At 31.9% G+C, this 144,179-nt stretch overlaps 3 protein-coding genes across 4 annotated transcripts; 2 read left to right on the top strand and 1 right to left on the bottom strand.

Moving 5' to 3' along the window:
* Positions 1-16,947: 16,947 nt before the first annotated feature.
* MS3_00001518 (uncharacterized protein) lies at positions 16,948-23,015 on the bottom strand (the record flags this gene model as incomplete). The annotated part of the gene is made up of 2 exons (XM_012936516.3): positions 16,948-17,574; positions 22,747-23,015. The coding sequence occupies 2 exons, from the start codon at positions 23,013-23,015 to the stop codon at positions 17,268-17,270; spliced, it is 576 nt and encodes a 191-aa protein (XP_012791970.2). The 3' UTR covers positions 16,948-17,267.
* Positions 23,016-66,348: 43,333 nt separating this feature from the next.
* On the top strand, positions 66,349-67,815 carry NPY2R (Neuropeptide Y receptor type 2; the record flags this gene model as incomplete). Its single annotated transcript, XM_012936532.1, has 1 exon — positions 66,349-67,815. One exon carries the CDS (start codon positions 66,349-66,351, stop codon positions 67,813-67,815), a length of 1,467 nt encoding a protein of 488 aa, XP_012791986.1.
* An 11,787-nt stretch (positions 67,816-79,602) lies between these two features.
* On the top strand, positions 79,603-132,163 carry CDK17_1 (Cyclin-dependent kinase 17; the record flags this gene model as incomplete). Of its 2 annotated transcripts, XM_051208992.1 has the most annotated exons (11): positions 79,603-80,200; positions 85,234-85,835; positions 92,861-92,962; positions 96,053-96,109; positions 97,256-97,465; positions 101,538-101,724; positions 110,479-110,539; positions 117,269-117,426; positions 119,203-120,665; positions 126,851-127,154; positions 130,400-132,163. In XM_051208992.1, the coding sequence occupies exons 1-11, from the start codon at positions 79,939-79,941 to the stop codon at positions 130,432-130,434; spliced, it is 3,441 nt and encodes a 1,146-aa protein (XP_051074406.1). In that variant the 5' UTR covers positions 79,603-79,938. The 2 variants fall into 2 exon arrangements, with proteins under 2 accessions (XP_051074406.1, XP_012791978.2); XM_012936524.3 differs by lacking the exon at positions 130,400-132,163 and having other exon boundaries at positions 126,851-127,165.
* Positions 132,164-144,179: the final 12,016 nt, after the last annotated feature.

Raw genomic sequence — 144,179 nt, 5'->3', positions numbered from 1 at the left:
GGTTTTCCAACTCCCCTAAGTGGACTCTCCATGTCCACCAACCCGGTTAAAGCGCCGGACATTCGCTTTTTGTCCTCTCAATTTCGTAAACAACACCGCCACGAGAAGGCAATGAGTAGGACTTCTCTGGCAGAGGCTATATACGCGAGACCATGTTAGAGCATTTCGAGAGGGAGAGCGGACACTCCCAACTCTCGGCCATACCAGGGCATTTGGGGGTATTCGGGAGCAGTTTTAGAAGAAGCAGTAATGTATGAATTTCATCAAATTCAATGTTAACAGATATAATCCCATCAACTTCATGATTCTTTTAAAGCTTTAGGGATGATAATAGCATTACTAATTTTCAAATAATTGAAAAAATGAATGAATAGTGTTACAATTCATGTATGTGATTTATGATCCAATGTTAGCTGAAAGTTTGTTATAGGTCACAAAAATACCATTGAAAAATTGAACAATAGTTTAAGTATCACTTGAAAGTGAACTATTATATAAAATGCAGGTGATATTTGCATTTTGACATGATCTAACTCGTTTATTACACAGAAATATGTTTTTTTACTTTGGAGCTACTACTAAATGGTGACAACTCTTAGTGAATGACTTTTAACTTATGAATTTCTTTAAGTTGATTAAAAAATGTATAACTAATTGTACAATAGAAATCATTCTATTTAAAGTTTTTGCAAGGGTCTTAATTTATTAAGATACGTAAACGGCATAAATAGAATATTAGACATAATAACCTTGTGTATTTTCATGGGTACAATTGAATCTAAGCATTGGTTAATGATTTAACAAAATATATAATCCACGATAAAAGTGATCCAAGAGAAGTTACCTTCAATTCCTCAATACAGATGAGTTGTGTTCATTAGCTATTAATCTAAATAATAGGATGTGTAGGATGAACCCAAGTATAACTTTCTCTGTTACACTTTGAATCGTGGTCATGGTTACTCATTACCGAGGATTCCTATAGCTATGATCAGTCCGTGATGCAAGCTGTCAAATTCAACAGATTTCACAAAGCCTCTATATTAAATAACGAGAAAAATCAAGGTAAGATATCTGTTTAAACAACTATTCATATTAACCAACTGTAAGCCATCAACAAGAAGCATTAAATTTAAGTTTAATGTTATTTTAAGCTAAACAACAAATCTCATCAGTTTTAATGGAAATAATATTCTTTGTAGACTTCGAAATCGTACCATTCAGTAAAGTGAACTCATTAAACTTGAAGCTGTCAGAGAATTCTATGACAGTTTGTAACTTTGTTTTAATGTATCAATCCAATAGGATACATTAATAAAAAAGTGATTGATCTAATTCACAGGGGAACTAGACAAAAGTGACATTTTTACATAGTTTATTACATTAATTTATCATCAAAAAATTTATTTCACTAAAACTATTAATAAAAAATCATTTTCTAGAATTTCTTAAAAAACAAAACAAAAAGATGAATTGTCTCCGATAATTTGATGCGATTGCAGAATATAAATAATAAGAAGTTTTGTCTAAATTTGATCGAATAGTTTCACAATACTTGGGCGTCGAGTTGATATAAGACATTAAAGTGGAAGAATGTATTTGAGAACATCTCAGTGAATGAATTTGAAGTACATCCAACATTTCGCTTAGCAATCTAGTTCAAGCTATTTCAAGGATTTTACAAATATATTCTTCCTTTTTAAGGTCTCACATCAATTCGGTCAAATTTAGACGAAAAACGATGAATATTTTAATTCTGTTTTTGGTTTTGTCTAATTGGTTTCAGGTTTTCACATTTCAGTTTCTCTTTTGTTGTTGTTGTGAATATTTAATATGTTCATATTTATTTCTTACACCCTATATGGGGTTTATCTTTCTTAAGTGATATAGATTTAAAGATTTAATTTGAATTTATTTCAGAGGTTATGTTATGTTTTTAATATTTACACAGGTAAATTACATGAATATATTGAGCTTAGAGTACCTCATAGTTTATGTGTTGTGTATTCCATTCATGAAACCCTAATCTGTCTGTAATATATGATAAAAAATATTGACTAATTTGTGATAAATCGATTGATCGATCAATCAATCAATTAATAAAAACCCTCTTTATTCATTTTGCACTGACGAAATATTTGAAAGGGTTAATGTCTGTTTGTACCTATATATTATAAAATTTCGGAAGACATATCAAATTGTGTTTTCTCACTGTATAAATGAATATTTGTCAGTTGAAAGAATTAATTTCTGTTGAGATTACTGAATAAACAAGAAAAAATACAATCGGTTTAATTCATTATTTTTAAATATCTTTTAAACAATTGGATCCTTTAATTGCAAGAGATAATTTCTAGTTATTCCATAAATTAATGAACTTTATAAACTTGAATATGTTTACTGAACTCTGCATGATATTTAGGACAGTATATTATTCAGAAAACTTATCATTAGTCTATAAAGTCATTGATTGCTAGTCTGAACTGTATGAAGAGGTATAGATTTACAGGTCGAGTTTTGTACGGTGCTCGAAATCTATAATTAAAAACATCGAGTAATTTAATCTAAAATCAACTGCGATGATGCGACTACATTAGTTTTTTTATATTTCTTATTGATTTCATTTACTTATAATGTACTGTGTTTCCTAAGTTTATCTTTCTTTTCACTTCATGGATTAATACTGTTTCTCTCTCTCTTTTATTTGTTATTTTGTCAGTTTTATCTCTTGATGCACTGATGTGAAATGTAACGATTTGAACTAATGGAACTAATGGATATTCATCTCAGGTAACGATCAATGGATGCCTACCTAGTGATTTAAATGGTTGAGTATTCTCTGACCGGCTTGAAAATCCTACGGTCAAGCCCTTGCAGGATCGTTGGTGCGCATTGTTTAAAAGTCTCATGCTAAGGCAGGTTAAGTTATGAATAGTGTTTTTAGAATCTATGTTCTGTTGAACTCACAACAAACTAGTGTCCTTTTTCTCACGTGATTACATGAGATTATTCGCAAAAAACATACTAAATTATTGACTATGGATTAATTCTTACTTAGATGTTATACTGAAAGAAAATGAGTGAAAGTATAGCACGAAAATTTTTAATATTACCATGTTTGCGTTCTAGTTTTCCTTTTCTTTTGGGAAAAATCCGTTTACACGTCTCATTCGTGTATTGTAATATTAGTCAATTCATGGGAGATATTATATGCTAAACAGAATGATGTTTGGATTTTAATGCTAATTTAGACGTTATTTAGTTGAATCATTTATTATTATAGATGTATACACAATTCAATCATACTATGATAAATGTTTGGTATGACAATCGATTTAATTCAGTAATATTCAGTATAATATTTATTTTACTTAGGTGTGGAATTTGTTTGGTATGATATCTTTTGTATTTATTTTGTGTGACCATCATGCAGTATGACATACAGTAGATAAGTGGATAGTGCGTTGGCGTTTATAGCGGATGGTAATGAGTTCAACTTTGGGATTCAGGTACGTTCTGCTGATGAGTCCTAAATAAGACAAAACACATGTTCTGGATTTCACTTCTAGCCACCAATTATCTCTGCTTAAAATGCTTGTAACTCAATGGCAACAACGAAACAATTTGATCACACATGTACTTGTTAAGAACATTTATATGTAAAAACAAAAGGTCAAGTAGACTAGAAATAGAGTGTAAGAGGAGATAAGGATAATAAAGAAATATATTGCGTTAATATATCACGTAGTTCTGATAATCTTCATCTTCCTATTACACTATTGAAATTTATCAGAGGGACTAATTGCTTCAAACGAAACAATTCTCATCGGATGCACAAGCACCAAAAGAGACAAACCAGTTGCAATCCTAAAGAATAAATGGAAGATTCAAATAACCAATACAGATGAATAATTTTCCATTTCTATTTTTCCCCTATTTTCATTATGTATGTGATGTTCACTAACTTATTATCAGATTACAACAAAATTTATACATAATACGAAACTTTTAGTTAAAGTGGTTGGTATGTTTTGGAGTGTAAAATAAATCTTAGTTTATCATCGATTCCCCATTCTACCTTGAGTTGTTTAATACTACAAAGTCCTTACTGTTCCAAGTACCATTTTTCTTGCGTTTATAAAATCAGTGTGTGTATATCTTAAAAATTACCATACTTCATGATATCAGTGACGTACATCAGCTTACTAAATATTTAATTCACCTAAAGTAATTTGTTTCTGTGAACATTTAATTTAGCTTTAATTAAAACCTTTGAAGTACACAAAATATGCCTAAGAATATACAGTATACATGATTACAATTAATTTAGTGCTGTACGACTAACTTTAGGCGCTTTTCAGATTACATACTACTCGTAAGTTGGATAAAACTAAGAAATAAGCAAAAACACAACTGATGTGTAAATTACTAAGGAAGGATTGTCTTCAAATACTGTCTTTAAGGTTTGCTAAATTACAAATGATAATATGAGTTAAAATATATAGAGGAATATATTTCAACAAATAAGTATTTAGTTGTCGAATACTGACATCTGAAATAGATAATCTGACATGGAATGGATTATTTTATAGCCAACAAAACACTTGGTTTTTTAATACTTATCTTTGACGATGACGAAGTAGTTGTAAAAGCCGATTACAGGCTGAACTAATGAGTTTATCTAGCTTCCTAGCTAGTTATTCATTACCAAACATACTATCACTAACTAGACGAGACATTCAAAAATAAACAAATCCACAAGTTATCTTAGAAAAGTATAATTATTGTTCATATTTATCCGTATCATTAGGTTTTACTATTATCAGTTATTTAATATACTGACATAATCATTGCGTAAAATTTCCTAGTTGAATAACTATTAAACTGATTACTGAAGCAAAATAAGTGAGATTATTTTCTTTTATTTGAAATAAATATCTGCTACATTTTCCTCAAGCTACTACATTATTCCCAAAAATATTTATTCTCTCGAAAATTTGCTCTTTTTTTAAATCGATAAATGCGGTTTTATTACTCGAATTTTTTGTGTATTATTTCAATGTTGATCAAATTATGTTCCATTTGAGATTTTCTTATCTTTATTTAAGTGAATAATTATCAGAATTAAGTAGAAACTATAATTTGATATGGTTGTAGTGGGATTGGTTCCTAACCATACGACCATTGAAGCCAAACATAGAATTGCTGAAACCATTTGTATCTAACAATTAACACGAAGGAAAGGTCAACAGTGGCGAATGCAGGAACATTCAATTCATCAAATCGGATAGAATGACTCAGCCTTGCAGGCGTAATCATTATTGTGTAACTTATCTCTTTTATTCATACTAAATATACTGATCTATCTCCAGCCTAAATGTGTTCTTTGGAAACACGCAACATTATTCAGATTTGTGTAGTAAGGACAGAAGGCCTACGGCCTGTGTTATTCCTTTTCTAGTATGCTTCTGTGAGTGTCCAGTCTTCTCTTGAAAGAGTCAATTGAAGGTGCGGACACCACTGCTTCAGGCAGCAGGTCCCAAGTATTGATGACGCGGTGTGAAAACCTGTATGCCACGGGTATTTTGTTCGTTCTTGGCTTTTCTACTCGCCTGCTATCCCGATCTGGTGGAAAGAGAGAGAATAAGTTAGGTCCGAAATCATTTCTCAGTATTCTGTACATCAAAATTAGATCGCCCCTTAGTCTGCGATAGGACAGAGTAAACAGGTCCAGTTTTTCAAGCCGCTCTTTATATGATAAACCCCGGAGTTCCGGAATTGCATGGGTAGCTGCCCTCTGTACTTTTTCTAGTATGTCTGAGTCATGTTCTAAACAGAGGCTTGCAGCCTGAGCGCAGTTCTCTAGCTTATTTCTCACTAAGGATGTGTATACTGTGGTGAACATGGTAGTATCTAACTTAGTGAATGTCCTTTTTAAGGCCCAGAGGGTTCGAAACCTCTTGGCTGCGACCTCCCGGCAATGGGCCGTCGTCTTAAGATCATTATCCACTGTCACCCCTAGATCCTTATGAGACCGGACTACAGGTAATGACACATCCCCTATGTTGTACTTATTAACCTTTGAATCCCCCATGTGCATGTAGACACACTTTGCCGCGTTGATAGGCATCAGCCACTCTTTAGACCAGTTTATCATATTATTTAAGTCCGCCTGAAGAGTAAATGCGTCTTTGTCTCCAGTTATTACTCGCCAAATTTTTACATCGTCAGCGTATAATAACATTGGAGACTGTACTATACTTGTAAGATCATTAACGTACATTATAAAAAGTAAAGGACCTAGGACGGAACCTAGGGGTACTCCACTAAGTACTGGTCTACAGATGGAGCACTTGGAATTTATTCTTACTTTTTGTCTACGACCTACTAAGAAATCCTTAATCCATTTTAAAAGAGGTCCGGCGATACCAAGGTTTTCCAACTTCAATAGCAGTCTATTAGTTGGCACCTTGTCAAAAGCCTTACTGAAGTCTATGTAGACAATATTCACTGAGTTTCCGTTGTCTAGCGCATTAATCCAGAACTCCCTTGCTATAAGGAGGTTCGTTGTACAGGATAGACCCTTTCTAAAACCATGCTGTGCCATGTTCAGCAAGTTATTGGTTTCCATAAATGCCGTTATGGTCCGTTTGATTATTCTTTCCAGTATTTTAATTACCACACTGGTGAGGCTTACGAGGTCTGTAATGCTGATTGTTACGGTACGACGAGTCAGAATAGACATAATCTAATTCATGTATTTATGTATTAATTTTATGCTTATAGAATTTGTTTATTAAAGGTTAATATTTAATATTTGTTAAATAAAATACAGTTTCAATGTTTCGTTTCTTGATACTTTAAACGAAACACTGTAGATAACATTATTGTATAACACACCAATTTCATATAGCTTCGTTTATGTAAATAACTACAAAATATCATTAGTTAAATAAAAATAATCCATTTTAAAAAGGCTTCGAAATGATTTCTCATTGTTATGTTTAGATAATGTGATTAGGGAGGCTCATCCACACTGAAAGGGAAAGAATCATAGCTGATGACTCTCAGTTAAATTTCAAGATCTTTAGTTTAGTTACTGGCAAAGTTATTAAAGTGAATTGATGAGATATTGAATACTTAGATGGATCAGTTATCTATCTGTCTTTAGTTTTGAGTGATATCCCTTAACTGATGTTATTTTGTGATATAAACCCTGTATAGACTAAAATAATCAAAGACAGTTTGCGTATTATTTAAATTATGTATTATCAAAGAGGTTTATGTGGTATATGTTACGTTAGTGTACTCATGTACTTAAGACACTACTTTATGGGAAAATGTAGAGGATTCTATACCAATAACATTACATATAATCAAATAATCTATTTATTCAATCTTAGATAATTTCCTTTATAAAACATTTTCTGTATAATAACCAACTTTTATCTTAGCATGATATTTCACAAATTAGTAGGAAAATGTTTTCAAAAAATCTACTACTTGAAAGTAGTATTTTTTTGTTAAATAATTTATTGATCGATTTCAATAAATTAACCACTTTTTTTTCCTTTTTGTTTCCAGTTGGGTATGTATATAAACAATAAATAAATGTAATGAATATTAATAATGATTACGTTTGAGAATGATTTCATTTCGATCAAAATCTTAATTTCAATTATAATTTTTGAAAGAGATCAGAATGACAATGTTTGTGTAGAGCATACAATTAATACATGCAATACATACAATGAATGTATTAGTATTAGTCTAGTAAATGGAATTAATTTGAAATAATGTAATAACCTAATATGAACTTAGAAATAGTTGGTTGTAAGATGGTCGTTGGAGGTAGTCAACAGGAAACTCTGGGCCCGAGTTTCATGCTATTTGGCACTCGCCAACTTAGTGTACATGTAATCTAGAGGGAACTGGTGCTCCCTGATGGATTCGATACCATGTCACCTAGCTCCACAGCCCGAGACGTTATCACTAGGCTTGCCGGGCCGCGACCGACATCCTGTAGGTCTGAAATGTATTTACAATCGACTGATCACTGGATGATGATCAATGTCATGTGTGTCGGGTTCTTCTTACTGCCGATCGAATACTATTGACCAAACTGTAATATGGCCACTAAGAAGGACCTGACACACATGGCATTGATCACCATCCAGTGATCAGTCGAATGTAAACAGTTGATTGTTTAATGTAGTTTGAGTTGAAGAGTTTTGATGTTTTTATAAATACTTCTAGTGTTAAATCATGTATATTAAAAATTGTTTTATCATGTTGCATGATAAATAATTATTGGGAATGCAGAAAGTTGAATAATTGTGGTAATGCTGTATAAGGTTTTTTTAGGTTTTAATAGAAAGCCACAATTTAAAAAGAGAGTTCGACGAAGATTTAGGCTGTAACTAACTGATAATATAGGTTATTGGAAGTGTTATAATACAGTGCGAAATGGGAAAATATGATTTATTGGATCCACAACCAGTGGTCAAATGATATTTTGCTTGATAGTCAATCTTAAGATCGTGGTTTTCAGTGTATATATTACTATAATGTTTCAAACTTGGAAACGACAAACATTTGCTTCATACTGATTTTCAATGACTTTTCAAATATTACTAATTCATCATGAAAAGTTTGATCAAATTAAATAGAATCTATAAAAAATATTCAATCATAGCTCATTTGATTAAGCTAACAGTGGTCTATTGTTTTTTGACTTCAAAATTAATATGAATGTTGTTCATGAGTGGAAAGTTCTACGGAGACCATCTGATTATGATGCTTTTGTATATTACCAAAAGACTATAAAATAATTCACAAAATTGTTGTATAAAAAATCACCTTCCAAAATTTAGTCATTTTTAAGCTATTTTTCATATATTATGTCATTTATATGATTAGATTGTTTAAAATGTATTGCACAAGTATAATTTTGATAGCCTTCATCTTCTTATCGAATTATCCAAACCCTAGATTGTATGATAATTCAAATTTTGTAATTTTATTTAACAAACTTATTTCAAAAAGTTACCTTTACTTTGCATTCATGACAAAATATTGATAATTTTTATTTATCTTTTCAGGATGAATAATTATCAATCCACCAAATACACAGCTGGCTGGTTGGCTATACAGTAACACTAAATGAAATAAACCACATTTGATTGAACAGCTTATTAGTTATAATAAGTCACAATAGAACTTTACAACGTTTAACATGAAAGACTGAATAGTGATTATTCTTCTATGAATGAATAGTGTACTTTATCCAACTTTACGAAATGCTGTTCATTGTTCAAGAGGTTAAGTGATGAGTTCGATGACTCATATGGAATTATTAGGTTTTCATTCTATCTATCTATTTATTTATCCATCTATAAACATATATATGTTGTTCTAAATATATATGTATGTATCAATGTTTCTATGTATATATATATATATATATGTTCATCCGTACCTACGTATGTAGATAGGTAGGCACGTGTATGTGTATGTATATATGATCTTACTTATTCCGAATAAAATTTTCAGTTAAGACTAATTGTATGTGTAAGTGTAAAGGAAAATTTAAATGTAAATTTTTGTGAGACCAACTATATCCTGTTAATAAAAGAATTTTTTAATATTCTATTAAAGCAATAAAATTTGAATATATTTACGTGTATATAATCATAGTTTGATGTGATCCACCATAGATTTGCTATACTTTGTTCCTATCTTAGGTATTATTTTTCCGAATATATTTGTAAATCTTGATGAGCGTAAATTTGAATTTTCGTATTTCCTTATTTTAGTGGAAGTCACTTCATCAGTGAACATCATCTCTGAAGTGCAAGTAAATTCAGTTGACAAGCCCCAGATCAGACGAAATGTGCATCATGGATTTCACTACTAACCACTGTCCAACTTTACTTAAATATACTCATAACTTTAAGGCACTCTCGGAGCAATCAACTAAAGATACACAAATCTCAAAAGAGGTTAATCGTTTGTAGTCTGTGATATCAACAAGAAAAGAGTATATACATTTTCAGGTGAAATTAAATCAATTATTTTATCGTCAGTGGCTGGCTTCGAGGGAAATGTCTAGAGTTCTATCGAGAAGCCGCGACCAGCGAGTTACAATCGTGTTGTGTGTGAGGAAGTTACCTACCGAAAATAGTGGGATTTGGTCACAAAGTACCGTGAGTTGATTTAGGTTGGATTTATATATAATTTGATCCTGACTCAGTGTTCTAGAGATTAGGCAATTGCGAGTGAGACCGAAGATCCTGTGTTTGATTATCGGTCGAGGGGTCGTGAATACACACTACTATGGAGTATCGTAAAGGATGGGATAGCCTTCAAGGCTTTCATTTGTTGAATAACTGAAATTGATTCGTGATATCAACAAATAACTTTTCGTGTGAAGAACCTTATTTACTCTCTGAAGTGATTTAGACTAAGTCACAAAGTGTTAGAATTTGAATTTCCTACTGATTAATGCATAGTAAATATATTATCGTTTTATTTTTGTAAGCCCTCCATCTAATGCTCAGCTTATCCGCTAAATAATAACATATTTCACTACAAAGATCAATACCGATCGAGAAACGAACGTAATGAGATATGTTAATAATAAGCTATTCATTTGTCATTCATTATTAAACTGATATAGATCAGTTATCAGGCATAACGTTTTTTGTATCAAACCTTGAACCATACTTTCTCAAGAATTAATAGTACTAATCATATAGGCCTAAACTGAGTTGGTTGGTGTGTGATTTCCACCTGTAACTCCATGGTTTATAGCCAAATATATTATATCATTAAACCATCACTTCATACTGAACAATGAAGTTATATTACATGAGAATGTTTTAAATATTTATTATGTTTCGAATACATAATCAAAAATTCAATATACATCATGGTTAATCGAAAAGTATTGCATGATCTGTCTGTCTAGTTGACTTTAAACTTCGTGCGTCACTGAACAAATAAGCATATAAAATTTATTTATTCACAATATATAGTAAAGAGAAATGAAGAAACTTGATAACTGATTTGGAGAAAACCTTGATGTCCATCTATTCATTTATGTATAATATGAATAGATTAATGTGTATTCATGACTATGAGGTAGTTTAATAGAATGGATACATTTACACTAATGAACATTTTAAAAAATTGCTTAGCATACTGTCATTGTCCTCATTAAAAAACAATGATTAAAGTGGTATCACGTAATACATTGTAAGCAGTTACATGGAACAATGTAAAATAATAAATGATATGAGGGTCAACTCAACAGAGATATATCTTTGGACAGTTTTCTCTTTTATCATAATAGGGAAATTGGAATTCCTAGTTGGTTACAGGTCACATTGCTATGTATGTATTAGGTTAATTTTCAAATCGACACTCATACATTTGTATTGATCTGTAAGTAAAAAAAAATGTAATTTTCAGTTTCTTTATATGAACTCGTTTATATATCAATCAAATTTGAAAAGTTCTATATTTCGAATGGATTCCAAATCGTTATGATGTAATACTTTTTCAACTTTGTAATGAAAGTAAATTTAAATATCCACTCGAATATTTTTTTCAAAGGTAACACTTAAATAATTTCTTTTTATCATCTCATTATATCAGACAAAAATTATAAATTAAAAGATTAGAAATAATAACATTATCCGAAGGGGTCTTGTGGAGATTTTAGAAATTTCACTAGTTGAAATCATGAGTCATTTGAAGCTAGACTACCATGGAAAACCTGGAGGCCCTGGACGGCCGTGTCGTCCTAGTATGGGACTCCACGGCAGTCCGCATGCACGTTCCTGCTCCCCGTGAGGTCCGAACCCAGAATCTATCAGTTTCGCGTGCGAGCGCTTAACCATTAGACCACTGAGCCGGCATCCAACGGTGTTAATTTCTAAGTTCAACCAATCCACGAAATTGTGCCACAGAACACCATTGTCTTCAGTGAGCTAATACCTCACAACAGACCTGGTTGAATTCCACTGGTAACGGCTTCTCACTAGAACTCCAGGAAATGTTTCTTGAAGTCAGTTACTAGTGAGCAGATGATTATTATCAGAAGGGGTTTTGTGGAGATTTTAGAAATTTCACTAGTTGAAATCGTGGATGCGCACTGCCGTGGATTCCCATACTAAGACAAAACTGCCATCTAGTGCTTCCAGGTTTCCCATGGTAGTCTAGCTTCAATTGATTCACGATTTCAATCAGTGAAATTTTTAAAATCTCCAAGAAACCCCTTCTGATAGTTTCTTAATTGGTCAATAATTGTCTAGATAGCGTCAGACTATGATCTAGACTATTTTCAAAATGGAAAAGCCAACATTGTACTACTGTTGACAGTCTTTTGGTTACAAATTTGAAATTTCTATGCTGTATATTGTTAAATAAGGTGAATTGGATTGCAATGGTAATTTGATTCTAAAGATGATTATAATGTGAAATTCTTTTATTGTAGTATGAATATTCTATATTTATTAACATGAAGTTCCCTGGTTTTTGACGTGTAATGGTGGTTTCTACGATTCCTTATTCCTATAATTAAAGTTATCGTTTGATGAAAATAACATTTTAAACGGAAGGTAATATTCATATTTGTCTGCAAAATTCCAGTTAAACCCTAAATAACTGACTGAACAGTGAAAAACCAATTGAATCGTTTTGTGGATTATTTTTTGTTTATTTGCATTTGAAAGTAAATAGGAATTTTGATCAGAATAAGATCTGTGAAGATTGCAGAGATTTTAATAGTTGAATTTATGTAATCTAGACCACTATGGAAAATCTGAAATTACTGGACGTCCGTTTCTTCCTATTACGGGACTCTTCAACAGTGCGCATGCATGATTCGGTACTCGAGATTTGAACCTAGGACCTTTGGTCTCTCACGCAAACGCTTAACCTCTAGACCACTGAGTCGGCATCCAATGTCAATGTCTAAATTCAGTCAACCCACGAATGGTTGCGTAACCATTCATCCACTGTGTGATATAGATACCTGTCTCTACTGAACACGGATTGGACTCCACTAGTCACGGCTTCTCATTAGAACTCCGAGAATTACCTCACAACACCAGTCACTAGTGAAGTCAGACATTAACAACATTGAATGTCGACTCAGTGGGTTAAAGGTTAGGCGTTCGCGCGTTTGACCGAAGGTCCTGGGCTCGAGTCCCACATGAGGGACTATGGATGCGCACTGTTGGTAGTCCTATACTAGGAGTAAACAGCCAACCAGTACTTCCAGATTTGCATTAGTGCTCTAGCTTCCATCGACTCATGAATCCGATTATTAAAGAGGAATTAACAACTGATTAACTAATGATTAGCAGCGATCAAATTTTGTCAGCCAAGTTACAATATGACCATTAGTCCGAACGACCCGTTATTGTGTACATTATGTTGAGATATTCAGTGGTATCCGGTAGAACTAGATTTCGTGACAGGTCGAGGGTTCCCTCCCAATTGCCTTCAACTATTTAACGCAAACAATATACAAAACTTGAAAATGTCCCATATGTAAAACTTAAAATTTACACATATTATTGTTACTTATATCACTTGTAATGATGATGAAATGTTAATTCGGCAATGAGATAAATATCAACGATTAATGAATCGGTTCAGGAATTATAGAAAGTAAAGTGTTGAGCAGATATATTTAAACAAAAAAGAGAGAGAAGACAAATGAAAATTTAAAAACAATTAGAGATGAATTCACTTGGCATTGTTTTACATGAATCTTCCCACTGATGACGAATCGAACTTCACCCCATTGCACAAGCAAGTGGCTATCAGGACTTAGTAGCTAAGTGCATAACGCGATGGCGTTTGAAGCGAATGGCACTGGGTTCGAGTCCCAGAGTGAACATCACCTCTGAGATGCAGGTACATCCAGCTGACGAGTCCCAAATAGGACAAAACGCACGTCCTGGATTCCACTGCTATCCACTATTCATCTTTGCTTATAATGAGAGATGAATAAATTTGACAGCTATAAAAGAAATGTATACAACTCAAAGCAATAAATATGCATCATTTATAAATGTAACATCTTCATACTATACAACCATATACTAATCGATTAAAAGCTAACCGATATATATCCTCTAGGTTAGAGAATATAATGAAGTAAAAATTATTAAAAATAACAAATAGTAAGTTATTAAATCAATGAAAAGTTATAAAGGATTATTGATTAGAGAATAACAATTCAAATGTCAAAATTCCAATATACTAGTCAAACAAAAAAGAATGATTATTGACTAAAGAATATTGATTAAATGATAAACTGTTACTTACAATGAATGAACAGATAGTTAATTAACTACTTTCCTTTTATTTGGTTTATTAGAAACTATATACAAAAAATGTTTCACATTAAAACTTCCGCTTAGTTTATAACGGTACGTAGGAAGTGATGTTTAAAATTAGTGTCAGAAGAAAATGCTGAGTTTTAAAGCAAATGTACTTTGGGAAAGTTATAACAGCTTTTATTTCATCTGATTATCTGTCTCATTATCTGAATAGTTACCACTGAAATTCAGTGTATCTTAAGGTTTACTAAATTGACCGAAATTAGGAAACATTGGGCATTTGCTTTATCTTAGTACACTAATAACAGTCATGTGCTCTTAGGTGATTAATATTGAGAGGTCATTCCAGAAGTTCTAATAACAAGCTATAACCAATGGAGCGCAACTTTCTTGAGTATGAGACATTTATCCTTCTCAGATAATACGAGATTGTCGTACAATATCACGAATCGATTGAAGTTAGATTAAGAAATTCGAAGGTTCTGTGTTTGATACTTAGTGGATAGATAGTGTTAATGAATCCAATACCAGGATGAAACAGTTATTAAATGTTTCCTGATTTCCAATAGTAGTCTGATTATGAACAGCTCGTGATGTAAATCATGAAATTCAACAATATCTATAAACTACTTATATTAATACGAATCATTCTTATGCTTTCTTAACTAAATTAGTTAAAGGAGCTGATTAGGTATTAATTTTAGAATTTAATCATTATGATTTCTTCCAAAATTAAGGTCAAGGTTAGAATTTCAGGTTTAGACAATGATTGTAACTTCAAACTAGTTACCGATATTCTCAAGATGAATGATTTGTGGACTCAAAATTTAATTAATTACTTCATTATCTAAGGTTAAATAATCTTTTTTAAAGTTCTAGATTTAATTCAAAAAAAGTGAAGAAGTAAAAGATTAGTTGTAGAAAGTATTGGATTTTATGTGATTATTTTCTATAATGATATAATGTTTTATTGCGTGACTTTAAGTCTTATATTTGATAGAATAAAGTGTTGAGATGGTGGACAGGGTTGGATGGAGAATGCTGGTAAGCAGCCTATGCTCCTCCACGAGGAGTAACAGGCGTAAGTAAGTAAGCAAGTATGGTGAAGATTTGTAACTCAGGTAGATGATTTTGATGAAGTTTTGTTCTGTGAACTGGATGAAAGCACCATGACTAAACCATTCAGGTCAGAGAACAAAACTATCAGAATAAAGTATCGAACTTAACTGAAAATATTTATAGGTGAACAATGAAAATAAAATCCTAGTACGTATGTATATATTTGTGTCCTCAACTTTGAATCACACTTCATAATTTAGGATTGGTAATAGTATTTTAACAAAATGAATGTTGCAGTACTTAAATCTGCAACCTTACCAGTCAAAAGTTCCGTGTTTTACCCCTCAACTGGGTTGGTTCTTGATAATTTATTTATTCTATGAAGAAATGGCTTATTGGGACTTTATAATTATATCATTATTTTTAGTATCATTTAAAAGGGGATTTATTTACGCATGTCTATGATTATTATAAAAAGAAAGTTGATTATTTCTATGGTATTTTTTCAATATTTTATTCAGAAATACTATACTACCTATAAGATTGTTATATGTATTACTAAATTATCATATTTTACCAATCACGATTTCACATCATAAAAAGACGCTCCTGGTAACGATGATTGCTGTTACTGATGGATGTAAGAGCTAATATTTGAACATTGGAAGTTTATGTGAAATTTCCTTTTAAACTGTTCTGACACATTCAGTTTTCGGCATTAGGTACGCTTCATTGATGATTGGTCATTGAGTAGTTCTGACCAATTTAATATTCGTCTAGTCCTTTAGTACTGATTGGATTCTGTCGACCAAGTTATAATGTAGCCATTAGTTTCAATGACTCGACATGTCATTTACTCTGTAACGTGGTTGAATGTAGCCGGTAGGAAACCCTGAACTAAGGATTATTGCTAGCTACCATTTTCAAGCTGTGAAGCAGAGATAAGCGTGTTCAGATCTGATCGAAATTGTCAGTTTCTTTAAAAGTTCACTTACGTTCTGTTGACGAGTGCCAACTAGCCTGAAATGTAAATCCGCCGTTCCATAGTCGCCACTTACAATCACCTAGTATTAATTAACCTTCAATCTGGTTTGTTTAGATTTATACTTTAAAATCAGTAATAATATTCCAGAGGATACTAATTGTGGTAATCTTGACTATTAATGAGAAAATTTTTAAATTTCTACAACAACAAAATAGGTGTATTACACCCGATAGAGATGTGCTAGTACTGCCATCTTATTTCACTAAGAACAACTGCAAAAAATAAAGGTTGGTTTTTTGATGGGTTTCTAAATGGTATAAAATGCACACATTAGTTCTTATTGTTACTCATTATTTAAAGTATTAGTAATCTGTTAGTCACTTTTTATTTATCATTCAATTTAATATTTCTCAACAGATATCACCACCCTTATCCTCTTGAGTGGCTAGTATCAGTTGTCTTGTGTGTTAACTGTATAAAATTAATTTTAATCTGAAGATAAACAAAATGTCTATTTGCAAAATAACATAAACAAAATTACTAATCTAATATTTAAGCATTTATTTATATATAAACACTTATCTGTTAAACATATTGTTTGAATATATTTAAATGTTCCCATGGTTACATGTAAATAGTAATAAAATTTTAAAATTTATTGATATACACTACTGGTTATAGTAATTCAATACCTTTTGGATATGTAAAAATAGTAGTAAGTTACATAGTAGCAAATAATAAGTAATATCTGTTAAAAGTATTCTATAGGATATTCATTTGATAAGGAAAATGATGGAACAAAGTATTTTACTATAAAAAAAGAACCTAAACTACATAGAAAACTACTGAAATATAGAAGAATTAATTTATTTAACAAATAAATCTTTTTCTGTTGGTTCATCTATTTCACTTTGTGTTGATCGTTTAAGTGAATCAGAACGTCGTAAAGTTGAACATCTTGAAAAATGATGAATTGGAGAATCTGATGGATTTGAAGTTGTTGGTGAAATGTTTTTATGAATTTTTATTGCGTTATCAACAATATTTGGTAAAATTAATGTTGGCGGTTCAGGATTTATTAAATCTTTTAGAACTGATTTTCGATGACTTTCACTTTTGAAACGTTTTGCATCTTGACGAGCTAAATTTCTCTTTTTTATTTTTCGTCTGTCTCTGTTTTTATAAGAAAAAAAATCAATAAACAAATAATGGTGTATTGAATTATTGAAGTTACATTTTTAGAAAATAAAATTGATGTTTTAAGCTTAAGAAATACTGAATTATAATTGACAAATTTATAATTAATTTTTCTAAAGAATAAACGTAACTTTTGCTTTAGTCACGTATTAAAATCTTTGAACACATTATAGGTTATAACCACTCATCATATTAATAGAAATCTGTTACCTTGTCAACATTTGTTACTCTAGGAATAACAATATAAATTTATCATAAGTGTAGATGTAAACAGTGTGAAATTATGTTAGGGGAAGAGAGGGGAGAGTTGAATCATAAACTACATACAGTATCCCATATTGTATTATATAACAACACTGAATTAGTCAGTATTAACATTGCAGTCTGATTCATATATATATATCAAAATGCACCCAGTTTCACAAGTTAGTGGCTATTGTGACTCTGTAGATAAGTAGAAATCGTAGTGATATTTCTAGAGAACGGTACTGATTTATAGTCCAGGCGTGAGCATAAACCATAGGATGCAAGTACATCCGGCTGATGAGTCGGGAACAGATGGAAACATACTGGACTCTACCGCTAGCAACTATCCATCTCCGTTTGAAATTATAGCCTAATATTCCATACAAAAGATGCTGCCTGTTACATAATTAATTGACTGACTTATTCATCCGAGAACCTGGCTTTGTGATAGTAATATTTTAAAACTACACAGTTCATTTTATCAGTTTCTCAACTCCATATAATTAATGCTTCACCTTCTTTTGTGTTTTTGAATCTCATCTTCAAATGATCTTACAGTATATATTTTTGTGATCAACAAGTACTGTTACTCCAATCCTTCCCATCACTTATATTCAGAATATTATATTGTATCACTTAAAGTTTAATACAACTACGATTTTAAGCGGTTAATGAGAAATCATAAAATCAAACGAATTCATTCAGTTTTATTTCAATTGTTGTTTTGGGTTTATTAAAACTCAAAAATGGAACCAGTTGTATGTAATTTATCGTTGTCTAGCTAATCGCTTTGAAATATATATACGTCGAATAAACACAAGAAATTACTGGTCATAAATGATAAGCTAAAATCTGATTTAAATCTACAAAAATTTGTTCTCTACGTTTAGATTATCATAATGCTGTTACACATCTTACAGATACAATCTTAATTGTAAGTAGATTGAAAAAAACTAATGATGATGATTCTTAATTTTTTTACCTTAAAGTATACTTGAGTCAAGTTGTACAATATGATCTGGCGACCTGCTTGAATATCTAGGCTACTTGTTCCTGCCATCTAGATATTTCAACAAGTTACCTGACTTTTGTTTGTTTTAACAAATCATGATGATTGTTAATCACATAACCTATTTAAGAGCATTTAGAAGTGTTTACGACCTGTCGCTGTACACCTTCGTTGTACAATCAGAGACATCGTGGTTGTTAGCAATATCCATTGAAAAAAAAGGAACATAATTCATATATTGATTCTTGAAATCGCTTACATCTAACTGGTGATCACTCAATATTTCTTGTCAGGATCGATCAAGACATAAGGAACGGAAACTTATTGAAATACTTTGCGCCGAGAATTCTAAATTGTACCAGAAATATAATACTGAATATAGCTAATAATAATAATGTTATGATACCTGACATCAGATATAAAGATCAAAATTCTAATCTTATTCCAGATAATAAGTAAATGAACACTGTAAAGAAATCTTAGATAACTTGATAAGAAAGATCTATTCATTCTTACTTAAGGATGAATTTTTTAAAAAACTCCATAATGAAGAATATTATTTTCTCAATTAAACTAAAACACAGAGTGAATTGGTTACAGTTTCCATAATTATTCTTGGTATATTTATTAAAGTATAATAATTCAATTCATTCCTAATATATTTAATCTAATAGAACATTTCTCATTGTTAGTATGAAATTATATTTGTTAAATTAGGGAGCTTTTCACACAAACAATTTAATAATTGTATTTATCTCTAACGTAATTATTTAAAAGTAGGTTCATTAAAGAAGATTTTAATAGAAGTGTTCATTCTACATATCTCATTGATTTATATAACTATGTAGTAATGTGTACTTTAGATTACCATATACTTTGTACAAAGAATATTACTGGAAGTTTATAAGAAATAATGTGTGATAAAACATTGTTTTATGATGACTACTTTTGGTATATTGAAATTTATAATAACATGACTTGAATGATAACCCCACTGAGAGTGCTTAGAATCTCATCGACTTTGTAAGTAGGTACGTAAAGCTGACAATAGTTTCCATATACCGTAGGCAAATCAGAGAATATCTGGATCGATTATTAAAATCCAAGATCCCTGAAATAAACTGAACTGTTCACAATGTTATTGATCATTAGAAGCTTATTGCTTAAGACAAGAATTGTGGGAGTTTGTGAGTTCGGGTTGAAAAACCTTGAAAGTATAATAAATACTTTCAAAATTCTCTAAAGGTTTCCATTATTGTAAAAACACAGATGTATAAAAGGAGAATATTCCTTTCGATAAATCCTCATTAGGTTCTACAGTAAAAAAATACGTTTATGATAAACATTTCCTTTAGACATTACAGCATATGAGTTCAGTATTACTAGTAAAATAAAATCAAATTTGAGTGTTGAAACTAATACTATACAAAGTTAACTCAATTTAAACTATGAACATTCTACAATCTCCACAAAGCGCTATACTGGTAATAATCATGTGCTCACTGGGGACTAACTTCGAGAGGAAATTTCCAGAGTTCCAGTGGAAAGCCGTTACTAGTGGAGTACAGTCGTGTTGGGTGTGATGAAGTTACCCACTAAATACAGTGGAATATAGTCACTCAGTATTGTGGATTGATTGAGCTTAAAAATAACCACGTTGAATGTCGATTCAGTGCTTTAAAGTTCAAGCATTTGCGTGCTATATTGAGAGTCCTGTGTTTGGTTCCTGGTAGAAGGATAGTGATTTAGCGTTGATGAGGAGTCCCATACTGGGACGAGACGGCCGTCCCATGCTTCCAGGTTTTTAACGGTCTTCCAGCTAGGATCACTTCACGATTAAGGCTGGGAAAACCCTGAAATCTTCATTTAACTATCTACTGACAGCTTGATTATGTTTGTACGTTAACTATAATTATGAGATTAATAATAAGAATAAATGTAGATACCACAGGAAAAGGCAAATAGTAATGTGGTTATAAATTAGATCGGATGTTCGTCCAATGATTAGGGCAAGTTTAAAATGATATGGAATAAGGAATAATGATTGGAGTGGGGTTGAGTGCCAATTAAATTCTGCCTGTGTTCAAAAGAATCATAAAAATAATAATGATACAAATATGTGTTAAAAATCGTTGACAGTAACATTCTAATAGGAAAAATCTTTTAAAAAAGTACAAAGACAAGGTATTTATGGACACTGGTCCCAATAGGGTATTTTATAATCATGATAAACTATCGACTTGTTGGATTTGAGGTTGGCCACGATAAGAGAAGAGATTAAATGAGCTTTCCTTGTATTCAGACTGTTTTTAATCCGAGTAGCTATTTCTCTCGGTTTTTGTAGGATTCTGATTCTAACATGATTGATAATTGCTTTCACGTTAACTTACAATAACTGACGAATTTACGCGAGGAGTATGAGGCATTTGAACAAAATAAGTCAAGATTACACTTTTGTCTTTTAGTCTCCGTATCGCTATCGAAAGTATGGCAATCAATTATGATGTTGTTAAATAATGTCATCAAATAAAGAGATAACGACATTATCTATATCTCGTATATATATTTAACAGGTAAATCTATTTGCTCGTACAATGTGTTTTATCTAGTTTGTTTACCATCATTAAGATTTGAATTTGAAATATTACTATATGTCTTATTCCAAAAGAGGTTTAATGGAGATTGTAGTAATTTAATGGTTGAATCCACGAGTCGATTAAATCTAGACCATCATGGAAATCCTGGAAGCACTGGACGGCCGTTTCGTCCTAGTATGGGACCCCTCAGCAGTGCTATTAATAGATGTAAGACCGATAATCATGACAAGAATACTGAATTATTTCTAAATCCTATGTTTTCATGCAAACCAACAAAATCCTCTTAATTAATTAGTAATATAAAAAAATTATTAAATCATTTAAAAAGTACATTGCCAACCTTAACTGAAATGCTGATTCAAAAGACTGATCACTTTATTAAATATTGATTTATTTTACTTGTATTCTTACAGTCACTCTGTTTACTGCAGTATGATAAACATACCATCTTTAAAATCAATTAGAAATATTAACTAAATGACATGGATTTTATTATTATGCTCAATGGTTTATAAAGTGACTTCAAATTATTCGATTTCAAAGGAGAGATAAATATTATGGCATTTGTTTTGGACAGTTTAGTAAACTTTATTAAGTAAGATAATAGCATAACCACGAAGTCAAATACTTTGGTACTTACGGTTTGATGAAAATGATGTTTAATATAGACTAGTTAACAATTCATCACCAAGAAAAATAAAGATCAAGAAATTTATACTATTTCACAATTTGAGCTAATGATACTGTGGTGTTTGAATGAACTAATGATTCCATTATACTTGTTGAATGCTTGATTTCGAATTCTAAATACAGTACATTCGTTTGTGGTTATCTAGTACTTCTTGATCCGATTGCGTTATTTCTGTGATTCTTAGTTCATACTATAATTCAAATACTCCTGAATATCACAGATACTCAGAGATTGACAATGAATATTGATAATCAGAATGTATAACAATGGTCACTTTACAGTTGCTGGTTGGCATATACAAATCAGTTCACGTACAAGTGTTCATCTCTGATTAAGTTTATAGATGATCAGATTTCGAGCCTATCAATTGGTATCAATATCTTTGAGCTTTCAAAATTTCCTTACTAAGGAGAACAAATTAACTTTACCTACTGGTCTAAATCTTTCCATCATTTATCTTTAATCACCAAATATTTGAACCATTCAGAAAACTTATAAGTTAAATTATAGAATTGATTTCAAAAGGAATTCAAAGTAATTTTACAATTATTTACTTTAAATTAATTGATATACTTAAATCATCCTCATCACTTAACATAACTTACATAATCGCTTTTATGATTGATACAATCCAACAGGCAACATTAATAAGACCAAATATAACACCAAATATAATAAATGATTTAGTTGTAGTTTTACGATAGGATTCTAATAAAATTGGATCAATAGTTGTTTGTCTTGTTGTTTCAGTTAATTTACTTATATCCTCATTTGTTAATAAATAATCTTCACCACTAACAAGATAAATCACCATCATTATTGTTATTAAAAAAATTATTATATATTTAATTATCTCATATTCACAACAGCACATTATTAAATTATAATCTCTATATATTGAAGTATTTCAAATGAAAGAAAAGTTTTGATTTACATCAAGATCGTAGAATTAGTCGGTCAAAATCGACTATTACCAAGATGATATTATACAGTAGTATTAGATTTATTTATGATACTTTCAATCAATCAATTACTCACTATCTCTTCTATATATATATATATATATATATATATATATCTGAATAGAAATGTACACCTTTGTCTTGCGTATTTCATTTTCTATTTCTTTTAACAATATCATAGGTTAATCTAAAAAAATCAATATGATTGTGAACTTTTTTATTGATTTTTTGTTGTACAGATCTATTTGTATGACATAGAATTTTGTTTTACAAAAGGTAGTACATATGAATCTATTTAAAAATGATAAATCTTTTAATCGTTATACCTTTTTTGTTTATTCAAAGTGAGACTTTATAATGTAACATTGAATTTTACGGTTAAATATGATCTAAATTAATGTTATTTTCTTCTAAAACTATAATGGGTTTGCTTTCAAAGTTGGCCAGACACTACCAGCAACAACCTACTATAGGAGAGAAAAAACTAGATACTAACGGACGAAGAAATCAGGAAGAAGCGCTATAAGTGAATAAGACACACATTGAGGAAAGCACCCGACTGCGTCACAAGGCAAGCTCTGGCATGGAATCCTCAAAAATTAAGGAAAAGAGGAAGGCCAAAGAACACATTACGCCGAGAAATGGAGATAGAAATGAGAAAAATGAACAAGAATTGGATGGAATTAGAAAGGAAGGCCCAAGACAGAGTGGGTTGAAGAATGCTGGTCGGCGGCCTATGCTCCATTGGGAGTAACAGGTGTAAGTAAGTTTTCAAAGTTGATAAATTTAATCAGTAATAATTAGAATAAACTGTGATCTATTGTTTTTGTAATAGCTTGGTTTAACTATTGAACACATCTGATTGATATGTATGTAATTTCTAACTACTCTGATTAGTCAACAGTATACACTCACTAACAATTTTACATAGTTATAATGTAATTCAATCATATAATGTAGATATTTACTATACAAATAATCTATATTTATGTTGTTTCGAAACGTTTTGTGTGATTCCATTAACCGATTCAAATGAGATGAGGATTGTCTAAATTTTGACATTATATGAGTAACATAAACAAACGAGATGAAAAACCGAATCAATGAAATAATTCACTGTTTAAAATTACTTAATTGTCAACTTTTGTATTTTTGTGTTTGTTATTACTACTCGATTTCAATGGTTAAATATAGTAGAGGGGTGCGAAGTTGAACAGTTTAAGGTTTCCCATATATTTTTCTGTTACACGCAAAATGATTTAGTGAATGTAAGTACACCATATGTTCAATATAAAAGTTAATGTAGGGGATAAGTTTAACACTCGTCTATAAATGTCTTCAAATAATGAAAAGTAAAATAACATCGTTCAGTGAAATAACTAATCTACCAAACTTGAAAGAATGATGAAAACTCATAATGAATGTTTGAGCAAAATAATGTAACATTGTCAGATCGTAACAGGTTTACATCACCAAAAGCATGAAAAGTCATAACGAATACGCTATCACTCATTTATTGTGTCACATAATACAGTTATAGATTCCCTGACTTTAGTCTCTTCTTGATCGGTCTGTTTGTTAGCTAATTTCACACACTTGATATGACAAAATGAGAATCTAGTAACATGTAATATTATTAAGGTGGGGGTTAAGACAGTCGGCAGGAAACTCTGAACCTAGGTTTCGTGGTACTTATTAATTCTCAGCATAGTATATTTGTCATCTTTAGGGGACTGACGTTCTGCCAGGGAGCACTTTGATGACGAGTATTAGGTAACGCGAAGTCAGCGTTTTCTGACAAATACAACCAACACCTTACAACTTAAAATTATGCACATAATGTCAAGTCATGTAAACTAATGACCACAATCAAACTTAACCGATAAAACTCGACCAGCATTAGGAAGGCTTCAACAAACTTGATATTAGTCATTACATAAGGATCAATCAACTGTAAATATAATATTACTAGTCATAAAGTATGTTTATAATATCGACAAAATAATAACTGAATAAATCGCTCAGCTTCATTTTATGATTTTAAATAAAATTGGAGAACTACTTCAATCATCATCAAAAAGATATGGTTGTCTATAAATAGTTGTTTATGCAAGATACTCCGGACCCGTTGAACAGGCATCATAGGCAATAACCATTGTGGGAGAGAATAAACCCTCTTGTAGCTGAAAAGGAAATCAGGTAAAGATCCAGGACGTGGATTGGATATACATTGTGGAAATTATCCAATTGTATTACGACGCACGTTCAAACCGAAAATCCTCAAAACAAAAAGAAAAGAGGTGGACTTAAGAACAGATTATGTTGGGAATCGGAGGTAAACATCAAAAGAATGAATAGCAGTTGACAAAAACTGGAAAGAAGAGCCCAAGATACAACTGGTGGGAGAAGCCTGGTCCGTAGCTTATTCTCCACCAAGCGTAATAGGTGTAAGTTTTGTCGTTCTGATAACTCAAACAATATCTAAACAATAATCATTTTATTTTATCCTTTCATTCTAGAATATTTATCATTTTACCAAATACTCATTGTGTTGTGATAATTTTACATCTGTTATAGTATACTACTGTAAAAGCAATAATTTATGATTAATATATGCGTCGAATAGAATTTATGTAATCCTGCATAAATTAGGCGGTTATATAACTTCTATTTAGTTGAAATCTATAAATAGATTATGCAATTATGATTTATACAAAGAATAAAAGATTCAGCCGTTAATTTTTCCTCTTCTTAAATACCAGATATTTAAAAAAAAATAAAATTTTAATACGATTTTATTTATTTTTTCATTTGATTTGTTTGTATTGATTTATTTCTTCACTATTATTCTCTATGGAAATGAACAGAATGATTTGTTCCTCATAGAAAATAGTCGTTATAACCATGACCAAATTGCATAATACTTAGTTACAAAAAATATTAAAAGAAAATTGTAAAATAATTCCTTTCATTAAAAAAAGGGGATTCACTTTATATTTGAATCTATTCAATGTAACTTTGTATAGTTAACAATATTATTCCTCTTTTCTATAAATAAATCATAAGGATAGATATTGCGAAGAAGTTAAATTGAGATAGTTTTCAGTTTGTTTTGATCTCTCTATCTATCTATCTATCTATCTATCTATCTAATGAATTATTAATTAAGGACGTTTTTAATATTAATTAATATTATGTATAGTATCCATGATATGGAGTAAATGTTTCGTTAATGGATTACTGTATAGTTGATGGGATATTGTTTTTAGTAAACAAATTTTATTTATGTATCTACATAGATAAGAATGTTGGCTTCATGGTTTCTGGGCTTTATTAGCTGCTTAAAAAATTGCATTATATCTTAAGGTTTCTCGATGATTTTGTTATTCATGTCCGAAAGAAAGTAATGGTTTTCATAAAATCTCTGATATACAGTGAAGATAATTGGCGACATACACGCAAATTACTTTTTCAAATAATCTAAGCTAAAGTTGAAAATTGGTGAGAAGAATTTTACCCATATTTCATAAGGAAACGAAGATACATCATATTGGTCACTGAAAAGTGGTAAGAGGCGGATTCGGGGTTGTAATCAATGTTTATCCAAATTTAAATAGAGCAAGAACAAACATTGATGCAGAATAGTATGAATTCATATTATTTCGAGGTTTCTCGTCAGCTGCTTACAAACCAAAATTGTGATAGAATTTTTACATGGAGATAGTGTGAAACAATTGACATAAATGAGTGTAAATAACGTGATTACAATAATAACTATATATATATGCTAGAAACAGGTCAGAGGTCAAAAGAGGGGGGTTAATCCAGGGTGGGTGGTGTAATAATTTAGTGAAGTTCATAAATTGTGTGATAATTGTAGAGATTAATGGAATTAAATAATGATAAGGTAGATTACGTAATAATAATTAAATAGGGTTTGGAAAGTTAAGATGATTTAAGAGGATCAGGTGACGGAAATGTGTGAATAAAATTTATTTTAAAAATTAGGTAATAGGGGGGGGGAGTATAAATTATCTTAGAATAAGTAAATGAATAAAATAACCAAAACACAAAACAAACAGAAGCAAAAGGATTACCAGGGTAGTGATAAGTTTATTAAAGTCTCTTTTTGGATGCATAAGTCCGGTTTCAGTTTCTTAATTGCAATGGCTTCAGCAAAGCGGAGAGTGGTAGTAGTTCTTTGTCTATTGATAATTTTAAACGCGCGCATAATATCGACGGTATGCCCGGTGTCAAGTAGATGCCGAGCTATTGCACTGTTAAAAGCTTTAGTCCCTCGCAGCGTCAAGTTCTTCGGAATATGCTCAGAAATTACTTTTTTTCATATCTATAGAGCTTTTGGATAGACATCAACCTAGTCATCGTACAAAAAACGTTGAGGTATACAGCTCACGTCATATTTATTTGTGAAGCCTGATGTAAGTAATATATTCTCTGGTATCATCAACTGAATTGATTTGCCAGCAGGTTTCTCAACTAAAATTTAGGTGAACCGAAGCGAATGTCAGGTCGCAATTCAATCATTAGAAAAGATTAAACCAAGTGACAGTGTTGTTGGATCTAAAGAAATTTTAATGCATTATTCAGCCAGACTATAATTAATGAACAAACCAATCAAACAAAATATGGCATATCTTGGATTTCGGCACGAAATTGATTTATCCATGCAGTTAAACAGTATTTTGACATTATACCTAATGTCATTTCGTGATGAAAACCCCAACTTATATTCCTAACTCTAAATCATAATCCTATTTCCTCACATTAATTTTAACATTATCAAGTAGGTGGATATCCTCAAGGTCACTTTAGCATGTCTCAACGGTCGTCCATAAATTATAGTCCAATCCATCATTCGCTTATTAGTGTGTCATAGGTGCAGGGTGACCTATTTTTTGTCATGTCGCCCTTAGATCTGCAACATTTGATCGATGTAAACTAGTTCACATCCATCAGCGTCGCTCGGATCAACAATCGGTGACGTCATGGACTGGAACCGTGTTGTGGTTTGTACACCCTAAACTTCCTTTGGAATTACTCACATTTATCAAGATAGTGAATTATGATGTTTAGTCACTTAACCTAATGAGCATACTCAAGCTTCACCTAGAGAACATAGTGTACTGGATACTAATAAGTATTTAATTGGTATAAAGTTGCTGATAATTGCTTCAAATAATATTTTATGGCAAGTGAGTATACTTTTTTTTTAATAGTTTCTTCATCAACACCATTATGCGTAATTTTTGTACTGAAGACAAAATGATATAGAACATACTCAGTTTCGTGATTATGATAAGAATCATTGTGTCCTTTCAAGTTTAAAATTTCTACAAGCTTTGAGAGAAAGAGTTTATATTTATTTTCATACTAAATGTTTAATCTGATCAATAACAAAGAAAACCAAGTGATTAACTCTTGTATACAAACCGTGGAAGGATTTAATCTCTGATTCAACAGACAGTTTTTTCATAGATATCTCACTTATGAGATAAAAAGCAAGATATCAGTGGTGTAATGTACAAGAAAATGAATGAGGACAATCGAATGTATTTAAATACAAAACTACAGAACATCTTACTAAAGTCTGAGAACCATACAGTAAATAATTTATTCGCACAACATTAGTCAACCAATTGTCTCCAATTTGACTGTTCCTTTTGCAAATATCATTCAATCGTCTCAGACTTGATTGTTGCTTCATTTCCACTGCACTCACTGTTCTAGTTCTGTTTTCGTTTTTTTAATCTTCCACCACCAGACATTTCACTTTCGATCGATGATACATACTACTTATACCTGTTAACATCAATAGCACATACCACAGTAGTATCTATATAAAATATGGTTAATTCTACAATGAAATTTTCATTAAAATTTAAAATAATGTAAAATCTCACAGAAATAAAATATTCGAATGAATTAAGGAAGAAGAAAAGATGCGTAAATATATCAGCGATCTTACACACACACACACACACACACACACACACACACGTTTTCAGTATTGATTCCATTTACTTTTTGTAAAACCACAATTGATTTCGTGCCTAGTCCTTATTAGTGCAGATTGAATGCTATCAATCATGTTGCAATGTGGCCACCAGCCTAGGTGACTCGACACTGCGTGCACTTTTGTGAGATTAGATGATGGTTGGAGGTAGTCGACAGGAAACTCTGAACCCGGGTTTCGTGCTACTTGGCACTCGTCAGCAAGGTGTACCTGTAATCTTGAAGGAACTGGTGGTCCCTGACGGATTCGATCTTGTGTCACCTAGCTTCACTAGACACGCAATCAATTGTGATTACATCTCAGACCTACAGGAGGTCGGTCGCGGCTCGGATAGCTCAGTGGTAACGTCTTTGACTGTAAAGCTGGGTGACACGAGATCGAATCCGTCAGGGACCACCAGTTCCCTCAAGATTACAGGTACAACTCGCTGACGAGTGCCAAGTAGCACGAAACCCGGGTCCAGGGTTTCCTGTCGAATACCTCCAAGTACCATCTAACTTTTGGTAAAAGAAATGAAATTTCCTAATATTATCCAATTAATCTATTAACACTAATCAGTATTAAATAGAATAACTAAACATTTAACAACATGTGTTCAGTTAACTAATACAATTTATAGTTTGTTTTAATGCTATTGCTAATTTTTATGATAAATTATTTTACATTTAAACTAAATTATTTACTGATGATCAAATATTGAAATGAAGTAGATGATCCTGAATGAATCATGAATATCATGTGAAAAACTTTCATATGAATTCAAAAATAAAATAATTTAGATTGCGTAATATATATTTGAATAGTGTTAAAGGTAATTAAAAAGAAAAGTAAAGATTGGAGCAATTAAATCTTATATAAAAAAATGTATTTCTTATTATGTAATATCATAGATATTATATTGAATGAGTTGTGTTTGTTTGGTTACCAAGGGTAATTTGATAAATAATATGGTTTAGGTAGGTTTATGTTTATAATTATGTACATTTTTATAACATTATAAATTACTTACTTACTTACGCCTGTTACTCCTCGTGAAGGAACATAGGCCGCTCACCAGCATTCGCCATCCAACCCTGTCCTGGGCAATCCTTTCCATCTCCTTCCAGTTGTTATTCATCCTTTTCATATCTACTTCTATTTCCCGACGTAATGTGTCCTTCAACCTTCCTCTTTTCCGCTTCCCTTCAGGATTCCAAGTTAGGGCTTGCCTCGTGATGCAGTTTGACGGATTGCGTAATATATGTCCTATCCATTTCCATCGTCTTTTCCTATCTCCGCCTGTAGCTCTTCTAGAGTTACTACCGTTCCCAAGCCTGGTTAAAGGAGGAGGGTTGGGTATGGGGTTAGCGACCCCATCCCGTAGAAAACTAACTCGCTAAAAAAATGCTAACCAGAAAAAATAATTCAAACATTATAAATGGTACAATTTTAATTATATACGTATTATTTGTTCAAATTTTTAGGCTGTTTACTTTTCATCAACTTTAAAATTGTTATAATCAAACATTATTTATTTGCTGAAAATTCGTCTAAATTTTGTAACATGTACTCAGTGATATATCACTAGGTATATCATCAGTGATAAAACTAGGTAAAATAAAGAATTGAAATAGATGACGTAATACCTTTGATGAATATACTATTCATTAAATAAAGTTTTCAGAAATGAGTAAATAAATTCTGTAGATCTCTCCCCAATATGGATTGGCTTTATAACCGATTTCAGTCAATATTTTATTTAGAATGTTTCGTTTATTTACAATACTATAAAATTGATAGGATTAATTCTAGTGCACGAAGTCAGAATCTGTCACGTTCCAAGTTTCTTCACTATAATAATGGCTTTACGAATAAATAATTATTCACTCAGTTGTAACAATATTATCTACTAGAAAACTATTTACCAGATATATCTAAATACTGCACATGTTAACTGTAGTTTACTAAAATTTTAGGGTAACACTGAATAATACTCAATCAGTTGTTATTACATTGTTATTTATCATAGTTATAATTAGTATCATTGAAGTCGTCACATGATTCTGTTTATATATATATATATATATATATATATATATATATATATGATGGTAGTAACATATGGCTATCACAGGATGATTTTGACCTCTTTTTATATATTAAGACAATCAGTGATTATGATCAGTCACTGGGGATAAAGTCCAAATCCTAGATTTTAGCTAAAATATTAGTCAGCTTAATTGCTAAAACTAAATCACTATCCTTAAACACTTCTGAAACTAGTCCATCTGAACCAGCTGCTCTTCCTCATTTCAGATTATCTATAAATATATGACATAAAAATATCAAATTTTATTAGTAATAAATAACCTGTTTATCATATGATATATCAGTGTATTAAATTAATTTCATATACTACTAGAATATTTCAGTAATATGAATAAATAGTAATTGAAGTTATCCAATTCATAAGATATTATCATAAGATTAATTTTGGATAGATATAATTTAATAGTATTTCGAACTGATTATATATATATATATATATATATATATATATATATATATATATATGTTTACATAAATATTAAATGTTTATTAAAAATAACCAATAATGCATTGAACATTTATCATATTTTAATGAACTGGATAATAAAAGCACCAGTAACACTGGCTGCAGCCAGATACTATTATATATACGGATATTGGAGAGTGTACAGATGCCTATATAGACTTGGTTATGTGCATCGTGTCGTTATCCACACGTGGCATTTTGTAGACCCAAGAGCCGGGGTGCACACAAACAAAACTGAAGCTATGTGATCGAAGCTGAAAGAGTTTTCGTGACCTTATCATGGCTCCAGAGGCCGACTATTATGGAGCCATATGGATGACTTCCTCTACCGTATGCATTACGATTTTAGAACCTATGGACCTCTTTCTAACTTTAACAAGTTTTTGAACCATGTAAAAGAGGTGTATCCACTTAAATTCTTTGGTTTTGTATAATATACATTTACTCTTTACCAACTGTTTTCTGATTGGTTAATATTTCTCAAGGTCAGGGAGATTCGTTCAAAGGTCGTCCATAAATTATAGTCTCGACAATTATTTTTTAGAAATCTGTATTAATGGGAAAATGACAACTTTATTATTCAATAGTTATGCTTAACGAACACATCATGGTCAAAATAGAATATTTTCATTCAACTGTGAACTGAAATTATAGATAATAGCAGAGCAGTAGTTTTAGAATAATACGAAGTTTTCATGAAATCTACTTGATAACAACTAATAATCCTTGTCTAAATGAACATATTGGAGACCAATAGCCGTCTTATACCCTCAGTCAGTGTTATCAATTTAATAACCTGTTTACAACAGTTGATTTTTTGCTTGTCAGCTTGAAACGTAAACTTAGAGTTTTGTAGAAAATAAACATTCAACCTCTGTAGGTTTATGGTTTAAGCTGAAAAACAAATAAACACACTTGATTGATTTCTTTGTCAATATCGAGATAAATAATTAAATATAAATATATCTATATTTTGCGAAAATAAACAATGAAAATCTTTAATGGTAGTTAACAATATGTGGCACGAATATTCTCAATAATTACCAATAATAATGATAAACAAAAAAATAAACAGTGGAATGAAATTTTATTTTGATTCTCTCCTTATTTATTATGCGAACAGCTTGAAGACAGTTTTCTTTATGGTGAGTTGTAATCACCTTCTACTTAGGTATTCAATCTACTTCGTACGGTGTACCTGGTGAGGAACAGGACCCAAGATACATAAATATCCCCAAACCCCAGCGATTAAGTTTAATGTATTCCTTACAAACTTTAAATTATGGAAGCAGTTATCTATACGAGTATTAATCAAATGTAGTTAGTTTCCTTTATAAGCTCTTGTAAATCAAGAATGATAAATATTATGGGATGAATTGGATTTATTTAATTCTATGTGCATTAATTCTTTCAAATACATTGTGATTTGTATGGATAAATGAAATATTCTACAATGTAATTATATGTGTAACATGTATACAGTCATTCAGTTTACTAGTGAACAACAATTTTAAATACTATCCATATTCATAACATGTTAACTTATAATGAAGTAGAGAATATAACGTAATCGAGTACAGGAAGCATGCTCAAATTGCTATGAATACGATAGGCAGAGTGACAGAAGCGACAATAATTGTCAATTAGCAATAAACAAGTAATCATAATACTGTTGATAATAACATTACTAAAAACAACAACAATTGAAGAGGATTTGAAAAAAATGGAAGACTGAATAGAATAACGCAAAATGAAATAAATTTAATTGATTACACAAAGCTTATTGTTCTTACCTAGCAAAATATTTATCACAACTTAAATTGTTACGTATATCTTTTATAACGACTATTAATGAGTTCTAAAAGACAGATATTCTTTGTAAAAGCTGACAGTAATATATTACAAATTAGCTTGATTCAACTGTTAGCGAATTGATTTCTTTTCGATTTTAATGTTAAGATTTAAAGTACTTACTATTTGTACTTACGATTTGTAGTTTGGATAAGTTATTTAGGATTTGTTGAGATAGAAGAATTTTCACCGTTTTTATTCACACATTGATTTTATCTGGACCAATATTGGAAGGCCAGTACGAAACTCCTCAGCAGTATGCATCCACAATCATGTAACCGGGGATTCGAAGACAGGACTTTCAATCTCATTCATGAATGTTTAAGCTGTGGATCATTGGGCTGCAATCCAACAATGTTAATGTCTAACTTTAATCAATTCATGATATTGAGTGATTTTAATTGATTTCTTGGAGTAGATGACTATTTCATATCCGACACGTATTGAATTCCACAAGTCACTCCTTCTTACTATAACTCCAGGAGTTGAATCATGAAGTTAATCACTGGTGGACATATAATTATTACTATTATTAGTAATATATAAAGTTTGTTGAGATTGAACATTATAAACGTGACAGATTCGATATTTGGTTTAACAAAGTTGAGTTCAACAATTTACTAGTTCATTCATGGCTCTGAGGACATATATTTTTATATTAATTTTTCTCTCTCCAATTATTAAGTTCATTTCTAAAATGTTTATTTCACTTGTACATTTAGTTACAATACTTTTTCTCAATTGAATTATTCAACATGAAAAATTAGATTCTTTTTCTAAAAGAAAAAAAAACTACCCTTCGAATAAAATAGGATAAACGAAAACTTTTTTTCAATTGAATTAAAAAAAGAGAATAATAACTTTGAGTTCAGTTTCACTTTTAGATTCACACATAAAGAAGGGAAATTCGAATTGAATTCGACAAAATTAATTGAAACACGAAGTTCAGCGAAGGGATCTCTTTTCAACGAATTTATTATCAAGCTGTACAATCGTATATATATGAAATTTTTTTTGTTTTATTGTAAAAGTACTAATGCCGTGAGGAAATGTGAACACAATTAACCATGGCGTAATAGGAAGATTATAACACTAGATTACGTAATACGAATAATAACAATAGATTTAGTGAATATAATAAGATGATTAAAATGTTTTTGTTATAATAGTTAAAGGTCATAGAGGTGTAAAAAATAAATAAGGTGATATCATGAGCATTTACGAATAAAATAATGAGAATATAAGACATAATTAAAGGGGAGAATGCAGTAATAATAATAATAATAATAATAATAGGATAATCAAAATAATTAAGGTCAAGGTAACGATAACGGCTGTATGGGGCAGAAACCTGGAGAACTACGAAAGCCATCATCCAGAAAATACAGGTGTTTATTAACAGTTGCCTACGCAAAATACTTCGGGTCCGTTGGCCGGACACTATCAGCAACAACCTACTGTGGGAGAGAACAAACCAGATCCCAGTGGAGGAAGAAATTAGGAAGAAGAGCTGGAAGTGGATAGAACACACATTGGGGAAAGCACCCAACTGCGTCACAAGACAAGCCCTCACATGGAATCCTCAAGGGCAAAGGAAAAGAGGAAGACCAAAGAACACATTAGGCCGAGAAATGGAGATAGACATGAGAAAAATGAACAAGAATTGAATGGAATTAGAAAGGAAGGCCCAGGACAGAGTGGGTTGGAGAATGCTGGTCGGCGGCCTATGCTCCATTGGGAGTAACAGGCGTAAGTTAAGTTAACGATAAGACGTACTTCTTTGGTACGCATAGTTCTGGTTTAAGCTCCTGTATAGTAAGAGCTTCGGCTATTTTTAAGAGTTGGATACGAAGAAATCTGGGTAGATTTGAACAAATCATATAAACAACCTTAAAATCAGATTGTGGATCTGTAGAATGGTTACAGTCGATTAGGTGTTCAAGTATAGAACTCCTAACTGCTTTCCTTTCGCCATTACAGAACCAAGCTGGGATATGTCCCCGTATCTGAGTTGAAAGCGAGCGCTGGCTACGGCCACTGTACCTTGCTCCTTAAGAGCAGGTGAACTGGTAGATGCACATAGAGGCGACCAGACGCGGAAGCTTATCTTTTATGGATACAGAAAATAAGTTCCTACTAGTGAAGGTTATTCGCAGTTTAGCCGCGTGAAAATGTTCTTCTAATCGTTGTTGTTAGACGATTTTTGATTACGTCTGGTGTTCAATCACCTTCAAATTCCAGACTTACATAAAGGTTTCTTTTCAGGACGGAACAACTAGATTTCTTGTCGTAACTACTTATATTCATATTCTTTTCTATGAAACGTTCTGGGTAACCATTTTTCGTTTTCTTGAGGAATGCGAGTTCTTCGTTAATGCATATCTGATGTATTCGATGACATAAAGAATGGATGAGGTTTCTCTTTCTACTTAACGGAACCCAGATATAAAAGTTGGTTAGCTGGCCATCCCATGTTTGTTTTCTAAAGACGGATCTTTTTAAAGAACCGTTAAGTCATGTCAACCTTCCATAGATTTCACGTTAGAAAGGGAGCAAGTCCAATCAATTCCTTTTCTCGATGTACATCTAATGAGAAGGAGTAATGGTTCTTGCATTTTCATACAAATTGCATTCTGTTTCTATTCTTTACTGTTCAATCCTCTTGTCTCCATGCTGCCAGACATTCTGTTCATGACTAACACTATCCACTACTTCTGTCAATATAAGTAGCGCACACCACAATAAGTTGAAATTACAAAAGAACATCATACATGAACCCGTCCGTGTTTGGTATAATATATCATAATGTCTAGTCATTAAGTTTGGTTAACTTAAGTTGATCAAGTTGTCAATTTCATCAATAAACAAAAATCACTTTACTTTGATGCGTACTTTCACACTTGAAGAACATTGTTTAGTTAATAATTATATGATATTTTAATCCTACTGTTATCTAATACGTGAGCCTTCGTAAAGTGATTGGGATTGTCAGAAATCAGCCTGATCATCAAAGCAAATGAGAGACCGTTAGATATTTGTTCTTTACACTGATCTTTATGGACTACTTGATTAACATTGAACATGATATATAACCAACGACACTTGAATATATGAAACCTCACAGTCGCAAAGCAAAAGACGGAAGGAGCATGAGAAGTGGTTGTTGGACAAAATGTATACAGAAGCATGTATATTTATAGTTGTCAGCGATGGGGAATCCTCAAGCAGTTAAGTTATGCTACCGTCAAATCGTAGCATACCACGTTAATATTCTAGAATGCTCCATCAGGTTCTGACCGGTTGAAAACTTTTTTGGCTCCTTTAGGTTCTCTTTAGGCTCCGTCGTGATTCTCGAAAGCCATTCGAACACCAAAGACTTTGAGTTTTGATGACAACTTGTATGTACAATTATCTAGTGTTCATGAAGAGAAATAATGGTTTATCACAATGTAGTAATTTCACATCAGTTTATTCATTTGTCATAATTGTTCATTGAATTCTGTTTTCACAGGAAATATCATATGCATGAAGAAATTTATTCAATGACATGTTTATCTACAATATTTAACTTTAGGAAAAACTCATTTCGAGGGGTCAAAATAGTCTAATCTTCTATATATTATTCAAACAATTATCATGATTCAATCGTTCATAGTCGCGCAGTTTCATCGATTGATTAAAGTTGGATATTAACACTGTCGGATTCCGGCTCAGTGGTCTAGAAGTTAGGCGTTCGAGTGGGAGACCGAAGGTTCTGGATTTACATCTCGCATGAAGGGATTGTGGATGTGCATTGCTGAAGAATCCCGTACTAGGACGAGACGGCCGTCCAGTGCTTCTAGGTTTTCAATGGTGGTCAATTTATAATCTCAATCAGTAATTCCTAACAGTTATTTTCGAATGAGAAATACAATTTAACATTCATTCTGAATTATTTCTATAAGATACTCTGTTGATTAGAAAGCTTATTAGCGATTCAAAGAACTAAACAAATTTACAATTCAGTACTGTAACAAGGCCTTTATTTCCTGTTTTTCAATATTTATTGTGATTAAGTAATTTTTCATGTTAAATTGATGTTAATATTAGTGGTGTTAGTAGTAGGTTTTTGATGCGTTTAAATGTTTTTGTTTTAAAATAATTTCGGCAACACTCTAATTTATGGATGAACCAATCAGATATAAGATAACAGGTCTTGGACTTTGGCCCGAAATTCATTAGTTCTTTTGACTAAATAACGTTTTTGCATTTCAGCTGATGTCAGTTCGCGATGAAAATCCTAAATATAATTTCCAACCCTAGCTATCAACTGTAAATTACAATTTTAATTCCTAGCACTAGTTTATAACTGTTATTTGGTCATAGTTAGTAGGAGGACATTCACAGGGTCACTTTAACGTCGATCAAAAGTCGTTCAAAAATTGTAGTCTCACCCTAATTTCTATTTTATCCTCTTTATGTTATTGTAAATGCAGTCATAAATTTAGTTTGCTTTTTGTGTGAAAATTTGTTTAATGGTTAGGAATTAAAAAGATAAGTTTCTTTACGTAATAAATCATTGATAAAATTCATAATGTGGTGTATGCTACTTAGGTCGACAGACATTAGTAGTATGTTTGGAAGTGGAAACCCGAACAGCAGAAGGCTAAGAAGATCGAGTTGAAGAGAGTAGAACGGAACGTAGAAAGGAATTGTGAAATTAAAGAATCAGACAGAATGTGAAGGACTACTGATGGAAATTTGCAAATGTTTTATCAAGATACCCTGTAACTTTGTGTTAAAATGCATTGGTTGCCTCCATCTGAGTCTTTGTCCACAACAATACATATGATCCTAATTTTGCACGGAGAATAATTTAGTTGTAACAGTTAATAAGACACAATCTACTGACTATGTATTAATTGATTTCTTAATAAATGCACAACAATACAATCTCATAACGCACTGCAGATTAATTTTTTTATAATGTTCAACGTTTAGTGATGCATTATCTTCAAAATGAGTTAATTCTATTATCTAAATGGGAGTTTGTGAAGATTGTAGCAATTTTGTTAGTTGAATTCCTGAGTCGATGTAAGCTAGACCACTATTAAAAACCTGGAGGCAATGGATGGCCGACTCGTCCTAGTATGGGACTCCTCAGAAGTACGCATCCATGATCTCACACATGGAACTTGAAGGCAGGACCTTCGGTCTCTCACTCGAACACTCAACCTCTAGATCACTGAGCGGACATCCAACGACTCTGTATTTACTGAAGCCCTAAGCATTTGTAAATTCAAACTCGTCTTATGTGTACTGAAATAGTTTGCCGTAAACTTGAATTTGACCTGGAAATCTTTAAATTGTTTTATGGCCTAGAGTAATGTGACCATTTTCTACTTTTTCCATACGATGTTAATTTTATCTCTCATTTATTTACAATTATAATTTCGTTTATTTGAACTTTTATTTAACTGACCTTTGTTAATTTTCATATACAATGACAAATATATATGTGACCAAATTGTTCGAAATGTTTAGCGCAAATACATCACATTTTTCAGATCAAATTCGTCTTCTCAATGATCTATCGAAATTTCTAAAAGGGACTGATTTTTTTAAAGACAGTAGAAACACTTTTTTTCAACATAATAAATTTGTCTTTGATTTAAAAATTCAGTTGTTCCAGTTACTATTGAAACAATTTCTGAATTTATATAACATAAAATCAATTTCAACTCTGTGAGCGATGTTAACAATCAAACATTTACTGTAGATCTAATCAGCTGAATATTCAGAACACTTTGTCATAGTCAGTCTATCTGTAAGATGGTGGTTGGAAGTAGTCAACAGGAAGCTATGGACCCGGGTTTCTTGCTATTTGGCACTCGTCAGGAAGGTGTACCTGTAATCTTGATGGAACTGGTGCTCTCTGACGGATTCGATACCGTCTTACCTAGCTTCACAGTCAGAGAAGTTACCATTAGGCTATCCGGGCCGCGACCGACCTTCTCTAGGACTGAGATGTAATCACAATTGAATGATCAATGGATGGTGTTCAATGTCATGTGGGTTGAGTCCTTCTTAGTGCACATCGAATGCTATCGACCAAGTTGCAATGTGGCCACTAGTCTAGGTGACTCAACAATGCGTGTTGACTGGTACTATATCAAGCCCACATAACTTATTCTAGCTTCTGGACACACTAATTTATTCATTCTTCTCAAGCCAAATTTTTACCTTGTCATTTACTTACTTATTAACCCTGACCATTTTTTATATGATCGTATGTGTGTTAATTGCCCACCCCATTCATTACATGCATGTAACTTATTTTGTCTGGATGTAAACATTGAGTCAAGCATGATCAAAACGAGTTGGTTAATTCGCCTTCTCCACTGAACGTCACTCCATTTCGTTTCTCTTCACTTCCTTCACTCCGTTTCTCTGGTTGTTAGTTACGATCAACGAGTGTATGAAATATACGTATTCAAAATTCATTCTCGAACGCTATGTTCAGCCACTTAGAATAGTGGTTACATTATAAATTGATGCATAAAATTTGATCAGTTCTAAAGGTTTGATAAACATGACGATGGTGACTACTCAATGATAAGTCATGTATAAAGCTATCTATGATTACCAGTTACATAATCTGTAAGTTAAAACAATTTCGTTATTTAAATATATAATAAAAAGCATATCAATTGAATATCGTTAAATTTTTATTGATGTATTGACATTAGTGCATAGATGAAATTAATTCATCTAATCCAAATGAGATTCATTGTTTGCCTCTGCTTCTAAACTGAATTGAGTTGATCCGAATAAATTCATTTTTGTATATTTAAAATCAATGTTTGTTTGATTGGTAATAAAAAACTTACCAAATAGTATCACATAATTCCCTAATCGATTGTGATTCATGATTCGACCTTTCTTTTTTAATTGAAATCATGAACTAATTGATGTTAGACCACCACTGAAGACCTGGAAGAGCTGGAAGGCCATTTCGTCCTATTAAAGGACTCCTCAGCAGTGCGCATCCACAATCCCGCATGCCACACTCGATCCCAGGGACTTCAGTCTCGCGCGCGAACGCTTAACCTCTATACCATTGGGCCGGCATTTAACGGTGTTAACGTCTAACCTCAACCAATCCACGAAACTGCGCGACCATCTTCCATTGTACTGAGGTAGATACCTGTCTCTACCCGACATTGGTCACGGCTTCTTGTTTAGTCATATTTTATGAAAACTTACTAATTGACTTTATTTTTAGTTGGGAATAAGAATTTATAGTGTCTAAAAGTCTAGAGTTATGTGTTAACAAATTATGTATTTTTAATAAATTTTTTTCATTAAAGAATATGATCAACTAAAGAACTCTTTAAATCCATGAATGATTGTAAAGTTTTATGATGTAGATTTTATTAATTTTGTCTGGTGATTAAATCCAGGATGTAAGTTTTTGTCCCATTTATATCATGTCAATTTGATGTACATCCACTCCAGTGTTCCTGTTTACCATGAATCTGAAACCTAGTTATCTGTAATTTTAAACGTCAATGGATAGTTTGAAAAGCAAATTATTTTCAAAAGTTCTTTCATTAATATCGACCTGTGATGAAAACTATTTCCAAATTGAATTAAAATTAATGTAAATCAACGAACTAGATAAAGTTGTCATTAACAATATTGTCAACGTACACCCTAATTATTAAAATAAATAAGTTGAGTCTAATAAAAGACAAAACAAAGCAAATTCAGTATTTATTTAGTTTATTTTGGTAGGTAAAAACGATTTTTATGCTCTTCTCTTGAAAACATTAAAATTATATATGAAACTTGGAAATCTTATCTCAATTGGATACTCTTGATGGTTTTACGTTGTCTAAGCTGATTGGCTTAATTTATTCTATTGACCAACAATTGTATCATGTTATATGCTCCATAGAACATCCTTTACGATTTAAAAGTTTATATTTTACATGGATATACAGAAATATCAATTTATTTACTCCATTATTATATACCTTTACAGTTAAACCATTCTGACATGAATGATTGAAATAATACAGTAGATAACATCTAATAGTTTCAGCAGAGCATTTCTTAACTAAGACTATATTCATACTTTTCATAATTGTATACTGATCACCATAAAATTTCATCAACCTATTGTAGGATCAGTAGATAGGTGAATATAAAGATGTTGTGACGCCATGGATCAAATTTATATCACAACACTTATTTTCTTTTTTTTATTAATATTCTCTTTTGTTTTACTTTTAAGTACGTAAATTTTCCAGTGAATAAACTGAAACATTATCTTGATTCGATTGAATTTGCTTACTTTAACAAAATAATGCAGAAAGATGAGAGATTATAGATGAAAACTAAGTATCCCATTTTTATGACGCTTGAGGAATAAGAAATAAACTTGGAGTTTTTAGGTCAAACTAATTTATTTATGTTTTATAATGATGATTCCCTTTTCATCTCAGATATTTTTTTTTATCCTTAAATGATATTAAAATATAAAACTTAATAAATAAAAAGATAAACTATTTACTTCAAGTTGAATAATCTCTATAGATAATTCGGTGGAAGTGAATGTATCTATCGAATATTCCAAGAGTATCGCAATAGTTTTATGTGTAGTAAAACCAATTAAATTCAATACTAAATTATGTATCCAATAAATTGACTTCGTTGTAGGAAAAAAAGAGAGAGATATTATCAACCAAATTGTATAGACTTTATATTGGAATTTGTAAATTATAAATGAAAATATGATTGTTCTTATTAGGTAGATTGTTGTTTTATTGTTTTGTTGATCTTTAAAAATGATGTTTTTTTGACGTCAAATCAGTAATCATGAGAAGTTTATAGATTTAAAAATCTAGGTGAACCAATAAAAACTGTTGTGTACAGTGACTAAGGTAGTTAAATAGCTGCAATTATGAATCTTTATAACATCGTATACTAATGATGTTATCCAGAATTATGAGGACCAACTAAACCTATCTTTAATGAGATATTAAAGTTAGGGAAAGCAGGTTTTTACCCTATCACTTGTGTTGTGGTATCTATCACTATCACAAAAAATTAAGATTGAACAAATAGCTTTATTTATTAGTGATCACCTTAACCTAACGTTGTAAATTAAGTGATATCATCAATCGAATAATATACGGCTGTAATGGTAGCACAAAGTTTTTAGAACTCACAGAATTACCTCTCGAATTTAACCACTCATGAACATATGTTTACTAATGTTCCTACTAAACGTTTACGGAGATTATTGAATTTCATAGTTCACGTAGAGGATTGTTCTTAGTCAAACGACAATTGCAGAGATAATTCAGTGTTAAGACCCTGAGTTTTAGTAGGAAGCTTATGACTAATTGATTCCCACTCATTGGTCTAATAGTCAACCACATGACACGGAATCTCAAGGTCCTTGGTTTGACATCCAATGGAGTGGTTGATGAGCAAAATAAAGTCCTACACTAACATAAAACAGCAGTGCAATGTTTCCTGGTCTTCAACATTGTCTAAACTAGGTTAATCCATGATGTAAAACTGTAAAATTGAACATACCCCAAGAACCCTCTTATTAGTAGTCACGTGGAAAAATGAACAGAAAATAAATATCGATACACTAGTTTTTATACAAACGTATTTTATATTAATTACTAATCAGATACTGAGTACATTTTAATTAAATAACATTGACCACAGACTGTTATATCCGGACGAACAATAGGTGAATAGTAACCGCCATGATCTATTTGTGGACTTTTAATACATATATTCTTATTGTGTAACTATTAAATAACTATATTACATAGATATTCGTATTCCATTTACTATAAGCTTTTATTCAACCCATTGACAATTATTATACGATTTACTATTCTTAAGTTAGTCCTCATTTATCAGTTACAGTCTCTCACAATCACAACCACTTTCTGGCTTGGGATTGTATAATTGTTATGTTCTGTTTTAGGGTACGATGCGGTCTGGTGTGTTTGTATATAAACCCAGTATGTCTGAAATATATTATTCGTATAGTGGAGGCTGATATTGGTGTTCTGGACTAGACAAGAAGCTCCCATTTCGGTGGACCAATAAGAACTCAGAGTTGACTCTGGACTGGTTTACATATCGTTGGTCTGGTCAATGAGTCGGTGTTCTAATCCACCATCACATCACGTGACAATCGACAAGCCATAAGAACATAACAAAAACTTATCATCAATTTATCATCTAATACCCATTCACCAACCTTGTAAAAGTAAGCATATCATAGTCAATAAAAAACTGATTTTGGCGACATATGGTTCGTCTATACTACTCGTCAAAATAATAATATTGAAAAAAAATCTTAGTAGTAAATACATTAAATAATCAACATGAACGACAAATAAATACATAAATTAGACACATGACAGAAAACCTAATTTGTTTCATATACCTACTGTTTAATATGTATAAATAGCTTTATATAGCACATAAAAAATATTTACTCATTTAATTTGTTTACTCTTTTCTTATCAGTTGACTACGTTTTAAGAAAGTAAACAATTCGTAGGGAATGAAATATTTTTCTTCAAATATTGTTTTTTCGACTCATTTGTCCTACAGATTGTATCAATATCAAATTGGATAGTTACTTAAGTATTCTTTTAGACATGTGGCAATTTTACTGAATAAACAATATATATATATATATATATATATATATATATATATATATATATGAAGTACTGAACTGAAATTGTATGCCTATTGAAGTTTTCCAGTAAGACTTGTGAATCATTATAACTTGATTGATAGAATTCGGGTAGCCTTAAGAAGTGGAAAATATGACTAGGACTGCTACCGTAACGTAAATCAGCTTGAATGTTTTAGTCATACACGGCATCGGTTACGCCAGATATAATCTACTGCTGACGTCATTGCCTGTGACAGCAGATGATATAGATTTGAATGTCATAAAGGTAATTATTTTTTCTTTAAACTGTCATACGTTGATGTTCCAGTTCCTGACCAAACTAAGATCGAAAGGCTTGTTATCAGTTGTCCTCAACTACCTGAAATTAAATACAGAGTACCTTAATGTTAGTTGATCGAACACGATACTATAATATCATTTACTACTGTATAATTGTTGTACATATACACGCATATACACTTACTTAATTCTACTACCCATCTTGAGAAATAGGCCTCTGATTGGGAATTTCTAACCAACTTCGTCCTGGGCTTTTCATACCAGTGATTGCCATGTGCTATTCATGGTCTTAATGTCCGTTCCCAAATCACGATTCCATATGTTCTTTGTGTTGTGATCATCTATTGATAAAATACTTTGATTATTTCGCATAAGTGTACATTTTGAGAATGGTTTAACAGTTTTTTTATAATGTAGTTCAATGAATAAATAAGGTTATATTACTTTTACAGATAAATTATCAATGATTCCCGACAGACTATTCAAGAATAACTAACGTTAAATCACTGAAAGGTTATGAATAAAAACGAAATACATAAATCAGTGTTTAAAAACTAGACAAGAGAACTAAGAACAGCCGTTTAGGACTCGAAGATATAAATCAGTTAACTTGTATATTATTACATAACTATATAGTGTATTCAAATATATTTTATTTATTCCTCCGAGGAACTGTATTGATCGCAAATAAATAAAGTTAATGCATTGGAAAATAGGTTTTAAACTTTTCTATCGGTTTTAAGTCTGCTCCATTGCAAAAGACGCTAAATGTATTCAATATTAATTAAAATCAATGTTGATAACTCTTTAAAACTTAAATTCGTTCTTTCTATTGTTTGTAATTACTAATGAACAAAAGTAAAACACAACATTTTGTTTCATAGATTGCTGAAGACACTTTTTCTAAGTGACAAAAAAATTTAATAGTTGAATTTATGAGTCAATTAAAGCTTGACCACCATGGAAAACCTAGAAGCACTAGGTGGCCGTTTTGTCCTAGTATGGGACTCCTCAGCAGAGCGCATCCATTTGTTTATAGTTTAAAATTAGATATTGATGAAAAAATAAAAGAGAAATGGATTCAAGTTTCGAATGTAAAAGTAAAAATAAAAACTAAGTGACAGGTAATATTAATGATAACGACAGTTTAGCGATTGAGTATTCAACAAAAATCTAACTTCAGTTTTGTTTGCTTTTAACTTTTAAAGTCATTAGTGTCAAAATATGAATTATCAAATCAAATGAATTCCAGGTAAAACTACTAATAAACATTTAGAGATAATATTATTCTATTTAGAACTACTGCTCTTTCTGGGATATATACATTAATAAAATGTTCCCATTGAAACATTAAAGTGACTAGTTGAGCGAAGAAATATTTTTTATTGAGATCATTAACTGGAACACCACTGGTAACCCGGAAACATTGGACAGCCGTTTCGTTCTATTATAAGACTCCTCAGCAGTGCGTATCCATGATCCCGATCGCGGGATTTGAACCCAGGGCTTTCAGTCTCGCGCGCGAACGCTTAGCCTCTATACCACCGAGTGGGCACCCAACGTTGTTAATGTCTAACCTCAACCTCAAATCTCGTGAGCGGGATCGTGGATGCACACTGCTGAGGTGTCCCACAACAGGACGAAATGGCCTCCCAGTGCTTGCAGATTTTCAGTAGTGATGTAACATCAATCAATTTATGATCTCAATAAAATACATAATAGTATCCACAACCCTATTCTGAACAAATATTTCTTTTCAATTAGTTGTCCACCAAGGCTCTACAGTAATTTATATGTTTGATAAGTGAGTAGAAATTTGACACTAATCAGATAGTGATGAGCCAAGTTAACAAAATAATAAACAATTCGTCACATAACGTTTGGAAAATTAAGATTAAAACTAAAGCGAATTTTCATAGTCAGTCAATTATTACAGATAATTCATTACAGTAGGAATAGGAGTTTGGATCGGATGTAAATACAAATGGTTTTTGTTATCTATGAAATTAATGATAGGTAAATAGTAGGACGGGTGCATTGGAAATTAGATAATTAAAATGGTTTATATAAGATTAGAATTAAAAATTAAATTGTTAGCAAAATTTAATTTCGGAAAAGTATAAGAGAAGAGAAAGAAAGGTTTTGAAACATGTAATAGTATCCTAATAAAAGGCAAAGGTATTAAATTTTTCTTTATACAAAAAATAGGTTTTTTAACGTGTATTTCTATGTCTTTTACTATATGTAAGGGTCGGATTATAGAACTACGAGGTAAACTCGGTGGGATTTTATAGGTAATCTTAAATGCTAAAGTTTTATCTTGATGACGACCAGAATCGACTAGATGGGCTAAAATAAAGCTTATATATATATATATATATAAAACATGCTTTTCATGCTTAGTCAGACGTAATAATGAAATATTGATGAATAAAAATTAAGATAAAAAGAGACTAAAATCATTCGTTTGTTTATTTAATGTTATGTTTTACGAAGAGGAAATGTCTAAACAGCTTTTCTGTGTTTTTTTTTTCTTCTATAAAACTACATTTCTTTAATTCAAAGCTGTTGATAAGGTTGTATGAAGACCGTAACATATTACAAATCGGGTAACTTTTGACGGATTATTTATTAAATTCTGACTTGATGGATCACTGTTATCATGCTCATAGGAAGAAAATTTGTTGTTTGTTTAATTAGTTGAAATTGTATTTTTATGAAATTAGTTTGGGAAACCCCTAAATTTTATGTTTTGTACTGGTTAGGATTCGCCTAAAAAATGTATCTCTAGTCTTAGGGTAAATGATACAATCCTTCCCATTCAAAGTTTAGTAAGGTCGCAGTTCAAGAAATTACTGTTGGTCTCATCTATTTGAACGGTAATCTACACAAATAGCATGTCTGATTTGCAGTCATCATGAAATGTTGTCGATGCAACCTTACGAAAAACAGCTGTTTAATGCTATTTTTAATTTCAGTGGTACAATAGCGAATGTCAACTCTTGTTGAAAGTTGCTTCCGAAAGAATATCTTTAAGGTGATGAATCTACTGAATTAATATACAGTTAACTGTGATAGTTTATCAATGTTTCATGTAAAAAGTAATGTCAAAAAATTACCGCTTAAATCAGTAGTAGCTAACATATGAAAGTTAATATAAATTTAATCTAAAAATCGAATCAAAAAATGTCTGAATGTTATAAGATAACAAAAAATAAAAACATTATAGGATGATTTTCTTTGATATTTGAAACATTTTAGATGTAAATGGTACCACTAAATCTGAAGCTGAATTTATGGTGAACATTAGATGGTAAAGATTTGTTGCTCAGGTGGATGATTTTGATGAAGTTTTGTTCTCTGAGCTGGATGGTTTGGTCGTGGAACTTTCATTGTTATTCTGAACGACATCATCAGCACAAATTTCAGGTAGAAGTGAAGTGTCCGAATTTCTCCACATATGGCTCACAGCTTGTCTTGTAGATCTCAATCTTGATTGGTTATTGTTGACACTTAACCTGTTATTGTTTACTTGTGTATTTTAATTGTATCTCCTACTGATTTGAATCTTGGTCTTATATAGGTCCATAATTTTTCTATCCAAGACCTCAATATTTTATCAGTCAAGGCAATTCTAAAAACACCAGGGAATTTTTAGAAGCTTGGCACTAAGGTCAAACACATTGAAATCGATTCAATTTATCAACCAATTAGAAAAATTATAGATAAATATAAGACCAAGAATCAAATCAATGGGAGATACAATTAAAATAAACAAGTAAACAATAACAGGTTAAGTGTCAACAATAACCAATCAAGATTGAGATCTACAAGACAAGCTGTGAGCCATATGTGGAGAAATTCGGACACTTCACTTCTACCTGAAATTTGTGCTGATGATGTCGTTCAGAATAACAATGAAAGTTCCACGACCAAAACATCCAGCTCAGAGAACAAAACCCCATCAAAATATGATGGAGAATTTTTATGCTTAAAAAAATGAAGGCTTATTGTTCCACTCACAATGATTAATAGTGCTTATAATTGGAAATGAATCAAAATATTAACCAGTATTCTGTATAATTTTATTGATAAATTATTTACTTCATACCTCTGGAATTCCTAGATTCTAATATCCTAACTGTATGTAAGAAGCGGCCAATTGTTTGTAAATTGCACCTACTTATGTAGGGTTCGAATAACTGCATTAAAATAGATATAACATCATAACTGACTTCGATAAATATGAAATGGACGATGTCAAACAATGTAATTTCTTCATATTACAATGGGAAAACATACTAAAAAATCTTCTTAAACCAGTTATTTTATAAGCAAAGATGGATAGTGGATAGCAGTGGAATCCAGGACGCATGTTTCGTTCTATTTGGGACGCGTCGGCTGGATGGACCTGAATCTCAGGAGTGAGGTTCACTGTGGGACTCGAACCCAGTACCATTCGCTTCAAACGCCATCACGTTATCCACTCAACTACTGAGTCCTTATAGCCACTTGCTTGTGCAATGGGGTGAAGTTTAATTCACTTGGTGTTGTTTTACTCGAATCTTCCCATTGATGTTGAGGATTGAAATTGATTAGTCTGTTATTGGCATATGTGCATACTGTGCGTATGCCTCGATATTGCCTTAATTCACAAGCTTTTATAAGCGAAAATGGAAAGTGGATAGCAGTGGATACAGGTACATCCAGCTGACGAGTCCCAAATTAGGACGAAACGAGCATCCTGGATTTCACTGCTAGCCACTACCCATCTTTGCTTATAAAAGTTTGTGAATTAAGGCAATATCGAAGCATACGCACAGTATGCACATATGCCGATAACAGACTGATCAATTGCAGTCTTAAACCTCAATGGGAAGATAAAAACAAAACAATACAAGTTGTTTTATTTTCCCACTTCTCAGATGTCCAAGTTTGATTTCATTCAATTGAAAATCTGTTTATCAAATTTATTATAAAAGAAATAAATTCGATATGTTACAAGAAGTCAAAGGTATATCAATTTCTATTCAAAAGATCCATTTCAGATGGTAAATAATCGATTTACGTACTAAACAGGCACAAGTAAAAAAAAGCAAACTAATAAGCTTAACGTATAATCAAACATTTAATCTGTTTTTCTATTGGTTGAAGTGTTGAATTTTTTGCCCATGTACTGTTATTAATTGTCTGTCTGTTTATCATTCGCTCATCATGTAGGTTTCTTTTTATTTACTACTGAATTATATCAGTAAAAGTTGGTTTTATTTTTTCTTGGAGAATGGTTTTATTACAGAAATTTTCTTGTATTCATTAACAGTTATTCTAACAAGATCTTTTCTCTCTCTCTTTCAAAGTACATGTTTTGAAAGTGAAATAATTATAGGTAGGTAAAATTGTATAATAACTCATTTTTGTATTTGTTGTTTGGATCGTCCCATCGATGTCTAATACTGTAATTGATTAGTCTTTTATTATTTTCGAATGATAATGATGATGTGTTATTCCATGGAACTACTAAAAAGTATTGTTATGGTTCAGAAGCTGTCTTTGAATACCATGACAGGAATTTCATCTTAGCTTTGCTAAAATAAAACTTTTATTTATTGTACTGCCATCCTATCCTAATTCAGCTATAGTAAGTTCCTTTTTTTAATTAATAGTTGGTTTTATATTATAAATTAAGGGTATCAGATAACAATTGATTAAGTTACAGTAGTTAGATGATAACAGCTTAGTAACAAAGATGAAAAACAGTAAAAATAACTTGTGAGGTAGTGAGCATAGTTAAGAGTTAAGAAATTGATTATGCATTCTTATATCAAGCCAACTATTTATATAGATAAGACTAATGCTAAGTTTTCGTAATCCTTACAGCTGAACACGTTCCATTGGTCAGGATGGATTGTAGTTATTAGTCCAACTGACTCGACATCTAGATCTACTGTGCTTGTTGTTAGTCACTTGAAAGCTATGAACAAGAAGTCCTGGACTTATGTTTCGCTAGTTTGCTTAAATAAATTGGAATATAAAAGTTCGGATGTAATTTAGCTTTAGGGCTGTGAATCAATTAAAATTAACTGTCTGAAATTTTTACAAACGATAGCACATTTTACAAAAATTTAAACAAGCTTATAGACTATCTGATTATTTTAAAAATTCCCATATTTTGAACTGGAACAACACATATATGAGCGAACAATATTGCTTTCCATTAGATTTTGATCAGGCTTTACTCTAATGTACTGTAATATTTGTATGCATGTACGAAATTATTAAACCAATCAAAGCAGTTTATGAGTAATGTGCTGCGAGCCGAACTGACTAGAAATAACTAATGTCTGTTGTTTTCGACTCGACCTACAGTGACTCCCCTAATAATGGATAAGTTACCTGGTTCTGCCACATCTATGTGTATCTACGAATTCAGCCACTTCCGTGGAGAAAGCTATATTAGGTTCACAACCAGACAACCGAGCCAATGAGGTAGTGAGCACCTGTTTTCGTGGTTAGTAAGGGATATCGTCAAAACAATATTTAGCTCTGTTCTATCACAATTGATCGACAGGGATCATGTAGTAGATAGAAATGAGTCATATAAAGTGATTTGTCGTATTCCTACTAGTTTTCCTTGCGGGGTTCAATCTCGAATCTCACACGTAGCAGAAGCTATAGGATCATAGCTAGTAGACCTGTTACCTCATTATCGATTTGTACTTTTTACTTATGTTTATTTATGTAATCTATTCTACTATTATCATTGACCTATAAACCGCCTTCATTGGCTCAATAATTTCGTATATGCACATAAATGTTGCTGTATATAAGAGTAAAGCCTGTTTGGGATCTAAATGAAAACAATTTTGTTCGCTTATATATATCCGATTACTCTTTGACAGCTCCTAATTTTTACCTGTCAGATGAATATCAAACAAAATTTTATCACGTTTCTTTGAAAACAGTTTCCAGTCATACTATTCTCACAATACTAATTTGTTATTGTTTGAAATGAAATATTTTGATGGAAATGCACTTTAGCCAATTAAAACGATGTTTTCCTTTACAGATTTGTATTATATAGTTGATCAATATGATATAGCAAAAGGTTAAAATAAATGTAAACATGAAATACGCACTTTTAAGCATTGTTTGTCAACAGTAAGATGTGTTATTTCAAAATTGATTATAAATAATAAGATGGGATATATATTTATGATGCATTCATAAATCTGATTTTAGGGAATTCCGACAAATGTTTTCCATCATTTTATTCTAGTTACCCCGTGTTATGGCATTTTTTACTGAGTGTCAGTCAGTTTCCCTTTAAAGCTAGATAGGCTGGTTAAGAAACGATAATAACCAAATAAAAGTATATCAGCTACTTTAATCCATAGAATTTGTCCAGCTATTTATCAAACTCTAGTAGGTCACAAATGACAAATAACCGACTTCGTACTATGGTTATGTGAAGATTTTGTTTTATTCAAGTTCTATTGTCGCCATAAAATAACCTGAACTCAAAAACCTTTGAAAGTTAGGGAAAATTAAACAGCTATTTCATCTTATTATTAAATATCATAGTAGTATGCGCCTGTGAATCTACCCGGGAACAAGCCTAGTAAATTTGTAGAACAATGGTTTGTATGTCTAAACTCTGTATTCATATCCAAAATATGTGTGTAGTTTTCCAGTAAGCATCTTTGTTATGATACAAAAATTTTGTTTTAATATAACAGGATGAACTTATGCATGTGTACCTCCAGTCAGAATATATGATAAAAGACTTTATGTTTGAATCGACATAAAATAGGTTATTCATACATTCTTCGCTAGACATCCGAATAGAAAATGTATCACAAAGTACTCTAGTTTTACTTCTTTCTTTAACACGGCAGAAATGTTTTTATAATGAACTTAAGAAGCATAAATACAGAGATATTTTGATTTCTACAGAACCGTCTTATAGATATATCGTTGATTTATTTATTTTAAAGTGTATATCTGTAAATATATCAAATATGTTGATTTCTTAACGCGCGTTTCAAATTCCTGTCCAAAATATTAGCAGTAATTACTTCATAGAAATTCAACTATGTTATGATATTTACTTTTCAATAATGAAAATAGTTTGCACATCCAGTAAATGTTTTTACAGTTTAAATCACGCATTGATTTTATCTGGACCAATATAGGAAAACTAAAAGCATTGAACAGCCGTTATATCCTAGTATGAAACTCCTCAGCAGTATGCATCCACAATCATGTAACCGGGATTCGAAAATAGGACTTTTAATCTCATTCATGAACGTATAAGCTCTGGACCATTGAGCTCGAATCCAGGGGTGTTAATGTCTAGTTTCAATCGATCCATGATATTGAGTGATTTTAATTGATTTCTTGGAGTAGATAACTATTTCATATTCAACACGTATTGGACTTCACTGGTAATAACTTGCCACTAAAGTCCCAGGAGCTGCATTTTGAAGCTAATCACTAGTCAGCACATGATTATTATTAGTATAAAGGAATTTGTGAAGACTGTGAAGGGATAAAATGTGCTAAAATTTCTCTTTTCAATAGGTTTTTCATATTTGTACACCACTATATATATAATTCACAAAAATAGATTTCTACTGTTCGACCAGTGATGTAATATAATAATTACATAATTTCAAAGTAATTATAAAAATAATATTGCCCAACTGCTCGGTTGATAGGTAGAAGGAGGACTATAATAACGATTATAATCATTTATAAAATTGAAAAAATTTGATTAAACGGCCTTTAGACTACACAAGATTTAATAATAAGAATTTTAAAAACATATTTTGATACAAAAGTCAATGTTATAACAGCAGTATCAGAGTCATGAGACAATTATAGTATCTAAGAAACTGACAAAAAATCTCTATACATCACGCTCACCATGGTTACTGCACATTTTGTAAATTAAATTCATTGTACTCTTGTTAGAAAAATTTTGTTTTCTATAATTCTATACAGTAGTCTGAGTTCTAAACACAAACCTAGTTTCCATGTTTTCAAAATTACTTAATATCAGTCTGACTTTTGTATGTAAAGTATTTAAATATAAATATTATTTTCTTATGGCTTGTAAATACGTAGATGTATTATAAAATTAATCATGTAATCCAGCCATCATGCAACGGATTGTCATTGAAGTGAACAATCAACATTTTTTAACATTGACAATTTATTTTTCGGATGAATAGCAGTTATATGTTTGTCGAAAGTGTTCTAAATGTCAAGTTTTTTCACTTCGAACGTGACTTTGAAGTATCTTCCATAGGTTGTAAAATTTGTTTAAGCAGCTCAAATATGTTTCAATTATTTTCTATTTGAAATTCTCTTCAAGTATTAACTTCATAGTTTCACAATCACACTAAATATTGACTATTTTATGTTTGGATTCCACGTGGTCCATGAGTTGCCAAGAAATTATAGGTATTTTCCTTGTTAGTGAGTTGTGACTAATAAGAAATCTCGATCTAATGATTCTAACTGACCATATTTAACCACTCTTCATCAAAACAGTTTAAAATTTAAACAGAAAGCAAATGAATTAACAAGAATATCTACATAGTAGATATATGACATTAATTGTAGTAAACTGGAAATATTCTTAAATTCATACTGTGAACTGAAGAAATGATACATTCCACGACTACTTCAGCATGTAATTTATTTTCATTACCAGTTTATCAGTAAAAATAGTAGTTGCGTTCTAAGATAAATGGAAAAAAACTGACAGCAATCTGTTCATGTGTAGTGGTTTTATGTGATTTCCGAAATTGAAATAAATGACAATTCCTTTTCCGTAATCAGATCAGTGTAATTTTAATCAAAGAATGAATTATGATAATGAATCCAGTGAAACTAATTAAAAGTTTTTTTAAAAACTCTGAGCTACGAACTTTCTAGTTCCTATCATCAATTCAAGTTTATACAAAGTTCCCTATTCATATTTTCACATAGTACAAAGTTGAAATTATTTATATCCATTAACCATGTAATTCCTTAAAATTCAACATTCTACAATTTAAACAAATTGCATTATGAATTTTAATATTTTAATGATCAATCCTTAATATTATATGAAACCATAAGCTTTCAGATATTGTAAACTTGTCTGCAACTATCATCATATTTTGTTTGTAGGTCAACTCTATTAAAATGGTTCTTTCATAATCTAGTCAAGTTTAACCAACAAATATATAGTTGTTAATTAGTCAATGTTTGTTGTTGTTAAGGAGAATTATACGACAGATCATGTTTATTTATTAAAATACATATCAAAACAACGTATCCATCTGATAAATAAACTCAATTTAGAGTAGTCTTAATAAAACAAATATACATTATGAAGTAATTAATAAATTATTCCTCTCATTGTATTCTACAATAGTTTTATTTTAATAAACGGAATTAATTTTTACTCTACTTTTTTTAAAAGATTTTTATTAGATAATTGATTTATGCTTTTGTTTACAATAATGATTACTCTGTCTTATTTACTGTTATGAGTGTATATAGTAGATAAATGAAAAAAGAAAAAGAATTGACTTGAAACTACTGGTAACAAACACAAGGAAAGTATTTATCTATGTAACACTAATATGTTTTATCTGTATAGGGTTTTGAAGATTGTTACGTTTTTGATTAAGACCATGAATCGATCGTTGTTAGACCACCATTAAAAATCTAGAAGCACTGAACGGTCGTTTTGTTTTACTATGAGACTACTCCACTATCCCTCACGCCACACTCAAAGCTGGGACCTTCGGTCTCATGCGCTAATGCCTCATCACTAGACTACTGGGCCGGTAGCCGACTGTTTTAATGTGTAACCTCAACCAATCCCCGAAATTGAGCGATCATTTTCCATTGTACTGAGGTAGATACATTTCCAGTGGTCACGGCTTCTCACTACAACTCTGAGAATTCTTTCATGAAGCCAGTTACTAGTGATCACGTGGTGATTACCAGTATGGAGTTGTGTAGACCGTGATGTTTTTACTTGAGATCATATCGGTTCAGTGGTCTAGAGGTTAGGCGTTTGTGCGTGAGACCGAAGGTTCTGGGCCTGAGCTTGAGGTTCTGGATCGTGGATGCGTACTGTTGAAAAGCCCTATACTAGGATGAAACGGCCGTCCAGTACTTCCAGGTTTTCAAACGTTGCCTGGCTTACATCAACTTATAAATTCAATTATTAAAAACGACTACAATCTCCACAAACCCCCCGTTGTGATCATAATCATCATGTGCTCACTATTGACTGGCTTCGTAAAGTAATATATTTTAAAAAACGATTATAGAGTTTTGCTAATCGATATACATCTGTCGACGAAAAATCTTTGTATAATTTACATGCTTCACGTAGACTGTTTCAAATTTTCTATGGCGATACGAACAGCTTTATTCTTTATAAGGAAAGATGGATGGCGGCTAGCAGTGAAATACAGGACGAGCATTTCTTCCTGTTCACGTCTGGTCAATTCCATTCTTTATTATAATTCATTTTAATTTCAGATCACTAATTAAAAAATTGTCAGATTTAATTGTAATACTTATTAAGTTTTCGATTTAATAAAGTCATTATAAACATATTAAAGCATTTTTAAATGAATGCTTAGTTTTTAGCTTGATTTTCTTTTATTTGTTGTAAGAATAATGGATGGTCTAACAAAATAATAAAACAATCATTCTTTAATATAGTTTCTCATATATTTTGTTTCATTCTGTTGGATAAAAACTGAAGTTATAAAATACCGCTAAAGTTTCGACAACAAAATGAACACTACTGATTGTTGTAGTACACTTACTTTTTGTATAATGGTAACATTAAAATAATTAGAAAAACTATGTAGATTTTACTCGAAAATGAAAATAAACCGATTCCATAATAAATATGTTTTTTGTTATAACTTAACGAGTGGAAAAAATGTATTTCTGATGCTTCGTGACTTCATGTAAGCCTCTCCATCAGAGTAGAAGAAGTGGCTTACATAAAGTTACGAAACATCAGAACTACATTTTTTTTACGCATTGGAATATGACATTAAATGTATTTATTATTAACTTTCTACCCAGTGCTCAATTTATTTGAAACTATTAAGTCCAACCTTGGCATTATCACCCATAAAATTTATTATATATTTTATTTCGGCATAATCTACATTACAGTTGAACATGTTAATCAAGGAAAAATCATGAATGTCAGGCAGCTACCTTTATCGTAGCATACAATCATACTACAGAATAGATTGAACATAGTTGAAAATTTTTAATACTGAATTTTAAATCGTTCGTCTATATGTATCATGTTCATTTTTGAACTTGAAAGTTCTAGTTATGATTGAAGTGGGTTAGTGAGTGGTCACTATCGATGGTTCACAAAGTGAGACAATACATTTTTCATTATTCATATAATAAGGGTTTTTATTATTAAAAAAATAAAGAAAAAACCTTCCTATGATTTTTGAGCTAATGTATACTGAAACAGTTCATTTCTTCAGTACTTATTTCATAAACATTTAGGTGAAAGAAATTATGAGAAATATATTCCATTCTTCCTAAAACTACAATTTTGAAAGTATACTTTTGGAGTATAACACATATAGAACTGTACTACAATAGGAATGGTGAAATCAAAATAGAACAAGAGTGTACAGCTAAATGTTGTTTTTGCCTTGATGGGAGGAATTGTGTGATATTTTTCAGTACTTTCAGTACTATCTGTATTATTGATACATCAAGTATACTAGACATAACGTCCATGGCTTCCAGACAAGTCGTAAGACATGCTAAGTTGTAAACTTCTTCAAATAGTGTGAGATGTAGATGACTTATAATGAGCAATTGGATTATTTACTGAACCAAAATCACAACTCACTCAATGTCTGAATCACTATGGTTACATAATAACTCTTATTTATTTATTTAAACACATAAACATTGGTACAAGAAGGCACCGAATATATATGCGCTACATAAATCACTCGATTTGCGTGAGGGATGGGATACTGCACAGGTGCCCAAGCCGAAACAGGTGGTTTTCTTAGGGTCCACACCCGAAACCTTCTACATAAAGGTCTTATCCACAAGGTAGTGGAGCAACGCCAGGAGATGAAACTTCGTGGTGACCAACAATAGCTTCATACGCCACTTGTTCCTCCAGGATCCTGGAGCCCATGTGCACCATTGGTTTGGAATCGGCGTTTTCCAACTGCCCTAGGTGGACTCTTCATGTCCACTAACCCAGTTAAGGCGCCAGACATTCGCTTTTCGTCCTCTCAATTTCGTAAACAACACCGCCACGAGAAGGCAGTGAGTAAGACTTCTCTGGCAGAGGCTATATACGCGAGGCCACGTGAGAGCATTTCGAGAGGGAGAGCTGACTCTCTCCACTCTCGGCCATACCAGGGCGTTCGGGGGCGGTTGCATAATAACATCAATTATGTATAAAAGTTATTCGATCCAATTTTCCCCGAATATCATTTCCCATATAATTTATCTCCCTTCATAAAGTTAGATAAGTAAAGTGTTAGAATCAGACCTCAAATTATATTATATATGTATATCAGAATATCTATATTTCATTTAAGTATAATATTTTTTAAAACTCTCTCTCTAAACTACGCAACAGACTATAAATTATTTATTTTTATCATGTAAACAATATGTCTAAATGGGAACTAAATGAAAAATATTCCTAAATGTTGAATAAATATCAAATCGTATTGGAATCACTCGTCATCCAGTTATATTTCAACATGAATAAATGAGAAACAAAAAGATGAACAGTTGAAAATAATCTATATTATAAAATGTTATTTAATTATAATGAAGTTATTCCCTAGTTTTTTGGCTTCTAACCAGATAATAATAGTAATAATAATAATAATTTCACTCTATTGAGTGGTAAATATATAAAAGGGAGTAGATATTACGTTTTAACTTTCATAATTTGATTTGATTTTCATTGTTCAGTGTCCACTTGACATATCCGTATTAAACATCAAGCATAGTTTAATGTCAATATGAAAAGTTAACCACTAACTAATAGTGAAATAGTTGGAATCAACTATAACGGTTAAACAATAGATTATTACGTTTTCTTGTTTAATAGACATGCTTTATCTGTTTATAAAGTTTGTTCAAATTCAATAAATGTTTTTTTCTCTTTTCGTGTATCAGTCCAAACTTTTTACATATTGATGGTCATTTGAGCTCTGACGGTTAGAAAACATTAACTGTTATTATCAGAAAAGATGGATAGTCCCGAAATGAACACCAACTCTGTGATTTAGGTGCATCCAGCTGATGACTCCCAAATGAGATGGAAAGCGTGTTCTGGATTCCACTGCTAACCACCATCCATCTCCATTTATAATGCCTACGACCTAAGGTAATATAGAAGCGATCCGCATAGGATACACACATTCTAACACATTCTAACAGCGGTCCTAAACATCAATGAGAAAATTTAGACAAACAACACAAAAATGGATAAAATGTTATTCTTAACTAAAGTTGGATGGCGGCTAACAGTGGATTCAGGGAGGGTATTTGTTCTACTTAGGATTTATCATCTGAATGAACCTGCATTTCAATGTTAATATTGACTTAATGACTCGGAACTAGTGTCTTTCCCATCAGACATTTAACACATTATTCAATTGGCTATTGAGTCTAGATAGCTACTGGCTTGTGTAATGATGACGAACTCTATTCCATTTGTCTTTGAATTTTCTGTTTGTTGATGTTCGGTTCTGTAACAAATCTGTCACTTTGTTTTATAAGCCTGTGGCTATCTGGATAAAGTAACTGCATGTATAATGCGGTTCGTGTTTAAAGCAAAAGACACTAGGTTCCTCCAGATGATTAGTCCTAAATTGAACGAAACACTCTTCCTAAGTTCCACTCCTAGCTACTATTCAGCTTCTCATAGGAACACTTGTAAATTAATGGTGCAATAGAGGTAATCTGCTGAAGATGCACTCGTATCAAATGAAGTTGATTAGTTCCGATCCTTAACATCAATAACTGAAAGATCCTAAAAATTACAAAAGAAGTAAGATTAATTGGTAGTCTGTACCAATTATAACAACATTTAGCGTTTTCTGTTGTTTGATGCAACTTTCCAGTGAAATAGAACTATTAGAGTATTCAAATTTCTTCTTGGTTTTTAGTTCATTTCACGTTATTAAGGTCAGTTAATTCTGTTTACAAGTGTAAATATAAAAAAGTATAGATACATCCAACATTTAATATATTTAGGTAGATAAGCACTGAATGATTTCCAATTTATTACCAGTCCAACACATAGCATTACTTGATTAACTTTTGGGTCGATTAAATACCTTAAGTACAACCATCATACAGTACTTTTTGATAAGTTCACTATTATTAACAGATGAAAGTTAACTGAAATATTAAAGTCAATATTTTTAATAATATACACAGCATGTAATTTTGCTCAGTGGTCATGTATACATATTTTCACGTTACTCTATAACAAGAATTTTAAAGTACACTAATAATAGAAGAGTTACGCTTAATACCGTATTTGAAATTTTATAGGCGTCAATTTTGTACTGTCATCATAGAATGATTGAATCTTACGTATTTTAAACAAACTTTAATAACATATTATTAAGAATAGTTTATTATCAGTACAAGGTTTTGCGGAATCATAGAATTTTTATAGTTTCTAGTTATTAACTGATCTTAGATAAACCACCATTAAAAATTAATAATCACCGAACAGCTATGTTTTCTCACTAGGGAACTCTTCACCAGTGAACATCAACGACTCCCACTTCCAGGAGTCGAACCCAGGACCTTTGATCACACGTGCAAACGCTAAGCCTTCAGAATGAACTAAGATTAATAGAAAAACTATGTGCGTGTAGATAAATGTTTACATGTTTTATGTCTTGTACTTTTATGAGTTCAGTTGGATATCAGATCTAGAAAATTTAGCTTTTCAATCGTACGAATAAATTTACGAACTAATAAGCATTTTCACAATTAAACAAGAATTGTATCATAATGAGTTTTCTTGGTTATAAATTAATACTTGAATAATTTCTGATATCACAGTCATCTCGTTGAGATTACAGATTCATATTAAACTGATAAAAACTTATTTTAGAATGGGGGTTTGTGGAGATTTTAGTAATTTTAATAGTTGAATTCATGATTCGATGTAAACCATGACCGGTGTAGTTCAATCCGTGTCGATTAGAGACATGCATCTACCTCAATGGATGATGGATGAATGGTTGAGCAAGATCATGGATCGATTGAATTAATGTATTAACACAGTTTGATTCCAGCTCAGCGGTGAGGCGTTCGCGCGCGATACCGAATATCCTGGGATCGAGACCCGCATGTAGAATCGTGGATGCACACTGTTGAGGAGTTCACTACTAGAACGGACCGACCGTCCAGTGCTTCCAGGTTTTCAATGTTTGTCTAGCTTAAATCGACTCATGAATTCAACTATTAACATAAATTCTTAAATTATATTTTATACTGTCTATGTGACTATTATACTTAAATTGCAAAGTATGTTGGTTAACACCAAGTTAATTATATATATATATATATATATATATATATATATATATATATATATATATAGTTCATAATAGTTGGGACATTAAAAAAGAAGAAATTTTAATCACTTAGTTTTAGGTGGTTAAGGGAATTCTTCGACTGAATATACATAATGAATAAATAAACAAATGCTGAATATGTTTCTGTAGTTATTCTCATTGTTGTTGTCATAACGATTATTTTAAATGTAAACAAACCTAACTTTATTGAATGAATTAAATAGTTCCAATTTCTTTATAAAAAAAAAACATCGAAACATCTTAACTTTTATTCAGTTAGTGTCATACACAAATATTTAAGGATAAAACATTTTATACCCAGTAGACATAGTATGAAGATGTATCTATAGTAATTCACATGTAAAGAAAAACAATATGAATAAAGCGGAAAGACATTTTACTCACAATTAAGAGTAGAAAGTACAGAAATCAAATTTAGGAAAAAAACAAACAAGATTTTATCTTACGACTAGCAAAACAATTTTGGGATGTAATTTTATAAACTTGTATAAAGGCGGTAACATAAGTTACAAATCAATATTTAATAAACAGATATAAATATTACTAATTATACTGAACAAAATTACATAAGCTATTTAAGTACATAATCATTAAGTTAATTGTGTAACAGTAAATTAAATTACCATATTACATCATAATGAGTTAAGCAATTTTGTCTGATAACATGTTTAATTAAAATGAATGTGATTGATTATAAACAATGATTATACTGTCTTTATTTCCCTATACATCGCATTTTCATGGACTTGTTATTTGATTGTGCACAAAATCGATTATTATTCGAGTAAACAAATTACTTATTTTGTAAAATATTGTTCATTGAACAGTTTTATAACTCATCAGTTGTTTAAAACGTTATTCAGTAATGTAGCAATGAAACTATGAAAATGTTTATGAAATAAGTATAAGTAATAATTAAAAAAAACAAAATTCTATTTAATACTGACCACAAATAAAAACTGTAGGTTTAGGAAACTATCGATAATTATTGTTTACTGTCTTTTTTCTAATACTAGAAGAACATTTATGAAACAACAAAGTACATTAACTAATAGCCAGTTATTCTAAATTAACTAAATCAACTAATCATGTCTGTAAATTAAGTGGCAAATCAAAAGAGAGTAATTATAAATTAAGCAGTTGAGTATAATAATTACAGAAGAAGATTAGATTCTAACATTGTAATTGAACCTACCTCAAAAAAAGAGTCATAGGTTAGATCCTGTGGTTACAAGATACGTACAAGATCGTGGATGTTCACTGCTGAGAAGTTTCATAGTAGGACGAAACGGCCGTTCAGTGCTTTCAGGTTTCCAATAGTAGTCTAGTTTAGACAAACTGTAAAAATACAAAAAAACTGCACAAATCATCATACCTAAAATATTTTTATCTTTAAATTTAATTTAACTTACTGATACTTTATTTACACATAAGCGAATACATGATATATATATATATATATATATATATATATATATATATATATATATATTCTTCCAGTACATTTCGTATTGAGCCTTTTTACACAATCATTGAACAACAGGATTCTTCGAATTATGGTATGCAAAACCGAATAAGGAATTATATTCAGTTGAGAGTCAGCCAAAGGTCATATAACGCATTCTAAGGGATAGGTTTTGAAGTAATTTATACTTAGCATTCTGTTTTGTTTCTATACATACCTTTTGAATACAACAGTTATTATCATTACATACTACTAAGTCATTTATCAATCAATTACTATTACTGATTTTCTTTATCAGTGGTTTATATACCTCGGTGAATATATGACTTAATAGTCAGCTTCAAATAATAGAATATTATTGGAATTGTTTTACATTCCTAACAAGAAGTGAATATTTTACTTCTGTACATGAACTGAATGAGTTTCCACTGTTGTCTAAATAAAGACAATTAGTCAAATAAGTTTTTTCATGTAAAACCAGTGTTTATTAATGCATTTATTTCAGCGAGAATAAAGCTAGCGAATTGAAATACTAAAGTTACATTTACATGACTATTTGACACCATCTACAGCTTTCGAATACCACTCAACCATGTCAGTAATGAAACAGTAACAAACCGATAACCAGTGATGAGCTAACCATGTTTACAATCAATTGAGTTTGAAAATGTAGACCATAGAACTTAAGCTAGGGAGCTGGATTGCATCGTGCTCTTATGGACATAAATAAGAAAAGCTCACTCGTTTGTGAGCTAAGAAGCTTAAATTGCTGATGAACCCCAAACAAAGATAAAATAATTCATTTGGTATTGTTTTACTTGAATCATCTCATTGATGTTTAGGACTGAAATTGATCAGTCTGTTATTGGCATATGTGCATACTGTGAGTATTGCCTCGATATTGCCTTAATTTACAAGCATTATAAGCAAAGATGGATAGTGGCTAGCAGTGGAATCCAGGACGTGTGTTTCGTCCTATTTGGAACTCGTCAGCTGGATGGGGCTTCATCTCAGAGGTGATGTTCACTCTGGGACTCGAACCTAGCATCGTTCGCTTCAAACGCCATCGCGTTATCCACTTGGCTACTGAGTTGAGGCAATACGCACAGGATGCACATATGCCAATAACAGACTAATCAATTTCAGTCCTAAACATCAATGGTAAGATTCAAGTAAAACAACACCAAGTGAATTAAACTTCACCCCATTGCACAAAAAAAGTGGCTATCAGGACTCAGTAGTCGAGTGGAAAACGCGGTGGCTTTTTGAAGAGAACGGTACTGAGTTCAAGTCGCAGAGTAAACATCAACTCCGAGATGCAGGTCCATCCAGCTGACGCGTCCCAAGTAGGACGAAACGCGCGTCGTGGATTCCACTGCTAACCACTATACATCTTTGCTTATAAAGATAAGATAATTCTTCGGTAACTCCCAATTTTCATCTTTTATAACTGGAGTTTGTACAGACAGATCACATGTTGTTGCAAGGCAGCACAAATCACATACTGTACAGAGGAAAAGTGTGAAATGCAATAATAGACAAATTTATTATGGGTGAGCGAATTATTGTCCAAGGGAACAGTATATATGCCCTTGTTTGGACCAGTTCAATAACTTATAATATATACGGATCAGCTTCCTACATTGTTAATAGGCTTTTAGCGTGAACGACGCAAATCATTCTTAGCCTTCTTACTCTTTCATAGCTAACTGGACAGGCATTAGAAGAGGTCTATTATAACTGATCTGAAGAGAAGGTAAACATAACAATAGTTCTTAAGCATATATCAAATATTAGTGAAAATAATTACAAGTTATATGAGATCCTTAAGTAAAAACCTAATTAAAATATTGTAATTAAAGGTGACTATCATGTTAACAACAGGCTAGTCTCACATTAAATTTATCAAGTAAGAAATAAGATAAGCGGGGAAAATGAATGAGCCGTGATTATGCGAATATATTACATGGGCTTATTAAAATAACATAACAATTTCTTCCTGACTTATGGTTCGATACTTTTCTGTAAACTATTCTCAATCTATGTCTGAATAAAAAGGTCTCGATGAAGTGACTAGCGTTTTGTCTGTTTAATAATATATACGTCACATATTCATGTTTTAAACGAACCTGGATTTTTGACAAACATCCTTCAAGTTAAATGAATTATATCGTGGAATTTACAAATCAGTAACTCAAAACTGCCTATGGCTAAATTTACCCATGTTATCTAACCATTATTTCTGAATAAGATCTATTTGAAGACAATTGTATTTGTAAATGAACTTTGTGACAATAAATTCACAGAGTTCCATTTATTTTCGACCAATCTTTTCTTAATTAAAAATATCTCATGTACAAGTTATAGTTGACGGTTTGATTTGGTCTTTCAAAAAGAAACTAGCAAAATGTCATCCAGTAAATGAATCTTGACTTCGAGGACACCATTTTTTAAATTGGAGAAGTATTTATCATGACATGACCTACGTGCTTTAGTATTTTCACTTTAAGACCTAGTTTCTCTTCCAACTTTTGTATATCCGGGTTGATCTTCATGTTTGTTATCCAAGATCGTATACTGTTTTAAATTACTTATCATTTACAACTGATTTACTTTAGTCGAAAGTCAGTCGCTTTGATGAGTACACAAATACGTTATATTGAACTACTTTGTCTATGGAATTTTGTAATTTGAAGATAGTTTTTGTCAATAACTAGTATAAGATGATTCATCATTGAGTATTGAATACCTTGGAACTTCACAGAATTGTACATGTATGGTTGCAATATTAGACAAAATCTAAAGACTTTAAGGTTTACAATAAATACAATACCATTATTCCAATAATTTTAAATAATAAGGTTCATAAAATTAGGAAAAAACAAATGTAATCAGTTTAAATCTGTCTATAAACCATTAGTGATTTCATCTAAAAGTAGAATCATGAATTCTAACACTACTAACATTTTTCTTTAGACAACTATACTTCCTTTCTGTTTCATTCAATTACTTATGTAATTGATTTCCCAAGTGTTTATTGTGACGAATTTAGTTATTGTTCTTGTTAGTAGTATTAGCTTTATCCAATATTATGTTTTTGGTACAATATAGAATTTTCAACACAAAGTATTTCAACAAGTTTCTTATTTCTTGATCGATCTTGACGATAAATATTAAATGATTGCCAGTTAGAAGTTAGCAGTTCAGTCAATCAACATCGAAATAATGTATATTTTTTTCGCTGTATATTGCCAGTCATCACAATATCTTTGATTGGACCTTTCACAACTTGTACAACAAAATGTTGTACACTTTTTAAAAACGCATCTGTGTATAGGTTATGCAATTAATATCCATAATGATGTATTAAAACAAACAAACTTAGATATTGTTTTGAAATATCTAGATGAAAGAAACATGTGACCTAAATATTCAAGAAGGTTGCCAGTTGTGTTTTTTTCTTCTTTAGATTAGAAATAATTGATGTTTCAATTAAAAAGATAAAATAACCCACTCATTTGTACTTTGTTTTTTTTCTTTTTCTTTTATCTTTTTTTATATTTTAGATGAAAGTTAATAGAAGTTATTCAATTCATATGACATTCATGATCAAGATTTATTTTTTATATTTCAATGAATTACTTAATATATAATTTGTAATTAAATTTCTATATGGATGAGCAAACATATCAAAAAATTAATTTCTATTCAAATATACAACAAACAAATTTTACATTTGATGTAGCTAAAGAGATTTTACCTGTTAAATTATTAATTATTATATTATATTCATTTATTACATTAATAGGTGTAACTGGTAATCTATTAGTTGTATGGATTGTATTACGTGTTAAATTATTACAAACAATTACTAATATATTTATAGCAAATTTAGCTATTTCTGATATTTTAATGAGTCTTGTAGCTACACCATTTACACCATTATCATTATATATGAATGATTGGACATTACCTGAAGCTGTATGTAAATTATTACCAACTACTATGGGTGTTTCTGTTTATGTATCTACATTAACATCAATGGCTATTGCTTTAGATAGATTTTTTGTTATTGTACATCCATTTTTACCAAGAATGAAAGTATGGTTATGCTTTATTATTATATTTACTGTATGGATTATAGCTGTACTTATTTCAATGCCATTAGCTGTTTATCAACAAAAGCATAAAGATCCTATTAATAATGTATCAAGTTGTCGAGAAAATTGGCCTAAAGAATCATCACGTGAAGTGTTTACAATTGTTAGTTTTGTTTTACAATTTGTTATACCTTGTAGTATTATTTCAGTGTGTTATTTTCGTATAAGTTTATTATTACGCGCTAGATTACATACACAAATCGGTAGTGGAACTAAAACACATATAAAAGAGGAACGTGATATAAAACGTAAACGTCGAACAAATACAATGTTAATAGCTATGGTTGTAATATTTGTTATATGTTGGATACCATTAAATATTTTATGGATGGTTATGGATGTACATAGTGAAGAACAAATAAATGATGTACAAAATTCTAAAAATTTCACTTTAATATTTTTTATATGCCATTTATTAGCTATGAGTAGTGCTGTATATAATCCATTTCTATATGCATGGATGAATAGTAATTTTCGTAAAGAATTTCATCGTATTTTACCATGTTTCTTTTTAAAATCAAAATTTTATACAAATCAAATTACTACACAAACTATTGGCGGTGAATATACAGCTATACGTATAAATTATCTTAATTCAACAAATCAACTACCATCGACTATTCATAAAACTAATGAAGAATTCAAAGAGACTAGTCAAATTTTATCCAATAAATTAAATTTAAATCATAAACCACAACAAACTAATAAAATTAATCTTGATAATGAACTCAATAGCAGTAATAATAATGATAATACTTTTATTAGTCATATTGATGAGACAAATAAACAATATGATGATAAACAATTGATGCATAGAACAGAAGTGACAATTTGTCATAATCCATCAAATGATAATTTAAACAAAATCAATATAAATTTAAATGATCAAATAGAAATGAAAAATATAGATGATAATGATAGTAATGATGATCAATTATTTGAAAATACGAATTGTTCACGAACATTGAACCTTGAATGAATTTCTTCTTTTTTTTAAAAAATTTGGCTCGAAATATTTACAGATTTTAATCATGATAAGTAATTAAAACAAAAAAAAACTATTTTTTTCTGTTGAAATTTCTATATTATACAATATAAATGACATCTTTATGTTGTTCTTGACATGTCAGAAATTATATATATAGTTTTCTTGTGTTTTTAGTGAATCTTGATTGAGTGACAGACGGAGTATTTCATACTATTGAATTACTGAAATAAAAATAATTTTCTAAAACCTGCTTTTTTTCCATAGATCATTAAATAAGGTTTATGGTAATGTTGATGGAGTTTTGTTCTCTGAGATGTATGGTTTGATCGTGGAGCTTTCATTGTCCTTCTGAACGACATCATTAGCACAAACTACAGGTAGAAGGTTAGTCCAATGGTGAAGTGGTTATCATATTCGCCACACACACACACATAAAGCTCCCGGTTCGAAACCGAGTTGGACCAGGTTAACCTGCGGTTTGTTGTAATATTTGACCATTTGTTGGTTCATAAATGAAATTATAGGAGTTATTCGACAAAGAATAGAGAACATTATTCAATGGCTCAAAATATAATATGGATAAGAGATTTTGGCTTCATTGCATACATTTCTTGAGAAGTATTTCAAAGGTTAGTCTTGTAAATAAATTAGTTTTTAAATGTAACAATCTTGGTAACTTTTATGAATTCTATTAAATGAAACGTTGGAAATCTCAATGACTAATGGGTTAGACATTTTGCAATGCCCAAAAGATTACTTGGTATATCTTCAACAGTAAGTAACAAGTGGCCGTAATCCAGAACTTATACGTGCTTTCACAAATGTGATATTTCATTTTTATGTAGATCATCGTTAATGTATCCTAAATGTTTTAAAACATTTTTTTCTAACTTCTTAACAAATACTTGTACGGTGATCTACAAGAGGCAGGCAGTAGGAAAAAAATTTGTATTTCAATGTTAACTTACGAGAAAGTTTCCTGTAACCACTTTTTCTTATTCACTGAAATAGCTAGTGATTTCAGGTGCTATTCCATTCATTATGATCTGATTTGATTAACTGAGAATTAGGTCGTTTTCCTGTGGTTTGTAGTGTCGCAATGACTTAAAAATAAATTTCTGAAACTTTGTTACCTTTTGAAACAGTTTTCTACAAGAATAAATAACTTGTACACCTAAATACATATTGGAATAAAGTCTTATTAAATAGGCACAAACAAAACCAATCGTTTATATTAAAGTTGAATTGAATTTTATATTCGGAAATACTTGTTTAAGTATTATTAACTATTAAGAGCAATAATCAGACCAATATGACACAGATAATCTTATCAAACTGCCAATGCATAAATTCCTTAATACAGTTTAGCTACTGTGACAAGCTTGTCTCATATGCGAACAAGAAAGAACGCAATATGAATTTTCAATTTTTGATCCAGTTTTCATTTGTAGCAGTTATCTATTTAAAGTAATTCATTGCTGGAAACTTAAATCTTGTTAAAATATCTATTTTGAAAACAAACGCTTCACCAAAATATATTCAAAATGATAATGGTCATGTTAGTCTCATTTCGTGTACACTTGACTATGTAGTTGAACTCATGAGTAGTGTACAATACGTTTGTTTGTTTATTAGCTGACTATATACATAATTCTATTCTGATTGTAAACTGTACCTTAGTGATTTGGTCTTGTTATGTTATCTGGTCCATGGGAAATATACTGTTTCATAAATCTCTGTATCTGACTCTTGGTTTTGAACTATCCGATTACCGGTCAACTGACAGTATTCGGGTCTTTAATTATTACGAAGTAGTTTTAAACAATGGAAGATTGGAGTCAAGCCTAGGTAAGACAAACCTTAAATAAAATATTGAAATACGCTTTGGAGTATGCTTCTATCAATCCAAAAAACCTTCTATGTCTTACCGAAAAGCAATTGTTTTCTACTTATATAGCTTCATTTTAGTTTCAACAAAGTATTAGTCTTAAGATTAAATATATAATAAACTTACCACACAGTCAGTCAAATTCATAATATTTTTCATATTTGTTAGCGAAATCTTAATATCGACTCACCCAAAAGTAAACATTTCATCATCAATTTATTAAAAAAATAAAATTGGTGGGAAACGAGTTACATAGTAACCAAACGCATGTCGCCTAAGTGGTTTGACATGGCATTAGGGAATGAAGTCCTTGATGTCTGTATTTGTGATGCCTGACATTTAATATTTTTCTTGATGCATATTAGTTCATTTCATCACGGGGTTAAAGTTATCTTAAGACCGATAAATCCATAATCAAAGTAAATTTACATATGCGACAGAGATATAATTCTGTTTTGTTCAAGTATATGTAGGTTCTCTTAATACTTGCCATCCGTAATCGCTATTTTGTATAGCTCTCAGAGACTCACTATGATCATCAAAATCAATGTTATAGAAACTAAATAAAACTGATTACTAGTTGAGAAACAAAATGATTGGTTCACACTCAGCATAGAGTACTGATGGACTTCGATGGAAAATGTTTGCCAGATACATGGGATTGCAATTAACTGGGTATAAAATCCCCTTTTGTTTACATACTCCACGTGTCAGCTACAGGAAATTAAGTAAGTTCAAAGGATCGAGTGCATTTTAACAACTAGTATGGTTTGAAAAGAATAATGAAGACCTAATATTTAGTACATTTATTCACAAAGCTATACAGAATAATGTTGACGACAACTTCAGTAAAAACACGTCATACTCCTACATTTTTATGAAGTGCTCAGAAATAGGAACAACTTTTCACATTTAAAATGTCATTTGAAAGCGCAAGTGAAGACATAAACACTCTGTTATTAGATAAACTAGTTCAAGAAACTCTACGTCAAAATAAATGTATGTTGATCAACACGCTTAGAATGTGGATGTAAGTCGACATATATGGATCGGGACTTTCGAAACATATTTTCCATGTTAGGTTTCAACGACAAACACTGTTCCTTCTTCAGACAGACATTGTTTCGTCAGCATTTTTTACTGGTAAAGCTCTTAAGACGGAATATATTTTTGAAAAAAATGTGGATATAACTATCATCACTTCATAACTAGATGGTCTATAGTCAGTGAATTCAGATGCCGTATGTTACAAGTCGATGTGTTGTTTTGAAAAAGAAGTCTTGGATTTAACCACTCAAATAATGTTAGACACCATTTCGAACGGGTGGCACAGATATATTCTTCTGTAAATGCACGACTGTTAATAGTTTTAATATGAGTAGATTATAACAAGACATTTACTGCATCTAGCCGAAATCCTGAGATGTACTTGTAAGATTTTCGTATCAACACGGTTAATACTTAACTAAAATCAGATCCTCAAATATTTTCTACAGTTGTACGAGTGCTATTGTAGTGTCAGTTATTATGTTAAGCCTATATACCTTATTCTAGCTTTCGGAAATCCCATTCTATTCATTCTACTTGGGTCATATTTTGACCTTATCAATTATTCGCTTATCAGTCTTGACTGTTTTTATATGAGCGTATATGTGTGTACACTTCTTATCCCATGTCTCATCACATGTCTGTAGCTTATTTTTGTCTGCCTATAAATGTTAATTAACGCCTGACTAAAAATGAGTTGGCCTACCAGCCATCTCCACTCTGCGTTGCTTCTCTTCCTTCTATTCTATTCATCTCATATACAAAATATATGTATTCAAAATCCCATTCTCGTTATTTGACTTATTTAATTCCGTTATTGACTAACGTGATTAAAGTCGACGATGATATACGAGAATCGGCGATAGCAAACATCCATACGATCTAAATAGGAGTCAGATCCACGGGCCACTAAACTATTATCATTTAGTTCTCAGATGTGGACGAAAACTCCATTAAATAACAAATATCCCTTATTTTCTCTCTAAACTTTCCTATAGAACAAAATCATTAAACCTCTTAACTGATAAATCTGTATTTGAAAAAGTAAATCTAAAATCTCTACACTCTATGCTTTTTATCCACAGATATCATTATCCCTGTCTTATTCGGCATACAATTCCCGCTTTGTCTCTTTATGTAGTCCTCAAACTGTGAGACTATCTAATGTAAACGGTGTGATACTCGCCTACACTGAAAAGTCAGTATATTGTTACTATCACTCTGACTTATCATGGATAAAAATTATGAATGTAAAAATTAAATCTAACTAATATTCTGCATGATATACACCAAAATACTGATTGCAATAGCAGCGATTTATATCTTCCAAAAAATTCTATTCACAAAGTTAACAACAAATATAACCAATTAACGTCAACCACGAACATATACTCTCTGAATGATGATAAGATCTTAAAAAATCTCGATATTAGAGTTTGTAACGAGATTGCACACAATCTCCTGGATCCCAAACCCGCCAATAACCTAAGGGATGGTTGCTTTATAGCATATGATATGCTGGAGATCGACTGATGGGTCACGTATCTCAGAAAAAAATCATACGAATCAACTTCCACTTGCTATGTTTTAGAGATATGTAGCAGTTTATTGATCCGGATGAAGATAATAGCCTTTTGATCCCATCTAAAAATATTAAAGTCACTGGAAACCTAACACCTTTCCATCATCGTGTAGGAAAAAGTGAAGCAACAAGAACCAGTTAAAGACAACTACTGATACTGTAAACAGAATTACAAACATACGGTGAGCATGATTCAAGTAAATAAACGTTATAGCACTCTATAGAGTTAGATGGGCCAAGAAAGCATATGTCTAGGGATAAAATATGTACTTGAACGGATATAAGCAAATGCACATTTACATTTACAATTCAGGCTGTTCAAAGACAAGGTCCAGATGCTGGATATGAGGTTTTCTTTCCAGACTTGCGATCGAGCAACCATCTACATACGCGTATACGAAGTCGAGACTTCGAAAGACATCGTCAATGAATCTTTGGAAAGTTTGTGCAGCAGTTCATAAACCAAATGGAATGCGCGAAAATCCGTAAACTCCTATGGGTAGTGATGAAAGCGGTTCTAGAGACGTCATCTACAGCTATGGGAATTTAATTATATGCTTTAACCAGGTCCATTTTCGAAAAACCAGTTTTACTTTTCAAGGTAGCTGTCAGGCAACGGGTAACGATCAAGAATGATTTTCTCACTCAATCGCCGATAGTCGCCAGTTGGACGCCAGCCGTTGCTGTCCTTTTTAAAGACTATGTCCAAAAAAGATGTGCATGAGCTTTTTGATGACCGAATTATTTCTTAATTCTATCATCCATAGACCGGTTTATTTGTAAAAATTACGACAAGGCTTAAATTTCTTATCTTCAAATAAAAACAACACAACGTTTTGAGCCATTTATTGAGTGTTTAGGGTTAAAGAGTGAACTCACCACGTCAGTAGCTCTCTCGAAGTTCAAAATATCTTCGATAAGGATTTACCTGTACTCATATTCCTAAGGCTATGTACATTAGAAAAGCGTCCTCAGACATTGTATTTAAGTTGGTCGGTTACAAAGTATCACAGTCGGTTTGAAAATGGTCAATAATTGGTTTGAAAATAATATTCCATAAACGTCTTCTTTAAGGTCAAATAGACAAAAATCACGAAGCGCAAATCTTCGTTAAATAGTTTCCTCCAAATTTTAAGTAACACAACTATTCAATGATAATAACGAACAACAGCGTTACTTATGTGTGATATGCTCATATCACCCATTGTTTCAACTACAGTAAACTTATCTATTGGTCTGTGGGACTTAGAAAAAGTGAATCAACCAAAATGGATAAAACGACATCCAAAACTTCATTTCCGGTACGAAAGCACAAGAGTCGAAAGTTACAATGCAGCAACTTTATTCTGGCAGGAAAATTAAAGGCTGATAATGATTGACATTTATACAAAACATCATAAATGTCGCTAGAAATGAAGCTAGAAATGTTACGATTTGAATAGATCCTACAATGTTTTCTTATTCTGCTGTAATAAATTTATAATTGATGACAAAGCGCCAGTGTCCAAGTCAGGGTGTATACGTTAACCAACAATAACTTGTTGCAACTAAGTGGAGCTTGATAGTTCCAATACGTTACTTTGACAAGGATCGACTGGAAATCACGAATGATCGGGCGAAAAACATTTCGGCCGTCACAGTTTTCGAAGTAAGAGCGATGTTTTTGAATCCTTCGATGAGAGTATACGATTGTATTACTGAAGCTAACGACCTAATTCTGACATTCCTAAAGTCTTTGTAAGGTTGGTGTTGGGAATAAACTTAAGCAAATGGTTCTTATGATGTCTATAATCTATTATAGTGTTGTAGATTATAATGAGGTAGCCTCTAAGAAACATAAATTCCAAGGAACATATAATAGCTTTTTCAGAAATCTCTAGTGCGATTAGAATCGATAACCGGGGAATGACCCTCAGGTACATCAAAGTTTTTTGCTCATTTCTAAGTAGAACATGCAGAGCTGTTTTCCTTACTCTAAATGAGGCCTAATGGAACTATTTAAGACTAGGTAGAACGTCTTACTATCAGGTTTTTTGTTCATCGTCCGACATTTACTCTTCTCAACGACTAGAATTGCTGATCTGCACAGAACCAAACTTATAGATTGCTCCTGTCTTTAAATGAAACAAATCTATCTTCACTACAATTTCGTTGAATCGGTTAATTTAGGATATTGTAAAAATACAAGATATTCGTCTTATGAACCTGAAATGAATGATCACATGCTGCCCTAGACCATCATTGACGCCATATGAAAGGAGACGTTCATTTGCAAAGAACGTAAATGAACCAGAGAAGTTAGCGTTAACGCCAGTTAATATCATGCTATGGAATGCTCTACTGGAGTCCCCCAGGGCTCAGTACTAGGACTTCTCTTCTTCTTGATTTATATAAATGATCTTCCTCAACAGGTAACGTCAGACTTACTACATTTTACCGATAGCGTGAAACTTTGGAGAGAGATACGCAACCAAGACGATATACAGGCACTTCAGGAGGATCTGACTCGACTTCAAAGTTGGGCAGACGACGACGGACTTAACTTTAACACTTCAAAGTGTAAAGTAGTCTATCTGAGACATGTCGCAGACTACAGTTACAACTTAAGAAACTCCTTTATAGCAGTATCCCGAGTCGAAAGAGATTTAGGAGTTTTGGTACCTTACGATTTGAAGTCTTACGCTAAATGTGACGAAAATGCCGTTCGAGCAAATCTTGCACTGGTGACATTGAAGCTCATTTTTGGCCAGTTTGACAGAAGAACTTTCCACATAATCTTCAACAGTTTTACTCGTCCCCATTTAGACTACAGAAATATAGTATTTCCTCCCTCACTCCAAAAGGTTAAGGACACTCTGGAGTGCATCCAACGGCGAGACACGAAATCAGTTCGGGGACTGAAACTCAAACCTTATGAAGAGCGCCTCCAATCACTTAACCTTTATCCATCGGAGTGTAGGAGTCTTAGAGGTGACCTTCTGATAGCATACTGTATCCTTAACACTTCTGGACATCCCCTTAAACACCTACTCAAGCTTAGTCCCAATACAAACCTAAGGGGTAACACCCAGAAAGTGGAGATACAACATAGCGAAATGAACTGTAGACACAATTTCTACTCCTTAAGAGTCGTCAAATGCTGGAATTCCCTGCCGACTGAACTAGTCCAAGCGACTTCCCAGGAGTTTTCTAAGAGGAAACTTTACCTATTCTTAAGGACTAAGGATAATATCTTATTATGAGTTACCAATTTCTTTTCTTGTAATCTATCATAGTTAATATACCCAGGTTCCTTCCAGGAGGTATTGGTGACCCCCTGCTACTAGACACGGAAGCCTGTTAAGCGAAAGCTTCTTCTATTCTGTCCACAACCATTTGAACCATTTTAGCTTATTAAATAATACTAGACAGATTTTAAGTGCAGGACCATCTTTAATTACCATGTGCAATGAATACTTTTAAAAAATACTACAGTAAAAGTACCATTTAATCAATTATTTCGAATATTCGTAATCCACTGAGATCTGGTACTGGCATAATTCGACTATTTACATGATTATTTTGCTAGCTGTTAGACCTTTCAAAACATCTGGATCGAACTTCTTACACTGATTTCTTACGATCAAGGCAAATTCAATTTATTCCACTCCACCTTGTTCCGATAATTGATGTTCTTACTCCAATAGAATTACGATTTTAATTAAAAACGAGTCAGGGCGATATTATGAGCGTATTTGTTGACACAGCATACGATGGACTTTATAATCCACTAGGAAGAAAACTTGGTTATTGTTTGAGTGATTAATTCCGTATGAGTGAGCAGTGGCAGACCAACTGATTGCTCGTGTTAGGTTAATGAAAAGCATGCATTTGGTCACTGTGTATACGTTGATCATGAGTTTTGGAATGGTCGATGTAACGTCTGTTGTTTACCATCAGACGAATAGGTGCCGAGTAATCATTCTCAGTTGTTTCCAGTTACTATTTATTCCTCCTATGTGTTCCTTGATCTTCGATTTTTCCGTATCCTCCCAGGACTTCAAGTTAGGTCCTAATGGTTTCTGTAATGTATGTCCTATTCACTTCAAACGTCTTTCATAATTTCCTCTTCAACTGGACGCTGGTTTGTTTTATCCCAGAGTAGGCTGTCGTTGATTTTATCTGGCCAACGGGAATCGAGTATCCTGCGTAGGCAATTGTTTATATGTACTTGCACATATTTCAATATAGTTGAAGTAATTCTCCACGTTTCAGATCCGTACAGTAGAAGTGTCTTGACGTTCGCACTAAAGATCCTGACCTTGGTGTTGGCTGACAGTTGTTTTGATTTCCATTTGTTCTTCTGTTGTAAAGAATGCCGCTCTTGCTTTTTCAGTTCCTGCCTTCATACCCGAATTCCAGACTCTACTTACAAAGATGTATGATTATTTTGTAGATTCCCGACATCCAATCAAATAACCATTAAAACTAAATTAGAACATCTAAATAGGTGAATTTCTCTTTCGTATTGCAAAATACGTAAGTGTTGTTCTAAACAACAAAAATAATAAGTTTTTTGAAAAGCTCTCAGTGTTTATATCGACAGAATCAGGTCGAGAACGGCAAGTCAAACGCAAAATGAGAATGGGAAATTGAAGGTCGAAGTTATAAGTCATTGAAGTGAAACAGGTTTGTCAAAGCCCAGTGATAAAGAATAATCCTCACAATAATAGTCTATAGTGTGTTTAGCGCTTCAAGACCTTACTGTAATATATTTGTAAAGAGGCATCTATGCAAACAGTGTTATTCCACTTAAAACTTCATCAATGCGTACATGACTGTACAGTAATATTTATGTATAAATTAGTGGGTCAAGTACTGATTGAGTGATGACCTTTGAAGTCAACCACATAGTTAATGATAATAAACTAGGTTTGAGTACAAAAGAAAAGCTAGACACCAGGTGTTGTAGTAGTGTTAAGAAATGTGGTTAGGGCGGAATGCCACTCAGCCTTATCCAGGTCGTTGATCAAAGCAAACCGCTTTTCCTTGGTGGCTGATCATAAAAATATTAATAGTTTCTTGAACTCTTTTGAGGTCCAGTGTAACAAATTGAAATAATCGTTTGCTCTCCATGAACGGCCTATTTGCCAGTGTCCCCACACTGCACTTTTCTAATCTACTGTATCAGTAAATAATTCCCCAAAATAAATAGCTCTGTAAGTTTTCGACATTAGATGCTGACTACATTAGTTTTAATGGACTCACCTAGCTGGAGGCGCTCGGTCATGCATCCGCACGAGATCACGAGTGAGAACGCCGTGCTCAACATCCTCTGCAATCGCTGGCCAGATAAAATCCGTCGATCCTCGATACATTGATAACCTATCAAATATATCTTCGAACCGCTTCACTTCTGTCTTTTGATTTCTCTTGGTGGGCACGATTCATGTTAGAAGGTGTTACTGGTTAAAGCATTGTCAAACTCCGAATGCTTGTGGCATCTTCACTACTTTCATCAGTGTGCGCCATTGTTCTGGGAATATTCTGTTTGTTCTTTCAGTCACTAAAGTAGCTTCGTTACCACGATACCGATACAGGGCAAAACGAGTTGCGTATTAACAGTGAGGTATGGTTTCACAGTGAGCTTGGAGTTTAAACCATTCTCGTCCAGCCTCATCAGTTCCACCACTTACAAATTAGATCTATGCAATAGTCGGACCACACGAAAATATTCGAAAACCAGAAGTTTATCAGAAATGGAAAAATGAAAATAGTAAAATTAAAATTGTAACAATAAATAAGTGAACTTTTACTAAAAATAAATAATAAAGTAAAAAGACAGGAGGGTGAGTAAAATTTGATCAGACTTAGAAGGAGTCGCTACGGTCAAACATTAGAATTTCTTTAGGTTGGAAAGGGGATACAGGAATGACAAACTACATTTCAGTACCAAAACAAGAGCCGTTGCCGTGTATTACTACAGCTTTTGCCAAGTTAAAAGCACCGGATTGGAATTAATTTGGAATTCCATCCGATGGCTTTTTCTTTATATGACTCACAGCCACTATTCAATCTATGGTAAGAAATGCTTTGCCTATTCCTAAGCCTTTGTGAACTACTAAAGGTCATCTGCACCTAATCTTTAGCTATGTTGCCTTGTAGCACAGCCGATGTAACTTTCATGGTTGTAGCAACCGATTTGGTAAACACACACCAAACTTACAAACTTTGATTTTTATTAAGTCTTAAATTTATGGACAAAAGACGACAAAAAATGCCAGCTGCCCAAGGCTTTTTTCAGATCCTATGACCATTTAATGACGTAGTGTACCGGGAGCTATATCTCACCTGAACTATAGTTTCAAAAAGAGTTTTCTTCCAGACCTCCATGTCCCCCAACCCATATATCCTGTATAAGTGCACCTCATTGAAGAGTTTTGAGATTACCGCGTTATTAAGTCTGAGCTCTGTATGCGAGATACATGCATTTTTATGAACGTTCTGTGGAACGCTCTAAATTGTCTAAAAATTTTGTGGATATTCAGGGTTTGATAGTGCTACTGTCGGTAGCACCTTCGTTTTGAGGATCACATACCCAGCCTAACTAGATGTCAGGAATTAAGGAGTTCGAGGTATGTTTTGAAAATCGATGATTTATAGAGGATTATATAAGCTATTCTGACTAGGGGTTGCGAGGGTATACTAATACGACATACCTAGTAGTGATCTGGAGCGGATGCTTGGTGTATCCAGTAAAATTATTGGGTTCAAAGTCGGCGTTGGTGGCTAAGAGGACCATTCACTTTGGAGAATTATTTACCACTGTACGTCTTATTATATCATATTTCTTAAAGTTGGAGATGCCACAATTACCTGAAGTTTCACAACACCTTAACCAGTAACACCTTCTATAAACGAAACATGCTCACTGAGTGAAATCAGAAGCGAAGAGGTTGGAAGATAAGTTTGATAGGTTATCAATATATCGAGAACTGACTAATCTAAACTCACTCGTGCTAGTGGGAGAAGTTCAGCATGGCGTTCCTACTCGTGATCTGGTGCATATGCGTGACCGAGCACCTTCAGCTACGTGAGTCCGTTAAAACTCGTGTGGTCAACATCAAATGTCGAAGACTTATGGAACTAATGATTTTGGGGATTTAGTTACCGCTACAAAGTTCTTGGAATGACAGGCATTCAGTCAAGCAAATCCCTCGGTGATTTTCGCAGACCAAATACAACAACGTTGCTTACGAAAGGTTGTCAGTTAACATAATGAGCCGCGAAATTCTCTTAATTTGGAATAAAAATAATCTAATTATTATCACCAATCGTCACAACTATTAGATCGTCATGTCAATGAGAGTGTATAAGTAGCCATATCTACGGATGCACATTTTTCTTTCTGACAACACAGCTATAAAGTGCAAAAGGATCTATTCAATCAGCAGTTTGTTTTTCTACACAAAATACCTTATTACACATTTCAATGTTTTACCGACTTTGTGAAATATTTCGGACATAACGCTCAAAGTGATAAAATGTTGGTGATAGAATAAACCTTAAGTTACTTTAGTGTATTGAACTAGATCTGTAGTAGAAATTTTCATTTTCGATGACTAAAGTCGATGTGTGCAAATGGTCACCAATAAGTTTTAACCGATTTTTGTCCCATGAAAACAATGTTAGAGATAACACACATGATTACAGATTTGGCTCCCAAAGTTCTGTTTCGAAGAATGCAGACTCATCAAAAAGTAGCAGATCATCTGAGTCCATAAATCAATCTATGTGTGAATGCAAAATAGAAGAATCCAGTTCAAAAAGGAGTCACATTAATAGCCAAAAAGTGGTTTCATCGTCTTTAGTTTCCGGCAGTAAGTCATATTCATTTGATTTTTTTCTAATTTTTGAACGCTTAAAAATTTTTATAACCTCAAAAAACAGATCGGTTTTAATTTGTGCTTGGTTTAGTTGTAGTAACATAGTTCATCTCACAGACCAACTGACAGAATCCATCACGATAACTAACCCACATTGTGCAATGCTTTAAGCATCACAGACCCATTATAAAATTAGTGATGGTCATATTTGTAATGTTATGCAGCTTAAAGGAAGTACAACATAGTTTTGAGTGTCTGATAAGCGAATAGTGTTAAAAACCAATGAACAACCTATATATTTTGTTTGTAAGGGGTTGTGTCAAACGCCCGTTGCAGCTTTTTGAGGAAAAGTGGTCACCAACGAAAGAATTTTTACCTGATGACAGACATAAATTATTATCACGATTTCATATCACGGTCTCTCAAAAAGCACGATAATAATTTAAGGGATAGCAATAAAATACATTGTTTCTGAAATCCTTTTATTCAAAAGGCATTATTTCTGGGTCAATATCAAAGTATAAATGGGTTTAAACAGATACGTTGGCCACCCAGTGTAAAATGCACGTCAAATTTGGAGATTATTATATGAAAATATTTACAATCAAGAATTTCAAGTGACAAAATATTCAAAAATGCGAAATTCCGTTAACCCTCACACCACAGTAGCATCTAGATAATATGCTGTTTTCTGTCCACATACCTAGGTTTTATAAAGCCGAAGGGTCTTTCTTGAGAATCTTGAAGAGAATCAGAGTTCACCTGTCAAAATAAAAGGTTTGCTTTGTTTCATGTTAGATACTACATCAAGAAGTTACACTCAATGTAGCCTTCAACGGTTTTTATAAATCTCTAGCATGAAGTCCAGACATCAACTGATTTTCTGCAAATTGTGACGTTTAATGATGAAAATTGTTGTTATAATACTGACTGTATGTGTAAAATAGGAGCAGATGTCATTAAGATAGAAAATAGTTTTCTAACTCACTGAGTAGTAATAAATACATGTCTGCTACATCTCAACAAGTAAAAAATGTATTTCTAATCGCTGAGATATGACAAAAAATATATTTATCATTAAATTTCCACCTAACACTCAATTTATTTGAATCCAACAAGTCCAAATTCAGTAATGATGCCTACAAACCCATAGTATGGCGATTTGTGGGGTATGTGAGTAATGTTTTCTCTTTTTTTAACATACAAAAGCCATATTAGTATATTTTTAAGCCTAACGATAGTGGCTAGTGACTCGAAGGTGAATATTAGTATGCGGTTGTGGAGATTATGGAATTTTTGATTGAAATCATAAACCGATTGACGCTACACCACCATCGAACACCTGGAATCACTAAAAAGCCATTTCGTTCAATTGTGGGACTCCTCAGCAGTGCTCATCTACTATCCCGCTCGCGGGATTCTATCCAAGTGCCTTCGGTCTTGCGCATGAATGCTTAAACTCTAGATCACTGAGCCGGCATCTGGCGGTGTTCATGTCTAACCTCAATCAATCCGTGAAATTGAGAGACCGTCTCCTATTGTACTGAAGTAAATACCTTTTCCTAGTCGATACACATTAGCTCCATTGGTCACGGCCCCTCACTAGAACCCCAAGACTTCCCTCACGAAGTTAGTCACTAGTAAGCACATGGTAATTATCAATATGGGATTGAGAAGGTTATAATGTTTTTGATTGAAATCATGAACCGAATGATCATGGATGCGCACTGCTGGTGAGTCCTATAATGGGACGAAACGGCTGTCCAGTACTTCCAGGTTTCAATTGCAGTCTAACATCAATCGGTTCATGGTCTCATTCAGAAGGGGAAGTTGACGTCGTTAAAAATGTCTCGTAATCGCTCACTGCCCCGTGGGTGCATTTGCTCCTTATTGGCAATTGAATTCTTGCTTTAAAAGATAGTTTTTATTTAATTTTTATCTGATATATTTTTTTTATCAATTTGTGCTCTCTGTGAGTAATTGTTTATACTATAACTAATGCTATTGCTGCTTTGGTATTCGTCTTTATAATTTCATCAGTTTGAGAATATTCGGTTTACCAACTTGTGATGATGCATGTTTGTGCCAGGTTATATATTATCTGTGACTGACTGACTGACTGACTGGAAAGGTGAGGAGAATTTACTCCGTTCCAGAAACCTTATCATAAATTGCAAATGTGTCACTCCCTCTATACAAAACAATACTTAGATCACTTGGTAATTCCCATTTGTTCACCTGAGTCTGTTTTAATATTTCCTATGAGAAATTTTAATAGGTTTTCAACATTACTAAGCCGTGAAGTTCAAACAAATAGTGTCAAAAGAAACTAGAATGTCATAAGATGCTAGCATGTCAGAACCTAGTTACGTCAATATAACACTTACGTGTTCGCAAGAAATTCTTGGTTTTACCTGATTTCATATTCTTTTTCACATGAGGTCATTCATTTTGAATTTAAATCAAAGATTGTAACCTGAATAACTAAATAACCTTAGCATAAGATTTTTGTATCTTCATTTATTCTTCCAATTCAAAGGCTGATTTTAAAACGCGAGGCCAAACAAATGCTTTGTACTTCATCATACTGGTACTAATTAGGCAATAAGTAGGTGCTTGGCGTGTAACAAAGCATCCAAAGCTGAGAACCAGGCAATGAAATATCCCTGATTCATCCAAACAATACAAGCGAATAAACAACCCTTAGGCTCGAATACACTACGATGCTAGTAAACAAACAATAAATCCTTACTTCGCAGTTTCAGTAATCTATATTTGACGGCGATGTGGTTGGAAAAGTTTGTAGTCTTGCCTAATTTCATAAAACTTGGCAGCGATTTTTTAAGTCCTCAACGGGTAGAAACTTATTCAGCTATTGAGCAAGTAGTAACATAATTAAATCAATATGGTACATCATATTTAAACGTAATGCCAATATTATATTTGTTTGGTCTAAAATGGGCTCTTTACTCATAAAATAGACGTATAGTAAGCATTTTAGTCCTTTAGTCTGTTCAAAGAAAATGGTGATATATTGAGGAAAAATCAATTAATGTTTCTCCATTTTTGAAGAGTGTACAATATTTAGGTTAATCAATAACAATATTTCGAAACTCAGTTGAATAAATACTCATGTATATATATCTATATGTGTATACGTGTATATTTATATTGGTTTTCTTAAATATATATATGCATCGCATACCTGAGTAAATACTTGTCGCTTATAAGCCCAGTTTTTTATTCTTTTGTATTTATTCTATTGTATTTTTGAAGATATGTTTCAGTCAACATTATCATGTTATTTCTCTTGTCATTTTCTGAATTTCTAAAGTTTTTTACCTCACAAGAGAAAATCAGAGGGAAGGAAATTGGAGTGTAATAAGTTGAGAAACACTTGCAGCATAGTTGTAAGGTATTGTCGACTCGTATCGCCTCACGATATTGAAGTTAACTTACGTTTTATTCTTAATGAATATTCCTTAAGAAATAGTGAAGGGAATGAATCACAAAATGTCAAATCAACTGAAAAATTTGTACTATGTGATTGCTCTTTAAATAAAATAATTATTATTGTTTGAATATCAAATGATCACTATGCATACACATAATCTATTTTAAGTGTTCATATTTTTATTACTCAAGGCCAAAACATGCAGAATTCTAAAACGTAGTCACTCGATGAATCATACATACATCCTTAGCCATTTATTTTGGTACAAGTGAAATCAGATATGCAAATTTGGTTGAGATGTTTTTTCGGTTAACATTATTACTTTTGTTCGCAGCTACAGAAGTACTTAAAACACTTGCCTCAGTAATCTAAATAAAAGGAGTAGCATACTTATTTTGATTCATATCTTAAGTTCAGATCCTAGTTCCCAGAAGAGTCGGTTTGTGGCGGTCATAAGTTATTTGCATGTTCAGCCTTCAAAAACAGTTTCTTGTTCGTTCTACAAAACTACTAAGCTCTCCTATATACTCTTTCTTACTTCTTTTGCTTCATAATTTTTTGTTTATATTATAAGTTGTTTTGAAATTGTAATTGTTACGTTGGTCAACTTGAGATTTGTGCGTTTGCTCTTCTATTCTGACCACTTTTATTCTAGTCAATTATCACGTAAATATGGCCATCATATCATATGTTCATTATCTATATTTTGCGGGTATAATTTTATTTTTGAATACAAATATTTTAGGTTTGGAAGTGAGATGAGACAGGAAATATCAGGGAGATATAACAAGCACTGAAACTAACAGCTGTGAGTTCAGGTAAATGCAATGGGTAGCATACAATCTAAGTCTTTTGGAGTCGGTAAAAAAATCTAAAAACGAATTGATGAGTGAATGCAAAAACATATGACAGGATCACTAAGTTAAGAGTGGTTTCTGATGTGGTCAGATAATGATTGTCTCTCTTTAGTACAAAGATACAAATTAAATGGTTCGATAGAGAATGTGTAATGAAGAAGTGATATGGCTATCCTTTTCAATTTATTACTTTGAGTGCAGTAGTAGTAATGCATCATAGTTTCCTTAAAACTCTGGACCAGATCTCGATGTGACTAGCTGACACATAATTACATGAATAGATACATACGAATCCTTCAGGACCAGACTATTAAAAATACACTTTTGTTACGTGGACCTCTGAGTTCATCTCAACCAGTTATCTTTTAGTATGTACTTTAAGAAAATATTTTTTATAATGGATATAAAGTTATGTAGCGGGATTCGAAATCGAGATTCGTATATCACTTATCAGATAGGGCCTGTTACTGCATAATTCACAGCTCAAAAAGCTAAAACAAACATTTAGAGAAACAGTTAAATACTTTATCTGCAAAAACTGATATCTTTAAGAGACTATAATTATTTTGGATGATTTGATGTACACATACATTAATTTTATGTTAGATGTTTAGCGTTTACGGTTAGCTCTTAAGATATTTCATTGAATAATCTCTTTGTAATAACTTTTTTTGCAATATTATCCATCATTATGATGACTTCCATTTATTTAACAGATAAAATTGCCAAATCAGTATTTATATTAAAAGATACAAGAAGTCATCAGTCAAATAAAAGGGCAACTTTGGAACGAAATGAAATTTCAGACATCACGACACATGAAGATTTGATAAAAGCCAAATCCACGGAAGAATTAAAAAGAAACATTTCGGTCAAAAATGAGATAAAAATTACCAATAAAACTAAAAGTAATCAACCTAAATCTTTATCATCTCAAAAATCAGATGTATACTGTATTGCAGATTCCAACGACACTTTGAATCAATTGAATCAAAAGAAAAATTATAAAATGGTTAGTAAACTGTCGTTTCCAGAAACAAGAAATACAGAACATGAAATGCACATAAGTACTGATAACACTGATTCTAAACCCACCAATCATAGTGATAAGAATTCTTCCATATTACATAAAACTAGTAATAATTTTCATCAGTTTACAAATAGTAATGGTGAGAAAACGAAAAGTAATAAATCTACTAAACGGAAAAGTTATTTGAAACAAAACGCAACTCTCTTACCAAATGTACTGAGAGCAGTTGACTTTATACTGCCTACTGACGAATCAATCATTCGTCCTAATAAGTTACCACATACAGGAGTGAGTTGATAAATACATCTTATATATGTTGTTATTATTCATTTAATGTTCTGAAGTTTCACGAAGACAAACAATATTATTTGCATTATATTTATGAATTATATCGGTACATCTAAGGGCTGTTTTATCTGAAAATATGTTGAATTACATTTTGATATCATTATAAATACGCGTATTTACATATAGAATGAAAATGTAAATAATAAGTTGTGAAAAACGCTCCAGGTTTCTTGGTTAGAGCAATAAATTACCAATTACAATTTGTTTGTTTAATATAACTTGTTGTTACTACACCATTCTTAAGTAGGACATGCTAACATTTATTATTAACTATGAATAGCACTTGGCAACAGTTGGAAAGAAGAGCATAGGACAGAGTAGACTGAAGATTCCTGGTCGGACCCTATACTCCGCAAGGAGTAACAGGAGTAAGTTAGTGATTATACACTTAACAGTTTTACATTCACAGTTTTAGAGTCACACTTATAATTTGGGCTTAAAAACAAAGAAAAGTTCTGCCACTCAAAATTTTTAATATTTTAGATCATTGCTACATCAGCGAAATACGAGTAATGAGAAAATGAACAAATTTTGAATGCACACAGATTTTATTTTCTGACCTACTGGAAACTTTTGTATGATTAATTTTCTAAGCTACTATATGCAACAGTTATAGAATTCACGTAACCATCAGTAGTCTGAAAAGTGAAGGAAATGAGAAACTGAAATGACAGCATTAACTTGGATAGTGATTCTGCGATAGATAATTTATTTGTTTTGAAAAAAACATTATTGGTGATAAATTCGAAGTAATAAATTATTCACTTTATAAAAAATCTCAATCACAGTCTATGAGTAATGAATTTTACTTATATCCATTTAGTTTGCTATTACTATCTTTGAATTAGAAATAAACAAAATAATCACTGAAATCCAATTCACAATTCAATTAATGAATAATTAAAACTGACTAAGTGATTCTGTATTTTATAAAATGGTTAAGAGATTAAAGAAAAACACAACAGCTTCTAATATAATCACTCATGACTCTGTTGGCAAAGAGGGAAAAGATGAAAATTGATGACTTGACTATGAAGAAGTAGTGGGTGAGACCTTCAAAAGTTATTGATTAAAATTCACATTATTAAATAAAATCCACGAAATGTTGTTAAATGCTTATTCAAAAAATTAGTTGTTTCGACCAACTTCACCATCATTTAATTAACACGAAACATGACTTATGTCGTTAAGTGAAAAGTTAAGGGTTTTTCATCTTAGACTTATTACATAATTCTGAGTACAGAATACTGTACACTTTTTTAAACATATTAGTTTCTTACATTTCTTCCTTGCAGTTTACTCTATTTATTTATTAAGAAGTCTAAGTGTTAAATATCACACACATGTGCTTGTTATTCTCTGAAATCAGTGTATAACGCCCTATATAATGATGGAAAATGATGTGTGTCCATGCGAGGTAGCTGGTCAACTAGAAAAGCATTTAAAACCGATTAGAGCATTCTGCACAAAGAAAATCGTTCTCTTATTAAATGAGTTGACTGACTTACATTCTTTTTTATCATACCTTAAATGAAGTGTTTAGAACTATTTACGAGTAAAACCTTGTTTTACAAACAGAATGACGTAATTTCTATCAAATTGTGTGCTGATAGGCTTTGACAACAATTGCAACAGTTTTTTATGTAGTTATTATCATACAATGAAGTCACTTAACTATAGTACATCATAAAAAGTAGATATATTTTAATTCGTCATAATCACGAAGCATTTAGAAGTAAAGTGATAGACTCAAAATGTTAACTTACTAATTAAAATAATTTCAAACTGCTGTGCAGTGTACTACCAAATATAACTAAACAATTTTGTTCAGTCAGAATGTATTAAACGACAGTATCAAAACATGCTTCATTCTCAATTTTTTATCTTAAGTGGACTATGAGCCATGAATGTTTCACTATCACTAGGTATGAGTTGTTACTTCATTAATGATAATTTGTCAAAAAGTAAAATAAAATAAAAATTGTGAAATACTGTATTTTGAAATCATAAAATATGAAATTGACACTTTTGATATTTGGCAGTTCTAGTCAAAAGTAAATAACTGACAGGTGTCACATGTTTTGTAAACAGTTAAATCGTATTAAGTAGATCATAAATATTTTGATGTAAGCACTTTAGCATCTTACATAATAGTTTAGAAAGTTAGAAAATTAGGCTTAATACATTTGATGTAATAAAGAATTTCATCGATAAACATACCGGCCCTCAATGTCATGAAGCCTGATGCATTGCTCTATTGAAGATTATTTATTCCCACTTTAGATGTGCTACAATGATATGGTACATAAATATTTACCTGACTAGTTTTAATCAGATAAAATTTGACTCTCTTTCTACAGAATTGATCTAAAATCATTTGTGTCACTTTGTATTATGTACTTAAAAAGAAAAAATAACAAATTAAAGTGTTGCCATGTTTAAAGAAAGTTTTATGAAGAAAAGTGTGAAAATGTTGTAGATTTCATTCAGAAAAGAACAAAAATAGCGAAGCCTACGTAAAAAAAATCGCACTTCACTGTTGCAATATATTTTTTGCAGTGCATTCTGTCATATAATATTGAAAAATACATCAATAAATGCTAAACCACCCATAAAAACATTAATCAACTAAACACTCATAAATTTCTACCCTTTTTTGATGAGCGGTTTTTTTTTACCTTTATTAAAATATCTCAAGAAACTATAAAATATGTTAATAATTTGGTAGTTATGTTTCAAGTAAATAACATAGTTCATCTACTTATCCACAAAATAATATCAAAATTTGTGATAGCTACGTTGATGCATTTACAATGTGAAATGAGGTTTTTAAAATGACTGTTAGTACAGGAATTCTTAAGAGAGCGTATTTTTATTTCTTAAAGATGTGGTCAAACTGGTTTCTATACTTGATGGTATAAAAATAGTTTCTTTTTAATGTCTGACCACTTCAATATTCTTTGCTTCATATCAAAACGAAGGTTGATATCAAGTGCTTTTAATCATGAGCTGATGTTCCACTGACATTTCTCGACATCATTATCTAAAGGAGAGTTCTGAGTAGTCGGTTGCTCAATAATTGAATTCCCTATCATTTCTAGTCATAACGTCCCAGTGGAAATATCCTTGATGATCATCTACACGATCAAACGATTAACCTAGAAAGGAAAAGAAATCAATAGTAATAATCACTCTACCTAATGTCGAAAATCTTGGTACAGTAAAATGTTCCAACTACCAGTTGTTTAATACTGCAGCAAATACCGCTCAAAATCTTCCACCTGCATTCAATCACCAAAACTGTCTAACAGTTCAGTTGATACATACTTTTCTGTGGATTATGCTTGAATTTTAACTATTTTTACACCGTTCTATCAAAGGATAGATAACAATGAAATTATGTCAAGTGAAATTGTTTCTGCTTGAGTTTTTCGGCATTAAGTATCATAAATATTAGTAACTTTTTTTCTGACAGTGTATCAGTACATACTGTTAACGCTTGTAATGATTCAATTAAACCAAATCTGAAATAGGTCTTTTAATTGTGATATGTGTACAGATAGGAGAAAAGTGGTCCTGACATCTAAGTAAGACGCTATATATTTTTGTTCTCACATGTCCGTAGTTTCCCGTTTCATTTCAGTAAAACGATAACACTCCGTTTTAGTGTCAAATTTATTTTTTTATACAACTTTAAATTTGTAATCATGTTGTTAAGACCATACCAAATGACTGTAAAGCTTTTTTTACAAAAAAGCTTAGGATTTTTACAATGTTATTGAGTTAAACATTTATCAGGTAAAATTCAAAGAAACTAGTAAACCACTACGGCAGCAACTTGTTACTGAGGTTCGTTTTTTGAGAAATACTATCTGTGGTGAACATAACGTGTTTTCACCAATTAAATACAGTAAGTCTAGGCAGTAACAATAAATAGCTGATTTACTCAACAATGCATTAGTAATAAGTTAGCCGTTTTACTAATATACATAGTTCAAACACTCCTAACACAACGCCTCATTTCCAATAAACTTCTTATTATAGGTTAGAGTGATAAGTAACCAACTGGAGGGTTATAGATCTAATACAAAGTGTCTAATTTATATAGTGCCAAACTTAAAAATGTGTAGTTTAAAGCCAAGTCTATAAAATACCAATTATCATTTTTGTTATCATTATATAAAAGACACAATTATTAAGGTAGTACTTTGTATAAAGGCATACTTATATTACTAAGAAAGGTCATCCAAATTCAGATCAATAAATCAACAGTAAAATGATTATGAAATAAATCCTATCAATAATATAATACTGAATATATTTCTTTTAACTATGTTATGATATGATTCAAATAAAAAAAGAGAAGATAATGAACTTATTACCAACAAAATTATCACATAGAGATCACGTGTAAAAAAAACAACTCATCATTAAAGGTTACTTTCGTAAAATTTAAATAGAGAGAATAACATCATTCAACATATTCATTAACCTAAATTAATGTTTGCTGACTGATCAGTGTAATTATTGTTGAAATTGAATAATAAATTATAAGATTGGGTCTTTCAGAAATAATTGATACTCAATTTCTTTAATTCACGGTTTACATTATTGATTTATAAAAATAATAGTAATACTGATATTTATTGTAATAAAAGATATGTATCAAATATGTAATTCATTCATTTAATTATTGCAGTAATAATTCAGTTGAAGCAAATATTTGTAAACAATTAATCAAACGGTCATATATCATATATAGACAAATTTCTTTTGACAACCTCTTTTAACTTTTGTTGTAAAATGTGTTTACTATTTAGTAAGTTTAACAAGCAATCAATTCTATATCAAAATGGAGTGCTATCGTTTCGATGAAACACAAAAGAAAACTATAGATATAATGCAGAAATTCTTAATTTCATTGTTTCATACTCGCATAAGATTATTTAGAACAGTAAAATCGTCTTTCGTATGTAAAGTATTGTGAATTAGAAGTAAATGTCAGGAGTACATGCACATTGTATTTTGGGATATTGATAAAGATTTGTAGCTCAGTTGGATGATATTAGGAGTAATTTCATTCCCTGACCCAGTTGGTTTTAATAATTAAGCTACTCAGCTCTGTGATGGAAAATTTCACCGAAAAAATTTGTATTTTAACCATCCTGACTAATGAGAATATGATTTGGAGTACTATGGTTTTAAGTTATTTGCTCCTTAATCATAACATTTTTTAACAATAGGTGTATTTGATTGGTCCTCACAAAGAAAATACACTATGAATAGTTATAGCATTATTAAAGATACTTGATCATACTTTTACTCCGTGTACTATTAAATAAGGTTATCCTACTATTGTATTACTAGAAACTTTTACCTGAATGAATAACCATTGTAAAGAAAAAATATTTTCTACAACCTAGAATGAAATTAATTTACTGCGTGATCATTGTTTGCCAGATGTGGTATGTTACATCGGTCCTCAATATGGACAATAAACTAGTTTCATTTAAGTCAATGTTTAATTTAATTACAATATATCACTATCATAGGAAATGGAATAAAGTTCGCCAAAGATCACAGGTAAAATAATATCATCTTAAGTAAGATAGAAGTAAGTGGAAACTTTTCTATAGTATAATGTATTATCATAGAAATTATAGGAACATGTATTTTTAATCAGTAGTCTGAATGAATAGCTCTAGGTCCAAGAACTAAGAATCATGGAGTCAACCCTGTACTGAGTTGTAGGTACTCTTGTTTAAAGGCTTAAAAATAAGATAGAGCGGTCAGTCGTTTACCTCTACATCTCAACAGCCGTTTAGTTCATATCGTTCTGTTGTGGAAAATAACTTAAAGTTACGCTCTTGTTTGATTAACAGCTATAAGACACTGATTGAATCTTAGATCATAAATGATCGTATAAGCGCTATATTTTCATTTTGAGACAATAAATTCCAGACATTTTATGACTGATATGCATGAGTAAACAGATGATGTTCAACTGGTTGACAAATTTAAACTCAAATACCATTACAGAAAAATCAGCCGAATCGCTACAAACACTTATCGATATGAGATATAAAAACAATTTTATGACCTTTCGATAGTTGAGTCTAACATTTCAAAATTACATGGATATCCGTAGAATTTTCAATTGACAGGATTTGAAGTAACTGAACTCTGAATGTTAATAATTTAATGAATAGCATAACAAACCATACAAAAACATATTGTTACACATTCAATGTTACTATGTTTATGAACAAATTACTAAACCGTTTACAATTTTAATAATTAATTAACGTCAGCATAGTTTGTGGAGATTTTAAATTTCCAATTCACTGACTGACCTTAGGGAATCATTGAAAAACAGGAAATACTGGACAGCCGGTTTTTCGCAGTGGAGGACTCCTCAGCAGTAGCCAACCACGACCCCCTCTTGGATCTAGCTCAAGACTTTCAGGTCTCACAGTGGTCGTTTAACATTAAGACCATTTGGTTGGCATCTAATGGTTTACATGTCTAGCTTCAAATAATCTGTGGTGTTAACGACTCAGTAATTTACAAGATAAGCACTTGCCTCGAAACCTAAAGGTTTTGAGTTCATTTCCAAGTGTGACCGTGGATGCCTAGTGCTGAGGACCCTTATACTGGGACGAGGCGCGTCTCTGATACTCTCATTTTTTCAAGTAACTAAGGTCAGTTTACTGCGTAAACTATCAAATTAACTTATAATAACACATAAAGCTAGTCATGCAAAATATTAGTAAATTATGTTAACTTAACAACTGTTCATTTTCTTAACTCATAAGAAAAGTAAATAGAATAATTTTAAACTGATTGACGGTTTACTTTAGTGAATGTTTGGATAAATGGTAAGATAAAATATTACTCAACAGTAACATTGAATATTTTCTTATTTTAATGATACAATAATAATGTTTTATTTTATTATTTATTAGAGAGGAGTGAAAACTTTATCAGCTTCATGGAAGCCAACAATGTTATATAATGAAGAAAAAGGAAAACGACCAATTAATCGAAAACAACGAAGAGATTCCATGGTAAGTATGATAATCTCATTATATAAGCTGAAAAAGATAATAACAATAAGTTTTATTATCGATAACATAAAAACTACTATTTAGCAAAATACGTTATAAATAGGTTAAGATGATTGCAGTTTACACAACATTACAAATTCCTTATCATTAATTGATTTAATCATACAATAGCTATCTTATTCATTTTTAAGTTGATAAACAACATATTTCGTTATGTTTATTACGTATGGAGGATAACCATTATTGTACAATAATATTCTATTAGAAAGGAATAATCAATTAATGGTAATTCACAATGAAATTATAATGTTTATTTGAATGTGAAAATTCACTTCAAAAATATAGAACAGTCGTGTAGTTAGTGTTCTATTTCATTGTTTCATTAACACTATGATTTCAGTTGTTTAATTAAAGTATTTAAAGTCTAAGAAGTAAAAAAGATGTGGTTACGTAGAATGTATTTATGTTCCAATACACAGTAGGTAGGTATCCACTTTATTGTTTCCAGTGATATAGTGCATTTTATAAAAAATGAAAATATTCAAAACTAAGTGTGTGTAAATTTCTTTATTTCAAATGTTTATAGCATTGTTGTGAAAAGATGATTATACAAGATATCTTCAATATAGTTATCAGTCAACACTCATATGTGAATATGTTTCTTAACAACTCGTTACTCAATGTTACCTTTACATTATTAAACTCTAAACTATTCTAAAGATCTCTTCTAAAAGCCGTCGTTTGTATGGGAAAACAAGAGATTTGAGACTTAAAGGAAAACAGTGATTTATTTTGAACTTATTTTCGAACCTTCATGACTGAGCTTCATTAAGGTAGGGGGGCGCGAATTCTGGATTTCACTATTAGACACATATGTAATCAAATTATGTTGGTGTTAGCTAGTTTATTGGTGATGTATAATGTTTAGTAATAAATGGAAATTTAACATCAATGTTTCATCTTTATCTAAATCGTACTGTACAACATTCGCTGGACTCAGGATAAACAGAAGTCCCAGTAACTCTTATTTAACTTCAATTTCTTTTTTACAATTCTAAGCAACGAGTACGATTGAAGTTAATGATCAATATATGAAATAGCTTTAAGTAGATATGATTTAAACAAGACATTTTTTAAAAGATTCTCAAGTGTTTAGCACATCATTTCAGTGATAAGTTTATTTTTAAAACCATATATGTCTTCGTTTGAAGACTTCGGAAATTTTAGAAAGATTATGAAAATCTTAAAAACTGTTTTATTTCAAAGGTAAGATTTTACAGAAAAATGTGAAAAAGACGGAAATATTATAATTTAAATGAACGATTAACACTGAAATAAACAGGAACTATAGTAATAAAATTATTTTATTGGAAGTAATAAGGAAGTTCAACTGCTGTTACGAATAAATTATTTAGCAATCGTACAGTTTTATACGTGTGATGATGAACGAAATCGATTAATTATTCGGAGAAAATCTGGTAAATTACCTGTATCAAAAAGAACTAGCTACAAAAATTTAGGTCACGGACTGATCTGCGTTGAGAATCCGTAAGCCCTCAACAGCCGTTTCTTTGCAATGTCAGACTCCTTGGCAGTGCGGATTAACAACCCCATATGGGGTCGAACCCAGGACCTCCAAGCCTCTTGGCAAGCCCTTAATCTCTAGACTATTCAGCTGGAATCCAATGATTTGTGTGTTTAGCTTTATTCGGTTTGAGATATTCAACAACTATTTCACGTTACCTGCAGTGAGTGAGGACATGATTATTAATAGCTATAGGAGTTTATTTAACGAAGACTAGTCTATGATGAAAACAACTAACTTCAACAATTTCCAAAAGCTTTCTATATTAATAGATAATAATGTGCCCACAAGTGATTAACTTCTAGGAGTTTGTAAATATCACAGTATGAAACTTATATTAGTAGTTATAAATAAATTGTATATAGTTAACGACACAAACTGAAGTTCAAACTGTTTATTTTGTATCCCATACAAATGATTATATAAATAGAACATAATAAAGCAAATGTCAGATCGATTTAAATAAATCAGGAAGACAATATCAGAAACCACTTGACTTTCTGAAGCACAGTTTATAGTGCGAACTTCAGAATACATTGCATTATCACATAATTTTATAATGATAGGATGCTTGATCATTCCTTCTATAATTAGCCATGAGTTTGAATCTAAGGTGGTACACTAAATTTACAAGTCATAGTTAATATCTTCTAGGTCAACGGATCATAACTTTGGTTAGTATATCTAACTTTATTCGTAATTTGCAGGCAAGATAAACAGCTTGTCTGAAAAACAATATTTCATGGAAATTTCGAATATTTAAGTGAAGTTTAAATTTTAATTGAATTTGGCCACAACACCAGAGGACAAATAGCTTTAAAATATATCTGAACATGCTTTTTGTAACACAGTTTCAAAGTCTGTTGTTACTTAATTCTCGATTTCTCTCTATGATGATTCCTTCTCTTGGATTGCCAAATGCATAAGGTAAGACATTATTCTACAATCTGGGTTAGCGAGTTTTAAATATTTTCGGAGCATCAATAAGTTAAACTACTTATTGCATCAATGACAATCGATCAAAATGTACGAATAATTCACAGGTTTTTTTATTTGATTTTTTTAAAACACCTATATTTCCATTGTCGTATTGCATACAATAAGTTATTGATGTCTAATGTTCACTAATCTAGACAGAACTTATCAGTGATCACCTAAAAGAAGCTTTTATAGCTTGATACTTCTGACACTAATCAAATAATCATGTTGTTTCAACGAAATAAATCTATTAGTATTCCTCTGTTTCACTTAGATTGATAACTAGTGAATATAACTAATTTAATAACAACAAAAATCCGCTGAAACGGGATCAGATTTCAATTTCCTTTTTACGTTAAATGAATAAACTGAATTTTTCGAAAAATATTTTTCTATAGTTTTTACTTTTAAAATTGAACAGTAGACAATTCAGTATACATATTAGTTAGTTTTCTTTATTTGTTTTCTCGATCTGCTTGCTCTATACTACTTACGTTTGTATAATGTGAAATTTCTAATATTTATAGTATGAAAAAGGATATGGTAAACTTTCATCTTACAAAATATACGAAAAGTTGGGTGAAGTGAGTTTCTTATCTCAAATATCTTGATAATTATAAACAGTCGGTATACATTTGTGGAAATTGTTGAGTTCAAATTGATATCATGAATGGATCAAAATCAAACCACCACTGAAAACTTCCGAGAACTAGATGGTTTCTTCGTTTTAGTATGGAACTCCTCAGCGGTGCGCATCCACAATTCAATATGCGTGGCTCGGACCTAGAATCTTTGGTCTCGCGGGTGAATGCTCGGCCTTTAAAATACTGAGGAGTCCTACGACGGGACGAAACGACCGTTCACTTCTTCCAGGATTTAAGTGGTGGTCTAAAATTGACCCATTCATAATATTAGTTTAAAATTATAAAAAGATTGACTAATTTACATTTTATCCACAATAAAATATTTACTTGATGTCAATACTCTAACACATCATTTTACCAATAGCAATATGTTATTTAATACATCACTCATTATCAAGTGTTGAGTAATTATTATTCTAATTTCTTCACTTATGATGCTTTAAAGTTTTTGAATCACATTCAAACCTGTCAATTTTTAATGACTGGATTTAAGAATTCTGTAGTGATCATATGACTAGCCTGATCCAACTAGTTTCAAAGTTCTAACCATCATACTCAAAGTAAATTAGTAATTTGAGATATGTAATCAATAATTATTTTTTATATTTATTTTGATAGTCATAAATAAATATGAAAAAATAATTTTCAAGTGTATAAAGCATATATTATGCTTTGAAACAATATATGTTGTTTATTCGTAAAATATTTTTATAATACTGAATTGATCGCCCTTTCTACTGGTATTCAAAACCATCCATCTTAGTATTGATTTTGTAATTTTATAATTTTGCAACTTTGTAGCATCCTCTTTTAATCAATCCAAATGTATCCGGTACACATGTAATATCACATATCTATTTCAGTTACTGTAACAATAATTCTAGGCGTTCTAACATTAATACATAAAAAAAATTGTGATATAATTGAAAACATCATAATATTTTACATGGTATCCTCATTGAAAAAATAGAGTTCGAAAAACCAGTTTAATAAATATTTTATTTACAATATTATGCCATATAATTTTCGGATTTTAATCAGTTTCTTTTTAATTTTTATTTAAAACACAATAAAACTAACTTCAAGGGAACATATGCAACCGTTTATAAGGGTTATAGCTTAGTATCTAAACAATTAGTGGCTTTGAAACGAATACGTATGAAAAAATCCGAAGGTGCACCGTGTACAGCTATACGTGAAATTAGTCTTCTTCGTGGATTGAACCATGCAAATATTGTGAAACTGCACGATGTTATTTATGAGGCCGGTTCATTGACATTGGTATTTGAATATGGGGTAAGTTGTTTCCTCTCTTTTCTTCTTTTCCTTTCTGTGTTCAATAATTGTGATAAACAATAACATAAAATAATTAACATGTATCCTTACTATAGGTTTTTGTGTAACTGCGGAGGTATGAATATATCAACTGGTAAATGTTTTCTACGATTAGTAAATATGCTAGATAAATTTCGAGATAACTTGAAGTATGAGTTGATATTACAGTTTACTAGCGAATAATTATGTTTACGAGTGAAATGTTCCAAAACGTTCTTGTTATATTTATTATTAGTTGCGAAATCTGTTTCTTTATAATCACTAAACAATTAACATTGTTATATATATATAGTAGAATAAAACATTATAAAGGTCGGACTGAAAGTAATACCGTACGTTTATGCACATGTGTCCCATCTATATTCTTCCTATAATTATAATTTTTCAAAATGTCACATGTAATATCTCTTTACAAACAGAACTTATACCTTGATAAGGCCCGCTAATGATGAAAGATAACATTTTTACTAACTTCCGTAGTATTGTTTTGAAAGTGGATTAAAATGTTTATATTTCACTTCAAATTTATGAACCATGCATTGAACGAGTATATTTCAGAATGGGTTTATAAAAAGATCAATATAATATTTTGATTATTTTAGAGCTACATAAACATATAAATTGAGTGATATTTCACCTTAAGTTCACGTAACTCTGAGATATGATTGCACAAACTTAACCTCTGATTTTGACTGTGTTTTTTTGACTTCACTAGAATTGAAATCTGTATGTCGTATTTGATTTCTTAGTCACTGAATTCTAACGAATCAACTGTATTATATGTATATATATATACTAAGATAACTATTAAAAAATGCAAGTTTATTCCGTAAATGTTCAAATACATAAGTATATTCCATGAGTTACGCTTCATATAATCAAACATTTACGCATTATACAAATAAACTAATCTTAGATGTTAATTTATTACAAAAATCAACAACAGCGCTGATGAATCACCAATTGTTTTTCAGTTTGTAAATATATATTATGCATAAATCCATACGTATTGTGATAAACTTGCAATATCACAGTAACTCTACTCAAAATTCATATGAATGTGAACAATAATAACAATTTTACTTTAATTAAAGAAAAGAAAATTGATATCCATAAGTATCTATGTGTACTACACTACAGTAATTAACGTACATTGTTTAAAGCTAACTCAATTATTTTCTTAGTAACTCTCATGATAAATTTAGTAGTAGTAACAGTTACAATATATACTCCGATTTCACATAATCTCTGTTACCCTTTATTGTTTCTGTCTTGTTTTCTCTACATCTATGAAGTGTATTTTTTTTCTTTTTAAGAGTTAAAAAAATGGTACTATATTTTGTTTTATTTTTAAAATCATTTGTCTATCTGTAATAATAATTATTTATTACAATGATCTGGATTTAAAACATTTTCTGATCTCGTGGTAATCGATTTTGCTTAATATCAATCTTTTCTTTTATGAAAGAAATACACTTATCTAATTTCTTACGTCGACTACAAGGCACCAAGTTTAAATATTTCTAATATAGAATAAAAAAATATTTTACATGTGTTCAATTAACAATGATTAAAATAATTGTTTAAATGATAAACTGTGACAATCCTGATTTTGTGAATGAGTTCTGACTGATTACACAAATAATATATAACCATGTATTAATGTTTCTTATGACTATGAAATTATCAAGGTTTTCCATGCTTGTTTTCGATTTCCTATTGTTGATAATTTACTTATATCTCACGAATGTTATGTATTCATTTAAGTCAAATTACCAGTTCTTTTAAAAAAATGTCTCTACAAATAAAATGACTACTATAAGTTTATTTATTGAAGAATATTTATTGATTTGTTGAAATAAATGTCATTCTTCAGGTCTTATATTTCACTAAATGGTAAAGGCTTCAACAACTATTCAATACTGGTTATTTTACATTAACAGTTTAAATTGAACATACTCTTTTATATGTAATGGTATAGATACTATTATTATATAGACGAAAGAGATGTATAATACTATGCATTCTAGTTTTCAATAATTTAGTATCTGAAAATAACATTTTCAATGACACAAGACAGTAATGATGTGAGGAATTCAACAAAGAGTACTTATCATTAAGCTAATCATTATTATAAAAATATATTTGACTGTAAATATTTCCATCTATGTTGTAAAACTTATGGGTGAGTATCTTCAATATAACAAACATGGTAATCAGTCAACACTTTAATAAGGACACAGATTTTTAATGTCATAAAATAAAGTACTCTAGACATGTACCACACATTATCCCGAGATGCACGATTCCAGTTATCAGTGATAAGTTCTCTCACTGTATATAATGACTATCTTTAAAAAACGATAAAAAAAAAGAGTAAATATATGATTCAGTTACGTCCAAATTAGGTGATATATGTATATCTATTACTATATGTCTCAGGTTCTTCAGTGTTGGAGATGAAAACATATAAAGCAAATTTAAACAGTGTACAGTTAACTCATTAAAAGAAGTGTAATTAGTTACATGAACTCTACTTTTGAAAATTCTAATAACTTTAAAGTACTGGAATTGACAATTGTAAACTATTATCATTTAAAAAGTGATAATAGGAGAAGTTATAGGATCAAATAAACATGTTTGTAATTGTAGTGAATTTTTAAAAAAGTAAATTAAATATAGTAGTTCAAAAGTAGTATTTAACATTATCAATCCGACCTAAAGCTGAATTATCATTTTGAGTTCAATAAAGCAACGAATTTGCAAATAAGTGTCTAGGATTATTTTCTACATAAGCATACAGCAAAATTTTCCCAAAACGATCAGTAGACTCCATGTAATTGAATAAAGCATTCTCAGAGACAACTGAAGAATTCAGAAACACAACTGAATTCTATAGCCACAGATTGCTAGTTTATTCATTCTCATCACAGTCTTAAAAAAACAACATTATTCAAGATAGTGAAAATTCAGATGAAGTTGCAAATAGCTGTTGATAAATATCATGCTTAACTCATTTTTTAAATTTGTTTCTTAGTTTATATTTGAATTTCTTATCCGTTAGTTATTTTAGCAACATCACTCCTTTTATGACTTTCAATCAACTAATTCTCCACGTTTACAAACTGATATATCTTTAAATATTAGGAAACAGATTGAATGGCAGTGTTCGAATTCTTGTTAATAAGTATGTATTAATAGATCTGTAGTTTAAGCATGAATGGAATATAAAAGTATTATGTGATCAACCGGTTCTTTTTATTATTGAAATAATAAGTAAATACGTTAACAAAATGCTATCTTTTATTTTTACATGACTAATAATTACGTGTTTATCTAGTATTCTTCAATGTGGTGTTGTGGAGAGTGTTGAGTTTCATTGAAATGATGGACCAATCAATGTTAAATCCCCGCCGAAAACCTGAAATAACTGAAAGGGCGTTTCGTCTCAGTACTAGACTCGTCGATAGTGCGCATCTACGATGCCTCACGTAGGACTCGAACTCAGAGCCTTCGGTCACGTGGGCTCACCAGTCGCTAGATTAGAGAGGTAATCCTCAGAGTTCTAGTGAGAATCCGAGACCATTGGGGTTCAACCGTTTCGAATGTGAGACAGTTACACACCGAAGACAACGGATGATGGTCGCGCAACATCATAGATTGGTTGAAGTCAAACATTAACACCGATGGATGCTGGCACGATGGTCTTGAGTTTAGTCGTTCGTGCGAGACATCTTGAGTTGAAGTCCTGCTTGAGGGTTTGTGGATGTGCACTACTGAGCAGTCCGATACTCGAACGAAACGGATGCTCCCAGATTTTCAGTGGGGGTCTAACACTGACCGGTTCATGATTCCAATAAAATATTTATTAATCATTGTGGATTTTCTCTGCTTATGTTATTTTCTGAGCATTATTTTATTATGATTATATTTAAATAAATCATACTGAATTTAATAATGGAAAATGTAACGCTGTATCATGTTTATTTTACAATATTTCTCGTTATATTTATTCGTTTCGCCGTTTTTTCAGGGAAGTGATCTCAAAAGCTACATGAGAATGCATAATAATCGTTTGCCTATGAATATCGTCAGATTATTCACTTTTCAAATATTTCGAGGTCTTGAATATTGTCATGCAAGACAAATATTACACCGGGATTTAAAACCTCAAAATTTATTAATAAGCAAAACTGGAGATTTGAAATTGGCTGATTTTGGTAAGAACAAATTAACTGAATATTAAACTCATTTAAATGAATTACTTTATAAATGAGTATTACTTCACTACTATTTATTTATTATTATTCATTAGAAAAGCGTTTGTTATATTTGAACTCCTGTGAAAATGATTATTTTAAATGAACCACGGAATATGTATAAATATTTTAATTGCTGATTTTGAGTGAATTAAGTCGTTTAATTTGTTTGTTCTGGCTAGCATATTTTAGTAAAGTTTTCTTCTACGAGATGGGATTGCTGACCCCGTGCCCAACCATCCTCGTTTACCCGGAGTTGGGACCGTTAGTAACCCTAGAAGAGATACAGACGGACACGCAAGAACCAGAAGAGGAACTGACATTGCATCAAACCACCACCATCTGTTGGTTGCCCAAATGCGACTGAAGCTAGAGAAGCAACGTACAACTGGACAAAACAATATTACAAAGGGTTATTACAACCTTCCTTCAGTATACTGAAAAACTCAACCAATTCAACATAACTCTTAACACCGGGTTCCAAGCCTTACAAGATCTACTCACTGAAGACGAAACTACTATGAAGAACAATCGGTATGGGTTCAAATACGCAATAACTTCAACGTGTCAGAGGATTCTGGACCGCAAAAAGCGTCATCATGAAGAATGGATCTCCATCAAAACCTTGGACAAGATTCAAAAAAGAATGAAAAAGAAGACGGTAATTGTCGACAGCAGAACGAGAATAGAGAAAGCCAAGGAACAGACTGAATACACAGAAGCAAACAAACAAGCTAACAACAGCATTAGTGCCGATAAGCAGAAATAGTTGGAAAAGCTAGCAACAACAGCGAGAAAGGCATCAAGAGGAGAAAATATGAGACAGGTATGTGACACAATGAAGAAACTGACGGGGACATATAGTAAACCAGAGAGACCGATCAACTCTTGAGTAGGCCAGCTCCACCGAACCCACAGGACATTGAAACAGCAAAAACAGACCTTCCTATAGATGTCACTCCATGAACGACCGAAGAAATCAGAACGGTCGTCAGATAAATCAAGAGTGGGAAAACATCTAGACCTGACAATATACCAGCTCAATCACTTAAGCCAGACATAGAACATATCTGTAAACATGCTCCACGTTCTAATCAATAAAATTAGGGAGAAACAAGTATCGATAGGCTGAAAAGGAGGATATCTTATCAAGATATAAAAGAAAGGAGATATAAGCAATTGTAAGAACTACACAGGCATCACACCACTATCGGTACCATGAAATGTTTACAACAATGTGTCACTGGATCAAATGAAAGATTCAGTGGACTTTCAGCTTCGAGACCACCAATCTCTCTTTCGTGTGAACCGAACGTTCACACACCAAATCGAGACACCACAGATCATCGTTAAACAATCGATTGAACGCAACTCGTCACTACACATCAACTTTCCTGACTATGAGAAGGTGGTTGACGATGTGGATATGAGAACATTATGGAGACTTCTTCAACACTATTAAGTGAATAACTGAGAAGATTGTCAACATCACATGGAATCCATACGACGGATTACACTGCAAAGTTGTGCATGGCGGACAGCTGATAAACGAATTCCAAGTGAGAATCATAGTCATACAAGACTGCTCTCTTCTTCACTTTCTTCCGGCGGTTGACTGGATTCTGAAGACCTCGACATCTGAGGTGAAGCGCGGAATACAATGGATAGCTTGCATGTGACTAGACGATTTGTATTTCGCAGATAACCTAGCTGTTCTGTTTCATGAGTGCCAATGAGTGCAGTTGAAAGCAAGCAGTGTAGCAGAAGCCTCTGCATCAGTAGGCCTCAACAAACAAGAGGAAACAAGTAAAATCTTCAAATAAAACACGGAGAACATCAACTCAATCATACTTGATGGAGAAACTCTGGAAGAGGTGGAGACTTTCACGTATCTGGTTAATATCATCGATAAATGAAAAGGACCTGATGCAGGCGTAAAGGCGAGGACTGGCAAAGCAAAGACAGCATTCCTACATTTGAAGAACATTTGGAACTAAAAAAAACTGTCAACCAATACCAAAGTCATGGTTTTCCATATGAACGTAAAGATAGTTCTACTGCATGGAATTGAAATGTGAAGAGCTACCACAACCATAATCGATACGGTACAAGTATTTATAAACAGTTGTGTACACAAGATACTCAACGTTTGTTGGCCGAATAGTATCGGTAACCTTTTACTGTGGGAGAGAACAAGCCAGAGTCCAGTCGAAAAAAAATTAGGACAAGACATGGGAAGTGGATAGGACACACATTTGGGAAATCACCAAACTACATCACGAGGTAAGCGCTAACGCGGAATTATGAAGGGCAAAGGAAAAGAGGAAGATCAAATAACACGGTGCATCGGGAATTGGAAACAGACATGAATGAAAAGGATGAACAGCAACTGAAAACAAGTAGAAAGGATCTCTCAGTAAAGATTTGGATGGAGATTGCTGGTCGGCGGCTTATGCTCCTCCACGAAGGGGGTGACAGGCCCAGATATGTAAGCAAGTAAGTTTGAGCGAAGGATGTATACAGCTGTAATTAAACATTGTTTTCCACATAATATATGATGGTTAATAATATCAAATAATTAAGAAGCTGAAAAAAATAGAGTGTATTCGAACTTTGTTATCCATAATTTCTCAACAGCTAGCCTAGCCAGATGAGAAGTGGTGTTAAATTCATTATTTTTACTGTCAATACTGATGCCCGTATATCTGTTCTCTTTAATTAATTTAACTTACATTAGTATAAGGAAGGAATGTGCCTTATTTGGTTCGAGTAGTTTACGCATGATTGCCTTTGATATTTTGACCCTGAAAAACTATATGTCAGCAATGAACTAAATATAAATCACAATGTACAAATCTTGGTTCAGTGAGAGTTATTTGGTGTTCTGGGCACTTATTTGGTTGAATATCCCTACAAGTCGAATCTTATTGTTAAAACATATGGCAATATATGCAATGCATTACAATTAGGGTTGTATGACCACACTTTACAAAATGACTAAGTACATCTTCTGGATCAAACACATCGATGATCATAACAAAATATGAACAATAGGGTCAAATATAAAAATGTTAACTACAGTGATATGTGAGCAGGGAGTGAGGACTTTGGCATGGAAGATCACATTATTATATTATGGAAAAATTACAGAATGCCTTAAAAAAATATGTAAACCATATATTAAATACATTATTTGCACATCTTCCTTCATTTGTCCTTTGCATGCTTCATGGTTCTTTCAATTCCGTTGTTTTTAAAACAATTAGTCCCTTTGATAAATTTCGATAATGATATTAGAAGACGTTGTTTTTAAAATTGCTCTCTGTTCCCCTTTCTGTTCTCTTCAATTCAATCTTCTCAATGCTCTGCTGTCAGGCATTCCACATTCGATTGCTGATACATACTACTTATATGTGTCAGCATAAGTGGTATGTATCACATGTGTACATATGATTAAATTTTTAATATTATAATCCTTCGTATAATTTGCCCAATCTGTTTTTGTATCATCTGTACGTCGTACTAAACAGAAAAATTTTACATAATTATATTAACAAAATATTTGTCACAAAAGAAAAATTTATACGAAAATTTTAAACCAATCAAGGCAATATGGGTCAATAATCACAATGAAATAGAATAAGTCTCTACACATAATAGGTAAAAGTACAAGTTTATAGTAGGAAGACAGGTGAACTGATAATGGTAAGAATAATAAAATACAATAACAAAACTCTTATCAATAGTTAAACGTTGGGAATAGAAGGTCAAACATAAAGGGCCAGATAAAATCTATTCGCAGTTCTATAGTGGCACATCTCATTGATAGCGATCATGCTGTAGATAAATCGAAATCATTTCGAGTTATCTATCGTATACCTCCATCATTTCCCGACGGAGCCCGTTCCCGTCTCCTATATATAGCTGAAGCTATTGGAATTCGTACATATAACCCCAATTTATGTGTACAGAAGAAATACATGACCCCCCTATCCCTTCCATGGCCGGTTATAACTTAACTAACAATTAAAAAAAATTTTTTTTAAATTTTATTATTATCATTATTTATTTTATTCTATTTTTTTTATCATTAACCTTATTTCCACATCCATTATTTGCTTGTAATTTTCCTCCTCTTTGTATTCTTCACTATCTAATTATTGACACGCTTCTTATTACGTAATGATTTCAATGTTTTGTGATTACTATTCCTGGTCTATTTACCCATGTTTGACCTTCTATTCCCAACGTTTAACTATTGATAAGAGTTTTGTTATTGTATTTTATTATTCTTACCATTATCAGTTCACCTGTCTTCCTACTATAAACTTGTACTTTTACCTATTATGTGTAGAGACTTATTCTATTTCATTGTGATTATTGACCCATATTGCCTTGATTGGTTTAAAATTTTCGTATAAATATTCATGTATATTAGAGTAAAGCCTGATGACAAAAGAAAAATGACTAAGATTCTTTTAAACTGTTAATGAGTGATAAATATCGCTATTGTAAATTATTCAGAGAAGATTATAAGGCTTAATTATGATCACCCTCCATTATAAAACGACAACAAATGGTCAAATGTGAATTTTAAGGGAATAAATTAGTTTTAGTCCTTATACTTTGGATTTCTTTAGTAGTATAAATCAGTTCGATATTTAATACACTAATAAGGATGAGCTTCCTACCTAGAAATGAGAAAACAATTATCAAGATATTAATTGAATATTTTGTACATCTTGTCCTTTTATTGGAACTTTTATGCTTACTATTGTTGATAATATATTTGAATGTTTGGCATTGATATACGTTAAATCTAATTAATGATACATTTTTATCAGGATCATGTCAGTTTAATTTAATCATTCACTATCATGATAATACTTGAAACATATTTAATTACAACCTATAAACACTCTTGTTTTGAAGACGTTGACTGATTAAAGTTTCACTGCTTAACGCTGTTCATGATATTTTCTAGAACCTTTTGTAGTAGGCCTATTAACGTTTGGTAAAATATTGATATGATATTATTGATTTGTTTACCAGCTAACTATTAATCTTTACGCAGTAATTTTAATTAAGATGAACATTACTTCATAAATTATTCATGAGTTTCTTCTTAGAGTTAAGTGAACATATTTTTTTACATTTGATATACTACATTCTACACTTCAGCATAATAGCAATAGTAATAGTAGTAGTGGTAGCAGAAGTAGTAGACATATTTCTGTGAAATTGCTGATCAAGATTTTAGAAGGATTTTCATCACATGATCGTTATCAGTAAAAGCATTTCTTATTATCTATTAGACTTGAAATTATTAGGAAGTTATGTGTTACTGAAATATGTAACCTTTCAGTATATCGATAGTTTCTAAAAGTTTCCTCGTGAAATATAAATGTGATTTGAAAGTAAAATTACCTTCAAAATTTCCATAATGATCGACTATATAATTTGTACAATAACAACTTATAGTAGATGCCATTTTATTTACTGTGTTAGGATTCGGAATAATACTAATTTAAATCTTTTTTCAGCCAAAATCCTAAACGTGTTATGTATTTCAACACTATTTATATGATTTAGCCTTAAATATCTGAAACACGGCTCTCAATAAACACAAACGTTGATAGTGTTAGAATCATCAACAGCGGAACATTGAAAGATTAGTTAATAGTTGTACATTATAACGAAGAAGTATGAATCTTACAGTCTGTATCATTAATAAAATTAAGAATACCTTAATTAAAGTACGAAGCTTTTTGTCACTGTTCTGAAAATTAATAATGCTGGGGATTATCATTCGCTCACTACTGACCAACTCCAAGAAGGAATGGGTAAGCTTATAGTGGAAAGATGTTGATGATAGGGTTCAACAATCATTGGATTTATTGAGATGAGACTTTACAAATTTAAAAATTTAAAACCTCATATACACTCTTATTTGTTGGTTATCATGAGATGAAATAAAGGATAAGTGTTAAGTAAATACTAACAATGGAAATCGCAAACTGATCTTGACTAGACCAGGTTTTTTATTTGTATTTTAACTAAGGTCAATTTCTTGATTTCAACTGTGAAAATACTACAACCTACACAAACCCAATTAGTAGCAGTTGAAGACAACTCGTCTATATTTTGCTTTGAATGAATTAATAGTGTTCTTCGTTTGAAATAAATGCAAAGATATTGAAACCCTAGACAAACAAAATTGTTCAAAGTTTTTCTAGTGCATTACTTATTGTTCTGAATGTTAACTGTAATTATTATCACAAGCAGAAAGCTGAAAACAAATAAAAAACGTATATTAGAAATACAATGCCAGCTGATCAGTTTATGATGTAAACAATTCTACCTAAAAACAATTATTCTTTTGTGTTTCTATGCACATGATGTTGCCGAAAATCATTAGACGTTTTCGGTTAAAAGTATTTGTAAAACAACTTGGAATTTTAAATCTACAGTAACATTTTGAAACTAAAACATATTTACCTGTATTATCACTCAACCATTGGTATTTGTATAATTTTTTGTATCAGGATGATATGTAGAGTATTATTCATTCATTCTCTTAACTATTCCAAGTTTGGCTTGGATATAAACGTCGATATAAGTAGTACCATCTGCACATAGAAAATGTAATTGAAGGTCTTACAGTTAGATAGAAATGTTTATTATAAACTCTATAATTTTCCCAAAACATCATAGTTTCTTCATGCACACAACAAAGATTTACAAGCAACCAGTAGTGATATGAATACATGGGTGATAGATTTAAAGGCTTCAGTAATAATTAAAAATAATTCCTGTGAATGCTACAGAATTATCTTGATCATGACGGGTAATGCATTCAAACATCTTAAATCTAGAATTTCACGTCAACTACATTAGAAACATTGAACAAAATTAGCTATTCTAATTTCATTATTATTCACTCTTGCGTCACATAGGGATAATGTAATAAGATCTTTTCTGGCGACAATTAACATTTCAATATTCAATAAGAAACTAAGATTAAGATAAACTCTTTATAGTCATTGAAATAAATCTAGTTGATGAGTTGCAATGCATTTTCTTGACAAAAAACCACACATTAAAATGATCAAATTCAAATACGATAGTGCGCGTTATTGATCCACTGCTATTGTAAATTTTATAGTATACGATGAACATGTATAATTAATAAAAGAGATATAAATGGTTAAATAACAGAATAGGGATACATAAGAAAACATTGATTTTCCATTAAATAATGTCGTTTTCTATACGCTACAATCTAACTATCAATCAGTTGAAATACACGAATTAAAAAGGAAAATTCGTATTTACGACATTATCATTTAAACAAACCACATGAAAGCTAAAATTCAAACCAGAATAAATTTTAAATAAAGCACAAATAAAGTCACCCTAATTTATTCATTACGTGTTAATCGAGGTTTTCACAAAGATTTATGTAATTATCTAGGGTTAGCCTTGAATAATATACACAAACGATTGTATAAAATTGAGATATTTTTAGTACAATAAATTAAGTGAACATTAGTTTAACAGTATCATCTTGTTACCTGTCAGCTTAAAGCATGTAGATAGACAATATTCAATATTCATTAGATGAAGTTGCTATTCGTTTATAATAGAATAGCCTTCACCATTATTTACTTACACCTTGACCAGATCAGTGAATTTACAGTTTACTGTGAATAGCTAAGTTAGTAACAAGTTGATGCCATAGTGTTGAGGTTATTAAAAATGTCACGTATTTAACTCATCAGTGAGTTGATTCTTCACGTACCGAATTTTTCGACAAAGTAATATAACGCTTACCAATCATACAGCTTAAATATTTTTTTCAAAATATATTTACTAAGTGTCAGTTATTCAATAGTACACAGTTTCATCTTAAAAACCACCTTCATTTATTATTACTACTTGGTGGATTTAACAACCCCTAAAGTTACATAATTTTAACTTAAATATTGGATAAACTGTTATTAAATACAAAATATGTTATTTTCAATATAACAAAATTGTATTATCAGTAAAGTGAATGACAACGTGCCAAATTACCACCAAGTGATACACGAAAATATTTTATACAGGTCTATGAAGTAACAAAATATTCAAACTAGAATAGGATTGGAAATCATGAAAATTATTTATAAATGAAGCAGAACAAAAATACCCTGCTGTCAGTTCGAAGCGGGTGATTGATGAACTAATTGAATAACCATACAGCTGGTCATTAGAACTTATCCATTAGAGTCGATTTACACGGACAGTGACGTGCATAAACTATAACCTGTCGTTCACATTTATCTGCGTCTCGAGAACTATTTATGTACACACGGATAATAATAAAGTCACACAAATATGTGAATGATGTTAAAAATCAACTAGTGTTTACTAAGCTATTATTCTTGCTTTTGCTCAGCTAAGTTATGCAAACCATCTAAAATGAATAAAAAAGAGATTATGAAATGATTTTGCCACTTATTGTGTTTGCAGAATAGGTTTTTAAGTTTAACGAAGAAACATTACATTTATTTATTCAGGTTCACTAAACTATTCTATTCATCATTTTTTTCACCTAGATGTTTTAAAACCTACCTGTTAAATAATGTTTTTCAAAGTTCAATTTTGAGATTTTTATTTAGGTAGTTTATTGATTCCCTTATTTTAACTAACTGTTGATAATCTTTAATTCAGGATTGGCACGTTCACAGTCTGTACCAATTAGAACATATTCCAGTGAAGTTGTAACACTCTGGTGAGTCAGTGAGTGAGTAAAATGCTTATTTTAACAATAACTGTATTTTTATATTTTGTAAACTAATTGTTTAGCATAATACACCTTGAACGTGGTGTAATAATTTTTTTAAATAAAATACCAAACTCCATTTATAAAAGGCGTTCATCATTAAAATCAATTCCTATTGTTCCAAGTTTAAATCATGCAACCTCAAATGACTAGTGTTATGATTATTTTGTTATTCTAATCATTTATATTATCATTCACTAACCATGACTTAACGCTTTTATCAGAGAAATTTCAAGTTATTTAAGGTTTATAAACCATATTCTTGTGCAATGACTAACTTAAAAATTCATAAATCATTCATACCTTTTATGTAAATCGACTGTAGTTTTTGTAAAATTAAACTGGAACTAATCAATCACGTTGCATTAGGTATTCAGAATAAATAGTTGGATACTGATGTCACTGAGAAACTGAACATGATTAAAAACCAGTTTGTAGGTTTCCATGTTTAAAAGAACTTTTAAGGCCTACATCACAAATAATAACAGTTGGACCTGTAAGTTACCAAAGCATATTACCGATAAACTTTGATTAATATGCGGGATATTGCTATTCAATATTTATAATTACCATTGAATTTGTTAGGTTACATATTTTTATGCTGTTTAGTAGATGGTAGTTTTTGACACTCAACACTTGATCTTGTTTGTGAGGAAATCCACTGAAATCTAGGGGGCACTGTAAATAACATTATGCGATCCTGTAATAAATAACTGTAAATGTTTATTACAATAAGTCTTTGAAACAAAGAAATAGTACTTGCATATATATATATATATATATATATATATATAGAGAGAGAGAGAGAGAGAAAGTTATCAATTATTAACCGAATATACTACAAGCTAAATTCCATTAATTCAAAGCCTAAATACGGTGTCAGATCTGTTTGTAGGCTAAATTGTTCCTTTTAATCATTAAAATACAAATTGTGTACTCAAATTAAAGTCATGAATATTTTATCAAATGTACGAATTGCAAGTATTGTTTTTTTAACCGCTACTCGGCACATGATTACTTTTTCCGTTATTGATGACGTTCTGAAGAAATTATTATTTGTTTTTTATGTCAAATCGCATAGATTTATGAAACAATTATGATAATCACTAATTGTGTTTAATTTGAATCCTTCTACATGGAAAAAGAAAGAGCTCTTGCTATCGGGTATACTAATAAGCAACTGAAGTAGAATTAAGTTTACATAAACCCACAGGTCATTGTTTAACATTTCATTACATTTGCATGCCTTGGCTATTAATTCAATGATTTTAATACTCTTTCTATAGTAAAACTAAATCAGGATATGATGTATTTGACTAAAAGATAAATTTGGATATTACTTATTGACTTAATAATATTAGCAGTGTTTTTTAACCACATTATTACATACGACTTACAAATATACACAAACATATACACATAGAGACAAGACACATTTCTCTGTATTAAAAAACGTAACAACTAGTGTGCATTTATCTCAGTTACTGCAACACACTCAAGATAATCAAAAATCCAAACTTAAATCAATAAGAATTTAACAATGAAACTGAAGAAAATATTTTTTTTTGTTTTTAACAGGTTAATTCATTACCATTATGATCATCATCATCACTACACTCAGTCATTGGCTTTATATAGTAAATTCAACAACATATAATGCAATCAATTAAATGGTCCAAGTAATAGTCATGATGAATAATTGTATCAGAAAAACTGAATTAATAGTATTTTGTCAACTTGAAGTCGCATGTAGTGATAATAAGAATAATAATTTCAAAAAGTACTCGAAAAATTTCTTGTATTAAAGTTTATATGTGATGAAAACAAAGACAGACTTCATTGGTATTGATTACTTGAAACAACACATATGAATTAAATGTCACCCTGTTGTACAAGCCAATAGCTACCTGAGCGTTTGAAGTGAAAGAGACTAGGGTTTGAGTCCCTGTGTGAACATCGATACTGGGGTGAAGGTACATCTAGCTGACAAGTCCCAAATAAAACATTGAGTGCGTTTTAGATTGCACTGCTAGCCACCATCTAGCTCTACTTAATAACAGTTGCAGCGCTAATAATCAAGCATAACTTTAGAAATTTGTCACTAAGTCAAATAATAATACATTTAACAACTTACAGATAAGAAATTACAAATTGCAGAGCAAGAAACAAGTTACTTGCGAATTTACTTTGTGACGTGGAAAGTAGTTAAGATGAAACACTGCTGTAATATGTTTTTTTTTTTGGTAGGTGTTATTAGACTATGACGTGTATAATAAATACGTACATTAACTAAGAAACTTAAACTTTAATGAATAAGAGATGATAATAAATACTTTTTTTAACTAAGTGCGTACAAATGAAACACTTCATAATACTTATATTCTGTTCCCTATTATTATGTGGATAGCACTTATAAAACCTGAAACGAATTAGTTTGATGATGTGATCTGTTTAACTAAAGCAATGGGGTCAGATGAACTCAGCCGTTTATACATTGGGAGAATGCTATTTCGTTTCTTTATTTTCACTTTCTACTTTAAGAAAATCGCAAAACAAAACATGGTTTTACAGAAGTAACTGTTCAGTCCTTAGCATTTCTGAGAATCTGTGCCACTACCTTGATTTAAAAATCTTTATATTCCAGTCTCAAGAACACAGTTCTTTGAAAAACGCTTTATCATTTGAAGTTCTATATTTACTTTGTTAACATACTTTTCAAAGAATTTGTGAGTATTCATTTTTTTGAGTAAATTTGTTCAATCTTTTACTCGGAAGATATGACTTGAACGAGTTAATTACACCCATTATTCCTCGTGGAGCATAAGCTTTGAACCAAAATCCTTCATCGAATTCTGTCCTGCGCACTCCCGCCCAGTTGTTACCAAGTATTATTCACCCTTTTAACGTCTGCCTCTAGTGTCCGGTGCAATGCGTTTTATGGTCTATATCTTTTCCTTTTGCCTTGAACGAGTTACTAAATCTTTTTATATATAATAAGCACATAACTTCGAAAGCGGATAAACTCTTTAAATATATAACCCATTTTACTGGTGGATATGTTAGTGTAACCTTTAATAATGATCGATTGACAAGTTATTATTTGTTCAGGGCTACAACAAGCTCGTTTAACACTGTTTGCATTGAAGTTGTTCCTTGTACATCCGTAGCAGCAGTCAGCTACCGTAAAATTAAGAATTTCTTCGCATATATAACTTTTCCTGAAAAAAGTAATACCACTTGAAAGCCATATCATCTAGATACAGTACTTTGATATTTACTGAAAGGGTGTTATATCTAATAATAAATTATAAATAAAATTAAGTGAGTTTGATGAGAATCGTTTACTTATATTTTTGCTCGAATCTATAACAAAAGGTTTCACGGAGTTGCTATATTAATGTATTAAATTTCTGAAAACCTCTTGATAGCAAAGTACTATGTATAAAATAACCTCATAAAAGTATCCTCCATCTTATATGTGGTTCTTTCATACGTTTTGGAAGTAAGAACCCTACATATTTAAAAAGGTTATACATTAAAAGTTGATTTTTCTCAAGATCTGTTTAGATTATATACAGATGTGTATTTTGTACTGTATGACCGAAGCACTATTTGTATACCTTACACGTAGATAATATAATTCTTCCAATAACTGCACTGAATGGTGGAAATTTTACTGATCAAATTAAAAATATGCTGGCCTCTATTCGCTGTTTACTAGACCACACTGAAGAAACGTCGAATACCATGTAATTAAACGTTTTCTTCAATAAAATAACAAACTGAAAAATTATTTTTTAAACCCTACACAAAACACATTTGTATTATTGTAACAAATTTATTTGACTGATTGTAGTTACTTTTAGTGTATCAAATTACTTACTATTTGGCAGTTATTAATTATATATAAAACATTAATATCTATGTAAAATGAATAGTTCAGAGATAATGCATCTAGTTGCTAAAATTGAAAGAATCAATGAAATAATACACTTGCTAATAATGTTTTTAAGTCAAGTGAATACTGAATCCATGCATCAATTAAAATTAGCTTACAAACTTGGTACATTGTGTAACCTGTAGAGCCTTATTAAGAGATCTAATCTAACTGTAAATAATATTGCTTAAAGAATGTGGCAGATTTTCTATTTTTATTTAATGTAATTTAATAAATATTATTAAAACGAACTTTACTCTGAGATTAACAATGCTCGCAGCTACCACGAACATAAACTATTTAAATTAGGAAATTCTCCTTGTCTGTTTCTTATGATTTATTTTTTATTATAGAGTATTAGTCTAGGTAAAATACTATATCAATAATCTATATTCTAATTTATATAATCCACCCTGTGACTAGCACAGTTTCCAACAGATTTTTATTCACGTCTAATTTATATGATATGTCTATGCCATGATGATAATACTAGACCACATGATGTGAGAATAGTTTTTGATAAAATACTAAGTGTACCATACCTAATCAAATTAAAGTGAAAAACAGGGCTTGATTAGTCGCACATTTTTATCACCATGACTTCACATTTTTCACTCAGTTTTTATAATTTAAACCAAACAACTAAAAAATTTAATCACTAGTACACATATCATATCTATGGGGATAATCATACATCACATTATGATAATTAAACAGTAGAAATATTTTTTTAAGAATATAAACTTCAGTTAAGTAGAAAATTTAATATACGGAACTTAAATCCAAGCTCATCATTATTGACTTGACTATGCAAAATAATTAGCAAATGAATTAATTTCGTTAAGATTTTTGATATGATTCTAACAAGAGATTATAAACAAATGAAACGATTTTTATTGCAGACTAGTAGTAGCTGAGAAATAACTAAAAAGTTGGAATAAATATAAAATTGTGTTTCATTGTAATTTGAAACAGTATAGAAGGAACTTAATAAACACAGGTTTTAAACTCATGGAAAATAGCTGTCAAATTTGAGTAAGAATATGATGTCGATGGTGACGATGACTTCGTTGTGTCACAAAATGACTGGAGCTCAACAGTGTGAACCATTTCATTATAATTAGAAATTGTTTGTTATCATGATAACTGCAACACTTTAAAATCTCGGTTTCTAGCATATACAAAATATATAAATATATAAAAATAAATATTTTCATACTTAGATGAGACAGCTTCTTGACTGTATCCCAGTTTCATAAACGATATCAATTCACAATAGAAAATGCTTTAAAAACTATACACAATCTATCGTTATCACTCTTCTATCTGAGATGAATGACGATTTTCAACGTGTATGGAATAATTAATCTTTATTCAGTCTATTAAATCAGCTTTACTGGACCACATTAACGGAGATACTGAACATTTCTCCTTGACATTTTTCTAGATAAACTACTTACTTAATAAATCCGCTTGACAAAAAAATTTATATTCTTGTTCAATTTAAGCACATTAGTAATAACAAAACTGAATACCTTTATGCTTAATCAATTACCGCGAATTAGTAGCTCAAAAGAGAGAGAGTGAAATATGGACTTACTCAGTCGAATGATGTTTCCGAAAAAAATATTAACATGCAAAATTTTGCTTCTTCGACAACTATTCTTACCTACCTATCGATACTTTAGCTACAAATGAAAAATTATTATTTATATTTCTGAAATCCACTCGAGTTTTATTTCTAGTAAGTCATATGAAAATAAAGCAACAAGAAAGCACTTTGATCATATTTCTCTAAAGTCATCAGAATTGTATTTTCAGACGCGTTATTTTAAGAAACACTATGGTCGAAAATAATTGACTTGAATTTTTGGAAAATCTTGAAACGTCATTTCAGTTTCATACTTTTAACACGTTTAATAATCTGTTTAGAAATTCCATCATGTTTAATGAAAATATACACTACATTTTAGTGTATTCAAACGATTTATTATAGTTTACGGAAGCTGGACAGCATTGTTCTTAATAAGTCAGTCAAATGGTTTTTAGAAAAGATGTCATTTTTTATTGGTTCCCTGATTTGCTTAAGTAAACTTATTCTATAAATAAAGTAGCCCAAGTTATTGAATTGATCACTTGAAGTTTGGTATTCAGTAGGATTCATATGCTGAACTATTAAATGTCATTAAGTGACCAATTTCATGGTTTTACAGAAATATATATTTTCAAATATTTAAAAAAAAAACCATTATCAATAAACAAGAGATTAATTTTTTCTCATCCTATGTAATAATATTGTTTTAAAGTCTGTCAGTTAAATGTTACTATCAAATCTATATGAAAACATTATTGATTTGCATATAAAAAAGTACTTTTTCCTATTGAATGAAAGACTGAAGATAAATGGTTTAATGCTCAATGAAGAGTTCCAAAAAGAATCAAATGCTGCTTCTGAAATCCCATGACCAGTTACTATCCATTTCTACTCAAACATTCGTGACTTAATGATATTTATCAAGGGAACCCGCTTAGTATACACATATAACTAAAGATAAAATGATTCTGATTCAAATAATAAACGCGTTTGTTATCAGTTAACTAAAATTATTATCATTCACTTTTAAATTTATATAATGAATCAACTATAACTTATGTAAGTAAAGATATTTTCAGTGAAACATTCAGGAATTTACCATTTATCATATTAAGCTTTCATATTTTATCATTCTTTTCCATAACAGGTACCGACCACCAGATGTACTATTAGGTGATAAAAACTACTCCGGTCATATTGATATCTGGGGAGCTGGTTGTATTCTGTATGAAATGGTAACAGGTTACAGTCTTTTTCCGGGTACTTCAAAAGAAGATCAAATTAAAATTATTTTTAGAAAATTCGGTAAACAAGTTAATTACTTTATTCCATTCTCTAAATGAATAATTTAGTTAAAATTAATTAATGTTAATTAAATTGTGATATAATCTTCAGGCGTTAAACTTGCTTCATATATATATATATATATATATATATATAAACTTCAATTTTCAATGCAACTTAAGACAATTGATGAAAGGCGGGATTCAAAGTAAACACACATAACATATAACGCCATTTAACTTTATTCATAGAGCATAATAGGGATATCATAAGAGAATATATGCTGTTTAATTAAGTTATGATCATAGAAACTTAATGTTACACAGTTTTTTTTTAATGTAATATAATTATTCTCTGTTATGTGAATATTTATTAGATATATATATATTTGCCTTCACAATTGCTTAATACATAGTAACTGCATAAAAAAGCATTAACAATTAGTATACAGCTTATTTTAAGGAGGTTGATAAATTTTACTATAAGTTGGTGTTAATCAAAAAACCATTGAAACTTTAACTGTATAAAAGATCATATATGCACACTAATTAATAGCGCAATATCTTCATTGGACATATAGTATGTGAATTTGAATCTCATAGGGAACATCGTATCTTTCAAGGTTAAAGATGTACCCACCTTATGAGCCCCAACTAGAGTGAAACCTAGTTATGGGTGTTTCTGATCACCAGTTCCAACCAACTAATTTACATGGTGTGCGTAATATTTTCCTGGCAAATAAAATTCAAAATAGTATTCATTTTGTAAAAGTGTTTAGGTAGGTGGTATACATAACACAGTGTTCAATATATTTCATCTTTATTGCCTAGTTGTCATATTATGTACATTCGATCCCTAAATATAGATATGGATTAAACAACAGAGTGCACACTATTTGAATAGTTTTATTATGAAATCATTACATCATATCGACTATGAAATCTTGCTACTAACCGGTTGCTATCTATTACATTCTTCATTTGTCCAAATCTTCTGAAAGATATGCTTTCTATACACGTAGTCAACTCATCTGTTTGAACATAAGAACCAAGACCAAATAAAAACCTTTTGTGGACCGACCGAATTTACCAAATATGTACACCTTACATAGTTATATATTTTTTCAATCGAAAAATAGACCCCCATTTTCAAACTATAGTGCATGTTTCTTTCTTTGAAAAGTCAAGTCAAGCCCTGAACAATAAAATACGTCCATCACTATCACAAAAATAATGGACAAATATAGGGCCAAGAACCAAATCAATAAAAATAAAAATGTAGACAATGACTGATTAGAGGTCAACAATAGTCAATCAGGACTAAGGTCTATAGGACAAGGTGCTAGTCACGTGTGGAGAAATTCAAACTTTTCAATCCTACCTGAAGTTTGTGCTGATGATGTTATTCAGTAAAACAATCAAAACATTACGACCAAACCATTCAGTTCAAAGAACAAAACTCCACTTAAATCATCCACCCGATCTAAAAATCCTACCATTTGACTTACGTCCGATTGGTACAGTTTATTGATAGCCAGTTACAAAATTATTTTTGTAGTGAAACATCGAATGAAAGCGGTTGTAATTTTTTAAGAATATTTGTTTTACAAAGCTTCAGAAACACCTTTTTTGATAGTGAATATCAATAATAAAAATGGCCGAAGAGAGTATTAATAGAAAACATCCTTAAGCATTTCTTTGGAGTTTAATTTGTAAACGTAGTTCTAAATAATACATAAACCTATATTTCATTATTTTTTTACTGTTGATTCAAATAAAATATTTCATACTTTTCCAGGAATTCCACCAGAATCCTACTGGCCCAATTTAAGGACGAATCCTAAATTTTTAGAATATTTAAATTCAAATCAACATAATGAAAAGTGTGAATCAAATAAGCCTAATTATTCTCAGTCTTCTACAAATCTTAATTTAATTGGCAGTAAAAAATCCTCATTTCAAATAAATAAACAGTTATATGATGGAAATTTCGATTCTATTGATAAATATAATGAAAATATTAAAAATACACTGTCATGTAGTGCATCAAGATTGAATTTAGATGGTCAACAATTATTATTTGAATGTCTTGCATTAGTTGGAAATCGTCGAATTACAGCTAATGATGCACTGAAGCATATTTATTTCAAATGTATTTTACCACCTGGTATTAATATACATAATTTATTACCAGAACAATCGATCACATTACTTGCTATTGAACAAAATTTAGTTAATTCTTTGCAGCGATCTCGAATTCATACCACTAATACTGATACTACTAGTAAGAATAATGGTAAGAAACATAGGAATAAAAATAATTATTCAACACATCTAACTAATTCAATATCTTACGGTAATAAACTGTATAGTAATGAGCAGTTATCAAAAAGTTTAACTAACTTATCAACAGTTCGTTCATATCCTTCGAATGATTCAAATTCATGCAATACACCCACAATCCTACCAAATTTTAACAATAAATTAACAACAAAAAAACACAGATCGGAAAACGAGCATCAAATACAAGCATTTAAACTGGGTAAAACTAAAACCTCAACACAATTACTTTATAATGAAAGAAATAACATCTCTATTAATACTACCACTACTACCACACATCATCAACATGAACATAATTCTAAGTCTGGTGACAATAATAGTGATAATTCCATTCAAAATGACCAAAGCTCCGATATTGACACGTCACTTAGTTCAAACAGTCAACATTTCATTCCATATGAAAAAGTGTGTAGTCAGCAATATCAACCAGAACAAGTTTCATTTTCGTCGTTAAAAAAAACAAGTAAATTAAATGAGAAAATTAAAGAACCTGTTAGAAAATATATGACGATTTCTTCAGGAGATATGCATAAAATACTTTCTAATCAAAATATTATTGGTAATAATGTCAGCTATAATGATAATAATCATAATAATACTGATATCAAGAATAAATCTATAAGTAATACCTCAACAACTAATCTTACAGCATTTGTTAAACGTAAACTATATTCATTACAAACAAAAGCTAAAGCATCTCGAAATCGTCTGAGATCCTTGTCAACTGATCAACTTAAAATCCTAAGTTTATCATCACCATCTTCAGATTCTTCGAAAGAAATTGAGTTGACTCATGCAAATGATTTTGGTGACGATAACAATAGTAACAAACTAAATAATAGCGACACATTTGTAAATTCACGTAGTGTTCTTAAGAACAAAATTAATGACGGAAGATTTGGTCAAAAGACGGATCAAGTAAGTTAATATTTATGTATACAAACTAAACATTTATTTTCATTCGTTTAAATGTATAGAAGGTTTTTATCACTTCAATAAAAAATACACTAAACTATATTTAAAACACGTTTTCGGAGCCTCATTTCTATTGAATTTTTCGTTGACCACCGTTTATGTTTAACCATATTGATAAAGTGATATTTTTATTGAGATCATGAACCGATCAATGTTAGACCACCACTGAAAATCTAAGTTCGAGTCTCACATGCACGCTCGTGGATATGCACCGTTGAAGAATCCACACAAGAACGAACAGACCGTCCAGTGCTCTCAGGTTTTCGATGGTGGATCAACATTGATCGAAATTATAACTCAACAATCTCCACAACATGAAATGGTATACGAGAGCATAAAAATCTTAGCATAGATACGAAGCGAAACAACTGTACACTGAAAGATTAAAGCAGGAAAATAATCTTATAGGAGAGGAAAAGTACCTGGTTCGTTTAAGAACACAGAAAAAATATATATCGTTCTCTTGAACCTTCCCCTATGATTTATAAAAAAATGAAACATCAACAGGATTATCCAAACCTTTATTCTGATGTTTGTCTGACGACATCTCATGCCACAGTGTACCGTCATTTCTGGGACTTGATTTTCAAAGTAATAGCAAGTCGACAGATTGTAACAGAATACAAATATCCTTCACTCAGTAGGAACATTTCTTAAAATCATCCCTCTATTTTTCTGCCTAGTCTCTTTGTCAACAACAAATGCGTTGCATAATAGCTTCTGAATCGATAAGGTTAAAGCGTTTTCAAGGTGACAACGTTACTGAACAATAATCTTTGCCGTTTCCACACATCTAGATTATTGCCGTTTAATTCAGTATATAAGCTCACTTCAATATCATTATGCAACACTATGTTATCTCAAATCGAGAAAGTTATTTCAACCATATTAACGGTCACTTTTTATTGAGCTTCACAGTTTGTCAGTAAACAATTTCAAAGCTAGAAAATCCTCAACAGTTATTCATTCATGCTTTGAACTGAGCTGTATACCGATCGTTGTTGCTACCTTGAGGTGGTGGTCGGGCTTGCCTATCGTGATGGAGCACCTGAGCTATACTGGCTGGAACAAACGTTCTCCAAGGTCCTACCATGTCAGACAGGTCGGTTGAAGAGCGGTAAGACTAAAAGCAACAAACCCAAGGTCCGAAGGCGAAGTCGTACTGCTGACTGTACAGAGGTGTGACAACAGTAAGGTGTTTCCTTCAGACAACCAGCATGACAACGATGCTGCCTTCCCACAAGGAGGGGTGGGGTTAGAAAAGGTCGACCCTAAAAATGCACACCTCACCTTATCCCACGGATATCCGTCTCCGGCGGTAAGGTCCCAAAAAGTACGGAGCTAACACGAAAATTACCCATACAAAGGTCGTGTGTGATCGACCTCAAACAGATATCCCTTGGGCATTGCAGTCACGCTCTCAGGTCACTAAGACCACCTCTAATTCAATTTCCTTTTCAGGCACCTCCAAAAGAACCCTTCCACGGTGTGGGCAACCGGGAAGTGTTAACCGCCTTCATACCTCTGACAGCACTCAAGACCACTGTATTCATAATCAACCTCCCTCTTCAATTCCTATTATTCCTCCTACATCGACTTTCACCTCTAAACTTCCTCTTTCGGCTTCCTCCTTAAGTGTCAACATAGTCAACGATTCTAGTGCTCAAAATACTGTCCCAGGTCTACTGAAACCTCGCTCCAAACTACACATTGGAGTCTTCAACGTACGCGCCCTATGTCAAATCGGTCAACAGGCTTCCTTGGCTAAAACACTAGAATCTCGTACCATTAATGTATGATGTGTCTCTGAAACACACATACAGGATCTCAGTGTGGTCTTTCACTTGACCTCACCTCACCAAAACGGAGAGCCAACGAGATACAGCCTCAGTGTATCTGACGTCCCGACGGCTAGTTCTCGTGAACTGGTAGGTGTGTGCATAGCACTAAGCATAAGGGCGGAACAAGCACTATTAGAGTGGATCCCCGTTAACAGTCGTCTATGTGCTGTTTGGCTAAACGGCTCCGTAAGAATGCGGAGGTACAGGGACACACATCGTTGCCTTTTCGTCGTTTCTGCCTACGCTTGCACTGACTGCAGTCTGGATGAAGTGAAAGATGGATTTTACAGAAAGCTGAACGTTCAGACATAGTACACGTAGCAGGTGACTTTAATGCCCAGGTAGGTAGTTTAAACCAAACAGAAAGGCATTTAGATGGGTATTTTGGTATTTCGGCACAACGAACAGATTATGGTGACCGTCTGCTGCAACTGTGCTCAGACAATCGTTTATTTTTAGCAAACACAAATTTTAAGCATAAGGAGAGACATCGTCTAACATGGCGACCCCCTACACCAAACCAATGATGGACTCAAATAGACCATATTGCCATCAGTCATCGTTGGAGAGGGTCGGTAGAAGATTGTCGCTCATTCTGGAGTACCTGCTTAGACTCCGACCACGCCCTAATACGGGCATGCATCTGCTTGCGCCTCAATGGACGCAAAAAAGCCACAGTAAAAAGACCCATTATAATTGAATTGAGTAGCGAGAAAACCAAAAGTAGGTTCCAGGAACAACTGAGGACACACTTGGGTAGTTCTGAAAACGAGGCCGACCCAGATTTTGCTTGGAAAGCTATACAAGCAGCTGTGGAAACAGCAGTGACATCTATCAGTGATTTAAACCAAAGGGTTACAAAGAACCAATGGATTTCCTCAAGGTCTATTGCACTGATGGATTCTCGTAAACTCATCCCCTCAGGCTCTGAAGAGCGACAACAAATCAGATCTAGGTTAAACAAAAGTCTAAGAAACGACCGTGAGCAGTGGTGGGCAACGAAAGCAAAAGACATGGAAATGGCGGCGGCTATAGGAAACACAAGACAGCTCTACAGACTAATAAAAGAAACTGGAATTAATAAGTCAAGTGTAAGTCAGACTATTTCGAAAAAAGACGACACCCTCATCTGCTCTCAGTCCAGACGTTTAGAACGATGGGTGGAATATTTCAGAGAACAGTTCAGCTGGCCTTCAGCGACCCTACAACTACCCTCCATTCCCAGACAGTGTAAATGGAACATTGAAGTATGTCCCCGAACTCTAGTAGAAGTTCAAAAGGCTATAGTTAGTCTGAAACGAGGAAGGGCAGCTGGTCCAGATGGATTGGCTCCAGAGGTGTTTAAGGATGGTGGTCTAATTTTAGCGATTAGGTTGACTAATATTTTAGCTAAGATCTGGGAGTTAGACGTTATTCCATCTGACTGGTCACAATCCCTTATCGTCCTAATATATAAGAGAGGGTTAAAATCACATCCTGTAACAACCGTAGAGGGATTAGTTTAACTAATATAATATCTAAAATACTAGCCTCGATAATTATCAGACGCTTAACTAAGACTCGTGCACTGCAAACACGAGAGAATCAAGCTGGCTTCAGACCTGGTCGTGGCTGCATCGACCACGTACTCACCGTTCGTCAGGTGCTAGAACACAGGCATACTTATCGGCGTCCGACAACGGTGGTCTTTCTTGACTTAAAAGCAGCATGTGATTCTGTAGACCGAGTGGGTCTGTGGCAGTGTCTGTCATTGAAAGGCGTACCTCAGAAGTACATGAACCTTGTGAAGGCTCTTTACTCGAACACTACTAGTCGAATCAGAGCTTATGGCGAACTGTCATCTACTTTTGCAACCTCAAGTGATGTCCGTCAAGGCTGTCCACTTTCTCCATTTTTGTTTAACTTCATCATAGACCTACTGATGGAAATAACGCTCTGATAGACTGAATTTTCAGGCTGACAAAATGCAGAGTCTTTTGGTAGCATTGAGCAACAATGCCAGAATGTTTGGAATGCGCTTCTCTCCCTCTAAATGCAAGTTGTTGCTTCAGGACTGGTCTGCGTCAACACCTGAACTAAGGATAGGGAGTGAAGTAGTCGAACGCGTTGACAACTTCACTTATCTTGGAAGTCTGATCAGCCCTAATGGGTTGGTGTCTGACGAAATCTCTGCACGGATTCGAAAAGCTCGTTTGGCTTTTGCCAACTTATGTCACGTGTGGCGAAGGCGAGATATCCGTCTATCAATAAAAGAACGAGTATACTGCGCGGCAGTTCATTCTGTTCTGCTTCACGGCTGTGAAACGTGTCCATCAAGGGTAGAGGATACGCGTAAGTTACTAGTATTTGACCACAGATGCCTCAGGAATATTGCTGGCGTCTGCTGGGATCACCGGGTAAGTAATAGTGAGGTTAGACGCAGGGTATTCGAGAATGATGGTAAACCAGTTGATGAGGTTGTGAATCTTCATCGACTGAGATGGTTGGGTCACGTGTTACGTATGCCTGAACACCGTTTACCACGGCGCACAATGCTGACTAGTGTAAGGGGTGGTTGAAAGAAAGTTAGGAGCGGTCAAACCAAAACGTGGCATCGGTGCTTGAAGTCACTAACTTCTGGTTTGAGCCATGTTGGTAGATACTACTAAACTACTTGGTTGGGGTCCACATGACTATCATAACCGATGGTTGGAGACTGGGTGACATGGCTCAGAATAGATCACAGTGGCGTCGGTGTATACACTCTCTGTCTCCCCTTATACTTTGAGATTAAAATCGCTTCATATCTTTCTTTCTGTGAACTAATTATTTCTTCCTGTACTATATCCTTATTGCAATCCTTCTTTTGTATATTACCACCTCTGAATTAACTACTTTTATGAATGTGGTGTCCATCTTGTTGTGTTAATGAGGTATGGCAACTTGGATCGATGCATATATATGCCTGGTCGTACGTTGTAGCTGACTGAATGAGTGACTGACTGAGCTGTATGAGCTCAAGTGACAAGTGAATCGCGAAATGTCGGCTATGCTAGATCTTGGTAAAAAAATCACTACGAGCTGTCTTTGGATCAATTAGAAATCCTAAGTCTATTCACTTTCATTCCAATAAATACTCTCTTAAATTATCAAAGTGAATATAACAGTAATTCCCTCAAACAATTCAACTTGTCAAAGTTTCATATTGCAATCAAACTTAATGCATACAAGAGTATGCGCTATCGATCTAACTTTTCATCATTTATCATTTATATTTCTGTGTATACAATCATATGTATTTAAATCTTATTCGATTCTTTCTACTGTGACAAAAAAACGTTGTATATATGTTAATAAACACAAACGTTAATTGAATTCTAGTTTATTTTTGCATAGATAAATAGGTCGTCTATAAAAATGATCGTGCAAGTATTCAAAATAATGAATCATTCTACTATACAGATAAGTGATACAGGTTCGAAACGTAAATGTTTACTTATGTACATATCTCTCAAAATAAATGAGTGTGTTGTTGTCTATTCATCTGTTGAAGAAAACAGAATGTTAAGCGTAAACTTTTGAAAAATAAGTTGATTTATTTCTAAACTACAGAATTAAATAAGAATGGATAACTAACTATTCATTGTAACACTTTGACAATAATATCTAATAAAGTTTGACATAGTTTCATTGAGATTATGGATGGATCAGTGTTGAACTATGATTACAAACCTGGAAGCACTGGACGTACCTTTTGTCTTAGTATGGTACTCCTCAGAAGTGCGTAGCAGTTCGACATAATTAAACTGCATGCTGAAGCACTTTCTAATTATTCTTCTCCAAACACTATGCTTCCTTCTAACCTGCTCTTCTCGTTTATATTTCAATCTTGTTCTCTATGATTCCACAGATCTTTGATTGGATCTTTACCAGTCCACTTTTCAATCGATAAACTTTTCAACGAAAATATATCAATTAATACGCTAATATTTGAAATTACTTTCTATTATCCGTTTACTATTGTCAAATCATAATCTATTAATAAAAGTGTTTTACATGAAACACTTGATATTTTTAAAAAAAATATCATTTACATCGTTCAAGTTACCCAACTGAATATACAAAGTATATAATGATAAATCCCAATGTAATATTTAGTTTTGCTAATATATTCTGTAACTAACTAATTTTTAGTCGCTAAAGTATTTTGATTTCATTCAATTTTATCCTTGTCAATATTTTGATTTCTTTTTTTCTTTTGTTGGTTTCTACTTTCACTTTACAACAATAATTGAACCGTCAAACTAGAATAAACTATCAATTGACAAAAATATAAATAAAAATCATGTTGATTTATCAAAATCTATACAAATCATTAATAAATCATCAAATATCAAAAAAATTATAACAAATTATTCAAATAATACAATGAATCGTTTAAATTATAATAAACATTCTCAATTATCATCATCTGCATTTATACGAATACATCGGCCAAATAGTTTTAATTTAAAGAATTTACAACAAAATTATTGTTTTCAATCAAATAATTCATTAGTTCATTTAAATTCTCATCGTAAAAGTTGGAATAGTTCTGGATCATCAAATTTAGGTAGGAAATAATTCATATATGATGTATATAATTATATATTTTACTAATGAATTATAAGTGTTATTATTATTATTATTTAAGGTGTTTTTAACGAGTTATATATATATATATATATATATATATATATATATATATATATATGAATTAAAACATAATCATATGATTGAAGAGGAAACCTGGAGAACTACGAAAGCCATCATTCAGAAGATAAAATTGTCTATTAACAGCTGTCGGATCCGTTGGCCAGACACTGTCAGCAACAATCTACTATGGGAGAGAACAAACCAGATCCCAGCGGACGAAGAAATCAGGAAGAAGCGCTGGAAGTGGATAGTACACACATTGAGGAAAGCACCCAACTGCGTCACAAGACAAGCGCTCACATGGAATCCTCAAGGTCAAAAGAGGAGAGGAAGACCAAGGAACACATTAGGCCGAGAAATGGAGACAGACATGAGTAGAATGAAAAAAATTGGACAGAACTGGAAATGAAGGCCCAGGACAGAGTAGGTTAGAGAATGCTGGTCGGCGGCCTGTGTTCCAGCGGGAGTAACAGGCGTAAGTAAGTAAGTATATGAACGAAGAATATTCTTTTCAATAATTTCTCATCAGGTTCTACAATTATAAATCCAATTTAACAATCCATGAAATTTGTCAGATTTAAGGCAGAGTACATCCTTTGGAGATTGTAACATGTGAATTAAGAATTGTTGTTTGTCATATCAAATCCAATGAGACCGTCAATGTTGGGGCTGACTAATATTCAAAGGACTTTTAATGCAGGTAAACTACAACTAATGTTTTTCACACGTCCAATAATCACTCCGAGGTTGAAGGATAAATTGCCTAGACTAGCCACCTTTTTCTGTAACTATCCATTCAACTGCTCCTGTAGAGTAAGTTATATTGGCAGATGTTCTAGGAATTTGTACATTCGAGCTCGTGATCACCTCCCATGTGGTTAAGCAAAGGCGTAGTCAAAACGGTTAACAGCTCCATTTTAGACCATCTAGTTCAGACAGGACATACAGTCAACATGGAGCAATCTTTCTCAATAATATATCGTGTTAACAACAGTCTACCTAATTCCGTCAGACTGAGAGTCCTACAGACGGCTGAAGCAATTGCTATTCGGATCAAAAAGCCAGAGCTTTGCACCTAAAAGAAATATGTTTAGCCACTCCTTTTACCCTGGCCAACTTTGGGGCCAACTAGTTAATAATCAATCTTATAATATGGTAACGTAATTTGATTAATGTTCATTTTATGTCCCAAACTTATTATTACTATTATTACTATCATTATGATTATCTTTACCATTATTATTACCATCTTTATCACTGCTATTATTATTATCATTATACTTGATAACCTTTTTGAGGAATTTATTCACTATCCACCCCTATGTACTATATCTGACCTAATTCATATTATTCTACATAATACGTAATTTCTGATTTTTATTCCATTATTCTCTCTCTCTCTCACCCCATGTTGACCATATTTATTCTGACCATTTATCGCACAATTTCATTTCACTTATAAACTGATTCAAGTTAACAACTACATATTAGTCAGCCCCAACATTAACGATCTGAATTGATTTTATGTAACAAACAACAATTCTCAATTCATATATTACAATTTCCAAATGATGTACTCTGCTTTAAATCTGGCCAATCTTATGGATTATTAATTTGGATTTATAATTATAGAACCTGATGAGAAATTATTGAAAGGAATATTCTTCGTTCATACAATTGTGTTTTAATATAATGGGAAATTTTCAACGATATATGACTTAAGTTGGTTGTTGATGATCTATTTTAACAATTTGTTAATTTATCCGTATTTATGCTAATTTTTTCTTCCATCAAGGGTTGAATCAATTTATTCTATAATTTACTTGAATAAAATATGTAACTGTAGCATAAATAGATTGAATAGACTTATTATGAAATATATAGTAATTATGTATAAATCAGTATCTTGTTTGCTTTAGTTTTGAAACAAAATCTACTTGACGATAACTTCACAAACTGATCTATACTTATTTCCTCACAGTAGATTAGTTTATCTAGAAGTAACTAATAAATGCATCTTCAAAATAAGTTTCATAAACTTAAATATAAGATTCTGTGATAATTTTATTGTTTGACGAAAGTATATTAACTGAAATTACAATGAACTTATTAACAGATAATTTCCTTAAATATTTTATAACAGTCAATATCTTTAGAAAAATGCCTAAATATCATATTTTTTTCAGTAATTATCAAACAACTAAAAAGTAAGTTGTATTGGGAGACTATTTTCATGAAAGCTCAAGACATTTATTTAACTGAATCGCCAAAACTACAGACTATAAAGCTAGAAAATATATTATTTGTCATTTGTTGTGCTTTCCACTTTCTTTTGTACAATTTACATGCACTAGTTTTTTTACAAAAGCATTCCCGTTTATTTCGCCAAAAAATGTGACAGATAAAAGGTTTTTAAGGATCATACATTTTGCCCTATGCTGTTATTTATCACGCCAGCTACATTGATTGATTGCTAGATATCAATCAATGTCATGTTAATATTTAGTCTTCAGTGCTGATCGGATTCTATTGACCACGTTGCCAAAGGCCCACTAGTGCAAGTTAATCGATCTCCCGGAATATATGAAACATAGTGTATATGATACTGAGTCACCTGGATCAATAGGTTTATTGCGATTCGATCGGCAAAATTTGAATAGCACTATTGATTTGACGAATTTGACATAGGTTATCACTTGTTGATTAATCCATGTAGCTATATCAGTGCTACAGTAGGTCAGGAGTGGTTTGAGTAGACCAATGATCACGCCTTGGACTGTCAACCTTTATGAAGAGTCGGAATCTTATAGGGAACGTCAGTTCCTTCAAGGCTGTAAAAACGTCTTATCGACAAGTGCCAACTAACATAAAACCTAGATTCAGGATTTCCTACTTACTACCTCCATACGCTTTACACAATATTATCTATCCGAAATGCTATAATTATGGTCGTAAATTGAATATTTAAGCTTAGACAGACAGAATCCGGAATAGGATTAAATGAAATTGCACTCATTTCCGCGACTATTGTTGTTATTGTCCTATTAACCATAGGCTCGCTAAATATCTATCAATACTATAGTTTTACAACTTTGTATACTCATTTTGTGAAATACAGTTATCATATATATGGATATATATAACGATTCTTTAATTTTATAGATACTCCATTTGATGAACAGAGTGTATTCAAATAGAACATGAACATTACTGAGATACTCCATAAAAACTAACTTGTAATCCATCTAAACAGATAATGAAACTCATCATAATCCCTGGAATGAATAACTCTTATTCATATTTTCAAAGAAAAAAGTGTTCTCAATAAAATTTCTAAAGAATAAAGATTAAAATAAAAGTACTTTAACATTTTCTTATAATAATATTATCATTGTAAAAAGTTTGTTATGATTTTAATACGCTTTGTCATCCATAGTTTATTTCCTGGCCTTTTTTTTCGTTTTATATTTCCTTTCTTTTAGTGAAATGAGTAATAAGCTTGATGTCATTATTATTATTATTATTATCCCTCGACCATTACATTACTTTAATAATACAACCCATCATATGTCCCTTTTTTCTCTTATTCTTATTGTACTGATATAAATGATAGAAATATTTCAATATTTTTCTGCAAAATAAAAAAAAACAGACAAAATGAACAAAAGAATTCACTAATTTATTTTTTAAATTATATGATTAGAATAATCTTACACAGATCAGAAAAGATCATAAATTTTTTTGTGAGATTCAATTCACTTTTTGTTTTAGTTCAATGACACATATCTTGTTTTAATTCTTTCATCCACCGGTTCCAATATTTACTTAATCTTATTGTTACTTATTTATCTTATAAATTGTAATATGGTATCAATATATACAAATAAGTTAGCTTATTCTAACCTTCTATTTATTATTAAATCTCGATTACTTATTTATTATAAGATGATAAGTAACTTTGTTTTGTATGCTTGCATTTTTCTAACAATCATATCATTAAACGTTATTCTAGGCGTCAGTCTTAGTGCACCATTACAGATTGGATTCTTTGTAATAAGCAATAGAATCAAAATAAAAAGGATGGAGATTAGAAAATGTTAAATCATAAATCTGAAGAACAATAAATCAAACTATATGAAAATCGGATACTTAAGTAATTTAATTTTTCCTTCCTAAATGACTAATTTACTCGCTTTTTCTCTTCACATCTTACAAACAATCGAAATAAACAGATTTTCTGTTTGAATATTCTTTATTACATTCGAACATTTGTCAAAGCAAATATTTTTTTTCCTTCATTTTAGCCATATACAAATACGTATTTCATAATTGTTTACTTAATAACTGTAAATTTCTCTTTATATATCAAACGAAAGGCTTATGACTAACACGTAACTTTGTATGTAATACATTTAAATATTACATCACTATTATTACGTCAGTTTACATGACCTTTCAGATTGATTTTACTAGCCATTTTACATCTGTTGCAAAACAGTGAACTTTAAAACCAAGGATTTAAAAGCTGGGAAGAAGGTTAACTGATGGCACTTTCGTGGGGCACTACGTGAGGCATGAAAATCGCCAGATAATAAATTCAAGTTTAACACCTCGAATATAGTATTTCCGTTATGAAATGTAAATGTTCTGCTCGCAGTTGGATAAACGTTAATCACTATGTGCTGTTTTATTGTTAGAAACTACAGGAGTTAGTTTGTTTATGAGTTGACTAATTTAAGTTAGCATGCATTGCATCAACAAATCCAAGAATAAACTTATATGAAAATATATAAATGAAAAGACTGTGATAAACTGTTTTAGATAACTTAGTGGAAAAGACACGTTGGGATACAGAAGTTTCAAGTGATAAGTAATCAATAGAAATAATCCAGCAAAGTAAAGAATAAAATGTATGGCATAATAATAGAATGTTTAAGGTTAGAAAAGTAAAGAAATTATGTCAGTGTAACTGTAACAAATTTTAAACCACATGAACTTGATTCTTCAGATACCAATATTGATTATCCAAAGCCTACAGTAATAAAACAAATATGAGTATCATCAAAGCTAAACAATTTAAAAGTTTAACTACATCACAGTTAAAAACTGTAGCTTTGTGATCTGTGTATTGCTCCATTGTGATTATTTCTCTTTTCAGTTTCTAGGTAGCTATTAATTACAGTCCACACTTTCGTGAGTTGCAATCACTTGATTACAAAATGATATTAGTGTTACCGATATACCACATTTGTTTGTTTATAGTAAATGACTTCATAATTTCTTAAACTGCAAAACTGAATATCCATTGAAAATCGTAAAGTAACAGATATACGATCCTTTTTTCATTATGAATATTATGTATGTTTACTGTTGATCTAAGAGCGATCACATAAAGGACCTTCATATTTCTGGTTGAAAAAAAATAATACTGCTTACTACTGAATGGATATTTAATAGATGCCGTTACTTAACTTCAAAAAATTCATGACTAACTATTCATAACTATTTGTCTTAAATCTCAATTTCTGAGATCCATTAAAACGGAATAAATTGTTTCAACTTCAAAAATTTACGATACTCTTTAATACCTCAACTTCTAATTCGATAGATTTTTTCTTCTATCAGATTTACTACCGGTTAAAAATTAATGAATATATTCCAGAATTATTACATTTTACTGTATTAATGATAAGATTCTTTAAAGGTTAGAAATATCTTAGGAACTCACCAAAATTTTACATAATGAAAAATGATGTTGATAATCATTAAGGAGATGAAACACTTAACTTTAATATTTAGATGTTAATTTATAAAACGTAAACACTTAAAATTCCCCCAAAACTAATTGATAAACAAAAGTTAGAGACATTTTAATTTGACCTTATATCTTATTGAGTTTATTTTTTTCAATATTATTAAGCATCAGTTATACTGGAAATTGAATGAAATGTTCCAGAACTTACATTAACTAAGGAAATATAGATGATTAACTTTAATTGAAAAGACAAATATAATATAGTAATAGCGATTATCAAATTACTGTAATGAACTGAGATATAATGGAATGTAATAAGATATATTTAATGTCATTGTTACTATAAATGTAGAAGGAAATGTTTACTATAAGATGCACACACTGTCAGATTTCTTGTCGTCCCTTACTGGAAAATATCTTACTGATTGACAAAAATGAATGAACCAACTGTTTTTCATTATTTCTGTGAGTATCGCCTATTTTCTATCTCCAATTACTGTAATAATATCTTTTAAAACACATATATTCGTTGTTTTGAAGCTGACAAAACTGGGATGAAAATGTAAAGCTAACTATTTAGGCTTGTAGACTTTGCTATTAAGTTATTTTGAATAATAATGATCGGTTGAGTAACAATCATCACGGTTAACTTGAAAACAGATTATTCACTTTGGTTTGAACTATAAAGATTAGATTATTCAAGCATTCATATTAGGAAGGTGAATGGACTCTGAAAATTAATCCTGACAGTCATAAAACAGAAATATAACTAAATCAAAACAAAACACTAGATCAAATTCCATATATCAATGAATTTGAATTGAAAGTAATAAATTGTTAAAACTTCTTTGGTGTCTCTTAGAAGAGCATTCATGTTCCTAATAATGTTTGTTCTACCTTTAACTTCAAAGGACAGTTCCCTTACAGCTTTAGTGGAATTTATTCTGAATTATCTTATACGTTCGTTTGAACAATTAGTGTAGATAATAATGCCTTAAAGAAAAGCGGGTATTGTAGAGCCTGGTTAAAGTAAGTTGTAATACAAACTGAAATAAAACTATACAACCTGTTCTATACCTATTCTTACATATACAGGTGACTAGAGAATTCGAGTGGGAGCTTCATAGAAAAAACTACTTCCGTGTTATATAAATTCCTTAACTTAACGTTCACTTGGTGGGATCGGTTTGTCACTCGTGAATAAGATTTTATGTAACAGTATATAAAGCTTGTTTTAATCATAATCCAGCTGCGATTTTTTTTCGATGAAATTCCAAGTTCATGGTTAGTCTATCTAACCACACTGTCAAATAATAATTGTATAGATGACTTGTCAAACTTGAAGATATGGTCATGTAGTGATAAATGCTATTCATGAACTGACTAAAACTTGGCACAATAATGATTGCATTCAGACTTATCAGAATTATCTTAAAGCTCTTTCTAACTTATCCCGACTTCAGAATGTCTTTTTTAACCTAGAATTATCAGAACAATCTTCAATAATAATACTGATATAAATATTAAACTGTGGTGACCTACTTTTATCAAGAGAACGCGATTGGTGTAATGGAAACAATTATTATTATAACCATTTGTATCAGGGATTGTTTTACCATACTTGCTTGCTCAACTGTACCAAAATACATACATTCTTCCGTTGATTGTGACCTTGCATAAATGCGGTTACGCTCAGTAACCACACTTGTACTCCTTTGGCACGATCTCGGTATTCCATCGATACCACGAGATCGCCAACAAATACATCTCGACTACAGCCGTCAACTGTCTTCTGGTATTTGGCCTACGGGTGATCTTATCGGTTAACTGGCACGTAATCTTCCTGTAGTGGTGATCATAGTCAAATGCGACTCGACGCCACGCTATAAAACTAATAAGTTGATTTCTCAGTAGATCAAAAACAAAATGTTATCTGAGTGACTGAATTATTCTCACGTTACAATATGAAGTATATCACTGATTTCAGGTGTATGATCATATTTCTGAATTTTCAACTATAGCTGTTTAATAATCCGTTTAACTTTTTTTTTCTATTTTATGTCATCATCTCTTCTGACAGTATTTGCTGATTGAGTTAACTATGGAATAAAATTTTTCATTAGCTCATAGTGGTAATATCTTTATCTTCTTGTAGTATTTCGCATTCGTGCTTTAAAACATTTCATCTCATTTCACATTAATCAACCTGACTTTTCTGTTTATCCGTTGTAAATAGAAGAAACACTTCCACGTGTTTTGAATAATTACTAAGTATGATAAAATTCTATGATGTTTGCACACAAATATCAAGTTGTGTATTCCAAAAGTTACTTATTACATACACATGGGGTGTTTTTATTCACATACCATTTATATATATATATCTCAGCTGATTTATCAAGCAGTTATTTATGAACACATTTTATACAGTACGTAGAAGGACACAAAAAAGTCTACTTCATTTTATCGACGTCTTATCATTTGTATTCACTTTGAATCTAATTACGTATATAAGCATCATACAAAAGAGACTAACAGAGGTTACACATTAAATCCTAAATTATTTGGTTTATATTTTGTAAACAAGCAAACATATGACATAGTCAAGATAATGGAAGCAATGCTCCATAATCATAATTATTGATAAGAACTAAATACTTAAATAAAACCATTTAATATGACCAAAGATTATTAGGTAGCCATTTGAGAAAAGTAACTGAAATCATAATGAGAAAAAATGCAAACGAACAATATCGATTATAATAATAATGTTGATGTAATGATTCAACAAAATACTAGTACTACTACATATTATTAATGAGTGAATAATTGTTCACTGATTACTTGTTACAGTGGAACAAAGACTGATAGTGGTAGACACAAGAAAGAAAAATAAGGCTGGTAAAGAAGATATATTTGTGCATCAACTGTAAAAATCCACAACTAATCAAAACGACATCAAACGTTACGGTGAACTGTATATCATTTAATTGTTTGATCAACAGTGAAATTTGAATACATTGAAATGGAAGTAGTTGGCATTTAATTAATCAATAATCCAATGTCTGTATATAATTTGCAATATCAATAAACTAACTGTTTTCTCTATTTGTTTCCTGTTAATAAACTAACTGAAAATTAATACAAAGTCTTCATAAATATTATTAACATCTTCAAACCTTTCTAGCAAACAAAAACAGTAATTCGACATTGAAACTCAACACTGTACTAAGAGATTGAAAAAGGGTAATAAATACAGTTTAATTGTTTTTCAAATTGATATACACTTGGAGAGTTCCACTGATTCGATTATCGAAGTGAAGTTAATTTTGAAGCTAAATCAATGTGATAATATTATAATATCTATTCATCACATTACGTAAAGAAATATCACATGGGTGAAAGAAAGAAACGGTTAAAACATATCATAAAAAATCTAGTTTCGTAACGAATGTAAACGTGCATATATTTAATAAGAGCCATGGAAATAGTTGATTTTTTTCGGCTCCTGATTTGAATTTGATTTTCAATTTTGTTTTACAGTGGTCACTGTGATAGGCTTCTTAATATCTTAGATAAATATTATCAAAACCACTCATTTTAATTCTCTATTAGTTTCTAAACACGGAATAAATCTCATAAGTCTAAAATCAGCATCATTCTTGAAGTATTTGGTGCTTGTATTGAAGCGACACTACTTTGTATAGAATGATACACAGGGTACCTAAATGTCAACCGGTGCAAATGTTTGACCGATAGCTTTTTGCCAAGAGTTGCGCCCAGTTAAACTAATAAGATTGGCGTCAATATCAAAGGTTACAAAGTGTTTTTGGAGGCTTTGCATACTAATACAAAACTTTCATGAGGTAGGCTAGTTAGTAAACTAAATACTCATTCATGTTTATAATTAAAACTGAAATGTCTACCATCAATAAAACCGAGTGTGCGGCCTTCCATCGTCAACATATTGTCGATTACAAGTATTTAAAGGTTTTTCATTGGAAGCCAATTCTGTAGAACAACTATTTCATACCAACTAGATTATATTAAGATCAAAAATCGCTCAATAACAATTTGCTTTGTACAGATTTCTCATCAGACCCTTGTCAAATCAACCATATGTTTATACGAAAGTAGTCAAACTGGCAGAATTGCCTAATGCCGCGTTTACGTGCAGAATAGATATAGCTCAAACAGCACTTTTCAAAAGTAACAGTGCAATTTTTCTCCGGTTTGGAATTCCTCGATAAGCTGTGTTTTTCTTATTCACTGACAATGTTAACTAATTTAACTCAATTCATTTAGCAGTTCCTACTACCCGTTATGACACAGGAAGATCATATTGTTTTGTGACTTCACCGTGACTTCTTCTAAACCTAATTTCATTAGCAAATAACATTTTCGAAAGACGACTGTGCATTTTGTGGCAGGAGTGTTTGTAGCAATTCTCGTGCTGTTCGATTCAGTTCGAACTCACTACTTTTACGATATTTGCCAAGCTTTAGAATATTACTGAATGCTGTTGCAAAATCCTCTTCACGGGTAAGGAAATTAGTCCTAAAAACTCCCAGTGTTTGTTTAATACTGGTGCCATTGATAATACTGCAAGTTCGGTCGTCGCTAGTTTCTTCTGTAAGTGACTTATGTGGGTGATATTTTTGCTTAAGTCGGCCTCGTTCATATTATATATAAGCGGGCTACTGCTGCATGCGTCATCCCCTGGAGCGCTACAAGTTAATCAATCAAATAATTAGTCTTGGATCTTGACGAAGCTCAATAAACTATTCAACATTCCCTGATCTGCCGTCTAACAGAGGAATGGTTCAGCTTGATGAATATTTTGCCGTAAAATACCTCACCACCAGATTTAACGGGGTCTAAGCCGGTATCAAATACGTTAAAGGTAACTGAGCGCCGGAGGTTGGTAAGAAATCCATAAGTATCCTCTGGGTGTTGATAAGTTAAAATAATTGGGAAACAACAAGTATTGGCAAGTTCAGATGTTTCAAATTTATCAACATATTTAGAAAAGACCTACGAGCCGTCTGAACGTAAATTGAGTTAAAATGGTAATACTGAAGATCAGAACAATCCTAAAACCTTTCCATAGGCAGCACCGGAACATAAGCCATCGACGAATGGCTGGCAGTTTCTCATAGAAAGAGCATAAGCATTTCCTCCGTCAAGTGCGTTACTAGTTAACATTGATGATCGTAATGCCAGTGGCTTAAAGTAGAAGGTCAGTCAATGTCGTTGATAGTTCTCCACTCATAAATGTCATTTTCCAGTCACATTCGTATTAAGCAGGGCAACAGAAAGTACAGAAGTATTAGCGTGAAGGAAAACTATGGTGATTCCAATGTATCAGGATACTAATCACTTGACTATCATACGTTCGAAAACTGACGATCGTAAGTTTCTGTAATCAGTAGGAGTTATAAACTACAAGTATAGGTGGGATGATGTTGTCTTTAGAACATGATAAACAGTGGGTGGTGCATATTATTTCGATAGCTTGACCAAACGTTACTGAAGAGAACGCAGGTATTTAAAGGAAATGAATCTTGACTTACGTCAATGATGTTGGTAAGAAAACACTGCACTTGTAACAGTAGATTCTATACTGTGATTTTCAGTCTGCGGCACATTCCCTCAACCGCGTGAACCGACGATTCACCCGAATGATTGTATATCCAGCAGATATATATACCCAAATCATCTTCAAGATTGTGATCATGAGGAAAACATGCTTTATCAAATAACTATGTAAGTCCCTTGATCAACAGAGTTTGTTTTGGTAACATAAATAATAATATATTTCTAACACGGCAGATTTACGCCATTTTTACAAGCACTATTAATAATCTACGACAGATGTTTACAGATGAGACACTACCCAGTTTGAGTTGGTAAATTGGTAAAATCAGTGAAAATATATGACGGAATATTCGTTCAAATACACCAATCAGTAAATAAGTTTTTGTGATAGTACTGTACTATGAGTTCACAGTTATTATGATCTGTTCAAAACAGCACTTGATACAAACTAGGACTTTTGCAAACGCACATCTGATTCAAACTTCACAGCTTCGCATTACAATCAGTGTGCTGTAAAAAAGAGCAGCAGAACTAACTACAGCAAGTGTTAGACAAAAGCTAGTTGTTTGTTGTGGAACAAATTAAGGAACGTTCGATTATTAGGTAGGACCCAAAATGATTACCGGTACTAGGATTAAACTACGAGTGAAGAAGCTCCAAATGAACCACTGGAACTAAATACAGTGTGTAGTCAATTGTCACAGCAAACTAGACCTCAGTTGATGAAAAGACACTAAACATTAAGGAGAAATAAATATTGGAATATTTTGAGAAAAGTAGCATTATCGCAGTGCCTCATTACGTAAATAACTTTATCACTATAGACTTTTTTGCTGTTACTATCGGATGCAAAATGTCTACTCTCCGCTTAAACGGTCGAAATCGCTCGCAATATGTCGACTTGGCACAATAGCAGAATTAACGTTAGGTAGAACACATTAGTCTAAAAACAACAAACATGGAAGAACAACTTCAATATCATCGAACCTCTGTCGCGTCACCAGTCGTAAAGAGTCTAATACAAACAAAATACCCTGCCCTAAAAGCAAGGATGGATTGGAATAATTGTCCACATCATCAATATGTGTCGGTAAGTAACTGTACCCCGCCTCTTTTTTCAACGTTAGGCTATTTTAAATCATGGTTATGTTACATTTGTGTATTACTTCAAGCTTCATGCTCCACAACCTGTTGAAAAACCCTGTAGTGATCTACTTTTATCAAGAGAACGCGATTGGTGTAATGGAAACAATTATTATTATAACCATTTGTATCAGGGATTGTTTTACCATACTTGCTTGCTCAACTGTACCAAAATACATACATTCTTCCGTTGCTTGTGACCTTGCACGAATTCAGTTACGCTCAATAACCACATTTATACTCCTTTGGCACGATCTCGGTATTCTATCGATACCACAAGATCGCCAACAAATACATCTCGACTACAGCCGTCAACTGCCTTCTGATATTTGACCTACGGGTGATCTTATCGGTTAACTGGCACGTAATCTTCCTGTAGTGGTGATCATAGTCAAGCGTGACTCGACGCCACACTACAACCCTACCTCTAAATATCCACGTTAATGCATCAACATTTTATTATGGTTATATGATTTAACTTTAACAGTTGTGACGTGGAAATATGTGGTATTTGCATGAACCAATGATTCCTATGTACTTAATTGCTGTTTGATTTCGAATTCCAAATACAATACGTCCGTTCGTGCTCATCTATTACTTCCTGGTTAAATTGCGTTATTTCTAGGAGCTCCATTTCGTACAATAATTCAAATACTTCTATTCACCACAAAATACCTGTCGATTTATTGCCTAGCTTAGTATTCGACTACACGACTCTCGTTGAGTAAAGCAAACAAAGTACATCATCGAAGTTAAGTGATAATACTAGTTCAAACGTATGCGATAATGTCATAGCAAAAGGATATTGTTATATATGATGAAGTTTATACTGAACAATCGTTCGGGCGGTAGTAGTCCAGGAGCGCGATATACAAGTACATATGTGTACATAAACAAAGACTAAGATCAGGTTGAGAGAAATTCCAGCGACCGTTTAGACACTTCCCTAACCCATATTGCATGAAAATAAGTTGGAAATTAAATTAGCTTGGTATAAGCGTAGTAAGAATGTTGAGTCATAAACAAGCCAATAAGGCGAAAGTAAACATAGCTATAATAGTAACTATTTGCAGACATGGTTAGCACCTAGAGTTTAGAAGGTGCAAATAAGGTAGCCATTTTGTAGAAATCTGATATGAAAGGTCCAACGTTCAACATAAAAATGATAATTACAAGAGATTCGGTTTTTTTTGAAGTCTTACTCAATAGCGTAGTATCTTTGTCCAGTATTGGTATGGTGCCTTTATCTTTATTACTAAGCTGAAAAACCTAGTATATCATGGCTGATCGACCATAGTATGACCATTGTCTAAATGAGCTTGCGCTTAAGTCATATCAATGTTGACACCAACTAACTCAACTGTGTCAATCAGACGCACTGTTTGTTAGAACTTTTAAAAACGAAATATAGGGCTACTGGTAAAGTAGCATATTTTATATGCGTAGGGAGACAAGGAATGTGTCCGAACCATATGGCCTCAATGATGTTCTCATATCGATCTTTATTAATCTTCACTAATTTTTGTCTAATGTTCAACGGTCGGCGTAAATCTTTTAGTTTCGTACTTATTTGGTGTTGAGGATCACTCCTTGTTTTTCCTCTTTCATTGCACGTTCATTGGGTAGCCATAATTCCGTCATCGCTGATCGCGAACGTCGTGCTAAAAGTAGATCAAAACATTGACAATTTTTCTTATGAAGATAAAACTTAAAGATTCTTAATTACTCAGTGGTTGTTTTGTTTTCTGGTGGAATAACTATTCGATTGTGGTGGAACATTTTTATCAATATGGTTGTCCCAGTTTCAATTCTCTTTAGTGTCACTGTTCGGGCAGGGAACTTCCGATATTCTCGAACCTTCGTCCATAACCGACAAATTACAAGCAGGTTCTGTCTGGTAACATTGGCATTGATCGTGTAATACATATCGACCTTTAATCTGAGGCCTTTTAAATTATACAGCATCAAAAATGAAGATACGGATAGACTAAGAGAAAAATATTTCTCTGGACTACAAGCTAATGATTAACATTAAAAGTGGACAACAGTGATACGATTTTCAAAGCATACACAGCAGCACACCCTCCACTATAAAAAAAACCGGTAGAGACATCAAAATGTTATATTCACTGTCTTTACTAGTCAATATGCACACCAGCAATGTGTTACGAGGAACAATTCCTTTTAAAGTTGAGTGAGTTTATGCATCCTTTCTTCGACGTTCAACAGAAGTGCAACATCCAGAGTTTTCGAGCCTTTATTGTTCATGTAATGAGTGCTACATACTTAGGTGATTACGCCTGTTACCCCTAGTGAAAGAGCATAAGCCTCTCACCAGCACTCTTCGTCCATACCTGTCGTACACAAACCCTTCCAGTTGCTATTCATCCTTTTCATGTCTGCTTCCAATTCTCGACAAAGCGTGTTCTTTCATCTTCTTTTCCATTTACATTCAAAATCCCAAGTAAGTGCTTGCCTCATGATATAGTTTGATGATTTCCGCAGTGTATGTCCTAATTTCTCAAATTCTTTTTCAGATGACAGCTGGTTTGTTCTCTCCCACAGTAAAATGTTGCTGATAGTATCCGGCCAACAAACGTTGAGTATCTTGTGCATACAATTGTTTATAGATACTAGCTCTTCACATTTAAGTTCCATGCAGTAGAACTGTCTTTACGTTCATATGGAAAACCATGACTTTGGTATTAGTTGATAGTTTTTTAGTTCCAAATGTTCTTCAAATGTAGGAATGCTGTCTTTGCTTTGCCAGTTCTCGCCTTTACGCCTGCATCAGGTCCTCCTTATTCATCGATGATACTGACCAGATACGTGAAGATGTTCACCTCCTCCAGAGTTTCTCCATCAAGTATGATTGAGTTGATGTTCTCCGTGTTTTATTTGAAGATTTTACTTGTTTCCTCTTGTTTGTTGAGGCCTACTGATGCAGAGGCTTCTGCTACACTACTTTCCTCCGCCTGCATTTGTTGGCGCTCATGAAACAGAACAGCTAGGTTATCTGCGAAATACAAATCGTCTAGTCACATGCAAGCTATCCATTGTATTCCGCGCTTCGCCTCAGATGTCGAGGTCTTCAGAATCCAGTCAACCGCCGGAAGAAAGTGAAGAAGAGAGCAGTCTTGTATGACTATGATTCTCACTTGGAATTCGTTTATCAGCTGTCCGCCATGCACAACTTTGCAGTGTAATCCGTCGTATGGATTCCATGTGATGTTGACAATCTTCTCAGTTATTCACTTAATAGTGTTGAAGAAGTCTCCATAATGTTCTCATATCCACATCGTCAACCACCTTCTCATAGTCAGGAAAGTTGATGTGTAGTGACGAGTTGCGTTCAATCGATTGTTTAACGATGATCTGTGGTGTCTCGATTTGGTGTGTGAACGTTCGGTTCACACGAAAGAGAGATTGGTGGTCTCGAAGCTGAAAGTCCACTGAATCTTTCATTTGATCCAGTGACACATTGTTGTAAACATTTCATGGTACCGATAGTGGTGTGATGCCTGTGTAGTTCTTATATTTGCTCATATCTCCTTTCTTTTGTATCTTGATAATATCGTTGGTGGAGTGACATCCTTAGGAAGGTCTGCGTGTGCAGCTGCGATGTGCGGTGAAATGATTGGAGCTGGCTCATTTAAAATCTCCCCGAAGTATTCTGTCCATCTTTTCTTCTACTCTTGAATCTAGGTGACTGTCTTGCCTTCTTTCTCCTTGACCGGCATCTCTGGTGTACCATATTTCCCTGTCAGTTTCCCCCTTGTGTCACACAGTTTTCGCATGTTTCCTTCCGTTGCAGCTTTGTCCGCTGTGGTCACTATGTCATCCATGTATTCGCGTTTGTCAGCTCTAATGCTCTCTTTAACTTGTTTGTTTTATCCCGTGCCGTTATTTTCTCTGCTTGTGTCAGGCTGTTGTTAACGGCTATCTCCTTGTTTCTTCTCTTAATAATTCTGTCCAGTGTTCGCCAGAGATCCAATATTCATTATGACGCTTCTTGAGGTCCCAACCCCCCACGACACGTTGAAGTTAGTGCTTTTTTGGTCCCTATCGAATTTTCCTCCATGGTAGTTTCCTCCTCTTTCGGTAGATTTCATTACGCTTGTGGCATGTAGCTGAGAACTATTATTATTTCTTTTTTTGTTTTTTTCTTTTTCTCATATATGGCAAATATAATGCTAACATTATTGAAACTTGTGCATTATTGCATTTTTCAAGAAAAACGAAATGGTTTCTTCACAACACTTATGTTCCCATAAGCTGTTTGGGAATAATAATAATAACTATGTTGAATTGGTTGAGTTTGTCAGTATCTGTAAGGAAGTTTGTATTAAACCCTTGTAATGTTGTTCGTTTAGTTGCCCATCGCTTCTTTAGCTTTAGTCTCATCTGGACAAACATCACATAGTGGTGATCCGAAGCTATGTCAGC

The sequence above is a fragment of the Schistosoma haematobium genome, chromosome 1 (genome assembly GCF_000699445.3).
Source record: "Schistosoma haematobium chromosome 1, whole genome shotgun sequence".
NCBI lineage: Eukaryota > Metazoa > Platyhelminthes > Trematoda > Strigeidida > Schistosomatidae > Schistosoma > Schistosoma haematobium.
This window is presented reverse-complemented; position numbering and strand designations above follow the sequence as displayed.